The sequence below is a fragment of the Salmo salar genome, chromosome 22 (genome assembly GCF_965601325.2).
Source record: "Salmo salar chromosome 22, fSalSal1, whole genome shotgun sequence".
Classification (NCBI taxonomy): Eukaryota; Metazoa; Chordata; class Actinopteri; order Salmoniformes; family Salmonidae; genus Salmo; species Salmo salar.
The window spans coordinates 59529930-59674108 of NC_138312.1; the positions used below are offsets into that span (position 1 = coordinate 59529930).

General features: G+C 44.1%; 1 protein-coding gene and 1 long non-coding RNA gene across 4 annotated transcripts; one reads left to right on the forward strand and one right to left on the reverse strand.

Annotated features, from left to right (window-relative positions):
* Positions 1–10604: 10604 nt before the first annotated feature.
* Positions 10605–86078, reverse strand: LOC106583770 (inositol hexakisphosphate kinase 1). 3 transcript variants are annotated; one of them, XM_082967720.1, is made up of 7 exons: positions 85474–86073; positions 43128–43588; positions 24741–24945; positions 22547–22728; positions 17407–17582; positions 15036–15588; positions 10605–14930 (listed from the first exon to the last, which is right to left on the reverse strand). In XM_082967720.1, the coding sequence occupies exons 2-7, from the start codon at positions 43384–43386 to the stop codon at positions 14311–14313; spliced, it is 1995 nt and encodes a 664-aa protein (XP_082823846.1). In that variant the 5' UTR covers positions 43387–43588; positions 85474–86073; the 3' UTR covers positions 10605–14310. The 3 variants fall into 3 exon arrangements, with proteins under 3 accessions (XP_082823846.1, XP_082823844.1, XP_082823845.1); XM_082967718.1 differs by having other exon boundaries at positions 10605–15588; positions 85474–86078; XM_082967719.1 differs by lacking the exon at positions 85474–86073 and adding an exon at positions 77503–78395 and having other exon boundaries at positions 10605–15588.
* Positions 86079–96737: 10659 nt separating this feature from the next.
* LOC106583769 (uncharacterized) lies at positions 96738–98870 on the forward strand. The gene is made up of 2 exons (XR_001323604.3): positions 96738–97443; positions 98509–98870. It is a non-coding gene; the product is annotated as an uncharacterized LOC106583769 (long non-coding RNA).
* Positions 98871–144179: the final 45309 nt, after the last annotated feature.

The following is a 144179-nucleotide window of genomic DNA, read 5'->3' on the forward strand; positions in this document are numbered from 1 at the left end:
CAGACAGGTTGCCTCCCACATTAACAATGTTCCAGCACACACTAGTGTGGTTACCCTAGGTCTGGGATTTTCCCCGATACTAGATAATATAAATAAAATACAAATAAGCAAAACAGACAACACAGAAACATTTATTTCTTAAATAAATGGTTTTATAGCTCACATTCAAAGTTGTCATAAAGATGTCATATTATAATTTGTAAAAAAATATCCATCCATGCAACAACAACAAAAGGAAAAAGATACTTTTGGGGGTAATATATATTTTTCTTCTACAAGTAATTTTTCAGATCTATGAAAAGACAAACAACATCCACCACAGAGAGGGCCACTTCTCCTTCCACATCCCTTTATATATAGACTCCTATGGATTCTCCTTCCACATCCCTTTATATATAGACTCCTATGGATTCTCCTTCCACATCCCTTTATATATAGACTCCTATGGATTCTCCTTCCACATCCCTTTATATATAGACTCCTATGGATTCTCCTTCCACATCCCTTTATATATAGACTCCTATGGATTCTCCTTCCACATCCCTTTATATATAGACTCCTATGGATTCTCCTTCCACATCCCTTTATATATAGACTCCTATGGATTCTCCTTCCACATCCCTTTATATATAGACTCCTATGGATTCTCCTTCCACATCCCTTTATATATAGACTCCTATGGATTCTCCTTCCACATCCCTTTATATATAGACTCCTATGGATTCTCCTTCCACATCCCTTTATATATAGACTCCTATGGATTCTCCTTCCACATCCCTTTATATATAGACTCCTATGGATTCTCCTTCCACATCCCTTTATATATAGACTCCTATGGATTCTCCTTCCACATCCCTTTATATATAGACTCCTATGGATTCTCCTTCCACATCCCTTTATATATAGACTCCTATGGATTCTCCTTCCACATCCCTTTATATATAGACTCCTATGGATTCTCCTTCCACATCCCTTTATATATAGACTCCTATGGATTCTCCTTCCACATCCCTTTATATATAGACTCCTATGGATTCTCCTTCCACATCCCTTTATATATAGACTCCTATGGATTCTCCTTCCACATCCCTTTATATATAGACTCCTATGGATTCTCCTTCCACATCCCTTTATATATAGACTCCTATGGATTCTCCTTCCACATCCCTTTATATATAGACTCCTATGGATTCTCCTTCCACATCCCTTTATATATAGACTCCTATGGATTCTCCTTCCACATCCCTTTATATATAGACTCCTATGGATTCTCCTTCCACATCCCTTTATATATAGACTCCTATGGATTCTCCTTCCACATCCCTTTATATATAGACTCCTATGGATTCTCCTTCCACATCCCTTTATATATAGACTCCTATGGATTCTCCTTCCACATCCCTTTATATATAGACTCCTATGGATTCTCCTTCCACATCCCTTTATATATAGACTCCTATGGATTCTCCTTCCACATCCCTTTATATATAGACTCCTATGGATTCTCCTTCCACATCCCTTTATATATAGACTCCTATGGATTCTCCTTCCACATCCCTTTATATATAGACTCCTATGGATTCTCCTTCCACATCCCTTTATATATAGACTCCTATGGATTCTCCTTCCACATCCCTTTATATATAGACTCCTATGGATTCTCCTTCCACATCCCTTTATATATAGACTCCTATGGATTCTCCTTCCACATCCCTTTATATATAGACTCCTATGGATTCTCCTTCCACATCCCTTTATATATAGACTCCTATGGATTCTCCTTCCACATCCCTTTATATATAGACTCCTATGGATTCTCCTTCCACATCCCTTTATATATAGACTCCTATGGATTCTCCTTCCACATCCCTTTATATATAGACTCCTATGGATTCTCCTTCCACATCCCTTTATATATAGACTCCTATGGATTCTCCTTCCACATCCCTTTATATATAGACTCCTATGGATTCTCCTTCCACATCCCTTTATATATAGACTCCTATGGATTCTCCTTCCACATCCCTTTATATATAGACTCCTATGGATTCTCCTTCCACATCCCTTTATATATAGACTCCTATGGATTCTCCTTCCACATCCCTTTATATATAGACTCCTATGGATTCTCCTTCCACATCCCTTTATATATAGACTCCTATGGATTCTCCTTCCACATCCCTTTATATATAGACTCCTATGGATTCTCCTTCCACATCCCTTTATATATAGACTCCTATGGATTCTCCTTCCACATCCCTTTATATATAGACTCCTATGGATTCTCCTTCCACATCCCTTTATATATAGACTCCTATGGATTCTCCTTCCACATCCCTTTATATATAGACTCCTATGGATTCTCCTTCCACATCCCTTTATATATAGACTCCTATGGATTCTCCTTCCACATCCCTTTATATATAGACTCCTATGGATTCTCCTTCCACATCCCTTTATATATAGACTCCTATGGATTCTCCTTCCACATCCCTTTATATATAGACTCCTATGGATTCTCCTTCCACATCCCTTTATATATAGACTCCTATGGATTCTCCTTCCACATCCCTTTATATATAGACTCCTATGGATTCTCCTTCCACATCCCTTTATATATAGACTCCTATGGATTCTCCTTCCACATCCCTTTATATATAGACTCCTATGGATTCTCCTTCCACATCCCTTTATATATAGACTCCTATGGATTCTCCTTCCACATCCCTTTATATATAGACTCCTATGGATTCTCCTTCCACATCCCTTTATATATAGACTCCTATGGATTCTCCTTCCACATCCCTTTATATATAGACTCCTATGGATTCTCCTTCCACATCCCTTTATATATAGACTCCTATGGATTCTCCTTCCACATCCCTTTATATATAGACTCCTATGGATTCTCCTTCCACATCCCTTTATATATAGACTCCTATGGATTCTCCTTCCACATCCCTTTATATATAGACTCCTATGGATTCTCCTTCCACATCCCTTTATATATAGACTCCTATGGATTCTCCTTCCACATCCCTTTATATATAGACTCCTATGGATTCTCCTTCCACATCCCTTTATATATAGACTCCTATGGATTCTCCTTCCACATCCCTTTATATATAGACTCCTATGGATTCTCCTTCCACATCCCTTTATATATAGACTCCTATGGATTCTCCTTCCACATCCCTTTATATATAGACTCCTATGGATTCTCCTTCCACATCCCTTTATATATAGACTCCTATGGATTCTCCTTCCACATCCCTTTATATATAGACTCCTATGGATTCTCCTTCCACATCCCTTTATATATAGACTCCTATGGATTCTCCTTCCACATCCCTTTATATATAGACTCCTATGGATTCTCCTTCCACATCCCTTTATATATAGACTCCTATGGATTCTCCTTCCACATCCCTTTATATATAGACTCCTATGGATTCTCCTTCCACATCCCTTTATATATAGACTCCTATGGATTCTCCTTCCACATCCCTTTATATATAGACTCCTATGGATTCTCCTTCCACATCCCTTTATATATAGACTCCTATGGATTCTCCTTCCACATCCCTTTATATATAGACTCCTATGGATTCTCCTTCCACATCCCTTTATATATAGACTCCTATGGATTCTCCTTCCACATCCCTTTATATATAGACTCCTATGGATTCTCCTTCCACATCCCTTTATATATAGACTCCTATGGATTCTCCTTCCACATCCCTTTATATATAGACTCCTATGGATTCTCCTTCCACATCCCTTTATATATAGACTCCTATGGATTCTCCTTCCACATCCCTTTATATATAGACTCCTATGGATTCTCCTTCCACATCCCTTTATATATAGACTCCTATGGATTCTCCTTCCACATCCCTTTATATATAGACTCCTATGGATTCTCCTTCCACATCCCTTTATATATAGACTCCTATGGATTCTCCTTCCACATCCCTTTATATATAGACTCCTATGGATTCTCCTTCCACATCCCTTTATATATAGACTCCTATGGATTCTCCTTCCACATCCCTTTATATATAGACTCCTATGGATTCTCCTTCCACATCCCTTTATATATAGACTCCTATGGATTCTCCTTCCACATCCCTTTATATATAGACTCCTATGGATTCTCCTTCCACATCCCTTTATATATAGACTCCTATGGATTCTCCTTCCACATCCCTTTATATATAGACTCCTATGGATTCTCCTTCCACATCCCTTTATATATAGACTCCTATGGATTCTCCTTCCACATCCCTTTATATATAGACTCCTATGGATTCTCCTTCCACATCCCTTTATATATAGACTCCTATGGATTCTCCTTCCACATCCCTTTATATATAGACTCCTATGGATTCTCCTTCCACATCCCTTTATATATAGACTCCTATGGATTCTCCTTCCACATCCCTTTATATATAGACTCCTATGGATTCTCCTTCCACATCCCTTTATATATAGACTCCTATGGATTCTCCTTCCACATCCCTTTATATATAGACTCCTATGGATTCTCCTTCCACATCCCTTTATATATAGACTCCTATGGATTCTCCTTCCACATCCCTTTATATATAGACTCCTATGGATTCTCCTTCCACATCCCTTTATATATAGACTCCTATGGATTCTCCTTCCACATCCCTTTATATATAGACTCCTATGGATTCTCCTTCCACATCCCTTTATATATAGACTCCTATGGATTCTCCTTCCACATCCCTTTATATATAGACTCCTATGGATTCTCCTTCCACATCCCTTTATATATAGACTCCTATGGATTCTCCTTCCACATCCCTTTATATATAGACTCCTATGGATTCTCCTTCCACATCCCTTTATATATAGACTCCTATGGATTCTCCTTCCACATCCCTTTATATATAGACTCCTATGGATTCTCCTTCCACATCCCTTTATATATAGACTCCTATGGATTCTCCTTCCACATCCCTTTATATATAGACTCCTATGGATTCTCCTTCCACATCCCTTTATATATAGACTCCTATGGATTCTCCTTCCACATCCCTTTATATATAGACTCCTATGGATTCTCCTTCCACATCCCTTTATATATAGACTCCTATGGATTCTCCTTCCACATCCCTTTATATATAGACTCCTATGGATTCTCCTTCCACATCCCTTTATATATAGACTCCTATGGATTCTCCTTCCACATCCCTTTATATATAGACTCCTATGGATTCTCCTTCCACATCCCTTTATATATAGACTCCTATGGATTCTCCTTCCACATCCCTTTATATATAGACTCCTATGGATTCTCCTTCCACATCCCTTTATATATAGACTCCTATGGATTCTCCTTCCACATCCCTTTATATATAGACTCCTATGGATTCTCCTTCCACATCCCTTTATATATAGACTCCTATGGATTCTCCTTCCACATCCCTTTATATATAGACTCCTATGGATTCTCCTTCCACATCCCTTTATATATAGACTCCTATGGATTCTCCTTCCACATCCCTTTATATATAGACTCCTATGGATTCTCCTTCCACATCCCTTTATATATAGACTCCTATGGATTCTCCTTCCACATCCCTTTATATATAGACTCCTATGGATTCTCCTTCCACATCCCTTTATATATAGACTCCTATGGATTCTCCTTCCACATCCCTTTATATATAGACTCCTATGGATTCTCCTTCCACATCCCTTTATATATAGACTCCTATGGATTCTCCTTCCACATCCCTTTATATATAGACTCCTATGGATTCTCCTTCCACATCCCTTTATATATAGACTCCTATGGATTCTCCTTCCACATCCCTTTATATATAGACTCCTATGGATTCTCCTTCCACATCCCTTTATATATAGACTCCTATGGATTCTCCTTCCACATCCCTTTATATATAGACTCCTATGGATTCTCCTTCCACATCCCTTTATATATAGACTCCTATGGATTCTCCTTCCACATCCCTTTATATATAGACTCCTATGGATTCTCCTTCCACATCCCTTTATATATAGACTCCTATGGATTCTCCTTCCACATCCCTTTATATATAGACTCCTATGGATTCTCCTTCCACATCCCTTTATATATAGACTCCTATGGATTCTCCTTCCACATCCCTTTATATATAGACTCCTATGGATTCTCCTTCCACATCCCTTTATATATAGACTCCTATGGATTCTCCTTCCACATCCCTTTATATATAGACTCCTATGGATTCTCCTTCCACATCCCTTTATATATAGACTCCTATGGATTCTCCTTCCACATCCCTTTATATATAGACTCCTATGGATTCTCCTTCCACATCCCTTTATATATAGACTCCTATGGATTCTCCTTCCACATCCCTTTATATATAGACTCCTATGGATTCTCCTTCCACATCCCTTTATATATAGACTCCTATGGATTCTCCTTCCACATCCCTTTATATATAGACTCCTATGGATTCTCCTTCCACATCCCTTTATATATAGACTCCTATGGATTCTCCTTCCACATCCCTTTATATATAGACTCCTATGGATTCTCCTTCCACATCCCTTTATATATAGACTCCTATGGATTCTCCTTCCACATCCCTTTATATATAGACTCCTATGGATTCTCCTTCCACATCCCTTTATATATAGACTCCTATGGATTCTCCTTCCACATCCCTTTATATATAGACTCCTATGGATTCTCTTCCCCTCTTGTATTACTTTTATATTATTATTCCTTTTTTTTTTATCTTTGGGTGAGTTCAAAATGGCACACTAATTCCCTTCATAGTGCCATACTTTTAACCTAAGACCCATAGGGCTCAGGTCAAAAGTTGTGCACTATTATATAGCGGGAATAGGGTGCCATTTCGAATGGATACTTTGTCTCTGACACAGCACAAGTTTTGTGGTTTGTTTCGCTGTGGTGCAAACCAACAGATTTTATTTTTCTTTAGTAGACATTAATTTAACACAAATGCCCACTTTTTAAAAAAAGGTTAAAACAAATAAACAAAATCCCGTTTTTTGGAAGATAGTGAGCTGCTTTGAAAATATATTTATTTTGGCATCTTGAAATAGTTTTTTCCCCTTCCATCTAAAAACTACTTTGTCCCTCCAAAGCATTTTTTTTTTTGCAGGGTTAATCAACCTGAACAATGTATTGTTGGACAATAACACATTACAAAGCCCTGCCAAGCAGACTGATAAAGAGACCCCCCCTTCCCAACAGGTGGAAAAACAATTATCATATTTTTCCATATTAATTAGAGTTTGAAGAAAAGGTCTTGAATAAATACGAATGAATTTGGAACTCTGGGGGTAAGAAAACAACAACAATTTTTAACAGTTGTGACGAGGAGAAGTGTGACTTTTGCGGGAGTCTAAATTTTCTCCATAATGCCAAAAAGAATACACATAGAATTGGTTCTAGAATTGGTTCTAGAATCAGAATAGAATCCTCATGCATGTAGTAGATAGATAGAACTCTAAACCAATAGAAAACCAGTAATTCTACAGTGTCTGTTTTTCAACATTGGATAGTATGTGTTGAAATTGAGTATTTAAAAAAAATAATAATTACAGTTCTGGCCACATCCAAGTCAGTTCATGTGCTTGTGTAGCAGTAGAGAATATTAGTTAGACGTAAAGATACGATATTAATAGCATCCTAGTGCTTTGTAGTCAGAGTAGAGTAGCAAAGTGTTCCTGGTAACTTTCCCCAAATCCCCAGAAGTCCTGATAAGCAGGAAATCCAGAACCAGCCTATTTCATCCTCTGAGTCTGGGAATCTTCCAACTGGGATGTGGAAAACCTGTGAATTTTGAAACCCTGTCAAAGAAAATAAACTAAGACGAGACCTGCAATCGTGCCAGAGCAGAGAAGAAGAAAATAAAAAGAATCCACATTGAAAGAAAATATGTATCAAAGTGACTTATGGCTACAGTGCACCATTGTTCAACCAATCTACACAGAGAGAGAGAGACATCCTAACAAACTGAGTGACACTAGACTAACAGGTGAGTGGGCTGGGGGAGGACAGAGAGAGGACAGAGGAGAAGAAGAGGGTGAGAGTGGTGAAGAAGTGGAGTCTCTCTACTATCATTCTGCTACATGTGCTAAGATGGAGGACAAGGGTTCACTGTGTATCGGTGGTGAGAGAGAGTAGCAGACCTGGGTTCAAATACGAAAAATCTTTCAAATGCTTTTTCTTTAGCGTGCTTGCCTGGAGGGCCAGGTCATAGGCGGGATTTGCAGTTTTGAGACTATTCTATATTGGTTACATTTTGCCAGGCAATAGGGTGCAATTTCAGACATACCCCTGGGTTTTTATTTTTCAATTACAACCCTGCTAAAAGTATTTGAAATGATTTGAATACTATTTGAAGCCAGGTCTCTAGTCTGGCCCTTGACGTGACTTAACCGCCCCCCAAAAAGAAAACTAGAAGTATAAAAATAAGAAAGAAATAGGCTTTCAATACACCTTCTACAGCGCAAATTAAAACGGATTATAAAATGAGAGCAAGGCTTAGTTTGTAAAACAAAGGGGGGCGTCAATGTGTCTGGACTAAAGGATATGTGTTATACAGTGTCCGAATGGTATACCTGGGCTGGGACGGGCCTAACTACCCGACTCTGGTAGAGGGAGGGAAAAATAAACAAAGAAAAAAACGTTGAAATAATATTATATCCACCTCATTTTCGAACGCTTTTTAAACATGGAAGCCAAACGCTGAAACTATGGATACAACTTCCTCAACATTATAATTTATATCATCATTTTATAAAAATAAAAAAATCCCTGCATTACCATGTTCCTGTTAGCTGACACACCATTTTACCGTCCTGCTAATGTGCCTGGGACCTTTTAGGCTAAACTGCCGAGAACAAACCCATAACTGCTCCAAATGGTTTCCCCAATCAGGCAGGCCAGATGCAGTTATTTCCTAATGAATATGCATTCAAAAAAACAGCAGGCTTTTGAAGAGTTATTCAAATGACATAGGCTATTCAGTGTAGTTTTACAACCAAAACTAGTTTACTACTCACATGAAACTGGATATTCACTGCAGTATTAAGCCTTACACTGAGCTTATGAATTATTGGCTAATATGCATACGCTTCTAATTTAGGGTCCAGGCTACATCTGGAGCCTGTCGGTCTTCAATACGGAGAGAGAAAAAAAATGGATGAAATGTATGCATTCACTACTGTAAGTCGCTCTGGATAAGAGCGTCTGCTAAATGACTAAAATGTCAAATGTAAAAATTGTTGTGTGGCGTAATGATGCACCTGTCCTCTCCGCTGCCACGGCTATTCCTCTATTCGAAGTCCCAGGAAAAAAAGCCAGACAACAAAAGCTTGTTGCTCACTTATTTCCTTTAGCCTACTGATAGCCTATTGGAGGAGAGATTGCACCCTTGTTTGCTGAATGTAAAACAGCATTAAAACGGGCGGAGTGTAGTGAAAAGGAGAAGCTGCATACTTTCCTACAGTAGGCATATCTCAACACAGGGCTTCGTCCTGACAAAAAAATAGGTCTAACACCATACGCGTGGCCTGTTAATGTACCTTTCTGGACGAATAGACCCAGACGGTTACGTAAAAATGACCTAGGCTGTTATTTCGGACAGGAAACAAAACAGGAAGTGTGAGCGGTTATTCAAATGAGCCTACATCACTACAGCCTATGGACAAAGAAATGTATAAAACCGGTGTTCTCACTAGATAACAATAATACATTCCTCATGGCACTGTTGTTGTTGTAGCACAGGTAGAATAATATTATTGTCTGAAGATGTAGGACTGATCAATAGTGAAGCTTTACGAGTCGGGGACCACAGAGCACAGCCTGGAGGAACGAACCGTACGCGTCTGCCCTTTCATCATCTGTTCACTTATTTTTCTTGCACTTTGGCAGGTTAATATCTAGCTAACATTTTCCTTCTTCCTTCAGATACAAATCACTAGCCTCACTCTTCCAGAAGTACATGTGCGCAACAGGCTATAGGCTACGCAAGCCTCTCCGCAATACGCCATGCCTCTTCTCGTGAAATGCCAGGAAAAGCTGTCGCTTTTGTAGCCTATAGGACATTTATTTCGATGCGTTTTTATTCTAGACCTAATAGCCTATTTGGGGAAAGAAATAGCCTTGATCTTGCTAATTGCTGAATGTAAAACAGGCCTAGAGCATATAAAATGGTGAGGAAAGTTGAAGAGAGACCGTGGCATTGGTGGGATCACTTTTGGCCACGTGATAACATTGCTCTGTACTGATGCATTGCAAATAGTTGCACAGGACAAACAGAGATGAGAACACAGGAAGACTCTTTCTCCCCCCCCCCCCCCCCCCCCCCCACACACACACACACACACACAAAAAAATGGAAACCACTTGAGCAATGAGGCAATGACATGCTGTAAAAGATGTGCAGACTAAACAGCGTTTGTTGTTGAAATGCTACATTTAAATACGAGTTAATATATTGTTTTTCCATTAGGCGGACATGTACATTGAAGTCGCCTATTATTTGCGGTTCTCACTATGACAAACACACCCTGAAAGCACTGAAAGGTCTTGTGTTACCACTTTATTAATAGCGGCGTGCAGTAGGATACGTTGATCAGTTGATTGACAGGTGTAGGACTGTAAAACGATAAAACAAACTTCCCTCTAGCTTGGATGCTCACCAACGTTTTATAGTTATGTAGTCTATAGTTTATCATAGTTATTGGCTTGGTGGATGGCCCGGGCCTTAACTCTGCCACAACAGAACCATCCTACCGGTAGATCTAGCTAACGTCGTTATCACAACAGAACTAGCCTACCGGTAGGTCTAGCTAACATTATTATCACAACAGAACTAGTCTACCGGTAGGTCAAGCTAACGTCGTTATCACAACAGAACTAGCCGTACCGGTAGGTCAAGCTAACGTCGTTATCACAACAGAACTAGCCTACCGGTAGATCTAGCTAACATTAGCAAACTCAAATTCAATAATATAACATTACACTTGTTTACTTGACTTTTATTCTCTTTGACTCAAATAAATTACTCTGGCAAGTTTGCCACTGGCGCACAGCAGTAGGGAAGTAAAGTGGAAGTCGAATCAATCACTTCCGTCGTTTGGCTGTGCCCGTGGCAACGTTCGAAAATGAGTTGGATACCTTTAAATTAAACAGTCGGTGGCTCTATTAGAACGGAATAAGCAAGATACTAACTGTAAAAAGCAACATAATAAAACTGTGACCTGTTGATAAATTAGATGACCACGTTGAGACACAAGAGCTGTGCTGTATTTCAATTGAAGCCTGAAGGCTGGGGCCTAGTCCCTATGTAGTGCACTACCTTTGACCAGGGATACCCATAGGGCTCTGGTCTTAAAGTAGTGCACTACATTAGGGTATAAGGGTGCCAATTTCAGAGGTACCCTGGGTTTTATTTATTTTTCAACCTCTTATCAAGGAGGGAAAATAATTGATTAACCCTTGCTTTCTTTACAGTAACGCTTTCAGGACAAACATCAGCCTGTAAGCAAAGCTGCTCATCTATTAAACCCCTGATAGGACTACAGCTGTATGGAGACTAGGGACTACAGCTGTATGGAGACTAGCTGTATGGAGACTAGCTGTATGGAAACTAGGGACTACAGCTGTATGGAGACTAGGGACTACAGCTGTATGGAGACTAGGGACTCCAGCTGTATGGAGACTAGGGACTACAGCTGTATGGAGACTAGCTGTATGGAGACTAGCTGTATGGAAACTAGGGACTACAGCTGTATGGAGACTAGGGACTACAGCTGTATGGAGACTAGGGACTACAGCTGTATGGAGACTAGGAACTACAGCTGTATGGAGACTAGGACTACAGCTGTATGGAGACTAGGGACTACAGCTGTATGGAGACTAGGGACTACAGCTGTATGGAGACTAGGGACTACAGCTGTATGGAGACTAGGGACTACAGCTGTATGGAGACTAGGGACTACAGCTGTATGGAGACTAGGGACTACAGCTGTATGGAGACTAGGGACTACAGCTGTATAGAGACTAGGACTACAGCTGTATGGAGACTAGGACTACAGCTGTATGGAGACTAGGGACTACAGCTGTATGGAGACTAGGGACTACAGCTGTATGGAGACTAGGGACTACAGCTGTATGGAGACTAGGGACTACAGCTGTATGGAGACTAGGGACTACAGCTGTATGGAGACTAGGGACTACAGCTGTATGGAGACTAGGGACTACAGCTGTATGGAGACTAGGACTACAGCTGTATAGAGACTAGGACTACAGCTGTATAGAGACTAGGACTACAGCTGTATAGAGACTTCCCTTCCCCAAGACCCCCCCACTGTCCTTTTACACATATTGACGTATACACAATTCAGTCTCTGTACCAGTCCCACAGCAGAGACAGTCTCTGTACCAGTCCCACAGCAGACACAGGGGCTATGTCCCAAATGGTACCCATCCACTTTATAGTGCACTACTTTTGACCAGAGCACTATGGGTTTCCCTGTGGGCCCAGGTCAAAAGTAGTGCACTATAAAGGGAATAGGATGCCATTTGGGCCTGAGAAAGGACCTGGACTTGCCCTGAGCAGTGGCTTCACTACCTTCAAAAACCAAACCTATCCTGTGCCTTTTCTTCAATGCAATACTTCAGTTGGCCACTCAGTGGCGACAAAACCCACAAGGCAGACATTGCCCTTTTTATGTTTCTCTCAGAGGAATGGCAGCCATTTCTGTCCAGGAGGGTTGATAGGATACACACACGGCTGTAGATGCTCCCAGTCAGAAAGGAGTGACATTTACAGTCCAAGGTCACGGCCTTTCACCTTTACTGTCAGACAGTAGCATAGACATACCCCGGCCTTCCATCCATTCCATCACTGCTCCATCAGGTCCGCCTTACTGCAGATCGCTGCTCCATCAGGTCCTCCTTATTACATATCGCTGCTCCATCAGGTCCTCCTTACTACAGATCGCTGCTCCATCAGGTCCTCCTTATTACAGATCGCTGCTCCATCAGGTCCTCCTTATTACAGATCGCTGCTCCATCAGGTCCTCCTTATTACAGATCGCTGCTCCATCAGGTCCTCCTTATTACAGATCGCTGCTCCATCAGGTCCTCCTTACTACAGATCGCTGCTCCATCAGGTCCTCCTTACTACAGATCGCTGCTCCATCAGGTCCTCCTTACTACAGATCACTGCTCCATCAGGTCCTCCTTACTACAGATCACTGCTCCATCAGGTCCTCCTTACTACAGATCACTGCTCCATCAGGTCCTCCTTACTACAGATCACTGCTCCATCAGGTCCTCCTTACTACAGATCACTGCTCCATCAGGTCCTCCTTACTACAGATCACTGCTCCATCAGGTCCTCCTTACTACAGATCACTGCTCCATCAGGTCCTCCTTACTACAGATCACTGCTCCATCAGGTCCTCCTTACTACAGATCACTGCTCCATCAGGTCCTCCTTACTACAGATCACTGCTCCATCAGGTCCTCCTTACTACAGATCACTGCTCCATCAGGTCCTTACTACAGATCACTGCTCCATCAGGTCCTCCTTACTACAGATCACTGCTCCATCAGGTCCTCCTTACTACAGATCACTGCTCCATCAGGTCCTCCTTATTACAGATCACTGCTCCATCAGGTCCTCCTTACTACAGATCACTGCTCCATCAGGTCCTCCTTACTACAGATCACTGCTCCATCAGGTCCTCCTTATTACAGATCACTGCTCCATCAGGTCCTCCTTACTACAGATCACTGCTCCATCAGGTCCTCCTTACTACAGATCACTGCTCCATCAGGTCCTCCTTACTACAGATCACCGCTCCATCAGGTCCTCCTTATTACAGATCACTGCTCCATCAGGTCCTTCTTATTACAGATAATGTGCTTTTCTTGCTCCAAAACAGAATCATTGAGGACAGGGTAGTGGGTAGTAGCACTGAGGGAGAGGAGGAAATCTGAAGATGTGTCAGTTAGTCTTCTCCTGAACCACCATCATCATCTGTACATCCCAAACGGCACCCTATTCCCTACATAGTACACTACTTTTGACCAGATCCTTATAGGAGTAAGGTTTCCCTTTTTTGGATGCACCCTGGGATTTATTTTAAAAAATTATAATAATTCAAGAGAAAGACGCGTTAGCACCCTATGGGCCCTGTTCAAAAGTAGTGTACTACATAATGAATAGGGGCTACCATCCATTTGAGACACGGCCAATTCGTCAGTCCCAGGTTCGGCTACTACAGGTTCTCCTCTCGGAGGCCCTCTAGGATCTTGATGAGGCTCTCCAATCCAAACACGTAGCCCCGATCCGGCCCGTCGTGCACCGTCTGGTCGTCGCGGAAACCTTTGAAGGTGCTGTGGGCAAAGTCTATCATGCGGACGTCCACACTGATGCTCGGGCTAGAGGGGGGTGGTAGTGGGGGAGCGTGGGGGTCTGAGGGCTGGAGAGGCTCCTGGTGGAGCTGCTGTGGCTGTAGAGGGGCTGTGACAGGGGTGGGGGGGAAATCTGGTGGAGGTGGTAGGGCCTGGGGCAGCTGGAGAGGGGCTTCTGTCAGTCCATGGGCCCCTTGGAGGACTACGCCTTGGAGCCTCACTCCTAACCCTGGTCCTTGGAGCCCCACTCCTAACCCTGGTCCTTGGAGCCCCACTCCTAACCCTGTTCCTTGGACACCTTGGAGCCCCACTCCTAACCCTGGTCCTTGGACACCTTGGAGCCCCACTCCTAACCCTGGTCCTTGGACACCTTGGAGCCCCACTCCTAACCCTGGTCCTTGGAGCCCCACTCCTAACCCTGGTCCTTGGACACCTTGGAGCCTCACTCCTAACCCTGGTCCTTGGACACCTTGGAGCCCCACTCCTAACCCTGGTCCTTGGACACCTTGGAGGACTCCGCCTTGGAGCCCCACTCCTAACCCTGTTCCTTGGAGCCCCACTCCTAACCCTGTTCCTTGGAGCCCCACACCTAACCCTGTTCCTTGGAGCCCCACTCCTAACCCTGGTCCTTGGAGCCCCACTCCTAACCCTGGTCCTTGGACACCTTGGAGGACTCCGCCTTGGAGCCCCACTCCTAACCCTGTTCCTTGGAGCCCCACTCCTAACCCTGGTCCTTGGCTCCCTGGGTTGACTGTCACCTCCTTCTCCGAGGGCAGCTCAGCTGCTGGTTGCGGTGCTGGTGTTTTTTGGTTTTCCAAGGGCTCTGCCGGGGCCTGTGGTGGTGATGCTGCTTTCTGCTGCCAGGTCTCCTGTGGTGCTTTCTGCCAGACGTAGGCCAGCTCAGGCTCCTTCCCCTCATAGATGATGAGCAGGGAGGATGAGTAGAAGCGGTAGGTGGTCTGTCTCTCCAGAATGGCCTTCAGGCTGCGTAGTTTGCACAGCATGGGCTCAAACAGGTCCTTCCTGAGCGACGCCCCGTTGTGCAGGTATTGGTGGAGGGCGTGGCGGAAGCCCTCGATGGACAGGCTGCGGCCGTAGTACTTGTTCCTGCACAGATAGTGGCCCGTATCCATCTGGTACACCTGGACCATAGAGAGAACAGAGGTTACACCTGGACCATAGAACAGAGAGAACAGAGGTTACACCTGGACCACAGAGAGAACAGAGGTTACACCTGGACCACAGAGAGAACAGAGGTTACACCTGGACCATAGAGAGAACAGAGGTTACACCTGGACCATAGAACAGAGAGAACAGAGGTTACACCTGGACCATAGAACAGAGAGAACAGAGGTTACACCTGGACCATAGAACAGAGAGAACAGAGGTTACACCTGGACCATAGAACAGAGAGAACAGAGATTACACCTGGACCATAGAGAGAACAGAGGTTACACCTGGACCATAGAGAGAACAGAGGTTACACCTGGACCACAGAGAGAACAGAGGTTACACCTGGACCATAGAGAGAACAGAGGTTACACCTGGACCATAGAGAGAACAGAGGTTACACCTGGACCACAGAGAGAACAGAGGTTACACCTGGACCATAGAGAGAACAGAGGTTACACCTGGACCATAGAGAGAACAGAGGTTACACCTGGACCATAGAGAGAACAGAGGTTACACCTGGACCATAGAGAGAACAGAGGTTACACCTGGACCATAGAGAGAACAGAGGTTACACCTGGACCATAGAGAGAACAGAGGTTACACCTGGACCATAGAGAGAACAGAGGTTACACCTGGACCATAGAGAGATTAGAGGTTACACCTGGTACTACACAACACACAGAGGCTCCTTCCCAAATTACACCCTATTCCCTACATAATGCTCTGGCCAATAGTAGTAGTGCACAATGTAGGGACTAGGATGCCATTGGGATGCAGCCAGAGAGTGCAGAGGTTAGACCTGTAGCATTAAAACAGTCATTGTGATTTACGTTAGAGAGAGAACCAAACCCATACGTAAGGGAGGAGGCCATGTGAACCTGGACGTTGGGATCAATGCTGGGGCTATTGTCCCTGCTCGTGTACCAGCGCATCATACATTGTAAACAAGACAACCACGCCGTCCGTCCCCCTCCTGTAATTCACGGTGTACCTCTCAACGTGTGTGTTGGGATCGAGGTCAGAAGGTGAATTTCAGAATAAAAGTATCTAGTAATTGTCCCAGTCGTCTCTTATTTGTAACTTGATAGGATATTCAGAACCTCTTCGGTTCTGCTCAGTTTACCGCTGTGGGATCTCTCTGTGTCAGCACAGGTGTGTTAGTATGTCTTCATATTGATCCGACTGAGTAAGGGATCTATGACGCAGTAGCTACTGTGTAAGCAATCTACCTACCTCATCCCCATATTGTTTTTATTTACTTACCAGTATCACTACTTACACACCATCATCTGCTCATCTATCACTCCAGTGTTAATCTGCTAAATTGTAATTACTTCGCTACTATTGGACTATTTATTGCCTCATCTCCTCACGCCATTTGCACACACTGTATATAGACTTTATTTTTTTTTTCTATTGTGTTATTGCCTATGTTTTGTTTATGTGTAACTCTGTGTTGTTGTCTGTGTCGAACTGCGTTGCTTTATTCTTGGCCAGGTCGCAGTTGTAAACGAGAACTTGTTCTCAAATGTTCTACCTGGTTAAATAAAAGGTGAAATAAAATAATACAAGTAAATAAACTGATACCCAAAGAGAACATAGAAGGTGGAAGGAAGCAGTGTATTGGGCATGTATTCTAAGTGGTAGCGTATGCTGGTATGTTTTCTGTTGTCTTGGCTAGATCGCCCGTTGCAAAAAGAGAGCGTTAAAAACTTTCAGGTGAAATAAAGTTTGAAGAAGAAAAAAATATAAAAATAAAAACCACCATAGAAAAACTTTGGGCTCACCTGCATCCCACAGACACGTACCCCCAGGGTGGCGGAGGTGCTCTGCTCACACTTCTGCATCTGTCTGGCTGCTTTCTCCTCCGAGGCATCGTCCCCGTGCTGCCGCGTGCCCATCTTCAGGTCCAGGATGCACGGGTAGCTGAAGTGGTGAACCACGTTCTCCAGGAGCAGAAACTCTGGGAGGGGTGAGAGGTCAAGGAGACAACACTCTATTCGAAGGTTAATTATCTAAACGTTAAAAAAAAAGTAACTCAAGGAAGTCCCTCTCTCTCTCGTCGGGGACTCACACCCTGCCTGTGACTGCAAATCAGTGGCAACCTCAGTCCGATAGGTCAATACATCTTTACTCTTCAAGGTTAAGAGCTTGGATTCTTGAGTGGGAGACCAGGATTCAGATCCCACCAGTTACACAGGGGAAGTGTCAGATTAAAAATGAAGTCAAAGTCTCACTTAATTTGATTCAATAGTACTCTTGTAATAGTTTAGTTGGTTTAACACAGCATTTCATAGTTTAGTTGGTATAACAGAGCATAGCCCATCATGGATTCATCTTCCTGTGTTCATAGCTTACTGTATAAAGAGCCTGTAGATGAGTAACTAAAGTATTTTCTGAGATATTACACACACACACAGACACACACACACACACACTAGCTAATAGAGTTAAAAGGACATGGAGGGGGTGGAGTTGAGTCCAAATAACAGAGCAATAACAAACACTATTCCCTGGCTGGATTCCCCCTTGTTAAATCTGTCATATTTAGGTGTACTGAATAGAGCCAAATATAACAAACGTCGGTGGCCTATAGAGTAGAAAGACATTTGGGAGGAGATCAAGTTGAGACGAGGCAACCTGGGGCGGCAGGTAGCCTAGTGGTTAGAGTGTTGGACTAGTAACCGAAAGGTTGCTGGATCGAATCCCCGAGCCGACAAGGTAAAAATCTGTCATTCTGCCCCTGAACAAGGCAATTAACCCACTGTTCCCCGGTAGGCCGTCATTGAAAATAAGGATTTGTTCTTAACTGACTTGCCTGGTTAAATATAATTTAAAAAATGAAGCGCCAAACACCCAGCTGGCATCCCAGAGAGTTAAGCTGTAGATGAGTTTAATACTGTAGACTCATACCACCCACATACCACCCAGCTGCCTGTCTTTACCTAGATCACAGCCTTACAGCCAACAGTCTTCCACTCCACTACATCACAGCCAACAGTCTTCCACTCCACTACATCACAGCCAACAGTCTTCCACTCCACTACAGCCAACAGTCTTCCACTCCACTACATCACAGCCAACAGTCTTCCACTCCACTACAGCCAACAGTCTTCCACTCCACTACAGCCAACAGTCTTCCACTCCACTACAGCCAACAGTCTTCCACTCCACTACAGCCAACAGTCTTCCACTCCACTACAGCCAACAGTCTTCCACTCCACTACATCACAGCCAACAGTCTTCCACTCCACTACATCACAGCCAACAGTCTTCCACTCCACTACATCACAGCCAACAGTCTTCCACTCCACTACATCACAGCCAACAGTCTTCCACTCCACTACATCACAGCCAACAGTCTTCCACTCCACTACATCACAGCCAACAGTCTTCCACTCCACTACATCACAGCCAACAGTCTTCCACTCCACTACATCACAGCCAACAGTCTTCCACTCCACTACACTACAGCCAACAGTCTTCCACTACACTCCACTACAGCCAACAGTCTTCCACTACACTCCACTACAGCCAACAGTCTTCCACTACACTCCACTACAGCCAACAGTCTTCCACTACACTCCACTACAGCCAACAGTCTTCCACTCCACTACAGCCAACAGTCTTCCACTACACTACAGCCAACAGTCTTCCACTACACTACAGCCAACAGTCTTCCACTACACTACAGCCAACAGTCTTCCACTCCATCACAGCCAACAGTCTTCCACTCCACTACAGCCAACAGTCTTCCACTCCACTACAGCCAACAGTCTTCCACTCCACTACAGCCAACAGTCTTCCACTCCACTACAGCCAACAGTCTTCCACTCCACTACAGCCAACAGTCTTCCACTCCACTACAGCCAACAGTCTTCCACCACACTACAGCCAACAGTCTTCCACCCCACTACAGCCAACAGTCTTCCACTCCACTACAGCCAACAGTCTTCCACTCCACTACAGCCAACAGTCTTCCACTCCACTACAGCCAACAGTCTTCCACTCCACTACAGCCAACAGTCTTCCACTCCACTACAGCCAACAGTCTTCCACTCCACTACAGCCAACAGTCTTCCACTCCACTACAGCCAACAGTCTTCCACTCCACTACAGCCAACAGTCTTCCACTCCACTACAGCCAACAGTCTTCCACTCCACTACAGCCAACAGTCTTCCACTCCACTACAGCCAACAGTCTTCCACTCCACTACAGCCAACAGTCTTCCACTCCACTACAGCCAACAGTCTTCCACTCCACTACAGCCAACAGTCTTCCACTCCACTACAGCCAACAGTCTTCCACTCCACTACAGCCAACAGTCTTCCACTCCACTACAGCCAACAGTCTTCCACTCCACTACAGCCAACAGTCTTCCACTCCACTACAGCCAACAGTCTTCCACTCCACTACAGCCAACAGTCTTCCACTCCACTACAGCCAACAGTCTTCCACTCCACTACAGCCAACAGTCTTCCACTCCACTACAGCCAACAGTCTTCCACTCCACTACAGCCAACAGTCTTCCACTCCACTACAGCCAACAGTCTTCCACTCCACTACAGCCAACAGTCTTCCACTCCACTACAGCCAACAGTCTTCCACTACACTACAGCCAACAGTCTTCCACTCCACTACAGCCAACAGTCTTCCACTACACTACAGCCAACAGTCTTCCACTCCACTACAGCCAACAGTCTTCCACTCCACTACAGCCAACAGTCTTCCACTCCACTACAGCCAACAGTCTTCCACTACACTACAGCCAACAGTCTTCCACTACACTACAGCCAACAGTCTTCCACTCCACTACAGCCAACAGTCTTCCACTACATCACAGCCAACAGTCTTCCACTCCACTACAGCCAACAGTCTTCCACTCCACTACAGCCAACAGTCTTCCACTACACTACAGCCAACAGTCTTCCACTACACTACAGCCAACAGTCTTCCACTCCACTACAGCCAACAGTCTTCCACTCCACTACAGCCAACAGTCTTCCACTACACTACAGCCAACAGTCTTCCACTCCACTACAGCCAACAGTCTTCCACTCCACTACAGCCAACAGTCTTCCACTACATCACAGCCTTGTGCTACTCTGTAGTAAAGTTGTTCTGGTCTAGAATTGTTCAGCATGCTTTAAACCCCAGGCATATGTGTCATCATAGCGATCATTCTATAGGTCTAAATTAAACTTCCTTGGTGATTGGGCCAGAGGACTACATCTGGATCGACAAAACAGATGGCCTGGTAAGACATGGACATTTAACTCCACTTTCAACCACTTTTGAGAACCGAAAAAAACAAACAAAAAAAAACAATTCAAACAGTCAATCCCTTTAGGTTTCTTAACGTTTGAAGTCAAATAAAACCATTTAACATGTAGGAGTCAAGTCTCAGTTCAATTTCATTTTTAATCTCTTTTTCCTCTCTGTTTTAATTTATTTTGCACACTGAGCAAGAAGAATGTGTGAGCACAGTGGAAAGTCTAATCTACCCCCTGTCGTCTCTAGTTTCTGCTGCCGCTGTACATGTGAGAGAGACTCAGGACAGTGTTTAACATGGGGGCTCACGTCAGCTAAGAATTTCAAACAAAAGACAGTCAGGTACACAGTGAACTTGAACTAAGCGCCTAAACAATCAACCACCCACTCACTCACTCGCAGGCCATCGTAGAAACAGGACACTTCCAAAATGGCACCCTATTACCCTACATAGTGCAACTACTTTTGACCAGGAACCATAGGGCTCTGGTCAAAAGTAGTGCACTACGTAGGGAAATAGGGTGCATTTGGGACAAACACACAGAGACTAAAGTTGAGGAATTCCCCAGATTGTTAAGTACAACATGATATTATCTTGTGATAATATTTGGTTCCTGCGGTGTGGTGGTCAGTGAAAAACCTGACACTACATTGACAGTTGGGAAAGAAGGGTGCAGCTCTCGAGAAGTGCCCTTGGTGTGCTTTCCACATTTCGGGAAGCACCTCAAACTCCAGGCTTGTGTCCCAAACGGAACCCTATTGACTATAGAGAGACCAGCGTTCCATTTGGGACAAGAGGTCGGTCTGGGCCCTGCCTTTTCCCACGGCCTACTTCGACAGGTCTGTTAAGGACAGCAGTGTTGTAACCCTACTCGTGGAGTCAGATGGTGTTTGTTTAACTTGACCAGGTCATTGGTCAACTCCCCTGTTAGCACTTTCCCTCTGTTTATTCTTCCATTGCCATCTATCCTTATCTTTTCCCCCTCACCCTGTCTGCTTAAGGTAAGTGTGAATAGATAACTAAATTAACTAATCAATGAGGGAAATGATCAGTCTCAGTTCCAGGTACCTAATCATGGAAAGTTTAACTTAACCCAGTTAGCATGTCCCCTCTGTTTATCTACCATCTAACACCGTCTATCTATCCGGTTAGGCAACAACATGGAAACAGGAGACTGATGGCTCCTCATTGATTGGTTGAGTCAGTCCCAGACACCTCAACATGAGGACCGTAGTGATCAATATGGAAAACATAACCTCATTATCAAGAGCATTGAGCAAATTGTGCATCCTGTTCCTGAATAAGTAGAAACATCTTCCTGGTACGTGATTCTGCTGAGCTTCCAAACGGCTGTCTGATTTGTCTTACTATACTAACTAAGAACTCAGCAGATATGACAAAGCATTGACAGATCAATAGACGGCTAAATAGGTTTTGATGCCGAGTGACGCAGCGGTCTAAGGCCCTGTATCTCAGTGCAAGAGGAGTCACTACAGTCCCTGGTTTGAAACCAGGCTGTATCACATCCGGGCCGTGATTGGGAGTCCCCATAGGGTGGCGCACAATTGGCCCAGTATCGTCCGGGTTCGGCCGTCATTGTAAATAAGAATTAGTTCTTAACTGACTTGCCTAGTTAAATAAATAAAAGGGATACTGTAGAGCTTCCTGTCCTTGGACTCTGATCTCATGCGACTGAGCTGCTGCCTGTGACAGCGGAGGCTCCAGGGGTTATGGCTGATCTTCTCTGAGCCCAGGCCGCTGTTATTATCCAGCATCTGGAAGGGAATATCACTGTAGATCTGGAGATCTAGACGAGGACTCTTCAGTTCCTGGAGACTGGGTGGGGGGGACAATAAAAACACACAGGACAACAGGGTTAACACAGGAGAGAGCGCTGGTTAACTACAGCGCCACATGGCAGTGTGGATCTGGAGCCGCAGGTTAACTAACAGGTTAACTACAGCACCACAACATGTCGGTGTGGATATGGAGCCGCAGGTTAACTAACAGGTTAACTAACAGGTTAACTACAGCACCACAACATGTCAGTGTGGATCTGGAGCACCAGGTTAACTAACAGGTTAACTAACAGGTTAACTACAGCACCACAACATGTCAGTGTGGATCTGGAGCACCAGGGGCCTCATGTAGAAACGATGCCTATCTACAAAAATAGACCACCCCCCCCCCCCCCCAAAACATGCAAAAGTTGTCATTTATAAAAACTGAATAGATGTGAGAATGTGCTTCACTTCCTGCTAACTCTAGACCGTGTGTACGCTCGGTGTCTAGCGGTTGAAGCATTGCATTGCAAGCAGGCCGTAGATTAGTATTTGGTGCAGACGGGGGATATATGACGACATGCCTATTCATAACTACAACAACAACGACAGGTAAATATAATAACATGTAATCATTGCAAAAAATAGTTAGAAATATGAATCTATTTCCTATTTCATTTCCATGATCATTTCAGAATAAATTGATCACTTTTTCTAACTGATGGTTCATACTGGTGTAGTAGTCTACAGGCCTACAATGTCCTCGTTTCGTTGGACCCATTTTACAGTAGTAAATAGAACAACTACACTGAACAAAAATATAAACTCAACATGCAAATGTTGGACCCGTGTTTCATGAGCTGAAATAAAAGATCCCAGAAATGTTCAATACGCACAAAAAACAAATTTCTCTCAAATGTTCAGCACGAATGTGTTTACATCCCTGTTGGTGACCATTTCTCCTTTGGCAAGATAATCCATCCACCTGACAGGTGTGGCATATCAAGAAGCTGATTAAACAGCATGATTAAACATCATTACACAGGTGCACCTTGTGCTGGGGACAATAAAAGGCCACTAAAATGTGCAGTTTTATCGCAACACAATGCCACAGATGTCGCAAGTTTTGAGGGAGCGTGCAATTGGCATAGTGACTGCAGGAATTCCACCCCAGCTGTTGCCAGATAACTTAATGTTCATTTCTCTCAGCGGGCCTGTCCTACAGGGCGTCTCAGCGGGCCTGTCCTACACGGCGTCTCAGCGGGCCTGTCCTACAGGGCGTCTCAGCGGGCCTGTCCTACAGGGCGTCTCAGCGGGCCTGTCCTACAGGGCGTCTCAGCGGGCCTGTCCTACAGGGCGTCTCAGCGGGCCTGTCCTACACGGCGTCTCAGCGGGCCTGTCCTACAGGGCGTCTCAGCCGGCCTGTCCTACAGGGCGTCTCAGCGGGCCTGTCCTACAGGGCGTCTCAGCCGGCCTGTCCTACAGGGCGTCTCAGCCGGCCTGTCCTACAGGGCGTCTCAGCCGGCCTGTCCTACAGGGCGTCTCAGCGGGACTGTCCTACAGGGCGTCTCAGCGGGCCTGTCCTACAGGGCGTCTCAGCGGGCCTGTCCTACAGGGCGTCTCAGCGGGCCTGTCCTACAGGGCGTCTCAGCGGGCCTGTCCTACAGGGCGTCTCAGCGGGCCTGTCCTACACGGCGTCTCAGCGGGCCTGTCCTACACGGCGTCTCAGCGGGCCTGTCCTACACGGCGTCTCAGCGGGCCTGTCCTACACGGCGTCTCAGCGGGCCTGTCCTACACGGCGTCTCAGCGGGCCTGTCCTACACGGCGTCTCAGCGGGCCTGTCCTACACGGCGTCTCAGCGGGCCTGTCCTACACGGCGTCTCAGCGGGCCTGTCCTACATGTCTCTCCCTTCTGTGTGTAGCTCCTGAACAACACACAGGAACACAGGTTAACAACTAACGCAGTCCACCAAAACACAAACCCAGGGGCATCACAACATATTCAACTTAGTTAGCCAACCTACATTATTCCCATATGAACAAATCAAGCAACTGGTTCCTACTCACTTCTCAGTGCTGTCACTCTCGTGCGGTAGCCTTTCCTCTTTGATCTCAGAGGTGGAGCGGTGGAGGCTGCGTCGGGAGTGTTTCCTCCGGGGTTGGTCCCTCTCCGGTAGGTCCTCGTGGTCCAGGATCTCGCTCTCCACGTACGGGTACGCCACCAGGTTGATGTATCCGTCAATATCCCCCTCAAAACACACCAAAACCATGCCTAGAAAGAGGTTGGGTGGGTAATTTACACAATTACATTTGAAATATTTCTGTATATACTACAATGTTTAAATTTTGAAAAATTAAATTGGAAAATCTGGTGAAAATCTAAAATGTGTACGGAATAAAAATAAGCCTGTGTGAAATATTTTGATGATAATAAGAGAAAGACTGATGAGATATAATGTGCTGTCAGAAACCTGAAACTAGAGGAAAATACCACCAAGTGTGTAAGATAAGCAGGGAAAGGGAAACGATATGGGTTCAGGTTTATAGGAGATAGAGGTGAATGTCATCTCATCTGGCCAGGCAGTCTGTCACAACAGTCAGGGTTAGGGAGAGGTTGAGAGGGAACAGGAGAGGTAGAGACACACACAGAGACAGAGAGAGACAGAGACAGAGACAGAGACAGAGAGAGAGAGAGAGAGACAGAGAGAGAGACAGAGAGAGAGAGAGACAGAGAGAGAGAGAGACAGAGAGAGAGAGAGACAGAGAGAGAGAGAGACAGAGAGAGAGACAGAGAGAGAGACAGAGAGAGAGAGAGACAGACAGACAGAGAGACACAGAGAGAGACAGACAGAGAGACAGACAGAGAGACACAGAGAGAGACACAGAGAGAGACACAGAGAGAGACACAGAGAGAGACACAGAGAGACAGAGAGAGACAGAGAGAGACAGAGAGAGAGAGAGAGACAGAGAGACAGAGAGACAGAGACACACACAGAGAGAGAGAGCGAGAGAGAGACAGAAATAGGACTCATCTATCTCCTCTTTGATTCATTCTAGAGTGGTAGAGAATGTCTAGGTGAAAGATTACAGTAGAGAGAGACAGGCAAGGTGGGGACAGAGTGGGTAAATGATGCAAGCCACTCAGAGAGAGAGAGAGAGACAGAGGAGGGCGAGGTAGGGAAAGGTAGGGTGGGGGCATTTCCTGAAACTTTCTGAAGAGATAATGAGAAGCCCGTCTGTGGGTGTGGGGTGCGAGCGTCGACCGCTTTGTGTAGCCGTTAGCGATGATGCTAATGAAAACAGTCTTCTGGTTGATGGAAAGTCTTTCCCAAAAAACGTCTCTATTAAATTGTAGTTCAGACGTAGCCTTGTCAGTTTTACAAACTCTACCAACACGTGGTCTACAAAAACACAGCTAGGGCAGGGAAGGATGGGGTACGGCAGACCGGGGTAGGGTTGGGGTGGAGTAGGGAAGGGTGGGGTACGGCAGACCGGGGTAGGGTTGGGGTGGAGTAGGGAAGGATGGGGTACGGCAGACCGGGGTAGGCTAGGGGGGGAGTAGGGAAGGGTGGGGTACGGCAGACCGGGGTAGGCTAGGGGGGGAGTAGGGAAGGGTGGGGTACGGCAGACCGGGGTAGGCTAGGGGGGGAGTAGGGAAGGGTGGGGTACGGCAGACCGGGGTAGGCTAGGGGGGGAGTAGGGAAGGGTGGGGTACGGCAGACCGGGGTAGGCTAGGGGGGGAGTAGGGAAGGGTGGGGTACGGCAGACCGGGGTAGGGTTGGGGTGGAGTAGGGAAGGGTGGGGTACGGCAGACCGGGGTAGGCTAGGGGGGGAGTAGGGAAGGGTGGGGTACGGCAGACCGGGGTAGGCTAGGGGGGGGAGTAGGGAAGGGTGGGGTACGGCAGACCGGGGTAGGCTAGGGGGGGAGTAGGGAAGGGTGGGGTACGGCAGACCGGGGTAGGGTTGGGGTGGAGTAGGGAAGGGTGGGGTACGGCAGACCGGGGTAGGCTAGGGGGGGGAGTAGGGAAGGGTGGGGTACGGCAGACCGGGGTAGGCTAGGGGGGGAGTAGGGAAGGATGGGGTACGGCAGACCGGGGTAGGGCGAGGCATGGCGGGGTAGGGCGAGGCAGGGCGGGGTAGGGCGAGGCAGGGCTGGGTAGTGCGGGGTAGGGCGAGGCAGGGCGGGGTAGAGCGAGGCAGGGCGGGGCAGGGCGAGGCAGGTGTGGGGAAGTATCAGGTTGGACGGGGAAAGGCAGCAATGGGTAAATGCTTTTAGATAGCCTCTGCTCTCCTGCTGACTCTTGATAGATAGAATGCATAGATGGATGATTGGATGCATAGATGGATGATTGGATGCATAGATGGATGGATGATGGATGATAGATAGGTGGAGGATGGGTAGATGGATGATAGATAGGTGGATGATGGATGGATGATAGATAGGTGGATGATGGATGATGGATGGGTGGATGGATGGATGATGGATTGATGGATGGGTGGATGATAGATAGGTGGAGGATGGATGGGTGGATGATAGATAGGTGGAGGATGGATGGATGGATGATAGATAGGTGGAGGATGGATGGATGGATGATAGATAGGTGGAGGATGGATGGATGGATGATAGATAGGTGGAGGATGGATGGATGGATGATAGATAGGTGGAGGATGGATGGATGGATGATAGATAGGTGGAGGATGGATGGATGGATGATAGATAGGTGGAGGATGGATGGATGGATGATAGATAGGTGGAGGATGGATGGATGGATGATAGATAGGTGGAGGATGGATGGATGGATGATAGATAGGTGGAGGATGGATGGATGGATGATAGATAGGTGGAGGATGGATGGATGGATGATAGATAGGTGGAGGATGGATGGATGGATGATAGATAGGTGGAGGATGGATGGATGGATGATAGATAGGTGGAGGATGGATGGATGGATGATAGATAGGTGGAGGATGGATGGATGGATGATAGATAGGTGGAGGATGGATGGATGGATGATAGATAGGTGGAGGATGGATGGATGGATGATAGATAGGTGGAGGATGGATGGATGGATGATAGATAGGTGGAGGATGGATGGATGGATGATAGATAGGTGGAGGATGGATGGATGGATGATAGATAGGTGGAGGATGGATGGATGGATGATAGATAGGTGGAGGATGGATGGATGGATGATAGATAGGTGGAGGATGGATGGATGGATGATAGATAGGTGGGGAGGATGGATGGATGATAGATAGGTGGAGGATGGATGGATGATAGATAGGTGGAGGATGGATGGATGATAGATAGGTGGATGGATGGATGGATGATAGATAGGTGGATGATGGATGGATGATAGATAGGTGGATGATGGATGGATGATAGATAGGTGGATGATGGATGGATGATAGATAGGTGGATGATGGATGGATGATAGATAGGTGGAGGATGGATGGATGGATGATAGATAGGTGGAGGATGGATGGATGGATGATAGATAGGTGGAGGATGGATGGATGGATGATGGATGGATGATGGATGGATGGATGGATGATAGATAGATGGATGATGGATGGATGATAGATAGGTGGATGATGGATGGATGATGGATGATGGATGGATGATGGATGATGGATGATAGATAGATGGATGATGGATGATAGATAGGTGGATGATGGATGATGGATGATAGATAGGTGGATGATGGATGGATGGATGGATGGATGATGGATGATGGATGGATGATGGATGGGTGGATGATGGATGGATGGATGGATGATGGATGGGTGGATGATGGATGGGTGGATGATGGATAGGTGGATGATGGATGGATGGATGATGGATAGGTGGATGATGGATGGATGATGGATAGGTGGATGATGGATGGATGGATGATGGATAGGTGGATGATGGATGGATGATGGATGGATGATGGATAGGTGGATAGGTGGATGATGGATAGGTGGATGATGGATGATAGATAGGTGGAGGATGGATGGATGGATGATAGATAGGTGGAGGATGGATGGATGATAGATAGGTGGAGGATGGATGGATGATAGATAGGTGGAGGATGGATGGATGATAGATAGGTGGAGGATGGATGGATGATAGATAGGTGGATGATGGATGGATGATAGATAGGTGGATGATGGATGGATGATAGATAGGTGGATGATGGATGGATGATAGATAGGTGGATGATGGATGGATGATAGATAGGTGGATGATGGATGGATGATAGATAGGTGGATGATGGATGGATGATAGATAGGTGGATGATGGATGGATGATAGATAGGTGGATGATGGATGGATGATAGATAGGTGGATGATGGATGGATGATAGATAGGTGGATGATGGATGGATGATAGATAGGTGGATGATGGATGGATGATGGATGATGGATGGATGATGGATGGATGATGGATGATAGATAGATGGATGATGGATGGATGATAGATAGGTGGATGATGGATGGATGATGGATGATGGATGGATGATGGATGATGGATGATAGATAGATGGATGATGGATGATAGATAGGTGGATGATGGATGATGGATGATAGATAGGTGGATGATGGATGGATGGATGGATGGATGATGGATGATGGATGGATGATGGATGGGTGGATGATGGATGGATGGATGATGGATGGGTGGATGATGGATGGATGGATGATGGATAGGTGGATGATGGATGGATGGATGATGGATAGGTGGATGATGGATGGATGGATGATGGATAGGTGGATGATGGATGGATGGATGATGGATAGGTGGATGATGGATGGATGATGGATGGATGATGGATAGGTGGATGATGGATAGGTGGATGATGGATGATAGATAGGTGGATGATGGATGGATGGATGATGGATGATGGATAGGTGGATGATGGATGGATGATGGATAGGTGGATGATGGATAGGTGGATGATGGATGGATGATGGATAGGTGGATGATGGATGGATGATGGATAGGTGGATGATGGATAGGTGGATGATGGATGGATGATGGATAGGTGGATGATGGATAGGTGGATGATGGATGGATGATGGATAGGTGGATGATGGATAGGTGGATGATGGATAGGTGGATGATGGATGGATGGATGATGGATAGGTGGATGATGGATGGATGGATGATGGATAGGTGGATGATGGATGGATGGATGATGGATAGGTGGATGATGGATGGATGGATGATGGATAGGTGGATGATGGATGGATGGATGATGGATAGGTGGATGATGGATAGGTGGATGATGGATGGATGGATGATGGATAGATGATGGATAGGTGGATGATGGATGGATGATGATGGATGATGGATAGACAGATGGATGGATAATGAATGGATAGACGGATGGGATGGATGGGATGGATAGACGGATGGATGATGGATGACGGATGGATTATGGATGGATAGACAGATGGATGACGGATGAATGGATAGATGGATGGAAAGACAGATGGATGATGGAAAGACGGATGGATGATGGATGAATAGATAGATGATGGGTGGATGATGGATGGATAGACGGATGGATGGATGATAGATGGATGGATAGACAGATGGGTGATGGATGGATAGACAGATGGGTGATGGATGGATAGACAGATGGATGATGGATGGATAGACAGATGGGTGATGGATGGATAGACAGATGGGTGATGGATGGATAGACAGATGGGTGATGGATGATAGACAGATGGATGATGGATGGATAGACAGATGGGTGATGGATGGATAGACAGACAGATGGGTGATGGATGGATAGATAGATGATGGGTGGATGATGGATGGATGATGGATAGATAGATGATGGGTGGATGATGGATAGATAGATGATGGGTGGATGGATGATGGATAGATGATGGGTGGATGATGGATAGATGATGGGTGGATGATGGATAGATGGATGATGGATAGATGATGGGTGGATGATGGATAGATAGATGATGGGTGGATGATGGATAGATAGACAGCAGCTAAGGCTTTAGACTCTCAGATCCCTCCTAGATGATGTCACCAGCCGACCAGGACTCAACACCACCAGCCAATGGAGACAGAGCTGATGTCAGGGGAGGACCATGTGTGCCTACGTGTGTAAGTGAGACACAGCCAGAGAGCGGAACAGAAAACGTGATTATGTGAGCACTGCAGTGTAACTGTGCTCCTGAAACAGAGAGCTAATTCTGTCAGGGATCAGTTTAATGACCATTAAATATTCAGCCTGTGTGTGTGTGTGTGTGTGTGTGTGTGTGTGTGTGTGTGTGTGTGTGTGTGTGTGTGTGTGTGTTCAGAGCTCTTACACACAGACTGGTTCAATCCCAGGTGAGCCCCTGGCATGAGCACATATTCAAAAATCTTCACCTTTTACAACATAACAAACAAGATGACATGGACAGATGGGACCTGATCCCAGTTCAGCACTACCACATAACAAACAAGATGACATGGACAAGATGGGACCTCCAGTTCAGCACTACCACATAACAAACAAGATGACATGGACAAGATGGGACCTGATCCCAGTTCAGCACTACCACATAACAAACAAGATGACATGGACAAGATGGGACCTGATCACAGTTCAGCACTACCACATAACAAACAAGATGACATGGACAAGATGGGACCTGATCACAGTTCAGCACTACCACATAACAAACAAGATGACATGGACAAGATGGGACCTGATCACAGTTCAGCACACCTATTTTGAGACCTTTTATGAATATGGGCCCATCTTCTCTTTCATGCAACAGCAGCTAACTGAGCTCAGCAGCACTGAATAAGGCCATGTTGATCCAACACAGGGGGTTCCCATAGGGCCATGTTGATCCAACACAGGGGGTTCCCATACTTTTTTTGGCCCACGACCCCATTTTGATATCTGAAAATTCTCGCGACTCCAAACATGTGAAAATAATTATGTCAAGGATTCAGACCCCTTCACTTTTTCCTCATGTCGTTACAGCCTTATTCTACAATAGATTCCTTTTCCCCTCATCAATCTACACACAATACCCCATAATGACAAAGCAAGTGTTTATGAAAGATAACAGAAATACCTTATTTACATAAGTATTCAGACCCTTTGCTGTGAGACTCGAAATTGAGCTCAGATGCATTCTGTTTTCATTGGTCACCTTTGAGATGTTTCTAGAACTTGATTGCAGTGTACCTGTAGTAAACTCAATTGATTGGACATGATTTGGAAAGGCACACACCTGTCTATTTAATGTCCCACAGTTGACAGTGCATGTTAGAGCAAAAGCCAAGCCATGAGGTTGAAGGAATTGTCCGTAGAGCTCCGAGACAGGATTGTGTCGAGGCACAGATCTGGGGAAGGGTACCAAAAAATGTCTGCAGCATTGAAGGTCCCCAAGAACACAGTGGCCTCCATCATTCTTAAATGGAAGTTTGGAGCAACCAAGACTCTTCCTAGAGCTGGCCGCCCGGCCAAACTGAGCAATCGGGGGAGAAGGGCCTTGGTCAGGGAGGTGTCCAAGAACCCGATGGTCACTCAAAGCACCAGAGTTCCTCTGTGGACATGGGAGAACCTTCCAGAAGGACAACCATCTCTGCAGCACTCCACCAATCAGGCCTTTATGGTAGAGTGGCCAAACGGAAGCCACTTCTCAGTGAAAGGCACATGACAGCCAGCTTGTAGTTTGCCAAAAGGCACCTGAAGACTCTCAGACCATGAAAAAGAAGATTCTATGGTCTGATGAAACTAAGATTGAATTCTTTGGCCTGAATGCTAAGCATCACGTCTGGAGGAAACCTTGCAACATCCCTACGGTAAAGCATGGAGGTGGCAGCATCATGCTGTAGGGATGTTTTCAGTGGCATTGACTGGGAGACTAATCAGGATCGAGGGAAAGATGAATGGAGCAAAGTACTGAGAGATCCTTGATGAAAATCTGCTCCAGAGCACTCAGGATCTCAGACTGGGGCGAAGGTTCACCTTCCAAAAGGACAACGGCCCTAATCACGCAGCCAAGAAAACGCAGGAGTGGCTTCGGGACAAGTCTCTGAATGTCCTTGTTGCCCAATCAGAGCCCGGACTTGAACCCGATCAAACATCTCTGGAGAGACCTGAAAATAGCTGTGCAGCGATGCTCCCCATCCAACCTGACAGAGCTTGAGAGAATCTGCAGAGAAGAATGGGAGAAACTCCCCAAATACAAATGTGCCAAGCTTGTGGCGTCATAGTCAAGAAGACTCCAGACTGTAATCGCTGCCAAAGATGCTTCAACAAAGTACTGAGTAAAGGGTCTGAATACTTACGTAAATGTGAGATTTCAGTCGTTTTTATTTTTATAAATATGCAAAAAATTCTAAAAACCTGGTTTTGCGTCATCATTATGGGGTATCATGTGTAGATTGAGGCTGTAACGTTTCCAAATGCACTGTAGTTAACGGCCATTGTTTACTTTGTATTTGGGGCTATGGCAGTCAATTGTAAAACATTCTAACAGTATTTCTGATTGTCTTCTCAACTCACCATCACATACTTTAAAATGTTGGGCTGTGACAGTCAATTGAAAATGAGTCTGACAATGCATCTTATCTCACCTCCACTAATGAGATGGGTGTGCTTGACGCATGTCAGGGGGTGTGGTCGATAGCGCACACCTCATCTCTGCTCTCAAATCCAACCTGGATGGATATTTGGTTTTAATGCAGACAAGAGCACTCAACAGGACCACGTGGACCTAACTCAACAGGAGGACCACGTGGACCTAACTCAGCAGGAGGACCACGATGCCCTAACTCAGCAGGAGGACCACGATGCCCTAACTCAACAGGAGGACCACGATGCCCTAACTCAACAGGAGGTCCACGTGGACCTAACTCAGCAGGAGGACCACGATGCCCTAACTCAACAGGAGGACCACGTGGACCTAACTCAGCAGGAGGACCACGATGCCCTAACTCAGCAGGAGGACCACGATGCCCTAACTCAACAGGAGGACCACGATGCCCTAACTCAACAGGAGGACCACGTGGACCTAACTCAACAGGAGGACCACGTGGACCTAACTCAACAGGAGGACCACGTGGACCTAACTCAGCAGGAGGACCACGATGCCCTAACTCAACAGGAGGACCACGTGGACCTAACTCAACAGGAGGACCACGATGCCCTAACTCAACAGGAGGACCACGTGGACCTAACTCAACAGGAGGACCACGTGGACCTAACTCAACAGGAGGACCACGTGGACCTAACTCAACAGGAGGACCACGTGGACCTAACTCAACAGGAGGACCACGATGCCCTAACTCAACAGGAGGACCACGATGCCCTAACTCAACAGGAGGACCACGATGCCCTAACTCAACAGGAGGACCACGCGGACCTAACTCAACAGGAGGACCACGATGCCCTAACTCAACAGGAGGACCACGATGCCCTAACTCAACAGGAGGACCACGATGCCCTAACTCAACAGGAGGACCACGTAGACCTAACTCAACAGGAGGACCACGTGGACCTAACTCAACAGGAGGACCACGTGGACCTAACTCAACAGGAGGACCACGTGGACCTAACTCAACAGGAGGACCACGATGCCCTAACTCAACAGGACCACGATGCCCTAACTCAACAGGAGGACCACGCGGACCTAACTCAACAGGAGGACCACGTGGACCTAACTCAACAGGAGGACCACGTGGACCTAACTCAGCAGGAGGACCACGATGCCCTAACTCAGCAGGAGGACCACGTGGACCTAACTCAACAGGAGGACCACGTGGACCTAACTCAACAGGAGGACCACGATGCCCTAACTCAGCAGGAGGACCACGTGGACCTAACTCAACAGGAGGACCACGATGCCCTAACTCAGCAGGAGGACCACGTGGACCTAACTCAACAGGAGGACCACGTGGACCTAACTCAACAGGAGGACCACGATGCCCTAACTCAACAGGAGGACCACGTGGACCTAACTCAGCAGGAGGACCACGTGGACCTAACTCAACAGGAGGACCACGATGCCCTAACTCAACAGGAGGACCACGATGCCCTAACTCAGCAGGAGGACCACGTGGACCTAACTCAACAGGAGGACCACGATGCCCTAACTCAGCAGGAGGACCACGTGGACCTAACTCAACAGGAGGACCACGATGCCCTAACTCAACAGGAGGACCACGATGCCCTAACTCAACAGGAGGACCACGTGGACCTAACTCAACAGGAGGACCACGATGCCCTAACTCAACAGGAGGACCACGTGGACCTAACTCAACAGGAGGACCACGTGGACCTAACTCAACAGGAGGACCACGTGGACCTAACTCAACAGGAGGACCACGTGGACCTAACTCAACAGGAGGACCACGATGCCCTAACTCAACAGGAGGACCACGTGGACCTAACTCAACAGGAGGACCACGATGCCCTAACTCAACAGGAGGACCACGATGCCCTAACTCAACAGGAGGACCACGTGGACCTAACTCAACAGGAGGACCACGATGCCCTAACTCAACAGGACCACGTGGACCTAACTCAACAGGAGGACCACGATGCCCTAACTCAGCAGGAGGACCACGTGGACCTAACTCAACAGGAGGACCACGATGCCCTAACTCAACAGGAGGACCACGATGCCCTAACTCAACAGGAGGACCACGATGCCCTAACTCAACAGGAGGACCACGTGGACCTAACTCAACAGGAGGACCACGATGCCCTAACTCAACAGGACCACGATGCCCTAACTCAACAGGACCACGTGGACCTAACTCAACAGGAGGACCACGATGCCCTAACTCAACAGGAGGACCACGATGCCCTAACTCAGCAGGAGGACCACGATGCCCTAACTCAGCAGGAGGACCACGATGCCCTAACTCAGCAGGAGGACCACGTGGACCTAACTCAACAGGAGGACCACGATGCCCTAACTCAACAGGAGGACCACGATGCCCTAACTCAACAGGAGGACCACGTGGACCTAACTCAACAGGAGGACCACGTGGACCTAACTCAACAGGAGGACCACGTGGACCTAACTCAACAGGAGGACCACGATGCCCTAACTCAGCAGGAGGACCACGTGGACCTAACTCAACAGGACCACGATGCCCTAACTCAATAGGACCACGTTGACAGTGTTTTCCATTAGCACCGTCAGTTACCTCATCAGCCGGTTAGACTCATTTTCAGACAGCTACTTTTCCACTTCATATTAACTAGGTTACTTTTCATTTAAAAGTTTAAATTCGCTAGTCTGATTGCCCGGGGGAAGTAGAAAAAAAATTGTTAGACAAGACGAATATAGATTTAAGTTAAGTAAAAAAAAAAGTAAAAAAAACAATTAGGCCAGTCCCATCAGAATTGGATCAGGGTCCTCCAGATGTAATGTTTTACACACTGTCCTCCCAATCTCAGAGTAGAATTATTGTAGACCTGCATTGATAGGCACAAGCAGTTTTTCAAATCACGCCATTTTTTTGGGGGGGGGTGGGGGGGGGGGGGAAATCAAAGAAAGCATATTTGTTGAAATTCATTGCTAGTTAGTGAGTTATTTGTCCAGTTATGGCTCATTTTTGGTCAGCAATGAAAATCCTGGGAAAGTGATGTTGTGTGCATCACCTGTGTGTGCCTGTGGCCCATAGCCAGAGGAGAGAGATATTACACAGCAGGTAAAATAATGAAAAACACAACAGACTAACTAGAAAGCCAATTCCAAACATATTGTGTAGTTTGGCTGTTTCTCGCTAGTTAACTATTTAGTGTGTATTAAAGGTCAATGTCATGTGCCATGTCCTAAAATAACATGTGAATAAGTGTAAATGGCCAGGTACAGGTGCACAGTTAATGAAACCAATGGTGCATTCTCCAGTCGTACAACCAGTTCTCAAGCGCTCATAATTGGCTAGGATTCTTCTCTATTCCAAACTGGCCATGGTCATTCTGACAAAGCCTAATTAATAAGTAACTCCTATACGGTCAAGATCTCCCCTGAACAGGGAATATTTTTTACCTTACAAATAGATAAATATCTTAGTTCGCTACCTCGCCCACCTTAGTCATTTGATCCATGGTTCATTGAATGGGGGGAATTATTTTATTAAAGACAAAAACTATTTGCTTTTAATTGCATTGTTGCAGGACGGCCAACCATCCTCTTGGAGAGATACTGGGTGGGCAGGACGGCCAACCATCCTCCTGGAGAGATACTGGGTGGGCAGGACGGCCAACCATCCTCCTGGAGAGATACTGGGTGGGCAGGACGGCCAACCATCCTCCTGGAGAAATACTGGGTGGGCAGGACGGCCAACCATCCTCCTGGAGAGATACTGGGTGGGCAGGATGGCCAACCATCCTCCTGGAGAGATACTGGGTGGGCAGGATGGCCAACCATCCTCCTGGAGAGATACTGGGTGGGCAGGATGGCCAACCATCCTCCTGGAGAGATACTGGGTGGGCAGGATGGCCAACCATCCTCCTTTGAGAGATACTGGGTGGGCAGGACGGCCAACCATCCTCCTGGAGAGATACTGGGTGGGCAGGACGGCCAACCATCCTCCTGGAGAGATACTGGGTGGGCAGGATGGCCAACCATCCTCCTGGAGAGATACTGGGTGAGCAGGATGGCCAACCATCCTCCTGGAGAGATACTGGGTGGGCAGGATGGCCAACCATCCTCCTGGAGAGATACTGGGTGGGCAGGATGGCCAACCATCCTCCTGGAGAGATACTGGGTGGGCAGGATGGCCAACCATCCTCCTGGAGAAATACTGGGTGGGCAGGATGGCCAACCATCCTCCTGGAGAGATACTGGGTGGGCAGGATAACCAACCATCCTCCTGGATAGCTTTTACTCCAGTCCTGCTCTAACACCTCCACATTGTAAAAAAAACAGCTGTTCAATAGGACCTTAATAAGCTGAGTCTCTGTCAGCTTATGGTGTCAGCAGATGTAGGAGGGTTGATGGACCACGTCTTACGCAGTATTTTACTCTGTGGGTGTTAAGTGCCTTGCTGAAGGCTTCAACGGCAGGAGATGGTGTATAATACATGGGATCAGAGACCAGCAGACTTCTAATGTCAATAACAGTGATCATAATATAGGTTATTTTGTGATGTGGTTTCTTGCGTCATACAACACAATTTTCAGTCACCTTTTTGGCCCATGGTGTTAACAGACCTTTATTTTTTAGGGGACAAGTGACTTGAGCTTTCGGACAAGTAAAAAAATAAATAAAAAATCTGTCCTACTTGTCCAAAGGAGAAGTGGCAAAAAAATGTGAATGTCAAGCCCTGATATGCATATTATTGATAGGATAGGTGTCTGTCAGTCACAAAGTGAGCGATGACAGATAAACGCAGTCTGCTGTCCTGCCTCCAGGTACAAATTGTGTGCGCTGTGTTTGGTTGCAGTCTAATTTCTTTACACGGAGAGAGAGAGCATGATGCTGGTGAATTTGCACATCCCATGTAATGTAATAACAATGAGTTGAAATCCACTTAAACTAATTATTGTTTTCTGGCACATTCATTTATTTTATTTTTCTTGTGTTTCACGACAACTGAACAGCAGGTGTTGACTAGTTTATAAAAGGTGTCTAAACTGGCTGAATAAAGTCAATCTCCTATATCCCTTTCCCATTCATAAATCATGCAATGTGGTCAATGGTTTCGCATTGGGACAAGTTAACCAAAGGATTTTTTAGGTTTCCTTTCCTAGGATTTCAGGGCCCTGCCAGACAGTGATGAGAGTTAGAGTGAGTGACTCGTCTCGTCAGTCAGTCAGTGCATGACCACACACACGGTACCCCTGCCTTCCCCCCCAGAGCCAACACCAGACCAGAGCCAGACCAGAGCCAGCACCACAGACCACAGCCAGCACCACAGACCACATCCAGACCAGAGCCAGACCAGAGCCAGCACCACACCAGAGCCAGACCAGAGCCAGCACCACAGGCAGACCAGAGCCAGCACCACAGCCAGACCAGAGCCAGCACCACAGCCAGACCAGAGCACCACAGCCAGCACCACAGCCAGCACCACAGCCAGACCACAGCCAGCACCACAGCCAGCACCACAGACCACAGCCAGCACCACAGCCAGACCAGAGCCAGCACCACAGCCAGACCAGAGCCAGCACCACAGCCAGCACCACAGCCAGCACCACAGCCAGCACCACAGCCAGCACCACAGACCACAGCCAGACCAGAGCCAGCACCACAGCCAGACCAGAGCCAGCACCAGAGCCAGCACCACAGCCAGCACCACAGCCAGCACCACAGCCAGACCACAGCCAGCACCACAGACCACAGCCAGCACCACAGACCACAGCCAGACCAGAGCCAGCACCACAGACCACAGCCAGCACCACAGACCACAGCCAGACCAGAGCCAGCACCACAGCCAGACCAGAGCCAGCACCACAGCCAGACCAGAGCCAGCACCACAGCCAGACCAGAGCCAGCACCACAGCCAGACCAGAGCACCACAGCCAGCACCACAGCCAGCACCACAGCCAGACCACAGCCAGCACCACAGCCAGCACCACAGCCAGCACCACAGACCACAGCCAGACCAGAGCCAGCACCACAGCCAGACCAGAGCCAGCACCACAGCCAGACCAGAGCCAGCACCACAGCCAGACCAGAGCCAGCACCACAGCCAGCACCACAGCCAGCACCACAGCCAGCACCACAGCCAGCACCACAGACCACAGCCAGACCAGAGCCAGCACCACAGCCAGACCAGAGCCAGCACCACAGCCAGACCACAGCCAGCACCACAGCCAGCACCACAGCCAGCACCACAGCCAGACCACAGCCAGCACCACAGACCACAGCCAGCACCACAGACCACAGCTAGCACCACAGACCACAGCCAGACCAGAGCCAGCACCACAGACCACAGCCAGCACCACAGACCACAGCCAACAGACAGACCAGAGCCAGCACCACAGACCACAGCCAGACAAGAGCCAGCACCACAGACCACAGCCAGACCAGAGCCAGCACCACAGACCAGAGACAGACCAGAGCCAGCACCAGAGACAGACCACAGTCAGACCAGAGTCAGACCAGAGCCAGCACCACAGCCAGCACCACAGCCAGCACCACAGCCAGCACCACAGCCAGCACCACAGACCACAGCCAGACCAGAGCCAGCACCACAGCCAGACCAGAGCCAGCACCACAGCCAGACCAGAGCCAGCACCACAGCCAGCACCACAGCCAGCACCACAGCCAGCACCACAGACCACAGCCAACAGCCAGACCAGAGCCAGCACCACAGACCACAGCCAGACAAGAGCCAGCACCACAGACCACAGCCAGACCAGAGCCAGCACCACAGACCAGAGACAGACCAGAGCCAGCACCAGAGACAGACCACAGTCAGACCAGAGTCAGACCAGAGCCAGCACCACAGCCAGCACCACAGCCAGCACCACAGACCACAGCCAGCACCACAGCCAGCACCACAGCCAGCACCACAGCCAGCACCACAGCCAGCACCACAGCCAGCACCACAGCCAGCACCACAGACCACAGCCAGACCAGAGCCAGCACCACAGACCACATCCAGACCAGAGCCAGACCACATCCAGCACCACAGCCAGACCACAGCCAGCGCCACATCCAGCGCCACAGCCAGCGCCACAGCCAGCGCCACAGCCAGCGCCACATCTTTCCACTGCAGTGCTTTTATTAGCTGTCTAACTCAATATGATTGATTAGACCTAATGATGCCATCCCAACATCCCAAACACAGATGGCTGGGGAGACAGGCATGCTGCTCTACATGCGTTATAACACTGGGATTTACTCAGGATTTAGAAACATGAAGAAAAATATCCTCATAAGTTAGTCCCACATGCACGTACAGTATATTACGTTCAACAATATACTGAAAGATTAGCCAAATCAAAGATGGTATATTTTCAATATTCAAAATCACAATACTACTCATTATTACAGAGCAAAACGGTAAAGCTTCTTATGACACAAACGTCTGCTTTGTAGCACCTACAGATTAAACATTATGGAGTCTTAAAGGAAGCCTGGGTAAGCCCAAAATGTAATATGCAACCTTTCATCAATTATGCTTCAACATACAAAATGTAGTATCTATATCTATCTATCTATCTATCTATCTATCTATCTATCTATCTCAACAACAATCCCTGCTCCAAGTCTATGGATTCATTTTGTGAATATCCCAAAGAATCACATGGTCCTGTTTTGTTCTAGTTAGCCGTCTTCTGGTAGATATATAGACAGCCTGGCTAATGTTAATGTCTGATATTCTAGTTATAACATCCTGTTTCCTCTCTCAGATAGAGAACTCTGTGTACTGTCAGACATGCCAAGAAAAGGCCACACCCACACAGTGACAACAGGAGAATCAGATCAAAGCCTATGAGAACTCCTGGTCTGTCCTACTTTTGGCAGGGTGTGACAAACAGTGTTTTTCCCAGGAGACTTAGTGACAGTATGCGTCAAGGTCCACAGGGTCTCTCTCTCTCTGAAGGCTGCAGGGGAAAGCCTCTGAGTGGGTGACGAGGACAGGAAACTAGGCTGTCTGTGTGACACTTCCAAGAGAACACCCTCAGGGACAATGTTGGTTAAGAATCAGACCTCATTGTCTTCTGTCCGCAACGTTTCCGCCTGCACTGAGGGTGTGAGGGACCCTAGGAGGAGTAGGAGTGGAGGGACCCTAGGAGTAGAGGGACCCTAGGAGTAGAGGGACCCTAGGAGTAGAGGGACCCTAGGAGTAGAGGGACCCTAGGAGTGGAGGGACCCTAGGAGTAGGAGTGGAGGGACCCTAGGAGTAGTAGTGGAGGGACCCTAGGGGTAGGAGTGGAGGGACCCTAGGAGGGGCAGGAATGGAAGGGTAGGAGTGGAGGGACCCTAGGAAGGGTAGGAATGGAGGGACCCTAGGAGGGGTAGGAGCGGAGGGACCCTAGGAGGGGTAGGAGCGGAGGGACCCTAGGAGGGGTAGGAGCGGAGGGACCCTAGGAGGGGTAGGAGCGGAGGGACCCTAGGAGGGGTAGGAGCGGAGGGACCCTAGGAGTAGAGGGACCCTAGGAGGAGTAGGAGTAGAGGGACCCTAGGAGGAGTAGGAATGGAGGGACCCTAGGAAGGGTAGGAATGGAGGGACCCTAGGAAGGGTAGAAATGGAGGGACCCTAGGAAGGGTAGAAATGGAAGGGTAGGAATGTAGGGACCCTAGGAAGGGTAGGAATGGAGGGACCCTAGGAAGGGTAGGAATGGAGGGACCCTAGGAAGGGTAGGAATGGAGGGACCCTAGGAAGGGTAGGAATTGAAGGGTAGGAGTGGAGGGGTAGGAGTGGAGGGACCCTAGGAAGGGTAGGAATGGAAGGGCAGGAGCGGAGGGACCCTAGGAGGGGCAGGAGCGGAGGGACCCTAGGAGGGGCAGGAGCGGAGGGACCCTAGGAGGGGCAGGAGCGGAGGGACCCTAGGAGGGGCAGGAGTGGGAGGGACCCTAGGAGGGGCAGGAGCGGGAGGGACCCTAGGAGGGGCAGGAGTGATGCCATCTGACTGTAATACCTATGCCAGTGTGATTTTGGCCGTTTTGCGTGGCACAACACGTGAGCACTCCCTGAACTGTTGCACCTCTGTCAGCGTGTGATGAAGCACAGTGCTTTTCATGGCACTACGCAGGGACGCTCCGGTTCTCTCTCTCTCAAGTCACTTTCATCATCCAAACAGTGGGACATTCATTTGACATTGGAACATTCCTCCCACCTTTTGTACTGGGTCAGAATGAATGAATGGATGAACAGATGGATGGATGAACAGATGGATGGATGAACAGATAAACAGATGGATGGATGAACAGATGGATGGATGAACAGATGGATGGATTAACAGATGGATGGATGGATGAATGAACGGATGAACGGATGGATGAACAGATGGATAGATGGATGAACGAATGGATGGATGAATGAATGGACGGACGGATGAATGGATGGACGAATGGATGATCAGATGGATGATCAGATGGATGAACAGATGGATGGATGAACAGATGGATGGATGAACAGATGAATGGATGAACAGATGAATGGATGAACAGATGAATGGATGAACAGATGAACAGATGAACGGATGAACAGATGGATGAACAGATGAATGGATGAACAGATGGATGAACAGATGAATGGATGAACAGATGGATGGATGAACAGATGGATGGATGAACAGATGGATGGATGAACAGATGGATGGATGAACAGATGGATGAACAGATGGATGGATGAACAGATGGATGGATGGATGAATGGATGGATGAACAGATGGATGGATGGATGGATGAACGGCGTGTGTTTAACTAAGAGCATGTCAGGTAACATTACACTACCAGTGCTTGGTTCTGAGGTGTGTGTGTGTGTGTGTGTGTGTGTGTGTGTGTGTGTTCCTCCTCTTACCTTTATATTCTGGTGTAAACTCCTTCATCTCAGGAGGCAGCGACTCGTAGAAGCGTTGCTCCCGGCTGATGAGGGGTTTACACACAGTGTGGTCGTCGTAACGCATCATACTGGTGTGCCCGCCCACCTGGTGTACGAAGGGCTCTAGTGGTACCCCCCCACACCCCCGTCCCCCCTGGCCCAGCCCCCCTAGGCCTAACCCTGCCTGGCTCGCTCCGTGCTTCCCCGTTGCTGCTTCCATGGTGTGGGGAAGGCACATGGCGTTGGAGGGCCTGGCGGGGGTGGCGGGGGCATGGGCGAGCAGGCCGGGCGAGCGCGGGGTGCAGGGAGGCAGCTGGGAACGCACGCTGCCTCCGGGAGGGGGAGGAGCCAGCCCGCCAGCCGCAACCCAAAGGGACCAATCAGATCCCGGCTCCTCGATGAAGAGCACCGGGCGATGAAGTCACACCTTCGACAGCCACCTGAGAGATGGGAGTCAGGGTGGGGAAAGAATGAAAGAGAACAACGTCAGTCAGAATTGTTCATTATTCAGGCCTTATTAGGGGTGTGACGTTTAAACACATTTGGGATCGTTAACATTTATCACTCACGAGAGAGCGCGAGAGAGCGAGCGAGCGAGCGAGAGAGAGAGAGCGGGAGAGAGAGAGAGAGAGAGAGCGGGAGAGAGAGAGAGAGAGAGAGAGCGGGAGAGAGAGAGAGAGAGAGAGAGCGGGAGAGAGAGAGAGAGAGAGAGAGGGAGAGAGAGCGGGAGAGAGAGCGGGAGCGAGAGAGAGAGCGGGAGAGAGAGAGAGAGCGGGAGAGAGAGAGGAGAGCGGGAGAGAGAGAGAGAGCGGGGAGAGAGAGAGAGAGCGGGAGAGAGAGAGAGAGAGAGGGAGCGGGAGAGAGAGAGAGAGCGGGAGAGAGAGAGAGAGAGCGGGAGAGAGAGAGAGAGAGCGGGAGAGAGAGAGAGAGAGCGGGAGAGAGAGAGAGAGAGCGGGAGAGAGAGAGAGAGAGCGGGAGAGAGAGAGAGAGAGCGGGAGAGAGAGAGAGAGAGCGGGAGAGAGAGAGAGAGAGCGGGAGAGAGAGAGAGAGAGCGGGAGAGAGCGAGAGAGAGCGGGAGAGAGCGAGAGAGCGGGGAGAGAGCGAGAGAGCGGGAGAGAGAGAGCGAGAGAGCGGGAGAGAGAGAGCGAGAGAGCGGGAGAGAGAGAGCGAGAGAGCGGGAGAGAGAGAGCGAGAGAGCGGGAGAGAGAGAGCGAGAGAGCGGAGAGAGAGAGAGCGGGAGAGAGAGAGCGAGAGAGCGGGAGAGAGAGAGCGAGAGAGCGGGAGAGAGAGAGCGAGAGAGCGGGAGAGAGAGAGAGAGAGAGCGGGAGAGAGAGAGAGAGAGAGAGCGAGAGAGCGGGAGAGAGAGAGAGAGAGCGAGAGAGCGGGAGAGAGAGAGAGCGGGAGCGGGAGAGAGAGAGAGCGGGAGAGAGAGAGAGCGGGAGAGAGAGAGAGCGGGAGAGAGAGAGAGAGCGGGAGAGAGAGAGAGAGAGCGGGAGAGAGAGAGAGAGAGCGGGAGAGAGAGAGAGAGAGAGCGGAGAGAGAGAGAGAGAGAGAGAGAGAGAGAGGAGAGAGAGAGAGCGGGAGAGAGAGAGAGAGAGCGGGAGAGAGAGAGAGAGAGCGGGAGAGAGAGAGAGAGAGGAGAGAGCGGGAGAGGGAGAGAGAGAGAGCGGGAGAGAGATAGAGAGCGAAAGGGTTAATTGAGTGAGTGAAGTAGCCGTACGCAGAACAGCATTTCCCATCCCAGGGCTCAGACAGCATGCATCCTAACTGATTCACTATATAGTGCACTACTTTGACAAGAGCCCATAAGACACTATATAGGGAATAGGGGGCCATTTGGGAACGCAGCCATACATCTCCCCCCCAACAACAACAACAAGCACAGCACACACGTCAAGGCCACATGTCCTGGAAAATATATTTCCTCATAAAGTCCAACTACCTAGTAAAATATAACTATAATAATGCTGGGGTGCTTACATTTGTCCTGTTACACACTTGTACACGTGTTTTAATGGAAATGTCTTTCTTGCGTATCCCAACTCTCCCTGAGAAAAGCGTAGGGAGTGGGGTCACGGCCAGGGTCACCAATGTCCCGTGCCCCCAATTAGGGTTAAGTTCCTTGCTCAAGGGCACAGCGACAGATTTTTTTTCAGCTTGTCGGCACCGGGATTCAAACCCACGACCTTTCGGTTACTGGCCCCATATTATTATGTACGTCTCAGTGTAGGTCTAGGCTTAGCTAGCCTCTGTAAGTAGGGGGTTAGTCGCGTTCCAGATATACTTTTCCTCAGATCTTTAGTAGCAGGAGTGTTGTAGAATTCAGGGTCAGATCACATCGACGTGATAAACAACGACGTTAGGACAAAGGAGTCTGCAGTGTCTCAGTATAGGCCAAGCTAAGAGAGAGAGACACACACCGAAGTCTTCCAGCGGAAAACAAATGTATGGATCTGTAGGTTAATCTGCAGAAAGCCAATCAGACTCCTTATCCACGTAACAGAACAAACAGATAGCTCACCTGACTCACCGACCTACTGGATTATTAATCTGACAGACAGGTGATGCCTTTTCCATTCCACAGTAGAAGCTTTCCAAATATAGGCTAATCAATTGTTAAAACGACATAGGGTCTGATTTCCAGAGAGCATCTTGACTGGCTGCATCACCGCCTGGTATGACAACTGCTCGGCATCTGACCACAAGGCGCTACAGAGGGTAGTGCATACGGCCCAGTACATCACTGGGGCAGAGCTTCCTGCCACCCAGCACCTCTAATACCAGGCGGTGTCAGAGGAAGTCCCAAAACATTTCAAAGACACTAGCCACCCAAGTCATATAGTGTTTTCTCTGCTACTGCACAGCAAGCAGTACCAGTGCACCAAGTCTGGAACCAACAGGACCCTGAACAAGCCTTAAGACTGCCAAACGGTTAGCCAAACGGTTAGCCAAACAGTTAGCCAAACAGTTAGCCAAACAGTTAGCCAAACAGTTAGCCAAACAGTTAGCCAAACAGTTAGCCAAACAGTTAGCCAAACAGTTAGCCAAACAGTTAGCCAAACAGTTAGCCAAACAGTTAGCCAAACAGTTAGCCAAACAGTTAGCCAAACAGTTAGCCAAACAGTTAGCCAAACAGTTAGCCAAACAGTTAGCCAATAGCTACCCGGAATATTGGCATTGACCCTTGCTGCGAAAACTTTTTTTTGACTCATCACATAATGCTGCTCTTATTGTTTATTATGATGCGTTTTATCTTTTTATTATTTATCTTTTCTGTCTCTCTGCATTGTTGGGAAGAACCTGTAAGTAAGAATATCACTGTTAGTCTACACCTTGTTGTTTACAAAGTATGTTAATAATACAATTTGATACAGGAGTAGGCGAGGAGGCGTAGTCTGGGAAAACTGGCCCATAACAGTGAGATAACGACAACTGGCCCATATCAGCAGTGAGATAACGACAACTGGCCCATATCAGCAGTGCGATAACGACAACTGGCCCATATCAGCAGTGCGATAACGACAACTGGCCCATATCAGCAGTGAGATAATGTCTACTGGCCCATAGCAGCAGTGAGATAATGTCTACTGGCCCATAGCAGCAGTGAGATAATGTCTACTGGCCCATAGCAGCAGTGAGATAATGACTACTGGCCCATAGCAGCAGTGAGATAATGACTACTGGCCCATAGCAGCAGTGACAGAATGACTACTGGCCCATAGCAGCAGTGACATAATGACTAATGGCCCATAGCAGCAGTGACAGAATGACTACTGGCCCATAGCAGCAGTGACAGAATGACTACTGGCCCATAGCAGCAGTGACAGAATGACTACTGGCCCATAGCAGCAGTGACAGAATGACTACTGGCCCATAGCAGCAGTGACAGAATGACTACTGGCCCATAGCAGCAGTGACAGAATGACTACTGGCCCATAGCAGCAGTGACAGAATGACTACTGGCCCATAGCAGCAGTGACAGAATGACTACTGGCCCATAGCAGCAGTGACAGAATGACTACTGGCCCATAGCAGCAGTGACAGAATGACTACTGGCCCATAGCAGCAGTGACAGAATGACTACTGGCCCATAGCAGCAGTGACAGAATGACTACTGGCCCATAGCAGTGACAGAATGACTACTGGCCCATAGCAGTGACAGAATGACTACTGGCCCATAGCAGTGACAGAATGACTACTGGCCCATAGCAGTGACAGAATGACTACTGGCCCATAGCAGTGACAGAATGACTACTGGCCCATAGCAGTGAGATAATGACGACTGGCCCATAGCAGTGAGATAATGACGACTGGCCCATAGCAGTGAGATAATGACGACTGGCCCATAGCAGTGAGAGAATGACGACTGGCCCATAGCAGTGAGAGAATGACGACTGGCCCATAGCAGTGAGAGAATGACGACTGGCCCATAGCAGTGAGGTAATAACTACTGGCCCATAGCAGTGAGGTAATAACTACTGGCCTATAGCAGTGAGAGAATGACTACTGGCCCATAGCAGTGAGGTAATAACTACTGGCCCATAGCAGTGAGATGATAACTACTGGCCCATAGCAGTGAGATGATAACTACTGGCCCATAGCAGTGAGATGATAACTACTGGCCCATAGCAGTGAGATGATAACTACTGGCCCATAGCAGTGACAGAATGACAAAGTGCTGGTCTAACAGAACAAGACAAGAGCATGTAGCCATGTTTTACTACAGGCTGACAGACCATCCAAAAGACAACGGATTGCAAATAGTTAAGACATTATGATGCACTTTTTTTGTTGCCACTATCAGTTCTAAGAGTTGTGAGCTAATATATTTGAAAAGTAGGCATAACCCTCTAATGTTAATGTAACTACATTAGGTGGGTGGGTGGGGGGCGGGGTACAGTGTGGGTGGGTGGCAGGGTACAGTGTGGGTGGGTGGGTGGGTGGGTGGGTGGCGGGGTACAGTATGGGTGGGTATGTACAGTGCGGGTGGGTGGTGGGTACAGTGTGTATGGGTGGGTGGGTGGGTACAGTGTGTGTGGTGGGTAGCTGGCCGCTAGACTAACTTAACCAACCTAAAAACAGGGTTAATTTAGTGACAGTCAGTGACTGACATAAAGAGGAAAAATTGCTGACAAACAACCACATTTAGAAATTGCACCTTGTGTATTCAACTATTCTACCTGGCAACAGACGTTGAAATCAAGTGGCCTACCTGAAAAAGAAGATGCTTATTTCTCCGAATGAGAACGAGTTGCCAATTCCTTAAACAAATGCATAGTTTTATGTTCCTTGCACATCTATAAAAACACAGACTAGACAGCTAGCACATCAATCTGTGGCTAAAATGATGCTGGCAGAACGCGTTATCGCAAGGTCGCGGGTGCGACAAACTGAACATACATTTTCCACAATAATGTTCATTGATACTCCCGTCTTAGTACGGTCTGCTCTGTTATACCTTTTGAGAGTTAAGACATAAAGGGTACAAAAAGGTTTAAATGGATACTTCGTGATTTTGGCAGTGAGGTCCTTTACTTCCCCTGAGTCAGATTAATTTGTGGATACTATTTTTATGTCTCTGCATGCAGTTTCTATATATATATATATTTATATATTTTTCTGCTTATCTAAGCATACCTCCTGAGCTGTCTGTATCCTCCTGACTAGTGGTTCTAAAAAATAAAAAATAAAATGCTTTTCAGCAGTATTCAGTACATTTAGTTATTGCTTTGCTTTTCTAAAGTCTACCAACCTACAGTCTATCCATCTATGGCTCTGGCTGGTCAACAACAAGTGACATCATTTTGTCCGATTTGACCTCGGCCCTTTCGGCTTAATTTGCATCACCTTGAAGGCATGTGAGCCTTGGCGAGCGGCAGCGGCGACAGCAATGCGGGAAAGTCTGAACTAAATTTACAACATTTAAAAGGACTAATGTCAGAGTGCGAAGGATTTAACACGGCCCACAAATAGACACCGACAGCTTCTGTCAGTTTACATTATACTACTACAGAGATATACATTCTACTTATAGAACTGGATCCTGCCTACATATATATATATTTTATTTAACCTTTATTTAACTAGGTGAGTCAGTTAAGAACAAATTCTTATTCTCCATGCATGCAGACAAAAAACGGATTCCAAAAATGGATCTTGACAGCGTCTGTCAGTTTACATAGATCCACCCAGTTTAGTACTTACAGAACTGTACAAGGCTACATGGTCCAGGGTCCATAAGTAAAGCACTATGCATTTCTCCATGTAGGACACCTGACAGTCAATTCACACTGTACTTATAAACAACCATCGCCATAGCTACATGTATACGTAAAAGATCTGAGATTATGACAGCTAGGGCCACCCTGGTAGATCAGAGATTATGACAGCTAGGGCCACCCTGGTAGATCAGAGATTATGACAGCTAGGGCCACCCTGGTAGAGCAGAGATTATGACAGCTAGGGCCACCCTGGTAGATCAGAGATTATGACAGCTAGGGCCACCCTGGTAGATCAGAGATTATGACAGGTAATCTAGACATACTAAAGGAAAGTGGAAAGTGACCACGTGACAGTCTTGTTGTAGACCACTGGGTACATCCCAAATGGCACCCTATTCCCTTTTTTTTTGTGCACTACTTTTGAACAGGGTAGTCTGGTTAAAAGTAGTGAACTATATAGGGAACAGAATGCCATTTGTGACAGAGCCACAAACAGCTGAGGAAGGAGATAACAAGCACTGGCTGTCTGCTTCAGAAGGGTTAACAGAGACTACACATCACAGTGATTCCATTACACCCTTGGTTGGAAAGTAGGTCCCGAATGCTCACCAGGCATGAAAGCAGAAGACATATTTTTAAATGACTGTTCTTATTGGACAAGTTCAGGCAGTAGGGACCCTACAGACATAGTTCAGTTGAAGTCGGAAGTTTACATAAGCTTAGGTTGGAGTCATTAAATCTCGTTTTTCAACCACTCCACAAATTTCTTGTTAACAAACTATACTTTTGGCAAGTCGGTTAGGACATCTACTTTGTGCATGACACAACAAATTTTTCCAGTAATTGTTTACAGACAGATTATATCACATATAATTCACTGTATCACAATTCCAGTGGGTCAGAAGTTTACATACACTAAGTTGACTGTGCCTTTAAACAGCTTGGAAAATTCCAGAAAATGATGTCATGGCTTTAGAAGCTTCTGATAGGCTAATTGACTTCATTTGAGTCAATTGGAGGTGTACCTGTGGATGTATTTCAAGGCCTACCTTCAAACTCAGTGCCTCTTTGCTTGACATCATGGGGAAATCAACAGAAATCAGCTAAAACCTCAGAAAAAACTGTAGACCTCCACAAGTCTGTTCGTCCATGGGAGCAATTTCCAAACGCCTGAAGGAACCACATTCATCTGCAGGACCTTGTGAAGATGCTGGAGGAAACAGGTACAAAAGTATATATATCCACAGTAAAATGAGTACTATATCGACATAACCTGAAAGGCCGCTCAGCAAGGAAGAAGCCACTTCTCCAAAACCGCCATAAAAAAGCCAGACTACAGTTTGCAACTGCACATGGGAGCAAAGATCGTACTTTTTGGAGAAATGTCCTCTGGTCTGATGAAACAAAAATAGAACTGTTTGGCCTTAATGACCATTGTTATGTTTGGAGGAAAAAGGGGGAGGCTTGCAAGCTGAAGAACACCATCGTAACCGTGAAGCACGGGGGTGGCAGCATCATGTTGTGGGGGTGCTTTGATGCAGGAGGGACTGGTGCACTTCACAAAACAGATAGCATCATGAGGTTGGAAAATTATGTGGATATATTGAAGCAACATCTCAAGACATCAGTCAGGAAGTTAAAGATTGGTCGCAAATGGGTCTTCCAAATGGACAATGACCCCAAGCATACTTCCAAAGTTGTGGCAAGATGGCTTAAGGACAACAAATGTCAAGGTATTGGAGTGGCCATCACAAAGCCCTAAAGTCAATCCTACAGAAAATTTGTGGGCAGAACTGAAACAGCGTATGCGAGCAAGGAGGCCTACAAACCTGACTCAGTTACATCAGTTAATGTAGTAGGGCCTCCAACTAGATCAGGTATTCCCAAATCTCGGGGACGCACAACGCCGTCGGGAGTACGCCAAAACAAATGTGATTCACATTTTTTTTTTTTTTTTTTACGTATTCACATTTCCAAACAGAACATTTATATTTTCCAACGGGGTTATACATTTGTGAGTTTTTTCCCCCCCCCTCTCACCTGAGTAGCCTTGTTTCACTGCCAAATATAAAATGAAACCATCTAGTGTTTAGCGAAATAACACAATGTCAAATACAGGTAGATTAGTCAAATAATTAACAACCAATCACAGTTACTCTCTTGCGGGAAACCGTCACTCTTGCGCAGACATTTAGAAACGAAACATGACAATTTGAAAAATAAGCTAAAGGAGTTTTTTTGAGAGAGAATAAAGATGACTTTCGAGTAGTAAGACATGTATAAAAGCAACAGATACCATTAATATGAAGGGGCTAGAAGAGTCTTATATGGTGAGCTACTGAGTGGCCAGGACAGGCAAGCCCCATACTATTGTGGAGGACTTAATTCTTCCAGCTGCCGCAGATATGGCTGGGACAACGCTGGGGGGGGAAAGGCAAAAAAACATTACAGACAATGCCTTCATCAAACAACACTATTTCACGACACATCATTGACCTGGCAGGAGATGTTTTGAAACAATTACTGCTTCGCATACAAGCCAGTGAATTATATGTGTTACAGCTGGATGAGTCGACAGAGGTGGCGGGCCTGGCACAGCTCCTGGTATATGTCCGTTACGTTTATGGGGGGTCAAATAAGGAAGACATCCTCTTCTGCAAACCAGGACAACATGAGAGGATATTTGTCTAAGTACTGGACAGCTTTGTGACATCAAATGGACTTTGGTGGTAAAGATGTGTTGGTATCTGTACTGATGGCGCAAGTCAAGACAGGGCGACATAGTGGAGTGGTAACGCGCAAGCAAGCAGTTGCTCCCGACGCCACTTGGGTCCACTGCAGCATCCACCGAGAGGCTCTTGCTGCCAAGGGAATGCCTGACAGCTTGAAATACGTTTTGGACACTACAGTGAAAATGGTTAAGTTGGTTAAAGCAAGGCCCCTGAACTCGTGTATTTTCTGCATTATGCAATGATATGGGCAGCGACCATGTAACGCTTTTACAACATACAGAAGTGCGCTGGTTATCAAGGAGCAAAGTATTAACACATTTTTTTGGAGAGAGACAAGTAACGTTTTCTTTACTAACCATAATTTACACTTGTCTGACGACGAGTTTCTCACACGACTGGCCTATCTGGGTGATGTTTTTTCTCGCCTGAATGATCTGAATCTAGGATTACAGGGACTCTCCGCAACCATATTCAATGTGCGGGACAAAAGTGAGGCTTTGATTAAGAAGTTGGAGCTCTTTTCTGTCTGCATTAACAAGGAAAACACACAGGTCTTTCCACCATTGTATGATTTTTTTGTGTGCAAATTAACTCAAGCTTACGGACAATATCAAACGTGATATAGCGAAGCACATGAGTGAGCATGGTGCGCAATTACACAGGTACTTTCCTGAAACGGACGACACAAACTGGATTCGTTATCCCTTTCATGCCCTGTCCACTTACCGATATTGAAACAAGAGAGCCTCATTGAAATTGCAACAAGAGGTTCTGTGAAAATTTAAAAATCAGAAGCTACTGCCAGATTTCTGGATTGGGCTGTGCTCAGAGTATCCTGCCTTGGCAAATCACGCTGTTAAGACACAGATGCACTTTGCAACCACATACCTATGTGAGAGTGGATTATCGGCACTCACTAGCATGAAAACTAAATACAGGAACAGACAGTGTGTGTAAAATGATTTAAGACTGAGACTCTCTCCAATACAACATTGCAGTTATGTGCATCCTTTCAAGCACACCCTTCTCATTAACCTGTGGTGAGTTATTCACAATTTTTCGATTAACAAATAAGGTTTTATATGCAAGATGGTTAAATAAAAGAGCAAAATTGACTATTATTTGTGCCCTGGTCCTATAAGAGCTCTGTCACTTCCCACATGCCGGGTTGTGACAAAAACTCACCCATTCTTATGTTTAATAAATGTAGTGTATAGTGTGTGTGTGTGGCAGGCTTTCAATGATGGCAAAAAAACACATTTGAGAGTGTGCTGACCCTGGTGCTAGAGGGTGTACGCAGCTGGAGTTTGAATATTTGAAGGGGTACGGGACTATAAAAACTTTGGGAACCACTGGTCTACAGCTTATCATGAGGTATTCTAACTCAGGCGTGCAAAAATGTCAGACTTCCTTAATGACAGACTGCTCACCCCTTCTCCCTTTGTCTTACCCGAGTCTGCCGTCCGGTCTTAACGACGCATAGAAAACCCAGCGAGATTTACTGTATATATTATCATCAATGTCGTCATTCAGCCACGGCTCTGAGAAACATAGGATATTACAGTTTTTCAGGTCCCGTTGATAGAATACTCTAGATTGGGGCTCATCCAGGTTGTTCTGAATACACGTTTACCAATAGAACAAAAAAAAAAGGGCAATGGCGGTCTATTTGTTCGCCGACAGTCTCGTCAGGATGCCGTCTCACCGGGCCTTTTTTACCGCCGCGTCCTCTTCCGATTCCCGGGGATTACGGCCTGGTCCGCAGAACGTCCAGATCTGCCGACTCGTTGAAGTAGAAACGTTGATCCAAATTCGAGGTTAGTGATTGTTGTTCTAATGTCCAGAAGCGGTTTTCGGTCATAGGAAATAACATTATTTTGGGGGGGGGGTGATTGGTCAGGAGCTGGTAAAACAGTTGCTATCCACTGCAGCGCTGAATCTTCTTCAGCTGACAGTGGCATCATAAAAAAATTCACCCATAAAGTGATATCAGCAAATGGAGATTCCAGAGATATCATGGTGATGCCGTCCATCCAGCAGTGTGTCGCTGACGTCTTTGCACCAGGTTTCCATGTGAGACAACAGATTGTCAACTCAACACGAGAGCAGCTTGGCCCCAGTGCCAGTCTTCCCACCGCAAACCACTCTCTCCCTACACACTGCTAACCATGTATCCCAAATGGCACCCTTTTTCCCCCCTTTGGACCAGAGCCCTATTCCCGAAACAGAGCCCTGGTCAAAAGTAGTACACTATTAAAAAAAAAAGGGAATAGGGAACCATTATGGGACGCAACCAAAAAGAGTAGTAATTTGTTGCCAAGAGCACTCAGTGTTAATATCAACAGGAAATAGAGCTTATCAAAATGTAATCCGTAACACCTCAACTCACCGATTTACATGTGTTTAATTATATATTTTTGCTTAAAAAATATTCAAAAAAAAAAAATGGTTTTGACAGGAATCGGCAATGTGTTGAGATGCACATAAGGTTCATTAGTAGGGGAGTAGAGAGACTTGAGTTGTCGTCTTTAATGAGATGACCTGATTACACTAATAACACCACATAACAACCCCCAGTCCCTCGCCTCACCCCCCCCCCACACAAGAGACACCCTACCCTATTACCTTCCCTTTCTCCCTCCTAGACACAAGACACCCTATTGGTCTCCCCCCCCCCCCCAAATCTCTTCCAGTCTAACCCCTCCCCAGAGTCCCACTGTCAAGGGTTGTGACCTAAAAGTAGAGCGCTGTGAGATAAAGTATCTCACATTCCAACTCAGCTGGACTTGGACCACAACACCAGATAGAAAAGAAAACAGTTCTTATGTCTGGGAGGCAGAGGGAACAACTAATACTGCGCTGGACACACACACACACACACACACACACACACACACACACACACACGATGGCCATTTGAAATTCTATTTTACTATTCAAATAATATCATGACATTCTTTCGAATATCCGGATAAAAAAATTTTTTTTAAAGAATTGTTATCGACTCACGACAAATCAGAATAACGCAAATGCACATGGCAGGAGGTAAAACAGCGGGCTCTTCTCTGGTAGTTTGGCTAGCAGCAAAAGACAAGTCTGATTTTTGCCATGATAGAACTAAATTCTGTTACAATAAGGTTTCCTGGTAAGTGCATTTATCGGTGTCAGGTATTGTGGAAGCTCTGTTAGGTCAGCACCTGCCATTGCTATTTGAAGTGTGGTGGGATACCGATGTCAGGGCAGACCGGAGAGCTGAATGCTCAAAGCACAGTAATAAAAACTAAATCTCTTAAAGTTTGTTGTTTATTATTAGGTAGAAAATAATCATTACATTTTCTCAAAAAAATGAACGCACTCACTAAAGTAATGGAAATACTAACATCCATTCAGATATTCAATGAACAGTGCCGATCCCTAGGTCGCGCACGAAAAACACACACTCAAAATGCGTGCACACACACTTCAAACTCGTCAACACAGCCACTGTGACAGAGATAACAGCCAGTGACCATGACCACTACAGAAACCAATGGCTAAGATAAGTGATGAGACAAACGAACAATTCTGCTTAAAAGTTTAAACTGCCATTTATTTATTTTTATATCATAAAAATTCCTCATCGATTCCCAAAGTAGAATAATGTAGGACAGCTAGGACCGGAATATGAAGTTATATCTACCACAAACCTTCACAGACAAAAAAAACGCAGCTACAGCAACATGTTTAATAGCAACTATTGATCACTTTTCAAATTAAAACAATTACAGCATCAAAAAGCAATTTGTACCTTTACAGAAAATAGAATTCTCCTCCAGCATAGAATGTTCTGTTGTTTCCCTGACAACAATACACCTTGCTGATTGGTGTGCTGCGGTGTAATTTATAATGTTAATTTTTATGGTATGGTAGCTAGATGTGCTTTCTTTCTTTATAAATGTCTTGCAGCAAGCAGCCTGCTCACAGCCACTCGAGATTCTTTGACAGCTCTGGTCGCCTAGTGATGGAAGTTAATCCTGTTTCCCGAGCTGCGATACTTTACAGACAAGTGAAATGTTGTTCATATATCTCCAGAGAATGCCCTGGCGTAGCCTACCCTAACAGACAGACAAACATGCAGTAGCCGAGGTGCTTTCAAAGGGTCCACATCCCATCATAACTCTCGAAAGGTGTCATCGGTACAGGTAGCCCTGCTGTAATGTCATATTATGAGACAAAAAAACCACCCCACCCACTCAGCAACAAAGAGTAGCTCGTGCGAAGCAAGACTGGCCTGGAGATACCTCTGTGTCCCGGCGACATGAATAAACTAGGATATTCTACAGGCAAACAGACTGAACACACACCTGCATCATTAGCAAAGAGAAAGAGCAGAAAGGCCAGCACCAGGAAGAGAGAGGGGCAGGCAGAACTATGCACATTTGTCTAAGTAATCTGTATCTCGCAATGTCTTGTCTTGCATGCCTCGCAAATTCACCACAGTAGCCTCTTCTTCTCTGGCTTTATTTAAATTACACAAATTTCTCCAGACCTTTATAGTCATATACAGTGCATTTGGAAAGTATTCAGACCCCTTGACATTTCCACATTGTGTCACATTCCAGCCTTATTCTAAAATGGATTAAATGAAATCTAAACACACTACCCCCATAATGACAAAGCAAAAACAGTTCATTTTTATTTTTAGCAAATGTATTAAACATAAAACTAAAATATTACATTTACATATGTATGAAGCACCTTTGGCAGCAATTACAGCCTCGAGTCTTCTTGGGTATCACACTACAAGCTTGGCACACCTGCATTTGGGGAGTTTCTCCCGTTCTTCTCTGCAGATCCTCAAGCTCTGTCAGGTTGGATGGGGAGCATCGCTGAACAGCCATTTTCAGGTCTCTCCAGAGATGTTCGATCGGGTTCAAGTCCGGGCTCTGGCTGGGCCACTCAAGGACATTTAGAGACTTGTCCTGAAGCCACTCCTGTGTTATTTTGGCTGTGTGCTTAGGGTCACTCTGGAGCAAGTTTTCATCAAGGATCTTTCTGTACTTTGCTCCGTTCATCTTTGCCTCAATCCTGACTAGTCTCCCAGTCCCTGCCTCTAAAAAACATCCCTACAGCATGATGCTGCCACCACCATGCTTCACCGTAGGGATGGTGCCAGGTTTCCTCCAGATGTGATGCCTGGCATTCAGGCCAAAGAGTTCAATCTTGGTTTCATCAGACCAGAGAATCTTTAACTGAGGAGTGGCTTTGGTCTGGCCACTAAGATAAAGGCCTGATTGGTGGAGCGCTGCAGAGATGGTTGTCCTTCTGGAACGTTCTCCCATCTCCACAGAGAAACTCTGGAGCTCTGTCAGAGTGACCATCAAGTTCTTGGTCACCTCCCTGACCAAGGCCTTTCTCCCCCAATTACTCAGTTTGGCTGGGCGGCCATCTTAGCAAGAGTTCCATTTAAGAATGATGGATGCCACTTTATTTTTAATACATCTGCAAAAATGTCTAAACCTGTTATCGCTTTGTCATTATGGGGTATTGTGTGTAGATTGATGGGGAAAAAAATACATATTTAGTCCATTTTAGAATAAGGCTGTAACGTAACAAAATATTGGAAAAAGTCAAAGGGTCTGAATAATTTCCGAATACACTGTAGTCTAGTTAGGCTATACACAGAAAATAATATGTTTGGCGATACCTGCACTGTGATTTGAATTATGTGGCGGGGGGAAAAAAAACGTTTTTGGGTTAAGGATCCCAACTTGGTTAAAACGTTTAAACATATACACCCCTAGCTAAGATCCTGAAAAAAACAGTGACAGGATGAAATCCCTCCAAATGTCTTGTTTGGAAACCACTTGCGTTTCTCTGCTCATTAGCAACGGAGGCTTTCAGAGTGTAGCCTAGCGACGGAGGCTTTCAGAGTGTAGCCTAGCGACGGAGGCTTTCAGAGCGTAGCCTAGCGACGGAGGCTTTCAGAGCGTAGCCTAGCGACGGAGGCTTTCAGAGCGTAGCCTAGCGACGGAGGCTTTCAGAGCGTAGCCTAGCGACGGAGGCTTTCAGAGCGTAGCCTAGCGACGGAGGCTTTCAGAGCGTAGCCTAGCGACGGAGGCTTTCAGAGCGTAGCCTAGCGACGGAGGCATTCAGAGTGTAGCCTAGCGACGGAGGCATTCAGAGTGTAGCCTAGCGACGGAGGCATTCAGAGTGTTGTGATAGAGCTCTCGAGACTGAAGGAAAGGCTTTGTCTATGTGCCAAATGGCACCCTATTCCCTAGTACATAGAGCACTACGTTTGACTTGATCCCTATGTGTCTTATAGCACCCTATTCCCTATATTTGGGATGCATAGAGAATATGACCACTCCACATACAGCCCAGCCAGGAGATCTCCTCTTGTAAAAATAAAAATGCTCAGACAGCAACTCTCGAAAGACAATACCGGAGAAGTGGACTTTAATAGCACGTATAATATTGTTTAAACACTTGTCTTCCAAGAGTTGCCACTCTGGGATGAATAAAGTTCAGGCTATTGGATTGAACAGACATTTTCTCTTTTAAAGATCTCTCCTCTGGTCAGTATGCTTTCCCTCCCCCCCAGAGATGTCTTCTCCTCCTCTGGTCAGTATGGTTTCCCTCCCCCCCAGAGATGTCTTCTCCTCCTCTGGTCAGTATGCTTTCCCTCCCCCCCAGAGATGTCTTCTCCTCCTCTGGTCAGTATGGTTTCCCTCCCCCCCAGAGATGTCTTCTCCTCCTCTGGTCAGTATTGTTTCCCTCCCCAGAGATGTCTTCTCCTCCTCTGGTCAGTATGGTTTCCCTCCCCCCCAGAGATGTCTTCTCCTCCTCTGGTCAGTATGGTTTCCCTCCCCCCCAGAGATGTCTTCTCCTCCTCTGGTCAGTATTGTTTCCCTCCCCCCCAGAGATGTCTTCTCCTCCTCTGGTCAGTATTGTTTCCCTCCCCAGAGATGTCTTCTCCTCCTCTGGTCAGTATTGTTTCCCTCCCCAGAGATGTCTTCTCCTCTGGTCAGTATTGTTTCCCTCCCCAGAGATGTCTTCTCCTCCTCTGGTCAGTATGGTTTCCCTCCCCCCCAGAGATGTCTTCTCCTCCTCTGGTCAGTATGGTTTCCCTCCCCCCCAGAGATGTCTTCTCCTCCTCTGGTCAGTATGGTTTCCCTCCCCCCCAGAGATGTCTTCTCCTCCTCTGGTCAGTATGGTTTCCCTCCCCCCCAGAGATGTCTTCTCCTCCTCTGGTCAGTATGGTTTCCCTCCCCCCCAGAGATGTCTTCTCCTCCTCTGGTCAGTATGGTTTCCCTCCCCCCCAGAGATGTCTTCTCCTCCTCTGGTCAGTATGGTTTCCCTCCCCCCCAGAGATGTCTTCTCCTCCTCTGGTCAGTATTGTTTCCCTCCCCAGAGATGTCTTCTCCTCCTCTGGTCAGTATTGTTTCCCTCCCCAGAGATGTCTTCTCCTCCTCTGGTCAGTATTGTTTCCCTCCCCAGAGATGTCTTCTCCTCCTCTGGTCAGTATTGTTTCCCTCCCCAGAGATGTCTTCTCCTCCTCTGGTCAGTATGGTTTCCCTCCCCCCCAGAGATGTCTTCTCCTCCTCTGGTCAGTATTGTTTCCCTCCCCAGAGATGTCTTCTCCTCCTCTGGTCAGTATTGTTTTCCCCCCAGAGATGTCTTCTCCTCCTCTGGTCAGTATTGTTTCCCTCCCCAGAGATGTCTTCTCCTCCTCTGGTCAGTATTGTTTTCCCCCCAGAGATGTCTTCTCCTCCTCTGGTCAGTATTGTTTTCCCCCCAGAGATGTCTTCTCCTCCTCTGGTCAGTATTGTTTCCCTCCCCAGAGATGTCTTCTCCTCCTCTGGTCAGTATTGTTTCCCTCCCCAGAGATGTCTTCTCCTCCTCTGGTCAGTATTGTTTTCCCCCCAGAGATGTCTTCTCCTCCTCTGGTCAGTATTGTTTTCCCCCCAGAGATGTCTTCTCCTCCTCTGGTCAGTATTGTTTTCCCCCCAGAGATGTCTTCTCCTCTGGTCAGTATTGTTTCCCTCCCCAGAGATGTCTTCTCCTCCTCTGGTCAGTATGGTTTCCCTCCCCCCCAGAGATGTCTTCTCCTCCTCTGGTCAGTATTGTTTCCCTCCCCAGAGATGTCTTCTCCTCTGGTCAGTATTGTTTCCCTCCCCAGAGATGTCTTCTCCTCCTCTGGTCAGTATTGTTTCCCTCCCCAGAGATGTCTTCTCCTCCTCTGGTCAGTATGGTTTCCCTCCCCCCCAGAGATGTCTTCTCCTCCTCTGGTCAGTATGGTTTCCCTCCCCCCCAGAGATGTCTTCTCCTCCTCTGGTCAGTATGGTTTCCCTCCCCCCCAGAGATGTCTTCTCCTCCTCTGGTCAGTATTGTTTCCCTCCCCAGAGATGTCTTCTCCTCCTCTGGTCAGTATTGTTTCCCTCCCCAGAGATGTCTTCTCCTCCTCTGGTCAGTATTGTTTTCCCCCCAGAGATGTCTTCTCCTCCTCTGGTCAGTATTGTTTCCCTCCCCAGAGATGTCTTCTCCTCCTCTGGTCAGTATTGTTTTCCCCCAGAGATGTCTTCACCTGTAGACTGTAAAGGTTGTAGCCAGGGTCACAGGGTAGACACAGACAGAGTGTGTGTGTCCAAAATGGCACCCTATTCCCCATGGGTCCTTGTCGAAATGAGTGCACTATATAGGGAATAGGGTGCTATTTGGCACGTATCCAGAGAATTGGCCACTTAAAAAAGGTTTATAGAGGAAGCTCATTAGTTAGTTAGAGCTGCGGTCAATACGGTTTACTGATCATGGTACTGTTGTTGCAGTGTGGCAATCCTAACACACTGCTCTGAGGAGGGAACCAAAGAAACCACAGAAAGGGAAATACACTATGAGGAGAGGATGAGGAGGGAAGAGAGAGAGAGCAGAGGGGAATGAGTGAGAGACTAACGTTATGAGAAGGAGGAGAAAGGAGGAGGAATAAGAGAGAAAGAGAAAGCGAGAGAGAAGGAATGAGTCTGTTTATGTTAGGAGAAGAGGAATAGAGAAGCAGAGAAATACTGGTTTACATTAGGAGAAGGGAATGGGAGGACTGCTCTAGCAGGATTACCACAGGGCTCTCAGAGAGAGCAGAGATGAGTCATCAGACAGACAGTCGAGCAGAAGAACACGGAGAGAGGGATGAGAGAAGAATAAGAGTAGAGTGTACCCACTGTACACTGTATTGCAATGCAGTTGAGACATCATAAGCTACTTCTGATTGGAAATAGCCCCTTTTTCCAGCCTATATGATTAGCTAGCGTTTTGAATTGAGTCCTACGTCCACGCAGCTCTGGTGAACAGTGCTGAGCTTCGTAAGAGAGATTAGGTAACGTGAATATTGCTTGTGTCCGTAACGTTGAATGCATTTCCGGTGACCATCAGCTAGTACTGTTCTGTCCCCTCCCAAAAAGTATTACTTCTCCTCAAAGTCAACTACAGTGTTGTGTTACAGTCCAAATTGAAAATGTATAAAATATATATTTTTTTGGGGGGGGGGGGGGGGGGGGGGGTCACTGGCCTAAACACAATACTCAATGTCAAAACGAAATGATGTTAACAATTTTTTACTAGTGAATAAAAACTAAATATAAAGCTGAAATGTCTTTAGTCAATAAGTATTCAACACCTTCTGTTATGACAAGCGTAAATAAGTTCAGGAGTAAACATGTGCTTAACAAGTAATTTAAGTTGCATGTCATGGACTCAGTATGTGCAAGTGTTTAACGACTAGCTCCTCTGTACCCAACACATACAGATAACTGTAAGGTCCTTCAGTCGAGCAGTGAATTTCAAACACAGATTCAACCACAAAGACCAGGGAGGTTTTCCAATGCCTCGCAAAGAAAGGCACCTATTGGCAGATGGGTCAAAATAAAATAAAAAGCAGACATCGAATATCTCTGAGTATGGTGAAGTTCTTAATTACACTTTGGATAGTTTATCAATACACTCATTCACTACAAACATACAGAAGTCCTTCCAAACTCAGTTCCCGGGGAGGAAGGAAACTTAAGATGGATCAACAACAGTGTAGTTACTCCACAATACTAACCTACACTGAACCAAAATATAAATGAAACATGCAACAATTTCAAAGATTTTATTAAGTTACAGTTCATATAAAGAACTCAGTCAATTTAAATCAATTCATTAGGCCCTAACCTATGGGTTTCACATAACTGGGAATACAGATATGCATCTATTGGTCACAGAAACCTTTAAAAAAAGGTAGGGGCGTGGATCAGAAAACAAGTCTATCTGGTGACCACCATTTGCCTCATGCAGCGCGACATCTCCTTCAGATAGAGTTGATCAGGCTGTTGATTGTAGCCTGTGGAATGTTGTCCCACTCGTCCTCAATGGCTGTGCGGACTTGCTAGATATTGGCGGGAACTAGAACACACCATCGTACATGTCGATCCAGAGCATCCCAAACATGCTCAATGGGTGACAGGTCTGGTGAGTGTGCAGGCCATGGAAGAACTGGGACATTTTCAGCTTCAAAGAATTGTGTACAGATCCTTGCGACATGAGGTTGTGCATTATCATGCTGAAATGGCACGACAATGGGCCTCAGGATCTCGTCACGGTATCTCTGTGCATTCAAATTGCCATCGATAAAATGCAATTGTGTTCATTGTCCGTAGCTTATGCCTGCTCATATCATAACCCCACCGCCACCATGGGGCACTCTTTTCACAATGTTGACATCAGCAAAACGCTCACCCACACAACACCATACACGTGGTCTGCGGTTGTGAGGGCTGTTGGACGTACTGCCAAATGATCTAAAACGATGTTGGAGGCGGCTTATGGTAGAGAATTCTGCAGTCAGCATTGCACGCTCATTCAAAACTTGAGACATCTGTGGCATTGTGTTGTGTGACAAAACTGCACATTTTAGAGTGGCCTTTTATTGTCCCCAGCACAAGATGCACCTGGGAATGACCATGCTGTTTAATCAGCTTCTTGATATGCTAAATCGGTCAGGTGGATGGATTATCTTGCCAAAGGAGAAATGCTCACCAACAGGGATGTAAACAAATGTGTGCACAAAATTTCTGAGAAATAAGTTTTTTTTTTTGTATGGGACATTTCTGGGAAATTGTATTTCAGCTCATGAAAGACGGGACCAACACTTCACATGTTGCGTTGATATTTATGTTCAATATACAATGACAGAGTGAAAAGAAAGAGCCCTGTACAGAATACAAATACTCTAAAACATGCATCCTGTTTACAATAATGCACTAAACTAAAAGTACAAAAATAAATGGCAAAGAAATAAAAAAATTGTCCTGAATACAAAGCGTTATATTTGGGGCAAATCCAACACAACACATAACTGAGTACCACTTCATATTTTCAAGCATTTTAGTGGCTGCATCATGTTATGGGTATGCTTGTCATCGGCAAGGACTAGGGAGTTTTTTTTATTTTTTTATAAAAAGAAACGTAATAGAATTAAGCACAGGCAAAATCCTAGAGGAAAACCTAGTTCAGTCTGCTTTCCACCAGACATGGGGAGATGAATTCACCTTTCAGCAGGACAATATCCTAAAACACAAGGTCAAAATCTACACTGGAGTTACTTACCATGATGACAGTGAACGTTCCATAGCCGTTGATAAGTGCTAATTAACCATTCTGCGTTGTGCTGTTATTTCTGATTTTAAAAACATAAATATGTCCAGTGAAGGCAGATATGCAATTAATTGACACCAAAAAGATGTGGATACACATTGTCCTAAACGCAAATCAATAAAAAAAAGGTCTTAAATTCTCTGCTCTGTTTTGCTTGTTTACAGCAGGTCATTTCATAGAGAATTGTCAGAGATGATAAATTCTCTGCTCCGATTTGCTTGTTTACAGCAGGTCATTTCACAGAAAATTGTCAGAGATGTTAAATTCTCTGCTCTGTTTTGCTTGTTTACAGCAGGTCATTTCACAGAAAATTGTCAGAGATGTTAAATTCTCTGCTCCGTTTTGCTTGTTTACAGCAGGTCATTTCATAGAGAATTGTCAGAGATGATAAATTCTCTGCTCCGATTTGCTTGTTTACAGCAGGTCATTTCACAGAAAATTGTCAGAGATGTTAAATTCTCTGCTCCGTTTTGCTTGTTTACAGCAGGTCATTTCATAGAGAACTGTCGGAGGCACTCTAGTATTGTTACATCCTCATCATTTGGAGAATGAAAGCGATAATACCGTTGTAAAACCTGGCTGAACTCTGAACATACGACTCTGCTTCTACTTATTTCATTGACAGGAGGACTGCGGTGTTGTCAGCAACCAATCGTCGTGTCTGAGATAGGAAATAAATGGATATTCCTTTCGCACACAATGGAACGGAGCATTTACATACAGCCTGTAGTGTACATTTCATTACATTTAATACAGCCTGTAGTGTACACTTCATTACAGACTGTAGTGTACACTTCATTACAGCCTATAGTGTACACTTCATTACATTTAATACAGCCTGTAGTGTACACTTCATAACATTTAATACAGCCTGTAGTGTACAGATCATAACATTTAATACAGCCTGTAGTGTACACTTCATAACATTTAATACAGCCTGTAGTGTACACTTCATTACAGCCTGTAGTGTACAGATCATAACATTTAATACAGCCTGTAGTGTACACTTCATTACAGCCTGTAGTGTACACTTCATTACAGCCTGTAGTGTACACTTCATTACAGCCTGTAGTGTACACTTCATTACAGCCTGTAGTGTACACTTCATTACAGCCTGTAGTGTACAGATCATAACATTTAAGCGCTTGAGCAATGATATTGGTTTTTAATGGAAAACACAAAAATGACAATGAAGGCTTGTTGGGTAACTAAAAGATGACCGAGATTGATAACAGCTGCGTGTAGCCTAACCCTTGGTGTGTGTGTGTGTGTGTGTGTGTGTGTGTGTGTGTGTGTGTGTGTGTGTGTGTGTGTGAGATATCTTGTCTGGATGAGTGGTTGACACCGGAATGTGGACAATGTGTTCCTGCATTAGGTCGCTAGCAGCTGGGTTAGTAGTGAGAGAAGCTAAACGACTGAAGATTCAGGAAAAGACATCACCCAGTCTGTCCACGACAGTACCATGGGTTGATTGGGCTCTCTCGCTCGCTCTCTCAACAAATCTTTCCTTGATTCCTCACATCTGCTCTCCTCATCACCTCCTCTTCAAGGAGAAGTTCCCTCTCCTCCAATAACGTTTTAAAGAAGGAGATGTCGAGAAGAGAGGACCTGAGGAATTGAGGAATGAGTCATTGAAATAGATCCATGAACTTGATCAGACAGGGACCACATAGGGGTTCCCGAGTGGTGCAGAGGTCTAAGGCACTGCATCTCAGTGCAAGAGGCGTCACTACAGTCCCTGGTTTGAATCCGGGCTGTATCACAACCGGCCGTGATCGGGTGTCCCATAGGGAGGCGCACAATTGACCCAGTGTCGTCCAGTTAAAGGGATGGTTTGGCCGGCGTAGGTCGTCATTGTAAAATAAGAATTAGTTCTTAACTGACTTGACGAGTTAAATAAATAAAAATATACACTTCTCTCCCACAGTCCACAGAGTAAACAATGCTAGTCTCAAGAGTGTTGTCAACACAGTACACACACGTCTCAGGTGTCAACACAGTATACACACACACACACACACCACACACACACACACACACACACGTCTCAGGGGTCAACACAGTACACACACACACGTCTCAGGGGTCAACACAGTACACACACACACACACGTCTCAGGGGTCAACACAGTACACACACACACGTCTCAGAGGTCAACACAGTACACACACACACACACACACACGTCTCAGAGGTCAACACAGTACACACACACACACACACACACACACACACACACACACACACACACACACACACACACACACACACACACACACACGTCTCAGGGGTGTTGGTCAGTAAACTGTGTTCTCAGGGGTGTTTAAAGAGTAAAATAGACGTGTGTGTGTGTGTGTGTGGCTGTGGCCACATCTGACTCTGGAAGGAATCACTTTATCAAGAGACAAATATTTGCTCAAAACCAGTTGTCTAATAGCCTGGTCTAATACATTATCACAGCATATTGTCTATATGCCTGGCCTAATACATTATCACAGCATATTGTCTATATGCCTGGTCTAATACATTATCACAGCATATTGTCTATATGCCTGGCCTAATACATTATCACAGCATATTGTCTATATGCCTGGTCTAATACATTATCACAGCATATTGTCTATATGCCTGGCCTAATACATTATCACAGCATATTGTCTATATGCCTGGCCTAATACATTATCACAGCATATTGTCTATATGCCTGGCCTGATAATATTATTCTTCTCAGAACATGTTATATTACAAAACAGATCAGATGTAGAATTTGCAAGGCACAGCTGAGCATAAATTGAAATAATTTTCAAATAATTAGCTTTTATATTTTACTGGACTGATGGTAACTCAGGGGGAGAAAAAAAAACTAGTTCAAATCATGACGTCAGTGATCTTCAAGTCAGAGGTCTAGAAAGATGCCAGAGAGACTTGGAATCCCGAGTTAGATAACCGTTCACAATGATTTTTCCCAGTCAGATCATTCCCCCCCCCCCCCCCCCCCCAGAGTTCCCAGTTGTCATAAATGCACTGAAGTCGGAGATTTTTCGAGTTCCCAGTGGTTTTGAACATGGCATTAGTCTCAGCGGAGGGAGGGAGGGAGAGAACAGCAGAGATGCCACTTCTCACGGTACCTGCTCTCTCGTTCCTTTCCTCCAGTGAGACTAACCAGAGAGCGGACACCATCTTCTACCTGATGGCGAATCGCGAGTCGCACCGCATCTGCCTCATGCAAAACAAATCTGTTGTTCCTATGACCAGAGAAAGTGAAATATTCCTCAATATTAAAATAGACACGACGAGCTGCTAATAATAATAATAATAAAAACGCAGGCCTATCGATACACTTAGCTACTCATTCATTGCAGCTGCAGCGCGAGTGGGAGTAGAGAGAAGGCGTTTTATGTTTTGCGAGTATCAAAGTATCAAAAACTTTGCTGAGGCCGGGGTTGTGAAATCTCCGTAGGCACGGTGGCCGGCGCAATAGACTCACTCGATGTAACCACAGATCTCCCAGAACTTTTCAGGGAACACTTTGCTTACCCTGGGTACAGGGCTTCTGAATCAAGTGTACCTACCTCCAACAGGGCAACACAAAAAATAAATAAATACAAAAAGGAGAGCAAGCCTTTATCATTCGTTGACATTTCTACAGAAATATTTGTGGGTTAACTGCCTTGTTCAGGGGGCAGAACGACAGATTTTTACCTTGTCAGCTCGGGGATTCGATCTTGCAACCTTTCGGTTACTAGTCCAACGCTCTAACCACTAGGCTACGCTGCCACCCCATCATCAACAACAACAACATGAAAAGGGAGAAGAGCAAAGGTTTCGTTCGTTCACACACAACAACAACAACAACAACAACAAAAAGCATTCATGTGTGCCTCTTAAGATTTTCCGTCCGATGTGGTTGGATCCTCGTGTGGCTGCTAAGCTCCATCTAAGCACTTACATCATCACGGGTCAGGACGGATGAGGGAGGCTCCATGTCATTAGACTGCAACATAGAGATGAAAAGATACCTCCTAACCTTGCAATAGCATCTTCTTTGTCAGCATGGGCAGCGTGCAATTGAGCTCCACATTTAAAATAGTCCATTTTTTTTGTAGGGCAACGCAGCCCCCTAGGCGACTCTTATTGTCTACTCAGGAATTTTGTCACATTGTGCTAACATCCTGAAGGTCTGGTATCTGATTGGAAGTTGACCAATAGCGTAGCTGTTGAGTGAACAACTCATATTCTGAATCCATTAAGTCAGATGCTGTGGTGAGAGAGACTGTCATTCTCCCCGTCTCCCCAAAGAGCTATGGACCATCTCTCTCCTGCTCTGATCATGTCTAGATACTTCACTTAAAAAAAGCCCACACCAGTAGAATGCTGACCCCGTGATGTTGCACAACGATTTAAGTCAATAAGTCATTGTTTTAGTTAAAGTATGATATATTTGGTCTTAAAGTGACAAACCCGAAGCACCAGCTTTGTGCAAACTCAATGATGTGTCATTTCCTATTAAATTACCTGCCACTGATATTTTGAGACTAGGGCTGGGTTTCAGGGCTGGGTTTCAGGGCTGGGTTTCATTTAAAATGGGTGGTACACCCAACAGAATGGCATTGTTTATTAATCAGAAACACCTGCCAAGTTCACAAGTCACAGCTAAACAGTATAATAGGTCATCTTTGGCTACAGCAAAGATGGTGTATAAATGAAGATGGTGTAATCAGGACGTTCACCATTGAAAATAAAATCCATTCCGGTCTACTTAAGGGGGTGTGTCTCCCATAGACTCCAATGCATTAGCAGCTGGATCTGATCTACTTTGTTAATGGACGGTCATTGAACCAGAAAAAAGAAAAAAAAAAGTGATTGGGGTGTCGCGCTTCTCCTTCAGTCTCTGGCAGCCTGCGTCATTCTTCGGAGGTGGAAACTAAACAATTTCCCCTTTCGAACAGGAATTGAGGCTCCCGAGGGGCGCAGTTACAGTCCCTGGTTCGAATCCAGGCTGTATCACATCCGGCCGTGATTGGGAGTCCCTTAGGGCAGCGCACAATTGGCCCAGCACCGTCCGGGTATACCCGGGGTAGGCCGTCATTGTAAGTAAGAACTTGTTCTTAACTGACTTGCCTAGTTAAATAAAAGGTTAAATAAAAAATTATAATAATAACAACAATTACCTCGAAATAGGAGTGATATTGCTCTCTGGTGAGGGCCTTTAATGTTTTGTTAATGTCAGTATTGTCTTGTAACTTAATATTTATGCCGTATGTGAATCCATGAAATATAAATGCCTTTACAATTCAATTTTCAGACCTTTATCGATAGCCAATTCCTGTAACTCAACTATAGTCTCTGGCATATTGACAAATCTGCTTTATGGAGTCAGAAACATTTTGATAGACTTTGTTTACTGTTAATCGCATTATGGGTAGCATGTGAGTTATAAATAATATGCATATCAAGTATTACCCCACTATAAATCATACTTTTTTTTTTTTCTTTGGTCTTCATAAATAGTCCCACCGAATTAACTACTTCAAAAATGGTTTAAAGTACTCAGCGGCAAAACAAAAACAGGCTTTGGTCCAAGTGTGCCCTCTATCCAACTCTATGGACTACAGTAACATCCAGGTCAAGATTATCAGCTATTTCTATCAGTAGTCCGTTAGAGACGCAGGCAAGCCATGCAAAAAAAGGCCACAGTGAACCTCAGAACAGCCAAGGACTTCCAGGAAAACCATGTCTGCAAGGTAAGGTTGTACCTTGGGATTTCCTGTAATTTTGCAACCCTACTCCAAATGCCTCAGTATTCTAACCATAGATAGACATCACATAGGGTATAGCACAGACGACGATACGTCAATGATTGATTCTACCACGTAACAGTTCGCAGCCTTTCCACCATAGAAATGGAATATAAGGGATTATCTTAATTATCTCCCCTACTGGCCACGGCGGAGGCTACCTCCCCTACTGGCCACGGCGGAGGCTACCTCCCCTACTGGCCACGGCGGAGGCTACCTCCCCTACTGGCCACGGCGGAGGCCACCTCCCCTACTGGCCACGGCGGAGGCCACCTCCCCTACTGGCCACGGCGGAGGCTACCTCCCCTACTGGCCACGGCGGAGGCCACCTCCCCTACTGGCCACGGCGGAGGCTACCTCCCCTACTGGCCACGGCGGAGGCCACCTCCCCTACTGGCCACGGCGGAGGCTACCTCCCCTACTGGCCACGGCGGAGGCTACCTCCCCTACTGGCCACGGCGGAGGCTACCTCCCCTACTGGCCACGGCGGAGGCTACCTCCCCTACTGGCCACGGCGGAGGCTACCTCCCCTACTGGCCACGGCGGAGGACATCTCCCCTACTGGCCACGGCGGAGGACATCTCCCCTACTGGCCACGGCGGAGGACATCTCCCCTACTGGCCACGGCGGAGGACATCTCCCCTACTGGCCACGGCGGAGGACATCTCCCCTACTGGCCACGGCGGAGGCTACCTCCCCTACTGGCCACGGCGGAGGCTACCTCCCCTACTGGCCACGGCGGAGGCTACCTCCCCTACTGGCCACGGCGGAGGCTACCTCTCCTACTGGTCATCACAACAGATATCTAGGCAGAAATCCAACATTTCCCCTGTGAGAGATATTGGCTAACCTAAACCCTCGATTCAAGCTACAGGCATGGGAGATAAAACGAATGTAGATCTATTCGAATGTGTGAAGCTCTGAGTAGCTGTTATGTATTGTAGCAGAGATATTTCTCCATTTCATTTTTCAGTACATTTGCAAAAATCTCTAGAAACATGTTTTTACTATTGTCATTACGGGTAGGGTAGTGTGTGTGTGTAGATGGGCGAAAGAAAAAAAACATTTAATCCATTTTGAATTCAGACTAACTAAACGTGGAATAAGTCAAGGAGTATGAATACTTTACAAAGACATACATATATACACACACATACATATATACACACACACACATATATATATACATACACACTGAGTGTCCAAAACATTAGGAACAACCGTCCTAATATTGAGTGCCCCCCCCCCCCTCTTTTGTCATCAGAACAGCCTCAACATGTCCGGGCATGGACTCTACAAGCTGTCGAAAGCCGTTCCACAGGGATGCTGGCCCATGTTGACTCCAATGCATCCCACAGTTGTGTCAAGTTAGCTGAATGTCCTTTGGGTGGTGGATCATTCTTGATACACATGGGAAAGCTTTGAGCGTGAAAATCCCAGCAGCGGTACAGTTCTTGACAGGTTCAAACCCGGTATGCCTGGCACCTACTACCCTGTTCAAAGGCAATTAAATCTTTTGTCTTGCCCATTCACCCTCTGAATGGCACACATACACAATCCATGTCTCAACTGTCTCATGGCTTAAAAAAAAGCCTTCTTTAACCTGTCTCCTCCCTTTCATATACACTGATTAAAAGTGGCCACCAGCTGGGGAACCCTGGTTTAAAGAGTTTAAAATCTACTTTTCCAGGCTGTTTAGGCTTCATAGTAACAAGGTCTACCAACGTGATTATATCAAGGAGTATGTCATTAACACAGGTCTAGCCTACAGCTACACTATGACACACTGATATTGAAAATGACTTAGTTTGCTTGATTCCCCAAATGGCACCCAATTCCCTATAGGCCCTGGTCTAAAGTAGTGCACCCTATTCCCTATGGGGCCTGGTTAAAAGTAGTCCACTGTATAGGGAATAGGTTGTCACTTGGGACAGACCCAATGACTCAAAGCCAAAAAGACATGAGCACTAACCTCAGCTGGGAACTGGGGTGAGTGGGTGGGAGTTGCAAAGTGCAAAGATTAAATACTAAATACAGACAAATACATATAAATTGTAAATAACATTGTAAAACATGGTTTAAATGACATCTTTCTAACTGCAAGCAAATCATCATAGCATGTCCCACCAAAAAGAGCAGGACCCAATACGTACCAACCATAGAGTAGGAATGCTGATCTAGGTTCAGGATCTATACCAACAACAACAACAAAAATAAGTCTGAACTGATCCTAGATCAGAACTCCTACTCAGACAATGAATACAAGCCCATAACTATACCCTCAGCCAGTTTTAAATCACCAAAACAAATACTTACCCTTTCAAGTACATTAGTATTCTATACAGCCTCTATCAGCAACAGAATCCACAAATCCAGAATAAAAATCAAGAAAGCGTACAAGTATTATATAGAGACATTATTGGACGGAACTCGGTTCCATCTCATGTTGCTCAAGTGAACAGCAAACCTGGTTTAAAAAAATACAATTAAGAAAACCAGATGAAGCAACACTTCACCTCTCCCCTATTTGACCTAGATAGTTTGTGTGTATTGATATGTAGGCTACGTGTGCCTTTTTTAAATTGATATAGTTCTGTCCTTGAGCTATTCTTGTCTATTGATGTTCTGTATTGTCATGTTTTAATGTTTTGTGTGGAGCCCAGGAAGAGTATCTGCTGCTTTAGTAACAGCTAATGGGGATCCCTAATAAAATACCACAATACCAAAGACTGTGTTATATATAAAGAGACTTATAAAGACACACAACCTCAGAGACTGAACTTGTCTTCTCTAATCAAAGACTACAAAAGAGAAAGAAGTTAAAATGTCAAGATTACACAGTAACAAACACACAGGCAACTACAAACACACGCACGCGGCAACTACAAACACACGCACGCGGCAACTACAAACACACGCACGCGGCAACTACAAACACACGCACGCGGCAACTACAAACACACGCACGCGGCAACTACAAACACACGCACGCGGCAACTACAGACGCACGCGGCAACTACAAACACACGCACGCGGCAACTACAAACACACGCACGCGGCAACTACAAACACACGCACGCGGCAACTACAAACACACGCACGCGGCAAGTACAAACACACGCACGCGGCAACTACAAACACACGCACGCGGCAACTACAAACACACGCACGCGGCAACTACAAACACGCGGCAACTACAAACACGCGGCAACTACAAACACGCGGCAACTACAGACGCACGCACACACGGCAACTACAAACACGCGGCAACTACAAACACGCGGCAACTACAAACACGCGGCAACTACAAACACACGCACACACGGCAACTAAAAACACGCGGCAACTACAAACACGCGGCAACTACAAACACACGCACACACGGCAACTACAAACACGCGGCAACTACAGACGCACGCGGCAACTACAAACACACACAATTAGGCAACGACACACCACACACTAGGCAACCGCGCACGGCAAGCGCACGCACGGCAACCTGAAGCGCGCACGCACGGCATCCGCACGCACGCACGGCATCTGAACGCACGGCATCCGCACGCACGGCATCTGAACGCACGGCAACCGTGCAATTAATAACTTCACCGTGCTCAAAGGGATATTCAATTGTTGCTTTTTTTCACCTATCTACTAGAGGTCGACAGATTAATCGGAATGGCCGATTAATTAGGGCCGATTTCAAGTTTTCATAACAATCGGTATTTTTGGACACCGATTTGCATATATATATATATATATATATATATATTTTTTATACACCTTTATTTAACTAGGCAAGTCAGTTAATAACACATTCTTATTTTCAATGATGGCCTAGGAACGGTGGGTTAACTGCCTTGTTCAGGGGCAGAACGACAGATTTTTACCTTGTCAGCTCGGGGATTCATTTTTGCAACCTTCCGGTTACTAGTCCAATGCTCCAACCACCTGCCTTACATTGCACTCCACGAGGAGCCTGCATGGCAGGCTGACTACCTGTTACACGAGGGCAGCAAGAAGTTTGTGTTTGAAATTCACTGCTCGACTGAGGGACCTTACAGATAATTGTATGTGTGGGGTACAGAGATGAGGTAGTCATTCAAAAACCATGTTAAATACTATTATTGAATACAGAGTGAGTATGTAACTTCTTAAGCACATTTTTACTCTTTAAATTATTTAGGCTTGCCATAACAAAGGGGTTGAATACTTATTGACTTAAGACATTTCAGCTTTTATTTTTTTTTATTAAAGTTGTAAAAAACGTACAGAAAACATAATTCCACTTTGACATTATGGGAAATTGTGTGTAGTAGGCCAGTGGCAAAAGAAAATCTCAACATAGTCCATTTAAATTCAGGCTGTAAGAACAAAAATACGGGAAAAGTCAAAGGGTGTGAATACTGTCTGTAGTCAAATTGTTGATATAATTAACAGAATACTCCATGACATGAATAGTAGATGGTAGTATGTCAAACGCGTCGACAAGGGGACAAGGGTGATGCAACTTACCAGTGAAAATAACCCCGAGGTGGGTGGAGAAGAAGAAGAGAAGGCGCAAGGCAGAACTAGACAGCTGTTAATCCCCAATGCCCTTCACTATGAACTGATCACACTGAACAAAAAAAAAAAAGACTGCACTCACACAGGTATTTTCTTTTATGGGCGTAGGTGGTGGGCGTAGCAGGCGGCGTGACAGAGATTACATTTACATTACATTTTAGATTACATTTACATTACATTTTAGAGGACCGAGGATCAATGGAGACACTCAAGTTTTTTTTTTTTTTATCGTGTATCTTTTGAAACATTCACAAATAGTAAATAGCCTCTAAACCTTCCAGCTGCCTACTGAACCCTATTCCAACTAAACTACTGAAAGAGATGGGCCCTCGTATGTATAACATAATAAATGTCTCCCTATCTACCAGATGTGTACCAAACGTACTAAAAGCGTCAGCAACAAAGCCTCTACTGAAATAGTATTTTGTTAATAAAAAAAATAATTTAATTTTTTTTTTTTTTAAATGTACGGCCTATCGAATTTCTCATTCCTCTCAAAAATGTAAGAAAAAGTTGTTGCTAGGCAACTCACTGCCTTTCTGAAGACAGATAATGTCTACTAAACGCTCCAGTCCTCATAGCACTGAGATCGCACTCGTGAAGGTGGTAAATTACCTTTTAATGACGTCAGACCAAGCCTTTGTGTTTGTCCTCCTGCTAATTGACCTACCGCTTTCTACACCATCGATCACCAGATTCTTTTGGAGAGATTGGAAACCCAAATTGGTCTACATGGACATGTTCTTGCCTGGTTTAGATCTTATCGGTCAAAAAGATGTCAGTTCATCTCTGTGGATGGTTTGTCCTCTGACAAATCAATGGTAAGTTTAAGTGTTCCTCAAGGTTCCATTCTAGGACCCCTATTGTTTTCACTATATATGCTACCTCTTAGTGGTCATTCGGAAATACAATGTCAACTTTCACTGCCATGCAGACGACACACAGCTGTACATTTCAATTAAACATAGTCAAGCACCTAAATTGCCTACCCTGGAAGCCTGCGTTTCAGACATAAGGAAGTGGATGGTGGCAAATGTTTTTAAGTTGAAACTTGGAGAAAACAGAGATGCTAACTCTAGGTCTCAAGAAACAAAGAGATCTGCTGTTTGACAATGATAGTTGTACAGTCAGCTCAAATATAAACTGAAGGACTTCTGCATTACTCTGGACCCCGATCTCTCTTTTGACAAACATATCAAAAATATTTAAAGAGCAGCATTTTTCCAGCTTTGTAACATTGCAAAAAAAATCTGACACTTTTTGGCAGAAAATCTAATCCATGCGTTTGTAACTAGATTAGACTACTGTAATGCTTTACTCTCCGGCTACCCGGATAAAACACGAAATAATCTTCAGTTAGTGCTAAACACGGCTGCTAGAATCTTGACTAGAACCAAAACATTTGATCATATTACTCCAGTGCTAGTCTCTCTACACTGGCTTCCTGTTAAGGCCAGGACTGATTTCAAGGTTTTACTGCTAACCTACAAAGCATTACATGGGCTTGCTCCTAGCTATCTTTCCGATTTGGTCCTGCCGTACATACCTACACGTACGCTATGGTCACAAGACGCAGGCCTCCTTATTGTTCCTAGAATTTCTGAGCAAACAGCTGGAGGCAGGGCTTTCTCCTATAGAAATACATTTTTATGGAATGGTCTACCTATCAATGTGAGAGACGCAGACTCAGTTTCAACCTTTAAGTCTTTGCTGAAGACTCATCTCTTCAGTAGGTCCTATGATTGAGCGTGGTCCTACCCAGGGGACCGAAGGTGAACGACAAGGCACTGGAGTGACCAACCACCCTTGCGGTCTCCGCCTGGCCGGTTCCCTTATCTCCACTGGGATTCTGACCCTATTATAAAGGGGGCTGAGTCACTAGAATGCTCACGCTCTCCAACGCCATCCCCTGGGAGGGGTGCATCACGTCGTACCAGGCTTTTTCTTGTTTCCTACACTCAACCTAAATGGATTGAGTCACTGGCGTGATCTTCATTCCTGTCCACTGACTTGGCTGTCACCATCCCCAGTCCACCCGGTCGTGCTGCTGATCCAGTTTCTGTTGTTAGGCTGCAGCTATGGAATCCTGACCACCTTGTCCCAGACCTGCTTTTACGACTCACACCCCCCCCCCCCCCCACCCGGCACCTGCTGTCTCGACCTCTGAATGCTCGGCTATGAAAAGCCAACTGACATTTACTCTACCCTGTTGCACCCTCTACAACCACTGTGATTATTACTTCACCCTGCTGGTCTTCTATGAACATTTGAAAAAAACGATCTGGCCTTAACGGCCACGTACTCTTATAATCTCCACCCAACACACAGAACCTGGTTCCTCTCTAGGTTTCTTTCTAGATTCCAGGCTTTTCAAGGAAGTTTTTTTTCTCTCCTAGCCACTGTGCTTCTACATCTGCATTGCTTGCTCTCTGGTGTTTTAGGCTGGGTTTCTATATAAGTACTTTGTGACAACTGCTGATGTAAAAAGGGCTTAATAAATAAAATGTGATGGTTTGAGGCCTCCATAAAAAAAAAAAGTAAGCATATTTCCTGCAATTACACACATTTTACCATGCAGCTGAGAGAAAATGTTGCAGTTCATTTCCTGCGATTCTATGCATTTGGCCAAGGCTAATTGGATTTTATTTTGCTCAAACAATAACAAAATCAGTACTGCTAAATTAATTGTTTTGGGAAATTTCAATTCTCCCTGTCTAGTTTTTATTCATTTTGGTGACTGTTGTTCTCTTTTGGTGGTTATGTTCTCAAAGATACTATAATTGAAAAAATATATTAGGTCCATTATCTTTTCTACATCTGGTTTGTTGTAATTATTTTTTTATTTATTTTTTTTTTCACACACTTGGGTTTTTCCAAGAAAACGCTTAGGCGGCCAGCCCAAGGATTACAACTGCAGAAAATCCCTGTTAAAAGGAGACAGCACTTTGTCTCTAGTCGCAAGAAAATCAGCCAACCATTCACACAACAACAACACACTTTCTTCATATATAGATGAATCTTTACTACGTCACATTATTTCCCCATGACAACCACGATAATCTGACACTGCTTTGCTTGATCACATTACCATTAAAAAAAAATTAAAAAAAAATGTTTTTAAAAAAAGCATTCTCCTCCGACGGTCGGTGTCAGTGCAACGGAGATGAAACATACCGTAGCCTACAATGAATAGGATTCCAAACTACGACCTCCGTCTATCCCAAACATGGAATTATAACAGAGCTTCAAAATATCCTGTTTAAAGAGAAGACTGACACCACTGTGGCTCAAACTAGGAATGAAGGGACTATCAACTAGCATTGAAAAGATACAACTGAAGAAAAGTAGCTACATAAGTCTACCCTTTACCTGCTCATTCTGACATCTTCCTTGTGATGAGAGAAGTACAGTAGTATCCAGCCTTAGTGTTTTCCTTCTCTTCCTGTTGTCTCAGTCAGAGCTCGCTAGCCATGTTGTGCTGTGCTAGTCCTATAAGAGAGACTGACTGGCTGGCACTCAGCTCAACAGACCGACCGACGCGTAGGGCTCAAAGAGGGAGGGATTAAAGCCTTAAGTGTTTGGCATAAACTTTCTTCCTGTTCATTTTCGGGGGGTTTTTGTCACTTTTATATTTTTTTTTCTTCCAGGGAATCATTGAAGTACAGTCATACTTCGCCCTCTGGTTCAAGCCCCACTCCAAATCAGTTCAAAACAAGCGACAGTCCCCTCTAAAATTGAAGCCACGTTTCAGGACCCAACAGAACAGAAGGGCGACAGCTGAGAGAGAGAGCGAGCGAGAGACAGGAGGCGCAGGAGAGAGAGAGAGAGAGAGAGAGAGCAAGAGGTGACCCTAATAAGCCTCTTTAGTGTGGTGATAGAACAGGTCCAGGACAGGATTCCTTCTGTTCATATTGTGGAGTAACTACAATGTTGGACCTGGACCTAACAAACTGGCTAGTGTCTTCACTGACATGTCAACCTGTCCCTGACTCAGTCTGTAATACCATCATGTTGTTTCAAGCAGACCACCATAGTGCCTGTGCCCAAGAACATTAAGGTAACCTGCCTAAATGACTACCGACCCGTAGCACTCACATCTGCAGCCATGAAGGACGTGCTTTAAAAGGCTGGTCATGGGTCACATCAACACCATTATCCCAGAAACCCTAGACCCACTCCAATTTGTATACCGCCCCAACAGATCCAGATGATGCAATCTATATTGCACTCCACACTGCCCTTTCCCACCTGGACAAAAGGAACACCTATGTGAGAGTGCTATTCGTTGACTACAGCTCAGCATTCAACACTGTAGTGCCCACAAAGCTCATCACTAAGCTAAGGACCCTGGGACTAAACATCTCCCTCTGCAACTGGATCCTGGACTTCCTGACGGGCCGCCCCCAGGTGGTAAGAGTAGGTAACAACACATCCGCCACACTGATCCTCAATACGAGGGCCTTTCAGGTTGGGCTGGGCGATATGGCCAAAACATCTCATGGTATTCAATTTTTTTTTTTTTAAATCACGGTATGAAGGTAATTTATGTTTTTAAATTATAACATTTCTAAATTTACTTTATAAATAGTGCATGACCTCAGGGTGGCAACACATACATTCAGTCATTTCAAATGGATCTTTCTCCATTCTGATTGTTTTATACTGCTCAATTCAACCGGTATTTCCATACATTTTCTGCATTTGCTGCACTCAATTTGAGATAATTGTCACACTGCCATGTTGGGCTGTTAGGAATAAACCTTATTTTGAACCAAACGATAGCGATTTGACTTATGATTTAGAGCAAAACACTTAGGTGAAAGGTGAAATGTTGGAATCATGGAAATAAAATGATTATTCTAATTCTATAGTTAGAATATGATAGTAGGCACTTTGAATAGTGTTGTTTGACATGAAAACGAATTAAAAAATGCCAGGGTGGAGTTAGTGATTTTTTTTAGGAACCCAACACTTAGGGTAGGAACCAAAGTGTTGATAATTGTTTCCTAGGCGACCCTATAATCTTTGGCTACATTGTCTGTTTTCTCTTAGCTACTTCATGTAGCTAACATATTAATGCTTCTGGTATTCCTCCTTGATTTAGAAGGTACTATTGGACAAACAACAAGCTGATTTTGGTCTATACCATCACTGGTATTAATCAGGCTGTATAACTAATTATGTTTGCCCTGACTCAGTACATTAGCTAGCTACCTAGCGATTAGCATTAGCAGCTAACAAGATTTAGGCACCAACTTGCTAAGAAAAAGACAAAACTAGCTGTTTGCAGATGTAAGCAACACAAACAAATAGTGACATTATAGAACACTACTGGATTTATATGCAGAAGCAAATTGAAAACAGCATTGTTGCCATCAACATTGTTGCCATCAACATTGTTGCATGTGCTGCATTGACCATGCAGACTGAAAGCGGCATGGAGAGAGAACGAGAGAGCGAGAGATGACTCACGTAGCGAAGTAAACTATAAAAATGGACGTTACACACGACGTATCACATTTAATAAAATCGTAAAATACGGTATACCGCCCAGCCCTACCCTCAGGGGTGCATGCTCAGTCCCCTCCTGTACTCCCTGTTCACTCATGACTGCATGGCCAGGCACGACTCCAACACCATCAAGGTTTGCCGATGACAACAGTGGTAGGCCTGATCACCGACAACGATGAGACAGCCTATAGGGAGGTCAGAGACCTGGCCGTGCGGTGCCAGGTCAACAACCTCATCCCTCAAAGTGATCAAGACAAAAGCAGATGATAGTGGACTACAGGAAAAGGAGGACCGAGCATGGCCCCCATTCTCATCGACGGGGCTGTAGTGGAGCAGGTTGAGAGCTTCAAGTTCCTTGGTGTCCACATCACCAACATGGTCCACGCACACCAAGACAGTCATGAAGAGGGCACGACAAAACCTATTCCCCCTCAGGAGACTGAAAAGACTTGGCATGTGTCCTCAGATCCTCAAAAGGTTCTACAGCTGCACCATCGAGAACATCCTGACTGTTTGCATCACTGCCTGGTATGGCAACTGTTCAGCTTCCGACCACAAGGCACTACAGAGTGTAGTGCGTATGGGCTAAGCTTCCTGCCATCCAGGACCTCTATACCAGGTGGTGTCAGAGGAAAGCCCTAAAAATTGTCAAAGACTCCAGCCACCCTAGTCATAGACTGTTCTCTCTGCTACCACACGGTAAGCGGTACCGGAGCACCAAGTCTAGGTCCAAAAGGCTTCTTAGCAGCTTCTACCTCCAAGCAGTAAGACTTCTGTACAGCTAATCAAATAGCTACCCAGACCCCTCATTTACACTGCTGCTACTCTCTGTTTATAATCTACGCATAATCACTTTAACTCGACCTACATGTACATATTACCTCAACTAACCGGTGCCCCCCCACATTGACTCTGTACTGGTACCCCCTGTATATATCCTCGCTATTGTTATTTTACTGCTGCTGTTAAACTGTTACTTTTATTTCCTATTTTTTACTCAACACTTTTCTTCAAGCATTGTTGGTTAAGGGCTTGTAAGCAAGCATTTCACTGTAAGGTCTACACCTGTTGTATTCAGCATTTCACTGTAAGGTCTACACCTGTTGTATTCAGCATTTCACTGTGAGGTCTACTACACCTGTTGTATTCAGCATTTCACTGTAAGGTCTACACCTGTTGTATTCAGCATTTCACTGTAAGGTCTACACCTGTTGTATTCGGCGCATGTGACTAATAGGATGATGTTGCTGATCCATCCTCAGTTTTCTCCTATCACAGCCATCAAACTCTGTAACTGTTTTAATTAAAGTCATCATGGGCTTCATGGTGAAATTCCTGAGCAGTTTCCTTCCTCTCCGGCAACTGAGTTAGGAAGGACGCCTGTATCTTTGTAGTGACTTGGTGTATTGACACATCATCCAAAGTGTAATTAATATCTTCACCATGCTCAAAGGGATATTCAATGTTTTTCTGTTGTTGTGTAAAAAAAAAAAAAAAAAAAATCTGCCAATAGTAATAATTCTTTGCGAGACATTGGAAAACCTCCCCGGTCTTTGTGGTTGAATCTGTGTTTGAAATTCACTGCCGACTCAGGGACCTTAAAGGTCAATTGTATGTGTGGTATACAAAGATAAGGTAGTCATTCAAAAATCCTGTTAAACATTATTGCACAAAGAGTGAGTCCACGCAACTTATTATGTGACTTGTTAAGCAAATGTTTACTCCTGAACTTAATTTAGGTTTGCCATAACAAAAGAGGTTGAATACATATTGACTAAAAGACATTTCAGCTTTTCATTCTGTATTCATTGGTAAAAATGTCTAAATACATAATTCCACTTCAACATTATGGGCTATTGTGTGTAGTAGGCCTGTGACCAAAAAAATTATGTATTTTATCAATTTGAAATTCAAGCAACAAAATGTGGAAAAAGTCAAGGGGTGTGAAGTTACTGTATGTAAAAGAGAAAATGGTCATTTCTGTGTAGGAAACCTTTGTTTCATTTAAGTAGGCAAGTCAGCTAATAACAAATTCTTATTTACAATGACGGCCTACCCCAGCCAAACCTGAACGACGCTGGGTCAATTGCGCGCCGCCCTATTGGACTCCCAATCACGGCCGGATGTGATGCAGCCTGGATTCGAAACCAGGGACTGTAGTGACACCTCTTGCACTGAGATGCAGTGCCTTAGACCGTTGCGCCACTCGGGAACCCTTATTCCAATCACTACGGAAATTAACAAGATCATTGACTTGGAGGGAATTTGGATAGAAAAATATGATGTGCTTCTTTATCACTCCTCTGCAGAAAGACATCAGAGTAGTGGAATGGGGTGTTGGACATCATGTGGGTCCAATGAGGCAAACCATTACCACATATTTTGTGAATGCACTAAGCTTGTTCCATATTGGCAGGACGTGCAAAGACGCATGGAAGACATATTTAAGGTTGATGTCCCATGCAGAGGGGAGGTTCTGTATTCAGGGGCCTACAGGTTAGAGCGTTGGGCCAGTAACTGAAAGGTTGCTGGATCGAATCCCGGAGCTGACAAGGTAAAAAAAAAAAAAGAATCTGTCGTTCTGCCCCCTGAACAAGGCAGTTAACCCACTGTTCCCCGGTAGCCTGTCATTGTAAATAAGAATTTGTTCTTAACTGACTTGCCTAGTTAAATAAAAGGTTACATTTTTTTTATATTTTGGACTCAGGGACCACGCTTGATTGGGAATACTCCTAATAGCAAGTAACAAAGCCCTAATCACAGTTAGAATCAAAGGCGTCCGTGGTAGATGACTGGATAACATGTGATCTGTGATGGAGAGGCTGACCTTTTCTCTGAGACTACAGGAAAAAAAATGTATTCATAGTGACTGTCAAAATGGATTGAGTATATAACATCTGATTTTGTTTAATGGTCAAAGTGGAAAAATCTGGTACTGTAATACAATCCATCTGTTCACCTGTTAATAGTTACTGTATAAAAAAATAAAAAAAATAAAAAAATGGAGAGAAAAATATTGGAAAATTGAGAACAAAGACCTTTGATCTATGACACTGCATTCCTGAGACTCACTGCATGTCTTACTTTTTTTGTTTTATACTTTTTAACTTGTGTGCTGTGCTCTCTTTGTCTTTATGCTTTTCATTGTAGACATCTTGCATATTCAGACTTAAATGGAGGCAACTATATGTACATTCTATATTTGGACTTGGTGATGTGGAGTGGCCCTGAGGGGCTGTGTTGCATGAGTAGACTTTCTCATGGACAACAACTATGGCTTGGTGTGAGAGAAGTCTCAATGAAATGGAACTTGTGTCTGAATCTTATTTTGTTCCCCCGCTTCTCTCGAGTCAGTACGGGAGTTGCAGCGAAGAGACAAGACTGTAACTACTACCACGAAATTGGGGAGAAAAAAGGGTAAAAAAAAAAATGTTTTATAAAATAAAAAAATAAACCTTTAAGAAAAAACACACACACACACACACACACACACACACACACACACACACATACATACATATTTAGGCTAGAGGTGGAGGTTTTGAATGAACATGTGTAATAGCTGGGTGGAGGTAGGCCTATTGAATGGGCATGTAGATTAACTCCTGAAGACGCTTGTTAAAACAGCTTTATAAAAAGAAATGCTTAATCAACACCTTCTCACATTCACAGACATGTCATAACTTACAACATGCAAGTCTGCAAAAGTATATTGCTTTTGCTGACCGAATGTTTATTACGCAATTGTTGTCTTTCTACCAGCATAAAATGTAGTTTCGTCAGTGGCGTGTGATTTCTCTATATGGGATTATGCTTTTGAAGAAAGAGAGCTGTGCAGAGTGACAGACACCAAACAGTTAAAACAGCACAATACTGAGGCCTTTTCCCTCCCCAAGACACCAACCATAATGGGTTAGGCCCCCTAGCCTTCAGCGATATCCTTCAACAACAGCTATGTCTAATAACATGGCTACGGAATGCCACTCAAACATCCCCCCCATCAACTTCAGCACTCCAGGGAGGTCAGCCAGCACACAGGAGCCAGAGAGACGGGCTAGGTGGGTGACCTCCAGAGGGGAATGTATAGGGACGCTGCATGTGGAAAAATAACATTTGGCACAGAGACACATTCAACAGGTGACACATGCTAATTGATGGGGCACAGCCCGACAGTGGGGCAGGCAGCAACTCTAGGATGTCCCGGTGGGACAGGCCACAGAATGACACACTGATGATATTAGTACAGATACACTGTGGACATGCCAGGACCAACTGGCTTTTCAAAACTCACAGCTGGATTTGATCCTAATATGTGATCACATAAATCATTCAACTGATACCCCCCTACCACATTCATAGATGCTAACTGCTTTAGCGCCTACTGATGATGGTGTCTTCTGACCGGGGGGAGTTTTGTTAAGAGCCCGGACACTTACTCTAATCATTAACATGCATCGCTTGTGGTACATTTTTAGAAACATAAGGAACGTATCTTTACAAAAACAAAAAAGTTAAATTACTACACACCTTTATTAGTGTTCAGACACAGTTTATCTCCATGTCAGAAAAGACAGACAGAAGACATATGCAGCCACCTGTGCTAATTATAAAACAATCAAATTTATTTATAAAGCCCTTTTTACATCAGCCGATATCTCAAAGTGCTGTACAGAAACCCAGCCTAAAACCCCCCAAAACAGCAAGCAATGCAGGTGTAGAAGCACGGTGGCTAGGAAAAACTCCCTAGAAAGACCAGAACCTAGGAAGAAACCTAGAGAGGAACCGGGCTATGAGGGGTGGCCAGTCCTCTTCTGGCTGTACCGGGTGGAGATTATAACAGAACATGGCCAAGATGTTCAAATGTTCATAGATGACCAGCAGGGTCAGATAATAATAATCACAGTGGTTATAGAGGGATGCAACAGGTCAGCACCTCAGGAGTAAATGTCAGTTGGCTTTTCATAGCTATCTAGCGTGCTCCGAACACCTGTGTGTAAACCCAACTGAGGAGTTCATGTAGTTTGTCAACTGGAGGCACATACAGCTTGTGGATATGTGTAAAACTGCTCTAAAAACGTTAAAAACACAGCGTCGGAATTGTAGTTGACATGGAGCCAAATGTGGGACGAATGTAACCGCTGAAAACACCACATAACAGAGTAGGGTTTTCGATAACTAATATCCCTTTACCACATCCTCAGAGACACTAAATACATGGGTAGAAAATGGGAAAGATAAGCACATTAATGAATATATGATAGGCCTATATGTAATAAATATCTACGAGTACGTACACACTGAGCGTTATTTTGACAATACAATCCTTGATATTTAAATACATGAGGCAGATAAAGTCACCATGTGAGTGTTACATTGACCATAGGTTTTCACAGCTGAATGCCGACCTAACATGTTTTCATTGCACGATGGAGGATTTGAGTCTGAGCAGTTATTTACTGCCATAACACACACAAAAAATTGTTTATGTTTTTCAAAAAGGTTCTATCACAGGATGGATAGCTACAGCAAACATTATAACATTCATGTTTATATCAGTCATTGCCGTATCAACAACCAACACTGGCAAAAATCCAGATTGTAACGTTTGCTGATTACATTGTACGAGGAGTATAACGTTAGCTTGCCAGTTAGCCCACAAGAATATGTAAGTTAGGTATGCTTAATCCAATAAAGACTTTAGCTCAGCTAAATAAACATATTTGACTATATAGGTAGCTAAAAAGCGTTTTTGGCAATGCTCGCCAACTAGTTTTACAACTACGCTAACGTTACACATTATACCAATGTTAGCTAACGTTGTTTACTTACCGGGTTTGTGAATCCTCCGTTTGACAGATGAAAAGCAAATTTGTGAAAATCCCAAATCGGAGGGCAAACAGGACAGACCCCTGCCTACCGTGCCCGAACCGAAATAACCTTAGCTAGCTAACGCGTTAGCAGATAACTTGTAGCCTGTGTGACTGCATTTTAGCTAGCGAACGTTGACTTAAATCGGTGTAGTTAATGTTCGCTACAAGTCAACATAGCTAACTAACTAGGACGTGTTTGCAACCTGAGAAAGGGTATTCAGGTGGTAGGTACTTCTGTAACCTTAGCTAACGCTAGCTAAATGTCTGACTAAAACACACGATAACCGGGCTAGCTAGTTAGCAACGACTCGGTTTAGCACAATAGCTAATTCGAGTCCCTCAGTTCAGGTAACAATATATGTGTGTCACTCTCCCGTCTAAAATAACGGCATATATTATGACGACATTTTGTGACGGTTTTGGTCTTCGGCAACGGTTTTGTCGGATGTTCGTGCAGACGACATTTTTCTTCTTCTTCTGGAGGCAAGCCGAAGTTTCTATAGCCATAGTCAACGCCCCTTCGTCGGTGATTGGTTAAATTGTAGGACTGACGCTAACAAAGAGATTTATAACTAATCCAAGATCGTTCATATGTGTCGTTTAAAGCGGTAGTTTATGAAGCATAGTGGGCAGAACAAGTAAGGAGGTGGGCAAAGCCAAGCGCGAGATTCTATTGGCGCGTTGTATCATATATTTGCATATTTTCGTTAGGGAACGCCTCTTCTGTATAGTAAGCTTGTGCACAAACTCTATTTGACCTTGCACTCCTTCTAAACATCGCAATTTTTTACAACTTTGGAAAAACGTAAATTCTATAAAATTCAATGCATTGTGTTCGTAGTTTTGGGAACAGAAAAATATAGGGAATTCTGGGCCCAGATTCACAAAACCTTATTAAGAAGAAGTCTTCTTAACATGGCATTTTTTCCTTAACTATAGACTTAAGAATGAAATTAAGCAAAGTTGCTATTCCTCAAAAAGGTTATTGGAAAATGTATTGCGCTATTTCTCATGTTTCTCCTTAATAAGCAAAAAGTTAAGAAGATATTAGATTCTTAAAAATAAAGTTATTGTAAATGTTCTTAAATCCAAGATAAACTCTGAGCGGTGAGAAAATAAGCTCAATGAAAGCAATAGGACATGTTTAATTCACTCACAAACTTCATCTGAAAGTTTCGATATTGATGACTTTTAAACCCAAAAACATGTTTTAGAACAGTCATCTCAGAAGGAAATAATCTAACATGATCATCATTGCTAGCCAGATAGCTAGCTAAATTGGTTGCCTTAGCAACAAACATCTTAAGAAGATTCATAAGAAGATATTTGTGAAGTTTCCATGAAAATCATAAAATCTTAAAGATATTGTTGAGGAATTGCACTTACTATCTTACGAATTTCTTGTTTTTTCTTTCTTTCTTAAAAAGATTCTTAAGTTTTTGTGTGAATCTGGGCCCAGATGTTTAAATCGATGAGAAAATTTGTAGAATGTCGGCCCAGTTTCACCTCGTTCCATCCTCTCCCATTACCCCGCAACTGGACTCCATTCAGCCCTAAACTCAGTGTAGAGCCTCGAGTAAATTTGTTGAAGACGAATGTTTTGAATGGACAACAGTAATATCAAAAACTGGAACAAAAACAAAATTGTCTAAAATTGGAGTGGAGGACACGTGTGTAAATGACAATGAATCGTTTCTTGTTGGGATGCGTTTGTTGAGTAAGGATGCGCATGTGGGAAAAACGTTTATGGTGTAGAAAATGGTGACGTCTGGGCTTGGAAAAGTAGAGTCTGTCAGAGTGACCAGGAGTGGTCTTATTTTCATTAATTGTATTTCTGAAGAACAGAGGAATATTGCAGTTGGTCTCAAAAGAATCCGGACGATAGAAGTTTTGTGTTTTGAACTTCGGAGTAGAGCACCTGTCAAAGGAGTCATCTCAGGGTGACGAAGGATGTTCAGGTTGAATCCCTGAAGAGAATTCCTTGTGTGGTTGGTGCCTGGCCTCTGATCCGCTGGGTGAATGGAGGAAATTAAGAAAGTCCGTTGGTCTTGGTTATGTAAGATATGCCATAAAAGCTTTGTCCCCAAACCACTGCAGTGTAAGAATTGTAAAGGATTTGCCCATGTTTCAAGTGTGTGCAGATTTTTTTATTTAAATGTAACCTTTATTTAAGTAGGCAAGTCAGTTAAGAACAAATTCTTATTTACAATGACGGCCTTTCCCAGCCAAATCAGGATGCCAAACCCACCGCCCTATGGGACTCCCAATCACAACCGGATGTGACACAGCCTGGATTCAAACCAGAGACTGTAGTGGACACCTCTTGAACTGAGATGCAGTGCCTTAGACCGCTGTGCCACTTGGGAGCCCAATGAACAGAGTACACTGAAGAACAGTGTGTAGAAGGACGACAGTGTTGTAATTATGGTGGGGATCATGATCCTGAGTTCCTGGAGTGCCCTGTAAGGGTGAAGGAAATTGAGTTGGCAAAAGTTAGAGCAGTCAATCAAATCTCCTATACGGGGTGATCAAAATAATTGAGAAAACAAATGATGCTAGTAAAGAAATGGAGGTGGTTTTTGTTGCGTTCATTGCCACAGTCTTTACAACTTCTTGATCAAACATCATTTTGTCAGAGAAAGAAAATCATGAGCTTCCGAAATTGGTAACACTGAAGTCAAAGTTCGGTAGGAAGGGCCAGCAAGCTAAAATGAGTGAATCGTTTGAGCAGAGTTGAGTAGCTATGCCAGACCTTCTCAACTCTGCTCGAACACTTGCAGCATTATAGCTAGCTAGTCTATGGTAGTCTCGGTTAATGATATTAGATATGTTTTTCTTTGATCGTTGTGTTTGGTTTGGATATGTGTACTAAATAGCCCTCTACTTTTCTTTATTTTACAAAACACAAACACCATCGAATGGAGACACCAGTTTTTTTTTTCTGTCACCCAGCACTGCCTGTTCACCAACCCACAGCACTTACTGGTCATCATCCATCTCCTACACTGAGCTGCAGTACAGAATGGAAAACCATCTCCATGCAGGCCCTGGGAAGCCCTATCCTGGGCCCATCTCCAAGACCTACTCCACTTGCTTGCTCCTCAGTGATGCCACAGAGCAGCAGCAGTAGTAGCAGGGGTGTGAGAAAGGGAGGAAAGAGCTGCAGACTCAGCCCTTGACACATCACTGGCAAAGACATTGCAAACGATTGAAGACAGATCTCAAAAATCTGGAGAACGTCATGCACTGAGCCAGCAGCTTGTCCCAGAGGTAAAACATTTGAAACTCTCCTAATTTACTCTGATCCCATTCCCCCTCTTCCCTCCTCACATACTTCTCTCCACAGACTCTCCTCTAATCCCCCCCTCTTCCTCTTCCTCCTCACCATGCATACTGCTCTCCACAGACACTCCTCTAACCCCCTCCGCCCCGGCATCTGTAGCTGATTTCATACATAAACTATCGCCAAAACTCTGGGAGGAATTCTATCACCAGTTGCACGATTTCATTCATGACTTCAAGAAGAGGACAAGGACCAAACGACTGGGACTATAGTGAAATTAACAAATTGTTCTATTGTTCAGACATCTCAGGAGTCACACTAGACTGAATAAAACATTTTTTTTTTTCATAAAAAGGTTCAATGTGTTTCCATTGCATTTTCAACTGTACCAATAGTTTTGTAAAAACAAACTGTTGCGTTAAATGGCAAATATGCCTACTCTGGTCTTGGCACGTACACTCTAGCCAACAACTGGCAGATACAGTGTGGCTAGGCTAGTCTACATGAGATTATTAAGGATACAACTAAAGAGTGAGAATATTTGTATTTGTCAAATGGCAGTCAAGCATCAATCATTTATTGGAAAGAAGCATCAACTTGATCGTCTGGTACGTTCACCACCCTGTGAAGTTCATCATCATTTATTTCATCTGTAGACTAATAAACTGCATGGTTTCCCCTGAGTCATATAGCGTGACTCCAAGTTTAATTCAATTTGATGGTTATTGCATGATTAGGCCTTCCCTGTGGCTCAGTTGGTAGAGCATGGTGTGTGCAACGCCAGGGTTGTGGGTTCAATTCCCACGGGGGGGCAGTACAAAAAAAAAATGCATGAAATGGATTGCATTCACTACTGTAAGTTGCTCTGGACGAGAGTGTCTGCTAAATGACTAAAATGTGAAAAAATAAAACGAAAATGTAATTTCTGACACAAAGAAAATCCTATATAGAAGTACCAGTCAAACGTTTGGACAAACCTACTCTTTCAAAAGGTTTTTCTTTATTTGTACATTGTAGAATAATTGTGAAGACATCAAAACTACGAAATATCACATATGGAATCATGTAGTATCCAAGAATATATCTTTTTTATTTGAGATTCTTCAAAGTAGCCACCCTTTGCCTTGATGACAGCTTTGCACACGCTTGGCATTCTCTCAACCAGCTTCATGAGCTAGTCACCTGGAATGCATTTCAATTAACAGGTGTGCCTTACTAAAAGTTAATTTGTGGATTTCTTTTCCCTTTTTAATGCGTTTGAGCTAATCAGTTGTGTTGTGACGAGGTAGGGGTGATATACAGAAGATAATATGGACTTACCAAATCATGCTATGACAAGAACAGCTCAAATAATTTCATTTATTTAACAAGGCAAGTCAGTTACGAGCAAATTCATATTTACAATGACGGCCTACCCCGGACCAATTGTCCACCGCCCTATGGGACTCCGTGTCACGTCCTGACCATAGAAAGCTGTTCTTTTCTGCCTTTATCAACATCCACGTCATTGGCGCCCGGGGAGGAGTTGTTGGGGGGTTAACCACCTTGCCCAGGGGTAGAATGACAGATTTTTACCTTGTTGGCTCGGGGGATTCAATCCAGCAACCTTTCGGTTACAGGCCCAACGCTCTAACAACTAGGCAACTACATTGTAGTTGCTCTAACTACATTGTTTATCTATTATGATTAGATGTTTAAGTTCTGTTATTTTTCCATTTTCTTTCTCTGTATTGTTGGAAAGGGCCAGTAAGCATTTGAGTTACTCCACACCTGTTTCCGAAGCATGTGACAAATAAAATTTGAACTATTGTCAATTTCAGCCAAAAATGTAAGATTTTTGATGAAATTAAGCCACCTTTTCACTGTTATTTTCACTGAGACTGTTATTGGTGTGTAATGTATATTGCTGTTACAGTTTGTCCCTTCTCCGTCCTCCTCCAGGCTGAGTGGACTGATCAGCTGCGTGACTCCTTCACTGCCGTAGCCGTGGTGTTCAAAATCAGACTTAAACGAACTTGTCAAAAATGTAACGCATTGAATGGAGGGAAGGTAGCATAGAAATCACCACCCTGCTGCCAATGTTGGTCGCAATTACCCAACAACGAACACATGAATGTTAACAGTGTATGCTTTCGTCAAGTATATTATAATAATCTGCTATGAATTCCTCACTGTTATTGTGAAAAAGATTTTATCCTAAAAAGACTGAATTATTGCATATCTTTTAGAGCTACCAATGTATTGCTCATCACTGTCAAATCCATATTTCTGTCAAGACTGCAGGTAACAAATGTAAGCAGAGTTCAAACTAACAAACTCTGTATTTCTAGTTGCATTCCTCCTTCTCCCCACATTTATCCTATAGCCCTCCTGCCATCTCTCATGTAGTGTGACTGAGACATTCAGATAGCTGGAAAAACCTTCACTATCGGTTGATAATCAAATATTTCAGTACAATCATGTCATAAACGTCGTAATGATCGGACCAAACTGCAGCGGGGATGTGAATCATCTTCTTGATTTATTAAAGACATGAACACTGACCAAAAGCACAACGAAAACCAGTCCTGAACAGTACAATGACTATACATGGAACAACCACCCACAAACACAAGAGAAAATAAACCCACTTAAATATGGCCTCCAATTAGAAGCAACGACAACCAGCTGCTTCTAATTGGAGGTCGTTCCCAAAACTAACATAGAAATAGACAAACTAGAAAACCCACATAGAAATAGAAAAGATAAACCAAAAACCCTGAAACGCACTAAACAAAACAAACCCCTGCCACGTCCTGACCAAACTACAATAACCCCTTTTACTGGTCAGGACAAGACAAATCAAGTTCATTCCAAAAGTTTCTTGAAGTGGGGCAGCCTGTTGTATACAATGAGAACTGGGCCATGTTGACCCATTTGCCTGTCATTATAATATAGGCATCACAGGAGGAGGGCTCATAATGTCTGGAACGGAGCAAATGGAATGGCATCCAACACCTGGAAACCATGTGTTTCATACCAATTCCACTGATGTCGCGCCAGTCATTACCACAAGCCCATTCTGCCAAATTACAGTGCCACCAACCTCCTGTGCTACGTATACGTTTAAAAAGGGGTTGATTTACAATCTTTGGGGAAGACGGGTATTGGTGAGCCTAACATGAAATCAACACTAACCCCAATAATGTGTAATTACTCTGTTACAAGCAATTTGTCTCTGGGTTTTAGTACCGTAATGTTTCACCACCTTCCTACAATCAGGGTGTAGGACAGTCTTTGCCAGTGACAACCAATAAGGGCTTCATTCTGATCTACTAGGCCCTCCGCACCACCAACTCCCCCTGAAGTACTACAACCATATCCTAGCCACAATTCAGTAGAGGTCTTCGGTGAGGTGCACAGCTGCAAGTTGTGTCCTCTATGACTGGAAAAGGCCCAGAAGATCCAACATGCACCAGGAAATCATTTAAGAAGCAAATAGAGTTTCTCTTGGACAAATTCAGGTTGGTTTCTCCCCATTTTGTTCCGTTTGTGTCACGTTCACTGTCCTCAAACTCCCTGTCATAGATCAGCCATGGGGCAGTGTGCCGGTAATTCCACATACTTCATTGAAGACAACCAAACAAAAACAGAAAGAACCGTGACCCCACTGTGGCGCACACACACAAAACACTCACAGAAATAATAATTACCCACAAACACAGGTGGGAGGGAAGGCTGCCTAAGTATGATTCCCAATCAGAGACAATGATAGACAGCTGCCTCTGATTGGAAACCATACTCGGCCAATCAAAGGAAAAAACACAACATAGAAATATAACCCATAGAATGCCCACCCCATGTCACACCCTGACCTAACCAAACAGAGAAAAGCGTCTCTCTCAGGTCAGGGCGTGACAGTTTGCTTCTGTTTAATAAACGTTTTACAACACAATCAGTGTAATGAATACGCCCCTGGTTTGAATCCCAATATTGTGTTCATCTTTTTCACAGCCCTTTAAGTAATCAGAGTTTAAAGACATTGACTGTTACTAATTCCATGCCGGTGACTTATCAGAGCCTGAGAGTCTCTAGGGAGGTACCATAAACCTGCCTCTCAAACTCTCTGTGACCTGATAGGTTGATAGGAAGGTTACTGGGGGGCCGGACATCTGCCCATCCTCTTGACTCTGCAGGTCACACAATACTTGCAGTCAATGGTGTAAAGTACTTCAGTAAAAATACTTTAAAGTACTACTTAAGTAGTTTTATTGGGGTATCTGTACTTCACTATTCACATTTTTTGCCTACTTTTACTTCACTACATTCCAAAAGAAAATAAATGTACTTTTTACTCCATACATTTTCCCTGACACCCAAAAGTACTCGTTACATGTTGACAGGAAAATGGTCCAATTTACACACTTATCAAGAGAACATCCCTGGTCATCCCTACTGCCTTTGATCTGGAGGACTCACTAAACACAAATGCTTTGTTTGTAAATGATGTCCGAGTGTTGGAGTGTGCCCCTGGCTATCCGTAAATTAAAAAATAATTTTAAAAAAATGGTGCTGTCTGGTTTGCTTAATATAAGGAATTTGAAATGGTTTTTACTTTTCCTTTTGATACTTAAGCACATTTGAGCAATTCAATTTACTTTTAGACTATTACTCAATTAGTATTTTACTGGGTGATTTTCATTTTTACTGGAGCCATTTTCTATTAAGGTATCTTTACTTTTCCTCAAGTATAAAAATTGAGTACTTTTTCCACCACTGCCCGTTGCTGACAGGTCCCGGCAATATCCAGCAACTTTGCGCAGCCATTGAAGAGGAGTGGGACAACATTCCACAGGCCACAATCAACAGCCTGATCAGCTCTATGTGAAGGAGATGTGTCGCGCTGCATGAAGCAAATGGTGGTCACACCAGATACTGATTGGTTTTCTGATCCAGGCCCCTACATTTTTTAAAGGTATATGTGACCAATAGATGCATGTCTGCATTCCCTGTCATGTGCAATCCATAGATTAGGGCCGAATGAATTTATATGAACTGTAACCAGGAAAAATTAAACTGAGAAATCTATTTAGGAAAATATAAAACTATTTTGGGAAAAGAGATGTTATACGGCCCCTTTAGAGTTGTTTATTAACCATTATTTTACCAGGTATATTGACAGAAACATAGTTCCCTACTTTCTATTGTACACTAAGGACCAGGGGAAGAGTTGACAACATTGTGCACTACTTTCTATTGTACACTAAGGACCAGGGGAAGAGTTGACAAGATAGTGCACTACTTTTTCTTGTACATTAAGGAGCAGAGGAAGAGAAGAATGTTGGTATTTGAAAGCTGGTTAAAATGTTAAAGACACCTGGTATAAGCCATAATCAAGGGGTATATAGCATTTGAATTGATTTATTTTTTAGCTGACAGTGGCTTGAACGAGTTACATAATAACACAGTCGTGTCCCTCCTCACCTAGGTCCTTACAAAAGTAAGTCTGTACGGCCCTCTCTGTGACTCATGTATAGGGCCCTGGTTCAAATCCTGTTCACGTGACATGAGAAACCAAAACACAGGGCCCTCTACATGAGTCACAGAGAGGGCAGTTCATACTTACTTTTGTAAGTATTAATTGAGAACCCAGATGAGGAGGGAAACAATATTGTTGGTCGTCAGGTCATGTAGCATCAGTGAGGCACTACCGTATATATACAAAAGTATTGTATGCTGTTAAATTTTCCCTTTACTGGAGCTAAGGGGCTTAGCCCGAACCTTGAAAAAAAGCCTCCGATTATTATTCCTCCTCCGCCAAACTTTACAGTTGGCACTGTGCATTGGAGCAGGTAGTGTTCTCCTGGCATCCGCCAAACGGACTGGCAGATGGTGAAGCGTGATCCATCACCCCAGAGAACTCTTGGCATTGCGTTTGGTGATCTTTGGCTTGTGTGCGGCTGCTCGGCCATGGAAACTCATTTCATGAAGATCCCGATGAACAGTTCTTGTGTTGACGTTGCTTCCAGAGGCAGTTTGGAACTCGGTAGTGAGTGATGCAACAGAGGACAGATACTTTTTATGCGCTTCAACACTAGTCGTTTTTATTTTTTATTTAACTAGGAAAGTCAGTTAAGAACAAATTATTATTTAAAATGACGGCCTACACCGGCCAAACCCGGACCATGCTGGGCCAGTTGTGCGCTGCCCTATGGGACTCCCAATCACGGCCGGTTGTGATACAGCCTGGCCAAGCACTTCGTGGCTGAGCCATTGTTGCTCCTAGACTTACAGTCAACCGGGGCAGCTCTATCAGTGCAGAAATTCGACAAACTAACTTGTTGGAAAAGTGGCATCCTATGACAGTGCCACGTTGAAAGTCACTGAGCTCTTCACTAAGGCCATTCTACTGCCAATGTTTGTCTATGGAGATTGCATGGCGGTGTGCTCGATTTTATACACCTGTCAGCAACGGGTGTGGCTGAAATAACCAGAAACCACTAATTTGAAGGGGTGTTCACATATATTTGGTCATGTAGTGTACATGAAAATATATTATTCAGGTTCTCCACGGCTGAAGCAAGCTGACTGTGTTGCATCCAAGCATATTTTACGTCCTTTGAATTCTCAATGGTGTTGATCCTGTGTCTCCAGTCATTGCGGACTTCTGCCAGGGAGTCCTGGATGTCCTTCCCGTCCCCCAGGGCATTGTGTAGCTGATGGAGGCCTGGACAAACCCCATCTAACTGGGAGTGGATTGCAGCCTGGAGAGTGGAGACAGATAATTGTAAATGGTTTAGATAGGGGTTTTACATTAAGCAAAGGGCAGTACAGATTCACAGAATACAGTCAATGTGAAAGCTAATCAAATTATTTTCAGCCTTCAGTCCTGCTTACATTAAAAATCCAGATCTAACTGGGTGATCAACAAATCAAGGGATTTATGTCAGTTACTAGGTCTTTAGCAGGTGAATGATTCATTTTCTAATGATTATGTTAGAAATCTATGGCTCCATACATAATCAAGCAAACTATTGTTTGAACAACAGTAGGATAATACTGCCAAAGGACCAGGTTAGACGAACCTCATGGTTTCAGGCTATTAAGCCACGACGATGATGATGTAAAGCTTTGGGCTGCGGTTACTCGATACATTTCTGTGTTCTTAGTACTTCATCACCGGTAAATCGCTCACACTTGTGTATCTAACTAACTATGTGTATTGCATAAATATTGCTAGTTAGCTTGTAGTAAGGACTAGTGAGCTGTATCCGACCAAGTTACAGCTGTAATATTATTCTGCATTTGGAAATTTATGCAAATCTGGAGATTCCACCAAATTGGTGTTGACGTCAACATAGACTACTTTGGGCATTTTGGTAGGTTTGTCTCCCCAGGTGGTCTCCAGGAAGTTGAAAGGACATACAGGCAAGCCGATAAGAATAAACTTTTGTAAATACCTCGACCGTTCAAGGGCAGGCACAGAATGGACGTAGTTACTTGACATATCTAAAACTAGATGATTAGATCGATAGTAATTTATTTCGTTAGCCAGCCAGCTAACGTCAGCTAATTGGCAACAAAAATAATTACTAGGGGTAAACAAACGGTGGCGTAAGTATGCGACAGCTTCTCTGTCAGTGTTAGTACGTCGCGTAACAGATTAGTGGCACATGTAAATCACTTGTTGTTGTAACAGCCAAGTTGGCAATTTTAATAACGAAACGTGAGGCTGCTGAAAACGTTTATTGAAATGACAAAAAAAAAGCGTCACTTTGCTTAGGATACCACCAAAGTTAGGCTAATTACCCCACCCATGTTAAGTCACGCCTCGACGTCTATTTATGTCGCTGATGAATTGCGTCATCGGTCGCTGTCTTAAAATCGTCACTGTCAGTTTTTCCCCTCAAATTAATGCTGTGTTCAAAACAACTGGGAACTCAAATCTCCGACTTCAGTGTGTTAAAAAAAAAACTGGGAACTCGGGAAAAAAAAGAGCTCCGACTGGGGGAAAATCGATTTCAACAGTCATCAAACTCGGGAATCGGGCTTATTTGTTCTTTCTAGAGTTCCGACTTTTCGATTTGAAGTTGACTGACGTCAAGATTTTACCTCATATTCTTCCGAGTTCGTATTTGGTTTGAATGCAGCAACTTTTTCCAAGTAAAAACTGCATAGCGATTTTATCGTATACCTCGATCTGGCGAAACGTCAAGATGTTTCAGAGATTACAAATATTTCTGGAGTGACTGATGCCCATCAGATGAAATATGTGGTGAATGAAGAAAAAGTGAAGTCTAGTTGTCCTTTTGTTTCTGATATGGATTCACTTCCTACTCAAGTGTAGCTGGGATATATAAACTGCAGAGTCAGAGCATGTATGTGACCCAATCAAATTTGATTTGACAGACTCATTCTTCCAATCATGAAGTCTGTAGAAATTGCGCCAGAAAGTGTGCTTGTCGCGCCTCCTCGTCACCGCTGGATGGACAGTGCGGGGTGGTCAGTAGCTGGAGTCCGTTTTCAACGACATGAAGTCTGGGTCTGAGCCTCTCATTCACTCGGACAGGAGAACGACACGCAGAAGCATGGAATTGGATATTTATTTCCAGGAATACACAGACCATGCAGCACAGACAGAAAACAATGGGGGATACATGTCAACAGGTAACGTAATTGTTTAGAAAATTACTAGCATTTTTCATGTTTCATTTATTCACTATGTCCCTAATGATGAAAGTGAATTATATTTCAATATATATATTTTTTTAAATGGTCAGAAATGTTCCATGTTTTCGTTCTGTGTTTCCATTAGTACCCATTTCAAACCAACATGTTTTGCCGCCTTTTAAAAAAAAACATATAAATATATATCTCTCTCAGGCTTCTTATTGGTGCAAACCCAGTACTGATTTTGAACGGGCTAGAAGCATACTTCATCAAATTCATGGTTTCACCCAAATTATGGTCTAAATCGCAATATTTGGTTAAAAACTAAAACGCTATTAGATGTTTTGACCATATCCTGCAGCGCTACCGTCTGGGAGGAGGGGGGGTGTCTGCTAAATATGTGTATGCGACAAAATAACATTTAATTTCAGCTACATCACAAATGCCATCTAGTGATTAATTTGAGCATGACAGGAGTGAAGTTGTGGAATTATAGCTAAAAAAAAGATTGGTTCACGGACTAGGAAATTGTGACTTTTTATCTTAATTAACTTTTTTGTTAACATTTTGTATCAAAACATGTATGTCTGCTATCTGTCGATTTGTGTAGGAGATAAGCATTGTCTCCGGGGGTTTAGAGCAGAATAACATCCTGTACAAGTCTATGGGGATGTCAAAGTACAGCTTTTGATCCAGAAGATGCAGCCTTTCACCTGGTAACCAGTCCCCAGCGGAGACCCTTTCCCCTGCTGCTGGGGGAAGAGGGCCAGGGACGGGGTCGCCGACTGTGACATGTTGCGAAGCATTTGTGAATTTACATATTATGTTGCATTTGTTTCAACCAATGCAATGTGTGTGTGTGTGTGTGTGTGTGTGTGTGTGTGTGTGTGTGTGTGTGTGTGTGTGTGTGTGTGTGTGTGTGTGTGTGTGTGTGTGTGTGTGTGTGTGTGTGTGTGTGTGTGTGTGTGTGTGTGTGTGTGTGTGTGTGTGTGTGTGTGTGTGTGTGTGTGTGTGATAGTAACTTTACAATATGATTTATGTTTGAATTCATTTTACACACAGATCCTGTCACGGTGTCTTCACAACGATTCAACTTGGACATTAAGCTCCACCCTGAGTCTCCACCCTACCACAACAGACCTCTGGTAACCAGCGCAGGACAGTCACTAAACAGAAGAAAATAGACCGAAACTCTTGTGTGCATTAATGCATACGACCCTGGATACTGTTTCAGCAAACTGAAGTCTTAGGCTGTTCAGTGGACACTAGATGGGGTAGATCATTACATTGATTGTTTTTATTAATGTGTTTCTATTTTTGTAAGCTGCACTGACATTCTGTTTTCTGGATTGTAAACTGCTTTAAGTGCACTGTTGTGGCACATGTTTTCATATGTGTAAATAAAACCAATCTATATATTTGCCCATTTGTGTTTTAGACATTATCCATCACAGTTTGTAATACTGAACAACTATTGCTGCTGTATGTAGATATTAACTGTACATAGAAAATACATGGGTAATAAATATATAGAAATTAACTACATACATATTAAAACCTCCTAAAGGATCAGTGTCCCTATATCGGGATGGTTGTTGCTAATGTGACTAGAATTTTTAACCTTTTATTTAACTAGGCTAGTCAGTTAAGAACAAATTCTTATTTTCAATGACGGCCTAGGAACAGTGGGTTAACTGCCTTGTTCAGGGGCAGAACGACAGATTTTTACCTTGTCAGCTCAGGGATTTGATCTTGCAACCTTTTGGTTACAAATCCAATGCTCTAACCACTAGGCTACCTAGTAATCTTGTACTGATTTGTCATCCTGAGGGTCCCAGAGATAAAAATGTAGTATAGTTTTATAAAATACATTTTTATAATCATATATAGGAAGTGGGTATTACGGTTTGAAGCCCTGCTGTCTTTGGCCCCACAACTACCCCACCTGGCCATCTAGATGTATGAAGGTTTGTGTTTTTTTTTCTGTAAGGAAGCTAATCATCCATCATGTATGACCTTCCTGGGAGTGTGTAAACTAAAAACATATATTACCATATCATTTTTGTACCTTCTCTATAGTTATGTACATGAAAATGTACCAATTTTGCACATTTGGGAATACTCCTGGCAGACATGATACAAACTATATTGTAGTAATGTAATGCTTCACTGAATCAGTCAAACTTTGCACACACACACTGCTGTTGGCCAAAATCTAAATTGCGCCTGAACTCGTGATTTTATGGCCTTTCTCTTGCATTTCAAAGATGGTGTTTTCGAAATGTTTTTGTTCCATGTTTTTTTTTTTTTGTATTATCTTTTACCAGATCTATTGTGTTATATTCTCCTACATTCATTTCACATTTCCACAAACTTCAAAGTGTTTCCTTTCAAATGGTATCAAGAATATGCATATCCTTGCTTCAGGTCCTGAGCTACAGGCAGTTAGATTTGGGTCTGTCATTTTAGGGGCAAATTGGAAAAAAAGGCTCCGATCCTTAAGAGGATATTATTAACTAAATAGATATTAACTGTACATAGAAAATAACTACATAGATATTATACTGTACATAGAAAATAACTACATAGATATTATACTGTACATAGAAAATAACTACATAGATATTATACTGTACATAGAAAATAACTACATAGATATTATACTATACATAGAAAATAACTACATAGATATTATACTGTACATAGCAAATAACTACATAGATATTATACTGTACATAGAAAATAACTACATAGATATTATACTGTACATAGAAAATAACTACATAGATATTATACTGTACATAGAAAATAACTAAATAGATATTAACTGTACATAGAAAATAACTAAATAGATATTAACTGTACATAGAAAATAACTACATAGATATTATACTGTACATAGAAAATAACTAAATAGATATTAACTGTACATAGAAAATAACTACATAGATATTAACTGTACATAGAAAATAACTACATAGATATTAACTGTACATAGAAAATAACTACATAGATATTAACTGTACATAGAAAATAACTAAATAGATATTAACTGTACATAGAAAATAACTACATAGATATTATACTGTACATAGAAAATAACTAAATAGATATTAACTGTACATAGAAAATAACTACATAGATATTATACTGTACATAGAAAATAACTACATAGATATTATACTGTACATAGAAAATAACTACATAGATATTATACTATACATAGAAAATAACTACATAGATATTATACTGTACATAGAAAATAACTACATAGATATTATACTATACATAGAAAATAACTACATAGATATTATACTGTACATAGAAAATAACTACATAGATATTATACTATACATAGAAAATAACTACATAGATATTATACTGTACATAGAAAATAACTACATAGATATTATACTATACATAGAAAATAACTACATAGATATTATACTATACATAGATAATAACTACATAGATATTATACTGTACATAGAAAATAACTACATAGATATTATACTATACATAGAAAATAACTACATAGATATTAACTACATAGAAAATAACTACATAGATATTATACTATACATAGAAAATAACTACATAGATATTATACTGTACATAGAAAATAACTACATAGATATTATACTATACATAGAAAATAACTACATAGATATTATACTGTACATAGAAAATAACTACATAGATATTATACTGTACATAGAAAATAACTACATAGATATTATACTATACATAGAAAATAACTACATAGATATTATACTGTACATAGAAAATAACTACATAGATATTATACTGTACATAGAAAATATATATATAGATATTATACTGTACATAGAAAATAACTACATAGATATTAACTACATAGATATTAACTGTACGTAGATATTAACTACATAGATATTAACTGTACATAGAAAATAACTACATTTACGTCATTTAGCAGACGCTCTTATCCAGAGCGACTTACAAATTGGTGCATTCACCTTATGATATCCAGTGGAACAACCACTTTACAATAGTGCATCTAAATCTTTTAAGGGGGGGGGGGGGTTAGAAGGATTACTTTATCCTATCCCAGGTATTCCTTAAAGAGGTGGGGTTTCAGGCGTCTACGGAAGGTGGTGATTGACTCCGCTGTCCTGGCGTCGTGATGGAGCTTGTTCCACCATTGGGGTGCCAGAGCAGCGAACAGTTTTGACTGGGCTGAGCGGGAACTGTGCTTCCTCAGAGGTAGGGAGGCGAGCAGGCCAGAGGTGGATGAATGCAGTGCCCTTCTTTGGGTGTAGGGACTGATCAGAGCCTGAAGGTACGGAGGTGCCGTTCCCCTCACAGCTCCGTAGGCAAGCACCATGGTCTTGTAACTACATATACTGAACAAAAATATAAACTCAACATGCAACAATTATCAAGATTTTACTGAGTTATAGTTCATATAAGGAAATCAGTAAATTAAAATAAATTCATTTGGTCCTAATCTATGGATTTCACATGACTGGGAACACAGATGAGCATCTGTGGATCACAGATACCTTTAAAAAAACTAAGTAGGGGCGTGGATCAGAAAACCAGTCAGTATCTGGTGTGACCACCATTTGACACATCTCCTTCACGTATAGCTGATCAGGCTGTTGATTGTGACCTGTGGAATATTGCCCCACTCCTCTTCAATGGCTGTGCGAAGTTTCTGGATATTGGCAGGAACTGGAACATGCTCTCGTACACTTAGATCCAGAGCATCCCAAACATGCTCAATGGGTGACATGTCTGGTGAGTATGCAGGCCACGGAAGAACAGGGACATTTTCAGCTTCAAGGAATTGTGTACAGATCCTTACGACATGAGGTTGTGCATTATCATGCTGAAATGTCATGACATTGGGCCTCAGGATCTCGTCACTATCTCTGTGCGTTCAAATTGCCATCAATAAAATGCAATTGTGTTTGTTGTACATAGCTTATGCTTGCCCATACAATAACACCATCGCCACCATTTGGCACTCTGTTCACAACTTTGACATCAGCAAAACGCTCACCCACACAATGCCATAAACATGGTCTGCGGTTGTGCGGCTGGTTGGACTTACTGCCAAATTCTCTAAAACAACGTTAGAGGCGGCTTATGGTAGAGAAATTAACATAAAATTCTCTGGCAACAGCTCTGGTGGACATTCCTGCAGTCAGCATGTCAATTGCACGCTGCTTTAAAACTTGAGACAACTGTGGCATTGTGTTGTGTGACAAAACTGTACATTTTAAAGTGGCCTTTTATTGTCCCCAGCACAAGGTGCACCTGTGTAATGATCATGATCATGCTGTTTAATCAGCTTCTTGATATGCCACACCTGTCAGGTGGATGGATTATCTTGGCTCACTAACAGGGATGTAAACAAATAACGTAATAAGCTGGAACATTTGTAGGATCTTTTATTTCAGCTGACTTTGCATGTTGTGTTCATATTTTTGTTCAGTGTAGATATTAACTACATAGATATTAACTCTACATAGATATTAACTACATGGATATTAACTCTACATAGATATTAACTACATAGATATTAACTACATGGATATTAACTACATGAATATTAACTCTACATAGATATTAACTACATAGATATTAACTACATGGATATTAACTCTACATAGATATTAACTACATGGATATTAACTCTACATAGATATTAACTACATGGATATTAACGACATGGATATTAACTCTACATAGATATTAACTACATGGATATTAACTCTACATAGATATTAACTCTACATAGATATTAACTACATGGATATTAACTCTACATAGATATTAACTGAATATATATTAACTACATGGATATTAACTACATAGATATTAACTACATAGATATTAACTCTACATAGATATTAACTCTACATAGATATTAACTACATAGATATTAACTACATAGATATTAACTGAATAGATGTTAACTACATGGATATTAACTCTACATAGATATTAACTACATAGATATTAACTACATGATATTAACTACATAGATATTACCTACATAGATATTAACTACATAGATATTAACTACATGGATATTAACTACATGGATATTAATTCTACATGGATATTAACTACATAGATATTAACTACATAGATAAACTCTACATAGATATTAACTACATGGATATTAACTCTACATGGATATTAACTACATGGATATTAACTACATGGATATTAACTACATGGATATTAACTACATGGATATTAACTACATAGATATTAACTACATAGATATTAACTACATGGATATTAACTCTACATAGATAATACTAGATAGATATTAACTACATGGATATTAACTCTACATAAATATTCACTACATAGATATTCACTACATAGATATTAGCTACAGTTTAAGTCAGAAGTTTACATACACCTTAGCCAAATACATTTAAACTCAGTTTTCACAATTCCTGACATTTAATCCTAGTACAAATTCCCTGTTTTAGGTCAGTTAGGATCACCACTTTATTTTAAGAATGGGAAATGTCAGAATAATAGTAGAGAGAATGATTTATTTCAGCTTTTATTTCTTTCATCACGTTCCCAGTGGGTCAGAAGTTTACATACACTCAATTAGTATTTGGTAGCATTGCCTTTAAATTGTTTAACTTGGGTCAAACGTTTCGGGTAGCCTTCCACAAGCTTCCCACAATAAGTTGGGTGAATTTTGGCCCATTCCTCCAGACAGAGCTGGTGTAACTGAGTCAGGTTTGTAGGCCTCCTTGCTCGCACATGCTTTTTCAGTTTTGCCCACAAATTTTCTATAGGATTGAAGTCAGGGCTTTGTGATGGCCACTCCAATACCTTGACTTTGTTGTCCTTAAGACATTTGGAAGTATGCTTGGGGTCATTGTCCATTTGGAAGACCTATTTGCGACCAATCTTTAACTTCCTGACTGATGTCTTGAGATGTTGCTTCAATATATCCACATCATTTTCCCTTCCTCATAATGCCATCTATTTTGTGAAGTGCACCAGTCCCTCCTGCAGCAAAGCACCCCCCCAACATGATGCTGCCACCCCTGTGCTTCACGGTTGGGATGGTGTCCTTCAGCTTGCAAGCATCCCCCTTTTTTCTTCCAACATAACAATGGTCATTATGGTCAAACAATTCTATTTTTGTTTCATCAGACCAGAGGACATTTCTCCAAAAAGTACGATCTTTGTCCCCATGTGCAGTTGCAAACCGTAGTCTGGCTTTTTTATGGCGGTTTTGGAGCAGTGGTTTCTTCCTTGCTGAGTGGCCTTTCAGGTTATGTCGATATAGGACTCGTTTTACTGTGGATATAGATACTTTTGTACCTGTTACCTCCAACATCTTCATAAGGTCCTTTGCTGTTGTTCTGGGATTGATCTGCACTTTTCGCACCAAAGTACGTTCATCTCTAGGAGACAGAACGCGTCTCCTTCCTGAGCGGTATGATGGCTGCGCGGTCCCATGGTGTTTGTACTTGCGTACTATTGTTTGTACAGATGAATGTGGTTCCTTCAGGCTTTTGGAAATTGCTCCCAAGGATGAACCAGACTTGTGGAGGTCTACCATTTTTTTTCTGAGGTCTTGGCTCATTTCTTTTGATTTTCCCATGATGTCAAGCAAAGAGGCACTGAGTTTGAAGGTAGGCCTTGAAATACATCCACAGGTACACCTCCAATTGACTCAAATGATGTCAATTAGCCTATCAGAAGCGTCTAAAGCCATGACATCATTTTCTGGAATTTTCCAAGCTGTTTAAAGGCACAGTCAACTTAGTGTATGTAAACTTCTGACAGACTGGAATTGTGATACAGTGAATTATAAGTGAAATAATCTGTCTTTAAACAATTGTTGGAAAAATTACTTGTGTCATTGTAACGGCTGTGAAATGGAGTAGACCAAGGCGCAGCGTGGTTAGTGCTCATCATGTATTTATTTGATCTGAACACTGAAACAAAGAAACGACAGCCAAACAGTTCTGTCAGGTAAGTAATACTAAACAGAAATTAACCACCCACAAAACCCAAAGGAAAACAGGGCTACCTAAGTATAGCTCCCAATCAGCGACAACGATGTACAGCTGTCCCTGATTGAGAGCCATACCAGGCCAAAACATAGAAAAAAAGGACATAGAATGCCCACCCTAGTCACACCCTGGCCTAACCAAAATAGAGAATATAACCCTCTATGGCCAGGACGTGACAGTCATGCACAAAGTAGATGTCCTAACCGACTTGCCAAAACTATAGTTATTTAACAAGGAATTTGTGGAGTGGTTGAAAAACGAGTTTTAATGACTCCAACCTAAGAGTGTGTAAACTTCCCACTACAACTGTACCTGGATATTCACTCTACATAGATATTAACTGCCTAGATATTCACTGTACATAGATATTAACTGCCTAGATATTCACTGTACATAGATATTAAATGCCTCCACAGAGTCCCCACCTCACATCAGATGGGATGTGAGTGTATAGAAACAAAATATCATTATTTGGAGTGAAAACTTCACAAGAATATATAGTTGTTTGATGATATATATCAGACCTTTAATGTCATATGAGGAAACTGTTGGTTCACTTTTTGTTCTAAATGGAGCCGCCCGACTCTGTCCGGGATATCTTTAATATTTAATCATATTTAACTTTAAGCATCAGCTGTCAGAGCAGCTTACCGATCGCTGCAGCTGTACACAGCCCATCTGTAAATAGCTCATCCAACTACCTCATCCCCATATTTGATTTTGTTTTTCTTCTGTTTTGCAGCCAGTATTTCTACTTGCACGTCCTCATCTGCACATCTATCACTCCAGTGTTAATTGCTAAATTGTAATTACTATTGGCCTATTTATTGCCTTATCTCCTTACTTCATTTGCACACACTGTATACAGATTTTTCTATTGTGTTATTGAGTGTATGTTTATTTATCCCATGTTTAACTCTGTGTTGTTGTTTTTGTCACACTGCTTTGCTTTATCTTGGCCACGTCACAGTTGTAAATAAGAACTTGTTCTCAACTGGCCTACCTAGTTAAATAAAGGTGAAATAAATTAAAAAACAAAATTTAAAAAAATCATGCATTTGCATGGAAAAGGGGGTCTGCAAGGTTTGTTCTTAATAGTTGTGAGAAAGTTTTTAAAGGTAGCATGATACACTACATGACCAAAAGTATGCTCGTTGAACATCTCATTCCAAAATCATGGGGATTAATATGGAGTTGGTCCCCCTCTTTACTGTTATAACTGCCTCCACTCTTCTGGGAAGACTTTCCACTAGATGTTGGAACATTGCTGAGGTGGACTTGCTTCCATTCAGCCACAAGAGCATTAGTGAAGACAGGCACTGATGTTGGGCGATTAGGCCTGGCTCACAGTTGGCGTTCCAATTCATCCCAAAGGTGTTCGATGGGGTTGTGGTCGGGGCTCTGTGCTGGCCAGTCAAGTTCTCCCACACCGATCTCAACAAACCATTTCTGTATGGACCTCACTTTGTGCACAGGGGAATTGTCATGCTGAAACAGGAAGGGGCCTTAACCAAACCATTGCCACCAAGTTGGAAGCACAGAATCATCTAGAATGTCATTGTATGCTGTAGTGTTAAGCTTTCCCTTCACTGGAACTAAGGGGCCCAAACCATTATTCCTCCTCCACCAAACTTTACAGTCGGCACTGTGCATTGGGGCAGGTAGTGTTCTCCTGGCATCCACCAAACCCAGATTTACATTTTAGTCATTTAGCAGACGCTCTTATCCAGAGCAACTTACAGTTGTGAATGCATACATTTCATATAATTATTTTCCTGTGCTGGCCCCCCGTGGGAATCAAACCCACAACCCCTGGCGTTGCAAACACCATGCTCTACCAACTGAGCTACAGGGAAGGCTGATTTGTCTGTCAGACTGCCAGATGGTGAAGCGTTTCCACTGCTCCAGAATCCAATGGCGGCGCATGGTGATCTTAGGCTTGTGTGCGGCTGCTCTGCCATGGAAATCCATTTCATGAAGCTCCCGACGAACAGTTCTTGTGCTGATGTTGCTTCCAGAGGCATTTTGGATCTCGGTAGTGAGTGTTGCAACCGATGACAGACTATTTTTAGGCGCTATAGCACTAGGCGGTCCGGTTCTGTGAGCTTGTGTGGCCAATAACAGCACTTACAGTTTACCGGAGCAGCTCTAGCAGAGCAGAAATTTGACGAACTGACTTGTTGGAAAGGTGATATCCTATGACTGTGCCACGTTGAAAGTCACTGAGCTCTTCAGTACGGGCCATTCTACTGCCAATGTTTGTTTATGGAGATTGCATGGCTGTGTGCTCGATGTTATATACCTGTCTGCAACGGGTGTGGCTGAAATAGAATCCACTAATTTGAAGGGGTGTCCACATACTTTTGTGCCTCACTGATGCTACATGACCTGACGACCAACAATATTGTTTCCCTCCTCATCTGGGTTCTCCATTAATACTTACAAAAGTAAGTATGAACTGCCCTCTCTGTGACTCATGTAGAGGGCCCTGTGTTTTGGTTTCTCATGTCACGTGACCAGGATTTGAACCAGGGCCCTATACATGAGTCACAGAGAGGGCCGTACAGACTTACTTTTGTAAGGACCTAGGTGAGGAGGGACACGACTGTGTTATTATGTAACTCGTTCAAGCCACTGTCAGCTAAAAAAAATGAATTAATTCAAATGCTATATACCCCTTGATTATGGCTTATACCAGGGGTCTTTAACATTTTCTAGCATGAGAGCTACTTTAAAACAATGAAACTGTCCCGCTCAGACCTAGGAGAGCTGTGTTTTCTCTGTTTAGCTAGGTCAGGGTGTGATAGGTGGGTGGGTATTCTATGTTTTGTGATCTACGTTTTGGCTGGGTATGGTTTCCAATCAGAGGCAGCTGTCATTCATTGTCTCTGATTGGAAACCATACTTAGGCAGCCTGTTTTTCCCTTGTGTTTTTGTGGGATCTTGTTTTTGGGCAGCTGTGTGTGAGCAGCCCCAGAACGTCACGTTTGTTTCAGTTTCACCTGTTTCTTGTTTCGCTTCGGGTTCACGAATAAAATATGTGGAACTACCGGCACGCTGCGCCTTGGCTGATTTATGACAGGGAATTTGAGGATAGCAATCATGACAGAAACATGTCGCATGCTTTTTAGGAGCATTCTTCACCTCTCCTCTACAACTCTTCCCCTGGTCCTTAGTGTACAAGAGAAAGTAGGGAACTATGTTTCTGTCAATATACCTGGTAAAATAATGGTTAATAAACAACTACATTTTTTTTCCCCAAAAAAATATTTTATGTTTTCTCAGTTTTATTTTTCCTGGTTTGAGATTTTTTGTTTGTTTTTCACTCTCAAAGTTTTATTGAACAAAAATATAATAACAACATACAAAAATGTCAAAGATTTTACTGAGTTACAGTTCATATAAATTCATTAGGCCCTAAAGGTGGGGGCTTGGATCAGAAAATCAGTCAGTATCTGGTGTGACCACCATTTGCCTCATGCAGCGCGACACATCTCCTTCGCATAGAGTTGATCAGGCTGTTGATTGTGGCCTGAGGAATGTTGTCCCACTCCTCTTCAATGGCTGTGCAAAGTTTCTGGATATTGGCGGGACCTGTCAGCAACGGGCAGTGGTGGAAAAAATACTCCATTTTTATACTTGAGTAAAAGTTAAGATACCTTAATAGAAAATGACTCAAGTAAAAGGGAAAATCACCCAGTAAAATACTACTTAAGTAAAAGTAAAAAAAAAATGGTTTTAAATTTACTTAAGTATCAATAGTAAATGGAATTGCTCAAATGTACTTAAGTATCAAAAGTAAAAGTAAAAACCATTTCACATTCCTTACATTAAGCAAAACTGACAGCACAATCTTTCAGATTTTTTTTATTGAAGGATAGCCAGGAGCACATTCCAACACATAATTTACAAACAAAGCATTTGTGTTTAGTGAGTCCGCCAGAGCAGAGGCAGTAGAGATGAACAGAGATGTTCTCTTGATAAGTGTGTGAATTGCACCATTTTCCTGTCAAATTTTAACAAGTACTTTTGGGTGTCAGGGGAAATGTATGGAGTAAAAAAGTACATTTATTTTCTTTTGTAATGTAGTGACGCAAAACTCAAAGTTGGCAAAAATATAAATAGCAAAGTAAAGTACAGATACCCCCAAAAAACTACTTAAGTAGTACTTGAAAGTATTTTTACTGAAGTACTTTACACCACTGGCAATGGGTGTGGCTGAAATAACTGAATCCACTCATTTGAAGAGGTGTTGTCATGGAAATATTTGGTCAATCATATTTCAGAAATACCGGAGCCTGTGAGTTCAATTAGACTTTTAATTACTTCATAACAAAAGCCGAGCTGGCTCATGAATACAACTGCCTTCTAGTATTCTCAGTGTTCTAACTGAACTATTTTATATCGCTGTCTAATTCCTGAAGGTTGTAAAGTTCCAGTTCAAAGAAATAGAGTCTCAGCCTGCGATAGATCAATTCTTTATTCAGAGAGCGCCCTGCCCTTCAAGTGCAGAGCGAATTTTTTATACACACACACACACACAAGTTCAAATCTTAAACTACGCCTTGCTCAGACAGTTACTTTTCCACTACACACATACATTGTTTATCCTATTCTGCAACATGTTTCATCATTTTCTGCAAGCCTAACTGTAACGGCTGTCTTCGTGAAGAGAGGACCAAGGCGCAGCGGGTTGCGTGCTCATCATTATATTTATTTTAAATAAAGACTGTGAACACGGGAAAGACACGCAACGACAGGAACCAGTTTAGCAGGCTATACACGTAACAGCAGTGCTACAGACAACTACCCACAAATAACAAACAAAACACATCCCTAATTATAGGACTCTCAATCAAAGGCAACTACAAACACCTGCCTCCAATTGAAAGTCCAACACCCAATTACCTAACATAGAAAATACTAAACTAGAAAGAACATAGAAATACAAAAACATAGAACATAACCCAAAACCCGGAAATAATAAATCAAACACCCTACTAAACAAACCACCACCCCGAACCACATAAAACAAATACCCCCCTGCCACGTCCTGACCAAACCACAATCACAAATAAACCCTATTACTGGTCAGGACGTGACACTAACAATGTTATTGGTTTCACAGTAGCACAGCTTGTCTATCGATTGCTCCTCCTATCCTTTGTTTCACACTTACGCCCTGCTTCCATAGCTAAACAGGAACAAAAAAATGTCCTGGTTCTAATTCTGACTAAAACTACACGCATCAGATTATAGTTTTATGATTCTAATACATTTCACACAGTTATACAGTTTCAGGGTGAAATATCTTAGTCATTACTTTAAACATACAAATTCTTCTATCATCTTGGCGCACACGATTTATACATTTGTCCTCCTCACGTCATCCTCATAGTAACTCCTCTTAATGGCTCATCACCTGTGGCATTTAGCCACCGTTATCTCATTGCCTTCGTATTAGAACATGGAACCTGTAGAGCCACAGAAATACTTTCATGCATGTAGGACCATAGCAACAGACCTTTTTATTTTATTTGATTTTATTATTGTGACAATTTTTTTTTTTACTTGTTCACATGATTAAGCATGTATTTAATATAGCAATAATGACATTAACTTATTTAGTGAGCTGTCTTTTAGCCAAGATATGAAATGTAATCATAAATGACTGTAGCGCATAAGACACACACAACAAATCAAAGTTTATTTGTCACGTGTGCTGAATACAACAGGTGTAGTAGACCTTACAGTGAAATGCTGAATACAACAGGTGTAGTAGACCTTACAGTGAAATGCTGAATACAACAAGTGTAGTAGACCTCACAGTGAAATGCTGAATACAACAGGTGTAGTAGACCTCACAGTGAAATGCTGAATACAACAGGTGTAGTAGACCTCACAGTGAAATGCTGAATACAACAGGTGTAGTAGACCTCACAGTGAAATGCTGAATACAACAGGTGTAGTAGACCTTACAGTGAAATGCTGAATACAACAGGTGTAGTAGACCTTACAGTGAAATGCTGAATACAACAGGTGTAGTAGACCTTACAGTGAAATGCTGAATACAACAGGTGTAGTAGACCTTACAGTGAAATGCTGAATACAACAGGTGTAGTAGACCTTACAGTGAAATGCTTACTTACAGGCTCTAACCAATAGTGCAAAAAAGGTGTTAGGTGAACAATAGGTAGGTAAAGAAATAAAACAACAGTAAAAAGACAGGCTATAAAAGTAGCGAGGCTACGTACAGACACGGTGAGCCAGGCTGATTGAGGTAGTATGTAGATATGGTTAAAGTGACTATGCATATATGATAAACAGAGAGTAGCAGCAGCGTAAAAGAGGGGTTGGCAGGTGGTCGGTGGGACACAATGCAGATAGCCCGGTTAGCCAATGTGTTGGTCGGCCCAATTGAGGTAGTATGTACATATGAACATGAATGTATAGCTAAAGTGACTATGCACATACGATAAACAGAGAGTAGCAGCAGTGTAAAAAGAGGGGTTGGGGGGGGGGGGGCACAATGCAAATAGTCTGGGTAACCATTTGGTTAGCTGTTCAGGAGTCTTATGGCTTGGGGGTAAAAACGGTTGAGAAGCCTTTTTGTCCTAGACTTGGCACTGAGGTACCGCTTGCCATGCGGTAGTAGAGAGAACAGTCTATGACTGGGGTGGCTGGGGTCTATGACTGGGGTGGCTGGGGTCTATGACTGGGGTCTATGGCTGGGGTGGCTGGGGTCTTTGACTGGGGTGGCTGGGGTCTATGACTGGGGTGACTGGGGTCTATGACTGGGGTGGCTGGGGTCTATGACTGGGGTGGCTGGGGTCTATGACTGGGGTGGCTGGGGTCTATGACTGGGGTGGCTGGGGTCTTTTGACCATGTTTAGGGCAGTTCCATGATGACTGAAAACACAACCTTGGGATGAACGAGTGACACATTTCCAGGCAAGAGAGATTTCCATTTGAAATGAATTCATTCTTCCCTCGCCCTGCAAGTGTACACTCGTCAGACGTCATGATACGTAATCAGAAGTGTCCACTTCATTTGAGGGCTGAGGGGAGAGGGTATGTCTTTTAAGCGTTTGGAATGCAGCCCTGCACTTTTTGGTACTCAGTCTTTAAAAAAAAAAATAATATTAACACATATCAACAAAAAAGAGGAACAGTCACATGCAAACAAGCATACTAACAAACTATTTACATTGCCAGGAATCCTAAACAAACAAATCATATTCATTAATAATACAACAACTTTTAATTGCCTTTTTGTTTTTCATTTTAGTTAAAGTATTGCCATATTGTTTAAATTCATTTATAAAGTGGAAAAAAAATTAGGTTTTGTATTAGACCATTTGCATTTGTGAAAATGAAATGTACCTAGTGTTATTAGCAGTTGAATTAAATATACTACATCTTTATCTACGTCAGAATTTCTGAAATAAATCATTATATCTAAACCATTAAATAGTCCAACCGGTCCTATTTGTTTTGTAACAAAATTCTGTATGTCAATCCAAAACATTCTGCTATAAATACAGGTAAAAAACACATGCAATATGGTCACGTCCTCCATTCCACAGAAATCACATTTATAGTCAATATTCAGCTTGATTCTTTCCAAATCATATTTCACAGGATAAATTCTATGTAACATTTTAAATGAAACTTCCTTTACCTTGTTACTGATACAATATTTGTTAGCAATTTTCCATGTTTTGCCCCATTGTATATCACCATAGATATTTGACCAAAATAATCTTGCTGAGGGAATTGTAGTATAACAAACAATATTCCTAATCTGTTTATTACTACATTTATCTTTGATATTACTATTGCCAATGAATATATTTTCATGTAAATCTATGTTACTTACATCAACCACAGAGGAATTTAAAAGAGATACAACCCCCCTTGGAATCACATCAAAAACAATTGCATATTATTTCGGGGTAATTGGAATTTTAAACTTATCAAGAAATTCCCCATATGAGAGTAGATATCCATCCTCATTCAGTAACTGACCAACCAAAATAATGTTATTCTCAAACCAGTTAAGAAAAAATAAAATAACTTATTTTTAAATTATATATCTTTGTTGTTCCATAGAAAGTATCTGTGAGGGGAAAACATTGTGTTTATACGCTAACATCCAAGCTATGGAATTTGGCCAATTTTACTGGGGTTTTATCAACATCAAAATTACATCGATGCAAAAATTCTAAACCACCATCAGAGTGAAATAAATACTTAGGGAAGACATTCCAAATACTGTTCTGGTTCTTAACATACTTCAGAATCCAAATAATTTAAAAAGTATTATTTAGAGTATTGAAATCTAAAACCTCAAGAGCTCCTTGTTCTTGGGTATTAGTGAGAATATCTTTCCGTATATAGTGAGGCTTGTTCCTCCAAATAAAATTATAAAGAATCTTATCTAAGTCCTTTACAATTTTAGGGGATAATTCAAGTGATAATGAGACATAAACTGATCTGGATAAACCCTTCATCTTTGGACAATAAAACCCGACCGTATGACAAAATCTCTCTCAGCAACCAGAGGTTCAATTTCTTCTTTGTTTTCTCAATAATGGGGTTAAAGTTTAATTCACACCTTTGTTTTTCATCCTTGCATATAACAATTCCAAGATAAGTAACCTTATCTTTAATTGGGATTCCATATACTTCCTGTAAAACACAATCCTTGAGTGGAAATAAGACTGACTTATTGATATTAATTTTCAAACCTGAAACTAAGGAAAAGTGTTCAATACAGGAAACTGCTTTAGAAACCTCATTCCTGTCTCTCAAAAATATGGTGGTATCATCAGCCAGTTGACATAGTTTAAATTCTTTGCCAAGTGCTGAAACACCTTGAAAATACCCTTTCTTGATATGAAGAGCCATAATTTGAGTAACAAATAAAAATGGACTAACTGGGCAGCCCTGCCGAATGCCACGGCCAATATCAAATCTTTGGGATGTCCCGTGAGGTAATTTTACAGAGCTAGTAGAACCACTATATAAAGTTTGGACTGCTTTAAAAAAAAAGTCACCAAACCCCAAAAGAAAACATTTGTAGAGCACATATGTTCTGCGAATCGTCTCCTCTTTCTCTCATAGTGCATCAAAATGCCGGATGTATTGCAATGTACTGAACAAGACTGGTTAGTCGCACCAATGCACCTGTCTCGTCAATTAACATTCAAACATTAACCCAGGGGCCTGCCAGGGCATGAATATAATTCCTGAGTCTCCACCCTGATTCTTCACCTTGTCACAACAGACTTGTGACCAGAAAGACTTCTCCCAGAAACCCAGGGGCCTCATTGATCAATATTTACTATCGGTACGTGGGTAAAATCACTTGGATAGCCAACAAAGCCATATTACAACTTATTGTTAACTCTATAACCCATATGTTCATACACTACCGTGATATACAGTACCAGTCAAGTTTGGTCACATCTACTCATTGCAGGGTTTTTCTTAATACATTTTTTTACTAATTTCTACATTGTATAATAGTGAAGACATCAAAACTATGAAATAACACATATGGAATCATGTGGTAACCAAAAAAAATGTGTTTAACAAATCAAAATCTATTTTATCTTTGAGATTCTTCAAAGTAGACACCCTTTGCCTTGATGACAGCTTTGCACACTGTATATATTTTTGATACTTCCAGGGGTCTTACAATTCAAAATCAAATTTCAAAATGATCCTTAGACATGGCTTTAGACTGTTTATTGCCAAAAATAAGGGGCCTTTGTTGTTCAGCAGTCTGTACTGAAATGTAGCCTAACTGTTGCATAAACAATCCGTGATGGAGGAGAAATGTTTACACGTTATGATAAAGAAGTATGTATAAATAATAGCCAAAGTGTTCAAACGAAATTCTGTATTAAACTATCGAGCGAATGTCAATGTCTGATGAATGCATTCTATCTTCATAAATCCAACGCATCAAAGGAACATTGTCCGTGAATCAAAACCAACATTTAGGCAGCTTTATGAAAGGAAATATACATACTAAAGCCACTAAAAGCAGGCTATTAAGTCACAACAAGCCCGACTTCAAATATCGACAAAAACAAAATAATACCCTGCGCATTAAACTGCTGACCACGAATGTAAAAACTTTATACCCCCCCCCCCCCAAAAAAAATTCATTGAAATAAACGGCATGAAATCAAAGGAATGACTTACAATCATCAGACTCATACATGCTCATTTAGTTCTCTCTGGGAACAGAGGGCTGAACATAAATCTAGCTTCTGCTGTTTTGGCGCAGCCCCAGCGGCTGACGTGGGTCTTTCTCCACTAGTCTTGTGGAGCTGTGCTTGACCTGAAGGTGCGTCTTTGATATTTAAAGTTGAGTTCTTCGCATCTGACATGCACTTACCACCGAGGCCCAGTTTGCATTTTATTATTATAAAAAAAAAACATTTTAAAGTAAATATTTGCTTATTTGAAAAATTTACGTTTTAAGTTACTTGCTGCCACAAAAAAGTACTTTGAGTACTCTAAGCTGTTACTTTGTAAATGCATTACCCCCAACTGATTTATGAGAGTCTCATCTTTCCACATAGAAGGGTTAGGTAATAATTTGTATACCAAACCGTTCAGATGCTACAGATGTTTTAGTGAGAGGACATCGATTTTTCGGGATGTCTCCTGGTCTGACTCACACCGCTGTAGCTCTACCAGATACGGAATGTCGACATCAGCCGATGCAGTGGATTGACACGCTGCACATGCATCAAAACAACAGCAGCTCTCTCTATCTTAAACAGACAGGTTTTTATGGGGAATTGTTTTATTATGCTAATTGGATTGGCGTAATGCGCAGACATCGACTTTAGTTAAAACCACTACAATGACAAGACACGTGCACAGATAGGGGTCTAGAAGTGCTACCCTCCTCCAGTGAAAATACCCCAACAAATAAGATTGATCTATTTTAGATATTGGCGACCAAAAACTGGACATATGTGCCGTTTTTAGACATGAACACCTGTTCCCTAAATGTCTCTGCAAGGTCCTGACAAAGAGGATTCCACCAAAACATTTCCTGGAAGAAAAAAAAACATGGTGTGTGTGTAGTGGCTTCCTTTCCTCTTTACCATAGCCACTGCCCAAGCCTGAAGCGGGGTTGTTTGGTACGCATACAGTCCACACTCAAGGTTTCCAAAAAGCCAAACATTCAATGTGATCCAGGGATATGGTGCAACAAAAATGTTTATTCTTCTTATATCTAACAGGAAAATGAATATCCAATCAACTTAAAACATAGGTTACTTGATATGGAAAATACACAATATGACCTGTCTGTATGTCTGTATGGTCAAAAAACTATACCGCTCCCGCGTCTAGCAAGGACTCCTCCCCCAAAGGCCCAACTTCCTGCTTTTATCCTAACACACTTACTGCAGTACAATGAATGGGCAAGAGGGGGGGACAAAACTAAGTTACACTAACAACAAATGAATACATCTCAATCAGGTAAATATAAATCATAAAGGTACGTACCTAATATTTCATCATATACATTCATATTTACACAAATATACATGGAGCTCTGAATGTTCTGTCTTTTATACAAATATGTCCAAATAGGCTCTAACATACCGGCCCCTAATTGTTGACTGCACTGAATGGACAACAATTACTTAATATTCAAACGTAGAGCCAATACACAAAACATTCTATACCAGAGCACTATTACAGTTCATAGCTATATACAAATATACAAGGTGCCATATAGGAAAATAGTCCGTAGATCTCAGTCTGAGTTGAAGTGTTCAGGTGTTCAACTTCCAAAAATGTCAAGAGTATGACGTCCAAAAAATGTATGACTACGACATCAAAGAATGTAAGAGTACAACATCAACGAATCAGAGGTGCACGTGATTCAAAGATGGAGCACTGTGTGTGTGTGTGTGTGTGTGTCTCACTACGCTGCCTCCAGGAGCAGACAGAGTTTATTGATAGGTCTCTGTAAGATATTGGTCTTGGTCTTAACCAAGACGCTCCGGACAAGACCTTTGGCCCCTGGCAAAGCCTCCACCACACGCCCCATTAGCCAAGAGTTCCTAGGGGCGGTGTCGGCGACGATGACCACAAGGTCACCAGGACTAAAGTTTCTCTTAGTTTTGTTCCACTTGTTCCGTTCCTGTATAAGTGGAAGATACTCCCTGATCCATCTCTTCCAGAAGAGGTCAGTAATATATTGTACTTGCTTCCATCTCCTTCGTGAGTATAGGTCGCTTCTCTGGAATAGTCCTGGTGGCAGGACTGGCTTTGCTTTCAGATGAAGCAGATGGTTCGGAGTCAGGGGTTCTAGATCATTAGGGTCATTTGTTACAGTTGTGATTGGTCTGTTGTTCATGATTGCCTCAACTTCACACAAGGCTGTCTGCAAAGCCTCATCATCCAGTACTTGCTCTTTAAGGACTGAATAGAGGATCTTTTTTACTAGTCTGATCAACCTCTCCCATACCCCGCCATGGTGGGCTCCAGAGGGAGGATTGAATGACCATGTCACTCCTTCCTTCAGTAATTCATTTTGAATCTTGTTGTGATCCAGCTCTTTCAGAGCTTCTCCGAGCTCTCTGTGTGTTCCAACAAAGTTGGTGCCATTGTCTGTTCTGATACTTGTGACTGGGCCCCTTCGACAGATGAACCTGCGCAGGGCATTGATGCAGGAATCAGTATCCAGATAACTAGCAACTTCTAGATGGACAGCTCGACTCACAAGGCAAGTAAAGATCACACCATACCGCTTCACATGAACGCGGCCTCGCTTCACCTCTATGGGGCCGAAGTAATCTATGCCCACATGGGTGAAAGGCGGCAAATCAGGTGACACCCGATCTTGTGGAAGGTCGGCCATCTTCTGTTCTCCAGCTCTAGCTTGCATCCGCCTGCAGAAGACACAGCTCTTAAGGATCTTCCTTGCTAAGGAGTTGGCACAGGGTATCCAATATCGCTGGCGAAGTCTAGAAAGCATGTGCCCTCTCCCAGAGTGGCCAACCTGCTCATGGATGTGGAGTAAGATCAGTCTGGAGATGTAGGAGTCTTTGGGTAGGATCATAGGATTCTTTAGTTCCGTAGGCATAGCAGCTTTGCTTAACCTTCCTCCCAATCTCAGAATGCCATTGTCAACAATTGGATCAAGCTTACAGATTGAGCCATTTCTCTTGGCACATTGTTTTCCTTTCACAACTAGTGCAATTTCTTGTTTATAGTGCTGTAGTTGCTCAAATCGAATGATGGCCTTTTCTGCTTCATCTAGGTCATCCACAGACAGACTTTCTTTTCCAAATGTCAGTTTGAACTTGTCAATTTGTTCCTTCAGTGAGTTTGTCAGACTCTGATCTGAACCTGGATCAGTTTGTGTGAGAACTTTCCTTTTCTGGCTTAACTGTATAAGAAGTCTCTTCAGTTTCAGCATCCAGGCAACTGCTTTCTTCAAGCTGTTCCATGTTGAATAGTACTCGATCAGTTTGCTGGTCGGACTCTTTTCTTCCACACATGTACTGTTTACGATGACGTCTTTTCTCACCTCTGGATCATCTGAAGGGATGGAGCCAAGCTCCTCGGGGACTTCTGGCCATTGTGTTTGTTTTCTCCAGGAATTCTGGTCCTTTGCGCCATCTCTTTGAGTTCAGGAAAATTTCAACATGTAATCCTCTTGAAGCATCATCGGCTGGGTTGTGTTTGGAGTTCAAATACCTCCACTGTTTTGCTTTCGATAGGTCACGGATCATAGCAACCCTATTAGCCACAAAGGTATGGAATCTCTTGGTATCGTTGCGGATGTATTTTAGCACAGACTGGCTGTCTGTCCAGAAAGTTGACTCCTCAAGTTCAATCTGGAGCTCCAACCTTAACATCCTGTCCACTCTCACTGCCAATGTTGCTGCAGCAAGTTCCAGCCTGGGGATCGTCATCTGCTTGAGTGGAGTGACCCTTGATTTCCCCAGTATGAATGCAATGTGGACCTTTCCCATACCGTTTGTGAACCTAAGGTAGCTTGCCGTGCCATAACCTTGCTCACTTGCGTCACCGAAGTGATGCAGCTGTGCGGTCTTGACTTGACCAAAGTTCTCAGGCATCATACACCTGTCTATCTGGAATCTAGAAAGCTGGTCTAGCTCTGAGAGCCATCTCTTCCATGAAATAGAGTGTTCTTTGGGGATGACTTCGTCCCATCCACACTTTAGCTTGCAGAGCACTTGAAGAATTTGCTTTGCCTTTAATACGAATGGTGCGAGGAAACCTAATGGATCATAAACAGAGCTGACAGTAGAGAGAATACCTCTTCTTGTAAGGGGTCTGTTCTTGACAATGACTCGGAAGGTAAACACATCTCTTTCAATGTTCCATCGGATTCCAAGTGCCCTTTCAACAGGCAGCTTTTCTCTGTCCAGGTCCAGTTCTTTTATCTGCTTGGCTTTGTGTTCATCAGGGATAGAAGTCAGCACAGCACGGCTGTTGCCGACCCACTTGGTCAATTTGAACCCACCCTGAGAGCACACATCCCTGAGGTTTTTTGTGAGAGCTATGGCTTGTTCTTCTGTGGCCACTGACTTGAGGCAGTCATCAACGTAGAAGTTGGACTTCACTGTTTGAATCACCTCTTCATCGTACCTCTCACAGTTGTCTTCTGCAGTCTTTCGTAGTGCAAAATTTGCACAACTTGGAGACGATATAGCACCGAAAAGATGTACTGTCATTCTGTACTCCTCCAATCTTTTGTTAGTGTCACCATCCGGCCACCATAGGAATCGCAGGAAGTCCAAGTCATCTTCGTGGACACGTACTTGATGGAACATTCCTTCGATGTCTGCCATCATGGCAATGTGCTCTTGCCGAAATCTTAGCAAGACTCCTATAAGCGTGTTTGCCAGGTCAGGGCCTTGAAGGAGTTCACTGTTAAGAGATGTACCTTTATAGGATGATGAACAGTCAAACACCACTCGTATTGTTCCTTTGCGCTTATGGTGAACGCCATGGTGTGGTATGTACCATACCTTGCCTTTCTCTCTGAGAAGCCGTTCTTGTGGTACCTTCTCGGCATAACCTTTTGTTATCATCTCTTCCATGAAGCCTTTGTACTCTGCAGCGTAACCTTCATCCTTCTTAAACTTCCTTATGATATTTAGAGCCCGCTGCTTTGCCATGTCACGATTGTTCGGCAGGACTACCTGTTTGTTGCGAAAGGGCAACGGTAAGTAATAGTGATGGTCTTTGAGGGTTATGGAGCTTGATACTATCTCCATAAACTTACGATCCTCAGCTGACATCTCACGCTTCTCTTCATACTCTCTCTCAGGGAAGTCATGGTTGTATTGATTTACAAGAAGAACCCCCAGGTCGGCCATTGAGATACGATTGGCCATCAGCGTAGGACATCCAGATTCTTCTGCCATGGTACAATTGTTAAGAGGACCGTTCATCACCCATCCAAAGATGGTTTTCACTGCATACGGTCCGTTGCCTTGGCTATTTATGATTTGCCAGGGTTCCATTGCCTTTGGAGCATTTACGCCAATCAGGAGTTCGACGTCGGCATCAATTTCCTTCAACTGAACCCCTTTCAGGTATGGCCACCTTTTGAGATCTTTCTGAGTGGGAATGTTCTCTCTTGTCACTGGGATCTTATTTTGGGTGTAGACCTTTGGTAATGCAAGAAATGTGTTGCCTTCCACGTTGCCAATCTCTAATCCAGATATCTCAAAGCTCTTGGTAGGACTCTCCTGCCCCATTGTGCGTAGCAGAATTTCAGTCTCACTGCATTTAGCATTCAGCTGCCTCATGAGTCTCTCCGTACAAAATGTTGCCGAGCTACCAGAATCGAGAAACGCATAGGTTAACACAGACTTGCTTCCATTTGCCACATTTACTTGAACTGGCACAATTGCAAGTGCACAATCTGTACCGGCCCCGGTATCGTCACCAGCTTCCAGTGAGACAAGAGCACTGCTGACAGTCTCCTCCCGCTTTACTGCTACACCACTCATATCTGCCTTTTGAGATCTAAATCTCTCTCTTCCTTCAATGTGCAGGATAGTGGGGTGCTTTCTTTGACAGCTCTGACAGGTCATCCTTCTTTTACATTCTTTGCTTAAGTGTCCTCTCATCAAACAGCCAAAACAAAGGCCTTTTGATCTCAGAAACTCAACCTTGGATTCGTGTGGCTGTGCCTTCACCTGTTGGCAGTCGACCAATAAATGCTCTCCAGCACAAAATACGCATGAGGTACTGGGAGCGTCAGAAGGATAGGTGCCTGGTCTCCTTACTTTTAATGTTTGTTCTTTTAGAGGTTTTTCAGAGTCACAATCTGCCACTACAGCTACTGCAGTGGCAAAGCTGCTTCCCCTACTCTTGGACTTGAACTGCTGTTTAAAGTCAGCTTCTGTTCTGGTTTTTAAAAACTTTTTGTTGAACAGGGGATCTTGAATATCTCCATACAACGGATCCTGCAGTATTTTGGCCTGTTTTTCCATGAACGTCACAAGGTCACTGAACTGGGCCCTCAGGTGTCTTCTCTCTAAAATATCACATGCCGTAGACCTCCATTTTTCCCTTAGTTTGTAGGGAAGTTTTGACATGATCAACTTTATGTTGGAGGGAAGATTAAGCTCTTCCATGTTCTGTAGGTCTTGCATAGCATTACAGCAACCTCTAAGATAGAGTGCATAGCCACCCAGTCCCTTTCCATCATCCGGTTTGATGTTTGTCCAGTTCCAAGCTTTTTCCATGTAAGCAGTGGTGACTTTGATTTCATTGCCAAAGTGTTCCTTTAACAACCTCTTAGCCTCTGCATAGCCTCTTCTGGCTTCCATATGCAGACAACTACGTACCAGATCCTTGGGCTGACCAGTGGTGTACTGTTCCAGGTAATAGAGCCTATCCTGGTGACTGCTCGTCTTATCTTCTATACCATGTTCAAATGCACGCATGAATGGCCTAAAGTTTAGAGGATCACCGTCAAACATAGGTATCTCCCTAACAGGGAGTGTGGCCTGTTTGTGCTGTAGTACAAGGAGGTCAGCAATTTCATTCTGCCTTTGCATGACAGTAGAGAGGTTATCATGGCTGGCATTATCGCTGATACCTGCAGTGTTGATTCTGTGTTGATTGCTAGACCTTGCTGTTGGCTGCTGAAGGGTGTGGTTCATGACTGTTTTCTGAATAGGTTTTGATGGCTTTGTTGTCGGTTGTTGTAAAACCCTTTGTAGTGGGGTATTTGGAACTGCACCTAATGCAGCAAACTCAACAGGTGATGTTTCAGGTTCCACATAGACCTCAGGTACCTGGTTCTCAAAATAAGAGTTCATTCCATCTTCTTGGCTTAGTAAATGGGCTGCCACGGCATGGGATTGAGAAGTTGACTCAACACTCTCCAGGACCTTCAGTTTGGCATTATATGCTGCTATGTCCGTTTCCAGTGCCATTTTCTCCATCCTAACATTCAGTTGAGCTCTCTCCAGTTCCAGTGCATGCTTGTCCTGTAATGATGCTTGGCGAGCTAGTAGAGCTGCTCGTTCTGCCTCAGCTTTTAGGCGTGCAGACGACACTGAGGAAGCCGTCTTAGAATACTTTGTTTTACTTGATGTTTTTGACACATTGGAAATGCTGTCGTGTGGTTCAATGAGCGTTTGTGGCTCAACTTCAGCTTTTTTCCATATTTCCACCTCTTTCAGGAAATGTTCATAAGTTCTCATTCTTGGTTGATAATAGTTCATGCTCTCCTGTTCTTGTTCCTCCTCTGTGACCAGCTCTAGCACAGATTCATGAGCATTCTTAAAGTCATTGAGAACAGCATCAAATGCTTCAAGACTCTCATTCACAGTTTCAATGTTTCCTCCATCAACAAGAAGGACTTTTATTTCATTCATTTTGCGTGTACACGCTCCAAGTATGCCTCTCCGGGCTGCATATAGTGAATTTAAATGATCCTCTGCCCTCTCCAGTGGAGTCTTATTTGGGATTTCATCCTCCATCATTCACTTTTAGTTCACTCAATTTACAATGACACAGTTGTTGGTTTGATTGTTAAACGTAATGCCCCTTTAGACCTCCTTTAATGCTTTAAAACAGTCATCCATTTCAGCATATTGACCCATTTTGAATTGAACATGTGCAAGTTAGGCTTTTTAGTTGCGTTTTAAACATTTCATCCCTTTATACGTTTTGTCCCTTTAATGAAGTTTGAACACGCAGTATCATTCGTTGCGTGGATGCATTGCATTTCCACGTTAGGCCAAATATTAGACATATGATTAGGTTACATTGTGCATAGGATCTCAGTGTTTCCCAAACTTAAACATCTTAATTGTTTTCACAGCGCTGTGTTTTGAATTCCATTCCCAAGTTTATCAAACATTCCAATTATAAGCACATTTGCGCTTCCATAATATGCATGATCAAACGATCGCATTGAACAGGGCAGCTCATTCATTCGCAGTGGTTACTCACGGCTGGCGAATTCTAGGAGTTCAAGTCCTTCCAAGCGAGCTGTCCTTATGGTACGAATGCAATTACAAGTAGAATAATATCCAGTGTGTGTCCAAAACCGGAGATTTCCTTCCGATAGCAATCCTTCACGGAGTTTTTTGACTTGAATGTAGTGGCTTCCTTTCCTCTTTACCATAGCCACTGCCCAAGCCTGAAGCGGGGTTGTTTGGTACGCATACAGTCCACACTCAAGGTTTCCAAAAAGCCAAACATTCAATGTGATCCAGGGATATGGTGCAACAAAAATATTTATTCTTCTTATATCTAACAGGAAAATGAATATCCAATCAACTTAAAACATAGGTTACTTGATATGGAAAATACACAATATGACCTGTCTGTATGGTCAAAAAACTATACCGCTCCCGCGTCTAGCAAGGACTCCTCCCCCCAAAGGCCCAACTTCCTGCTTTTATCCTAACACACTTACTGCAGTACAATGAATGGGCAAGAGGGGGGGGACAAAACTAAGTTACACTAACAACAAATGAATACATCTCAAACAGGTAAATATAAATCATAAAGGTACGTACCTAATATTTCATCATATACATTCATATTTACACAAATATACATGGAGCTCTGAATGTTCTGTCTTTTATACAAATATGTCCAAATAGGCTCTAACAGTGTGAATTCTCCACAAGTGATGACAACTCTTCTGTAGAAGAGGGCTAAAAGTGTTTTTGTACTTCCATGGAACTTACCTGCGTCACCTGAGAGTGGAGGAGGTGAGAGACCGCCCCTTATGAAATAATACTTTTTTTCACCTCCCCAGTGGCTTAAAAGGAGAGCACACACAGGGAGACAATGTTACAAGACTATTATTCTCTCTCACACACATTCACAGATAAAGTTTAGCCATCATATAGTTGGTTCCTGGGCTGTAAACCTACCAAGTAAGTAAAATCTTTCCTCTTATTGATAAGGATGAAAGGAAAACATATTGTCTAAGTGTGATAACTATGAATGTTAGAGTTGTGTGGTTTTAAAAAACAAATTCTTCATGTCTTCTCAGAAAAACCTGCCAGCCTGTTGATTTGAGAGATATCATTAGATATGTTTATATAGTGTCCGTGATTGAAGTCATTTAAACATCCTGATGTCTATTGCAGCTTCCTGATCCATGCTCCAAGGGACAGATCTAGGATCAGCTCACCCTCGTCAAAACCAAACCAGGACCTTAATAATCCACAAAGGTAGAAAACTGACCTTAGACCAGCATTTAAACCCCATGTCTTTCTGCCCAGACACTGCTCTCCATCCAGAGTTCTCAGCTGTCCACCCGTCTATCCATCCATTCATCCCTCCACACCCCAGCCAACCAGCCATGGGTCTGATGAGTGAAGACATGAATTGCTGCGTCTGCTTCCAACCCTACTCTCGCAGGGAGAATATCCCTCGTGTGCTCCACTGCGAACACACCTTCTGTGGGCCGTGCTTGGAGGCGATCTCCAGGCTCCATAGTGGCCTACTCACCGTGTGCTGCCCTCTGTGCCGCTGGATCACCTGTTGCCGGGCCAGCCTACCCATTGCTGGTTCTCTGTTTGTTAACACTGAGATCTGGGACCAGATAGCAGGCAGACAACAGGAAGAGGAGGAGAAGGAGGCGTGGATAGGAGATAACAGACAGACACAGACCTCCACACAGTACAAATGGTGAGTACTCCAGGCTAAGATGGATAGCTGCTATGTAGATGGATTTAGAAACCTCTAGAAACCTTCCACTGGTCTCTGTTAATGGATGGTTGTTGTTGTCTGATCTTTCTCCAGTCTCTCTTTCTCTCTCTCTCTCTCTCTTTCTCTCTCTCTCTCTCTCTCTCTCTCTCGCTCTCTCTCTCTCTCTCTCTCTCTCTCTCTCTCTGTCTAACTCATTCTTCTCTCTCTCGCTCTCTGTCTAACTCAATCTTCTCTCTCGCTCTCTCTCTCTCTCTCTCTCTGAATCTTGTTTTTTGTCTTACTGTGATGGTATTACTTTAGGTTTCACTTATGATGATCGTATCAGTTTTGTTATTGGGTTGATGCTCAGGATAGGAGGTAATTCAAGAGTCTGTTGAACATTACTAGATTGTAATTCTCTCCCTCTTTCTGCTCTGGTCCTCTCTTCTAGCTCTTCATTGGACCATTCTGGTGTGAGGATCAAGCTACAGAGTTTCTGGAGGAGAATGAGGCACAATGGTCAGAGAGCACTAAAAGAAGGGAAGAAATTAAGGTCTTGCTTGTGTTTTGATAGATGATGTCACCAGGGGCGAAAATCTGATATCAACTTTGGAGGGGACAATTACATTACATTTTCTCAAGAGCAATTCCTGAGGGGGACACCAAAAGTAGTGCTGTAACACATAGCCTACATTGTAATATGGTAAATGTATATTGAGGAACCAAAGAAATAAGGTGTTTGCCGTACTCCTAACTACCGGTACCCAAAACTACACAACTACTTACAACAGCAATACCATTGCCTTTAACAAATCTTAGTTCAGTCACCAGTTTAAGTTGAGAGTGGGGGTATCCATGGCATTTTCCAATTATGTTCCTATTTTACAAGTCAAAAAAATGGAGAACATTTCATAATGTTGCCAAACAAAGACTCAACAAACTTACCTGAGACTCCGTCTCTGCCAGTCTGTCCCTGCATATCTGTCCCCAACTCTGCTGTCTGTGTGCCATCTGTCGCCTGCTCTGCCTAATGACATCATTGTGAAACATTTCCATTAGAATTTCATTTCTTTCTTATGAACATTTTATCAACTAGTCTTTGAGATATTAGGCTACTAGGGTTCTTATTTTGCGTTTTGGCCATTTTTCTACCTGGCTGGCTGGCTACACACACACACACAGGGTGTAGGTTATTTACAGTAGGAGATGTGCTTCTATCATCTTATCTTTTATCATTCTATTTGGGCTTCGATCTAAAAGGTAGCTAGCAAATGTGAAACGGATTAAAATGACAAGAGTTGACAGCTGTATGAGTTCACCATTTACACAACATATGCTGCAACCTTTTGTAATTTTAATAGTTTGTTTCATATTGGCTGGCTTCCAACAATAGCTGAATTTGCAAAGCAAGCGAGCACCAATTCCGTTTCAGTGGTGTTTGCTATAATCTTTGCTACCCGGGTTAAATAAAATAAATAAATAAAAGTTCCCTTGCGACAATTTAGCTTTTGCAACGAGACCATTAAATATATTTAAGACAATGGTAGAAGAGAGTGTAGTTCTGTTCAGTTTGGACTTCAGTTTATCGCTAACCTTATCACAGGGACTTTGAAGCACTAATTTACATCATCTGCATGCTGATCTCGGAATAAATTGACGATAGCAAAGATTCCATCTTTAACGAGGCCACATAAATGGAATAGGTACTAGCTAGCTTAATAGTTAATATTTGCGCGCTAGCTCTGCATATTCAGCTAGTGTGTGTGCGCGATTGACTGGATTAACCTCACGTCAGTTACGTTCATTGAGTGCCTTTCAGACAGTAGACACGACCTCTCTGTTACCTTGCCAACTAAGGAACTGGCAGTGGATCAAACCATTGTGAGGAAAAGGGTGGGGGGGTCGCAATCGTTTGAAACTTAAAAACGCGCTATTAAGTGCCTATAATCAGCACAATTGCTTTCATTGCGTATTATTAATATTATTTAAATTACATAGTTATGTTTCAGTGATATATTGGGGGGGACAAATCATATTTTTCCCAGGATGGGGGGGTTGTGTCCCCCCCGTCCCCCCCAGGATTTCCGCCCCTGGATGTCACTGTAGTCTAGGATAGGAAGCAGCAGTTGGCTTACCAAGGTCTTTTAAAAAAATATATTTTATACAATATACTGTCTACAATCTTTATAATTGATTTATTTCAGTAAAGAGAAGTGGGATTTGTTTATCCTTAGTTTACTGTTTATTTAATCAAAACAAATATGTAACCTTCATTTAAACATGTAGTCATTTTCAAACCTAGTTCTCTTTTTCAAATGAGCCCTGTAATATTATTGTACTTTTCGGTTTGAAATGAATATTTTTGTACTCAAGTGATAATTATTGCTATCATTGTAAAATAAATTAATCTGCTTTAAAATAACTGTCTTCTAGTTGTGAAATCACTCTCTGATGCAATCAATTCTCTCTCTCTCATCCCTCTCTCTCTCTGGTTTGAGGAACTATTATTGTAGTAACAGCAAAATAAGCAAACGTTATTAGAGCCGTAAATATGGTGTAATGCGCAACAATATCATATAATTACGTTACATTCGCTGCCATGTCATTCTTACGCCACTGTGGTAAGAAAGCTTGTATCTGTCACGTCCTGGCCAGTATAAGGTTAATTGGTATTGTAGTTTGGTCAGGACGTGGCAGAGGGTATTCGTTTTATGTGGTTCGGGGTGGTGTGTTTGTTGAAGGGGCATTTGATTTAAGTATTCCGGGGTTTTTGGGCACTGTTTGGTTTTCATGTATTCTATGTTTAGTCTAGTGTGTCTGTTTCTATGTTGGGTTAATTGGGGTTGGGACTCTCAGTTGAAGGCAGGTGTTGTCTATTTGCCTTTGACTGAGAGTCCCATATATTAGGGTGTGTTTGTTATTTGTGGGAGATTGTTCTGTGTTTAGCCTTGTGCTTTGCAGACTGTCAGTTTATCCTTCGTTTTCTTGTTTGTTGTTTTTGTGTTCGTTTTGATTTAATTAAATGTTCAAAATGAACAACCGCACACCTGCTGCGTTTTGGTCTACCTTTTCAGACGACGATTTCGCAATATCGTCAGAAGACGAAGATAAGTGTGACAGTATCCATGGTGCGACAGCTCTTAGTGTAATTACTGTATAGACAATTCAGAGTTTAGGATTTATAAAGGACGTGGTTTGCTCGGTTAAAAAAAACAGTCAGGAGCCTGCTGCGATAATTGTGCACATTTTCATAATTTTCGCCCTAATTATTAATTTACAAAGTATACGGGACGGGACTATTATTCTGAAGGATTATAAAATTCCGTGACTCTGGACCGGAGATGCAGGAGAACCAGCTGATTCTTGAGAAGGGAAAGTGAAAGCGGGATACTTAAAGGTGATGACAGAAGGTTGGAGCACAGACGGAGCAATAAGACAGTCATTTCACTGCATGTCAAACATGTCAAACATCAAACAAAATGTCAAACATCTGATTGGCGTTTCCTCTCACTGTTTCCAAAATTACAATCTCTCTCTAGTTTAAAAAGACTGATTTTTATGGGGATTTTTTTCATTATGCCAATTAGATTTCTAAGGGGCATCAACTCTGGTTAAAACCACTACAATGACAAGACACGTGCACAGATAGGGGTCTAGAAGTGCTACCCTCCTCCAGTGAAAATACCCCAACAAATAAGATTGATCTATTTTAGATATTGGCGACCAAAAACTGGACATGTGCCGTTTTTAGACATGAACACCTGTTCCCTAAATGTCTCTGCAAGGTCCTGACAAAGAGGATTCCACCAAAACATTTCCTGGAAGAAAAAAAAACATGGTGTGAATTCTCCACAAGTGATGACAACTCTTCTGTAGAAGAGGGCTAAAAGTGTTTTTGTACTTCCATGGAACTTACCTGCGTCACCTGAGTGGAGGAGGTGAGAGACCGCCCCTTATGAAATAATACTTTTTTTCACCTCCCTAGTGGCTTAAAAGGAGAGCACACACAGGGAGACAATGTTACAAGACTATTATTCTCTCTCACACACATTCACAGATAAAGTTTAGCCATCATATAGTTGGTTCCTGGGCTGTAAACCTACCAAGTAAGTAAAATCTTTCCTCTTATTGATAAGGATGAAAGGAAAACATATTGTCTAAGTGTGATAACAATGAATGCTTTTCTACTTCTAATGAACTAACCTCCCAATGAACTAACCTCCCAATGAACTAACCTGCCAATGAACTAACCTGCCAATGAACTAACCTGCAAATGAACTAACCTGCCAATGAATTAACCTGCCAATGAACTAACCTGCCAATGAACTAACCTGCCAATGAACTAACCTGCCAATGAACTAACCTGCCAATGAACTAACCTGCCAATGAACTAACCTGCAAATGAACTAACCTGCAAATGAACTAACCTGCCAATGAATTAACCTGCCAATGAACTAACCTGCCAATGAACTAACCTGCCAATGAACTAACCTGCCAATGAACTAACCTGCCAATGAATTAACCTGCGTAACCTGAAAGTGGAGGAGGTGAGAGACCGCCCCTTATGAAATAAGAAAACAAGGTTTTTCTTCACCTCCCCAGTGGCTTAAACACACAGGTAGACAGTATTGCAGGGGGTTCCCATAGGGCCATGTGGATCCAACACAGGGGGTTCCCATAGGGCCATGTGGATCCAACACAGAGGGTTCCCATAGGGCCATGTGGATCCAACACAGGGGGTTCCCATAGGGCCATGTTGATCCAACACAGAGGGTTCCCATAGGGCCATGTGGATCCAACACAGGGGGTTCCCATAGGGCCATTTTGATCCAACACAGGGGGTTCCCATAGGGCCATGTTGATCCAACACAGGGGGTTCCCATAGGGCCATGTGGATCCAACACAGGGGGTTCCCATAGGGCCATGTGGATCCAACACAGGGGGTTCCCATAGGGCCATGTGGATCCAACACAGGGGGTTCCCAAACTTTTTTGCCCCACGACCCCATTTTGATATCTGAAAATTCTCGTGACCCCAACCATGTGAAGAAATTTGGTAATTAAATGCCAAGTTTAACTTTTTGTATTTGGGGCTATGGTAGTCAATTGTAAAACATTCTAACAGTATTTCTGCTTGTCTTCACAACTCACCATCACATACTTTAAAATGTCGGGCTGTGACAGTCAATTGAAAATGATTTTGACACAATGCATCTTATCTCACCTCCACTAATGAGATGGGTGTGCTTGACGCATGTCAGGGGGTGTGGTCGATAGCCCACACCTCATCTCTGCTCTCAAATCCAACCTGGATGGATATTTGGTTTTAATGCAGACAAGAGCACTGAATCCAGCTTCACACAGATATGAGCCGGTGAAGGGTATCCTACCATGAGTTATATGCTGCTTTCAAGACAACTGGGAACTCTGAAAAATATGAGGTCAAATCATGACATCAGTGATCTTTAGGTCGGAAAGTCGGAGCTCTAGAAAAGGGGCCCCGAGTTCCTGAGTTGGAATTCCGAGTTGTATGACCATTCAAAACGGTTTTTCCCAGTTGGAGCTCGTTTCTTTTCGAGTCCCCAGTTGTCTTGAACGCACTGAAGTTGGAAGTCTGAGATTTCCGAGTTCTCAGTTCTTTTGAACGCAGCAGTAATGCTCAGAGGGAGAAGGCAGGGCAGGAACCAAAACTCCTCCATAGTGGTTCAATCTTCTTCCATTTAAGAATGATGGAGGCCACTGTGTTCTTGGGGACCTTCAATGCTGCAGACATTTCCTGGTACCCTTCCCCAGATCTGTTCCTCGACATAATCCTGTCTAGGAGCTCTACGGACAATTCCTTCGACCTCATGGCTTGGTTTTTGTGCTGACATGCACTGTCAACTGTGGGACCTTGTTATAGAGATGTGTGTAACTTTTAATGCATTGGGTTATTAAACTACACAGCGCAAACAGAGCGGAAATCTGACAAAATAGGCATCATTGCGAGTGCTGTGTGATGTGAACTGTGACTGAAGGAGTGGGATGGTTATTTTATTTATTTATATATATATATATGATGTCGGGTCCCCTCCCCCCATCTTAAAGAATCAGAAGAAAAAGAGATCCGAAAGAGATCCGTGACCTGGAAGTGGATGGAGTAGACAGGTGGGTGTTTGAAAGGGTCAAAGTGGGATCCGTTTCAGGAGCTGAATGAGCAGGTTATGACTCAGATTCAGATGAGAGGGGATGTGGATAGTATGAGTAACTGGGTGAGAACAGCGTTAGTGGGGGGAAGCTACTGAGGCTATACCTAAGAGTTCAGGGAGGAGGAGGAGGAGGAGGAGGAGGAGGAGGAACAGGGTGTTTAGAGTACTGAAAAGGACACATAACTTCCAACACCTGATTCAGTATAAACAGGCCCTGGATCTGGTGAGGAGAACTATCCCTCAGTCTGATTCAGTATCAACAGGCCCAGGATCTGGTGAGGAGAACTATCCCTCAGTCTGATTCAGTATCAACAGGCCCAGGATCTGGTGAGGAGAACTATCCCTCAGTCTGATTCAGTATAAACAGGCCCAGGCCCTGGTGAGGAGAACTATCCCTCAGTCTGATTCAGTATAAACAGGCCCTGGTGAGGAGAACTATCCCTCAGTCTGATTCAGTATAAACAGGCCCTGGAGAGGAGAACTATCCCTCAGTCTGATTCAGTATAAACAGGCCCTGGTGAGGAGAACTATCCCTCAGTCTGATTCAGTATCAACAGGCCCAGGCCCTGGTGAGGAGAACTATCCCTCAGTCTGATTCAGTATAAACAGGCCCAGGCCCTGGAGAGGAGAACTATCCCTCAGTCTGATTCAGTATAAACAGGCCCAGGCCCTGGTGAGGAGAACTATCCCTCAGTCTGATTCAGTATAAACAGGCCCAGGATCTGGTGAGGAGAACTATCCGTCAGGCAAAGAGGTCTCATGTGGCTCAGTTGGTAGAGCATGGTGTTTGCAACGCCAGGGTTGTGGGTTCGATTCCCACGGGGGACCAGTACGGGGGAAAAAATGTATGAAATGTATGCATTCACTACTGTAAGTCGCTCTGGATAAGAGCGTCTGCTAAAAATGTCTAAAATGCAAAAAAAAATAAAATGTGGAGTCGGTTCTGTGATGCCATTGGAAGGGCGACACCTGTGGGGGATGACTAAGAGGATGAGTGGGGTCAGAAGGGAGTGGGATTATCCAGTGTTGACGAGTGAGAAGGATGTGGCAGTAACAGATGAGGAGAAGGTAGAGATGATGGCCAAAGCGTTTGTAGAAGTGCATAGCTCTGCGTTATTTGTCAGAGGAGGTGTAGAGGGGGAGAGAAGAAACAAGAGAGGAGCATCCTGGAGTGCTGGATAGGAGAGAGGATGTAAATGATGTGTTCAATGCACCATTTACCATGGCAGAGGTGAAACGGGCAATAGGTAGATGAGGAAAGATGAGGTGGGCTGTGTTATGTTATGTTGGCCCATCTTAGTGATGGTTTTGGTGTTGTACAACAGAGTGTGGGAGGAGGGGAAACTACCAGACAGCTGGAAGGAGACAGTAGTGCCACCAATCCACTACCAGGCAGCTGGAAGGAGACAGTAGTGCCACCAATCCACTACCAGGCAGCTGGAAGGAGACAGTAGTGCCACCAATCCACTACCAGGCAGCTGGAAGGAGACAGTAGTGCCACCAATCCACTACCAGGCAGCTGGAAGGAGACAGTAGTGCCACCAATCCACTACCAGGCAGCTGGAAGGAGACAGTAGTGCCACCAATCCGGAAGCCAGGGAAGGACCCAACGAGGCCAACAAGCTATCGGCCAATCGGCTATCGGCTTTAACATCACATGTATGTAAGATTATGGAACGTATGATTACGGAGAGGCTAACTTACTTCCTGGAGAGCAGGGGGCTAGTATCGCCACGTCAGAGTGGATTCAGGAAGGGTAGGGGAACTATGGACCCAGTGCTCTGTTAGAAGCAGAGGTCAGGAAGGATAGAGGAACTATGGACCCAGTACTCTGCTAGGAGCAGAGGTCAGGAAGGATAGAGGAACTATGGACCCAGTACTCTGTTAGAAGCAGAGGTCAGGAAGGATAGAGGAACTATGGACCCAGTACTCTGCTAGGAGCAGAGGTCAGGAAGGATAGAGGAACTATGGACCCAGTACTCTGCTAGGAGCAGAGGTCAGGAAGGATAGAGGAACTATGGACCCAGTACTCTGCTAGGAGCAGAGGTCAGGAAGGGGAACTATGGACCCAGTGCTCTGCTAGAAGCAGAGGTCAGGAAGGATAGAGGAACTATGGACCCAGTACTCTGCTAGGAGCAGAGGTCAGGAAGGATAGAGGAACTATGGACCCAGTACTCTGTTAGAAGCAGAGGTCAGGAAGGATAGAGGAACTATGGACCCAGTACTCTGCTAGGAGCAGAGGTCAGGAAGGATAGAGGAACTATGGACCCAGTACTATGTTAGAAGCAGAGGTCAGGAAGGATAGAGGAACTATGGACCCAGTACTCTGCTAGAAGCAGAGGTCAGGAAGGATAGAGGACCTATGGACCCAGTACTCTGTTAGAAGCAGAGGTCAGGAAGGGGAACTATGGACCCAGTACTCTGTTAGAAGGTCAGGAAGGGGAACTATGGACCCAGTACTCTGTTAGAAGCAGAGGTCAGGAAGGATAGAGGAACTATGGACCCAGTACTCTGCTAGAAGCAGAGGTCAGGAAGGATAGAGGAACTATGGACCCAGTACTCTGCTAGAAGCAGAGGTCAGGAAGGGGAACTAAGGACCCAGTACTCTGTTAGAAGCAGAGGTCAGGAAGGATAGAGGAACTATGGACCCAGTACTCTGTTAGAAGCAGAGGTCAGGAAGGATAGAGGAACTATGGACCCAGTACTCTGTTAGAAGCAGAGGTCAGGAAGGATAGAGGGACTATGGACCCAGTACTCTGTTAGAAGGTCAGGAAGGGGAACTATGGACCCAGTACTCTGTTAGAAGCAGAGGTCAGGTAGGATAGAGGAACTATGGACCCAGTACTCTGTTAGAAGCAGAGGTCAGGAAGGGGAACTATGGACCCAGTACTCTGTTAGAAGCAGAGGTCAGGAAGGATAGAGGAACTATGGACCCAGTACTCTGCTAGGAGCAGAGGTCAGGAAGGATAGAGGAACGATGGACCCAGTACTCTGTTAGAAGCAGAGGTCAGGAAGGGGAACTATGGACCCAGTACTCTGCTAGAAGCAAAGGTCAGGAAGAGGAACTATGGACCCAGTACTCTGTTAGAAGCAGAGGTCAGGAAGGGGAACTATGGACCCAGTACTCTGTTAGAAGGTCAGGAAGGGGAACTATGGACCCAGTACTCTGTTAGAAGCAGAGGTCGGGAAGGATAGAGGAACTATGGACCCAGTACTCTGCTAGAAGCAGAGGTCAGGAAGGGGAACTATGGACCCAGTACTCTGTCAGAAGCAGAGGACAGGAAGGGGAACTATGGACCCAGTACTCTGTTAGAAGCAGAGGTCAGGAAGGATAGAGGAACTATGGACCCAGTGCTCTGTTAGAAGCAGAGGTCAGGAAGGATAGAGGAACTATGGACCCAGTACTCTGTTAGAAGCAGAGGTCAGGAAGGATAGAGGAACTATGGACCCAGTACTCTGCTAGGAGCAGAGGTCAGGAAGAGGAACTATGGACCCAGTACTCTGATAGAAGCAGAGGTCAGGAAGGATAGAGGAACTATGGACCCAGTACTCTGCTAGGAGCAGAGGTCAGGAAGGGGAACTATGGACCCAGTACTCTGCTAGAAGCAGAGGTCAGGAAGGGGAACTATGGACCCAGTACTCTTCTAGAAGCAGAGGTCAGGAAGGATAGAGGAACTATGGACCCAGTGCTCTGCCAGAAGCAGAGGTCAGGAAGAGGAACTATGGACCCAGTACTCTGTTAGAAGCAGAGGTCAGGAAGGATAGAGGAACTATGGACCCAGTACTCTGTTAGAAGCAGAGGTCAGGAAGGATAGAGGAACTATGGACCCAGTACTCTGTTAGAAGCAGAGGTCAGGAAGGGGAACTATGGACCCAGTACTCTGTTAGAAGCAGAGGTCAGGAAGGATAGAGGAACTATGGACCCAGTACTCTGTTAGAAGCAGAGGTCAGGAAGGATAGAGGAACTATGGACCCAGTACTCTGTTAGAAGCAGAGGTCAGGAAGGATAGAGGAACTATGGACCCAGTACTCTGTTAGAAGCAGAGGTCAGGAAGGGGAACTATGGACCCAGTACTCTTCTAGAAGCAGAGGTCAGGAAGGATAGAGGAACTATGGACCCAGTACTCTGCTAGAAGCAGAGGTCAGGAAGGGGAACTATGGACCCAGTACTCTGTTAGAAGCAGAGGTCAGGAAGGATAGAGGAACTATGGACCCAGTACTCTGCTAGAAGCAGAGGTCAGGAAGGGGAACTATGGACCCAGTACTCTGTTAGAAGCAGAGGTCAGGAAGGATAGAGGAACTATGGACCCAGTACTCTGTTAGAAGCAGAGGTCAGGAAGGGGAACTATGGACCCAGTACTCTTCTAGAAGCAGAGGTCAGGAAGGATAGAGGAACTATGGACCCAGTACTCTGTTAGAAGCAGAGGTCAGGAAGGATAGAGGAACTATGGACCCAGTACTCTGTTAGAAGCAGAGGTCAGGAAGGATAGAGGAACTATGGACCCAGTACTCTGCTAGGAGCAGAGGTCAGGAAGGATAGAGGAACTATGGACCCAGTACTCTGTTAGAAGCAGAGGTCAGGAAGGATAGAGGAACTATGGACCCAGTACTCTGCTAGAAGCAGAGGTCAGGAAGGATAGAGGACCTATGGACCCAGTACTATGTTAGAAGCAGAGGTCAGGAAGGGGAACTATGGACCCAGTACTCTGTTAGAAGGTCAGGAAGGGGAACTATGGACCCAGTACTCTGTTAGAAGCAGAGGTCAGGAAGGATAGAGGAACTATGGACCCAGTACTCTGCTAGAAGCAGAGGTCAGGAAGGATAGAGGAACTATGGACCCAGTACTCTGCTAGAAGCAGAGGTCAGGAAGGGGAACTAAGGACCCAGTACTCTGTTAGAAGCAGAGGTCAGGAAGGATAGAGGAACTATGGACCCAGTACTCTGTTAGAAGCAGAGGTCAGGAAGGATAGAGGAACTATGGACCCAGTACTCTGTTAGAAGCAGAGGTCAGGAAGGATAGAGGGACTATGGACCCAGTACTCTGTTAGAAGGTCAGGAAGGGGAACTATGGACCCAGTACTCTGTTAGAAGCAGAGGTCAGGTAGGATAGAGGAACTATGGACCCAGTACTCTGTTAGAAGCAGAGGTCAGGAAGGGGAACTATGGACCCAGTACTCTGTTAGAAGCAGAGGTCAGGAAGGATAGAGGAACTATGGACCCAGTACTCTGCTAGGAGCAGAGGTCAGGAAGGATAGAGGAACGATGGACCCAGTACTCTGTTAGAAGCAGAGGTCAGGAAGGGGAACTATGGACCCAGTACTCTGCTAGAAGCAAAGGTCAGGAAGAGGAACTATGGACCCAGTACTCTGTTAGAAGCAGAGGTCAGGAAGGGGAACTATGGACCCAGTACTCTGTTAGAAGGTCAGGAAGGGGAACTATGGACCCAGTACTCTGTTAGAAGCAGAGGTCGGGAAGGATAGAGGAACTATGGACCCAGTACTCTGCTAGAAGCAGAGGTCAGGAAGGGGAACTATGGACCCAGTACTCTGTCAGAAGCAGAGGACAGGAAGGGGAACTATGGACCCAGTACTCTGTTAGAAGCAGAGGTCAGGAAGGATAGAGGAACTATGGACCCAGTGCTCTGTTAGAAGCAGAGGTCAGGAAGGATAGAGGAACTATGGACCCAGTACTCTGTTAGAAGCAGAGGTCAGGAAGGATAGAGGAACTATGGACCCAGTACTCTGCTAGGAGCAGAGGTCAGGAAGAGGAACTATGGACCCAGTACTCTGATAGAAGCAGAGGTCAGGAAGGATAGAGGAACTATGGACCCAGTACTCTGCTAGGAGCAGAGGTCAGGAAGGGGAACTATGGACCCAGTACTCTGCTAGAAGCAGAGGTCAGGAAGGGGAACTATGGACCCAGTACTCTTCTAGAAGCAGAGGTCAGGAAGGATAGAGGAACTATGGACCCAGTGCTCTGCCAGAAGCAGAGGTCAGGAAGAGGAACTATGGACCCAGTACTCTGTTAGAAGCAGAGGTCAGGAAGGATAGAGGAACTATGGACCCAGTACTCTGTTAGAAGCAGAGGTCAGGAAGGATAGAGGAACTATGGACCCAGTACTCTGTTAGAAGCAGAGGTCAGGAAGGGGAACTATGGACCCAGTACTCTGTTAGAAGCAGAGGTCAGGAAGGATAGAGGAACTATGGACCCAGTACTCTGTTAGAAGCAGAGGTCAGGAAGGATAGAGGAACTATGGACCCAGTACTCTGTTAGAAGCAGAGGTCAGGAAGGATAGAGGAACTATGGACCCAGTACTCTGTTAGAAGCAGAGGTCAGGAAGGGGAACTATGGACCCAGTACTCTTCTAGAAGCAGAGGTCAGGAAGGATAGAGGAACTATGGACCCAGTACTCTGCTAGAAGCAGAGGTCAGGAAGGGGAACTATGGACCCAGTACTCTGTTAGAAGCAGAGGTCAGGAAGGATAGAGGAACTATGGACCCAGTACTCTGCTAGAAGCAGAGGTCAGGAAGGGGAACTATGGACCCAGTACTCTGTTAGAAGCAGAGGTCAGGAAGGATAGAGGAACTATGGACCCAGTACTCTGTTAGAAGCAGAGGTCAGGAAGGGGAACTATGGACCCAGTACTCTTCTAGAAGCAGAGGTCAGGAAGGATAGAGGAACTATGGACCCAGTACTCTGCTAGAAGCAGAGGTCAGGAAGGGGAACTATGGACCCAGTACTCTGTTAGAAGCAGAGGTCAGGAAGGATAGAGGAACTATGGACCCAGTACTCTGCTAGAAGCAGAGGTCAGGAAGGGGAACTATGGACCCAGTACTCTGTTAGAAGCAGAGGTCAGGAAGGGGAACTATGGACCCAGTACTCTGTTAGAAGGTCAGGAAGGGGAACTATGGACCCAGTACTCTGTTAGAAGCAGAGGTCAGGAAGGATAGAGGAACTATGGACCCAGTACTCTGCTAGAAGCAGAGGTCAGGAAGGATAGAGGAACTATGGACCCAGTACTCTGCTAGAAGCAGAGGTCAGGAAGGGGAACTAAGGACCCAGTACTCTGTTAGAAGCAGAGGTCAGGAAGGATAGAGGAACTATGGACCCAGTACTCTGTTAGAAGCAGAGGTCAGGAAGGATAGAGGAACTATGGACCCAGTACTCTGTTAGAAGCAGAGGTCAGGAAGGATAGAGGGACTATGGACCCAGTACTCTGTTAGAAGGTCAGGAAGGGGAACTATGGACCCAGTACTCTGTTAGAAGCAGAGGTCAGGTAGGATAGAGGAACTATGGACCCAGTACTCTGTTAGAAGCAGAGGTCAGGAAGGGGAACTATGGACCCAGTACTCTGTTAGAAGCAGAGGTCAGGAAGGATAGAGGAACTATGGACCCAGTACTCTGCTAGGAGCAGAGGTCAGGAAGGATAGAGGAACGATGGACCCAGTACTCTGTTAGAAGCAGAGGTCAGGAAGGGGAACTATGGACCCAGTACTCTGCTAGAAGCAAAGGTCAGGAAGAGGAACAATGGACCCAGTACTCTGTTAGAAGCAGAGGTCAGGAAGGGGAACTATGGACCCAGTACTCTGTTAGAAGGTCAGGAAGGGGAACTATGGACCCAGTACTCTGTTAGAAGCAGAGGTCGGGAAGGATAGAGGAACTATGGACCCAGTACTCTGCTAGAAGCAGAGGTCAGGAAGGGGAACTATGGACCCAGTACTCTGTCAGAAGCAGAGGACAGGAAGGGGAACTATGGACCCAGTACTCTGTTAGAAGCAGAGGTCAGGAAGGATAGAGGAACTATGGACCCAGTGCTCTGTTAGAAGCAGAGGTCAGGAAGGATAGAGGAACTATGGACCCAGTACTCTGTTAGAAGCAGAGGTCAGGAAGGATAGAGGAACTATGGACCCAGTACTCTGCTAGGAGCAGAGGTCAGGAAGGGGAACTATGGACCCAGTACTCTGTTAGAAGGTCAGGAAGGGGAACTATGGACCCAGTACTCTGTTAGAAGCAGAGGTCAGGAAGGATAGAGGAACTATGGACCCAGTACTCTGTTAGAAGCAGAGGTCAGGAAGGGGAACTATGGACCCAGTACTCTGTTAGTAGCAGAGGTCAGGAAGGATAGAGGAACTATGGACCCAGTACTCTGCTAGAAGCAGAGGTCAGGAAGGGGAACTATGGACCCAGTACTCTGTTAGAAGCAGAGGTCAGGAAGGATAGAGGAACTATGGACCCAGTACTCTGTTAGAAGCAGAGGTCAGGAAGGATAGAGGAACTATGGACCCAGTACTCTGTTAGAAGCAGAGGTCAGGAAGGATAGAGGAACTATGGACCCAGTACTCTGTTAGAAGCAGAGGTCAGGAAGGATAGAGGAACTATGGACCCAGTACTCTGTTAGAAGCAGAGGTCAGGAAGGATAGAGGAACTATGGACCCAGTACTCTTCTAGAAGCAGAGGTCAGGAAGGATAGAGGAACTATGGACCCAGTACTCTGCTAGAAGCAGAGGTCAGGAAGGGGAACTATGGACCCAGTACTCTGTTAGAAGCAGAGGTCAGGAAGGATAGAGGAACTATGGACCCAGTACTCTGTTAGAAGCAGAGGTCAGGAAGGATAGAGGAACTATGGACCCAGTACTCTGTTAGAAGCAGAGGTCAGGAAGGATAGAGGAACTATGGACCCAGTACTCTGTTAGAAGCAGAGGTCAGGAAGGATAGAGGAACTATGGACCCAGTACTCTGTTAGAAGCAGAGGTCAGGAAGGATAGAGGAACTATGGACCCAGTACTCTGTTAGAAGCAGAGGTCAGGAAGGGGAACTATGGACCCAGTACTCTTCTAGAAGCAGAGGTCAGGAAGGATAGAGGAACTATGGACCCAGTACTCTGCTAGAAGCAGAGGTCAGGAAGGGGAACTATGGACCCAGTACTCTGTTAGAAGCAGAGGTCAGGAAGGATAGAGGAACTATGGACCCAGTACTCTGCTAGAAGCAGAGGTCAGGAAGGGGAACTATGGACCCAGTACTCTGTTAGAAGCAGAGGTCAGGAAGGATAGAGGAACTATGGACCCAGTACTCTGTTAGAAGCAGAGGTCAGGAAGGATAGAGGAACTATGGACCCAGTACTCTGTTAGAAGCAGAGGTCAGGAAGGATAGAGGAACTATGGACCCAGTACTCTGTTAGAAGCAGAGGTCAGGAAGGATAGAGGAACTATGGACCCAGTACTCTGTTAGAAGCAGAGGTCAGGAAGGATAGAGGAACTATGGACCCAGTACTCTGTTAGAAGCAGAGGTCAGGAAGGGGAACTATGGACCCAGTACTCTTCTAGAAGCAGAGGTCAGGAAGGATAGAGGAACTATGGACCCAGTACTCTGCTAGAAGCAGAGGTCAGGAAGGGGAACTATGGACCCAGTACTCTGTTAGAAGCAGAGGTCAGGAAGGATAGAGGAACTATGGACCCAGTACTCTGCTAGAAGCAGAGGTCAGGAAGGGGAACTATGGACCCAGTACTCTGTTAGAAGCAGAGGTCAGGAAGGATAGAGGAACTATGGACCCAGTACTCTGTTAGAAGCAGAGGTCAGGAAGGATAGAGGAACTATGGACCCAGTACTCTGTTAGAAGCAGAGGTCAGGAAGGGGAACTATGGACCCAGTACTCTGTTAGTAGCAGAGGTCAGGAAGGCTCAGGTGAACAAGGAGACTGTTGTAGCTGTATTTGTTTTGATGTGGAGAAGGCGTATGATATGTTATGGAAGGAGGGATTGTTAATCAAGCTTTATATTATGGGTGTAGGAGGAAGAACATATAACTGGATAAAGGATTTCCTGTTTGGAAGGTCTATCCAGGTGAGGGTGGAGAAGTCACTATCAGGCAGCTACCTGGTGGATAACGGTACACCACAGGGGAGTGTGAGTTCGTCCTCTGTTGTTCTCAACCATGATCAATGATATTTACTCTCAGGTACAGCCGGATATTGGGAGGGCGTTATTTGCAGATGATGGGACCTTATGGAAGAGAGGAAGAAATGTGCCATACAAAGTCAGGAAGGTACAGGAAGCAATTGTTGAGGTGGGTATTAATGTGGGGATTCAGGTTCTCTGTAGAGAAAACTCCGTGTTCTTTAGCAGGAGGAAGGTGGGAGATGAGGTACGCTTGATGTTATATGGGAGAAACTTGGAGAGGGGAGGCCTTCAGGTTCCTTGGGGTAAACTTTGACACTAGACTGACCTGTGCAGAACACAGAGTGGTGGGAAAGAGTAAGAAGGTACTAAATGTCATGCGCTGTCTGACGGGGAAGGAGTGGGGGGGGGGGCTGGGAGTTCCTCATTCAGGACCATGTATGTTGCATTGATCCAATCTGAAATAGACTATGGCAGTATAGCATATGGTTCGGCAGCCCGGACCTCATTGGGAAGGCTAGATGTTATACAGGGGCAAGGACTCAGAATATGTAGTGGGGCGTTTCGGACCGCCCCAGTGGCTGCACTACAGCTGGAGATGGGGGATATGCCATTGCAGATTAGGAGACAGCAGCTGGCAATGAATTATTTGGTCAACCTACAAGGTGCCACTTCCTGCGAAAGGGATTTTACAGGCATGCTGGGAACATGAGCGAAGACAGAACATGACACTCTATGGAAGGGAGTTTCGTCCAATGGTAGCTATTCCTGTCAATCCAGCATGGCTACTCCTGCCACCGGGAGTTGATCTAGAAGTGTTGGAGAGACTACAGAAAGATAGGCAGGGTGTTGATCCATCTGATTTGTTTAAGAGACGTCTGGATACTGCGTATCAGGATTTTGTGGCCATTTACACAGATGGTTTGTAAGATCAAAGGACAGGACATACCGGGTCAGCATTTGTAGTGCAGGAATATCGGGTGGAAGTCTGGAAACGTACTACAGATCATCTGGTTGTATATACGGTGGAGATGATGGCCATACTGTTGGCCTTGCAGTGGGGGGAGGAAGTCAAGCCAGACAGAGTAGTTCTTTGCTCTGGTTCATGTGCAGTGTTGATGAGTCTCCAGTCCTTTAGGTCATGTAGCGGATGAGACCTGCTTTATGAGGTGCTACAAACCCATGGAAGGATTAAACAGATACGATTGACTTGGGTCCCAGCCCATGTGGGGGTGGAGGGAAGGAGGCAGTTGATGTACTGGCTAAACAAGCACTTAGAAGTAGGTATGTTGATGTACAGTGATGGTGCAGGGATGGCAGGAGCAGGTTAGAAGCCTGATATGGACAGTGATGGTGCAGAGATGGCAGGAGCAGGTTAAAAGCCTGATATGGACAGTGATGGTGCAGAGATGGCAGGAGCAGGTTAAAAGCCTGATATGGACAGTGATGGTGCAGAGATGGCAGGAGCAGGTTAAAAGCCTGATATGGACAGTGATGGTGTAGAGATGGCAGGCTAAAAGCCTGATATGGACAGTGATGGTGTAGAGATGGCAGGAGCAGGTTAAAAGCCTGATATTGACAGTGATGGTGTAGAGATGGCAGGAGCAGGTTAAAAGCCTGATATGGACAGTGATGGTGTAGAGATGGCAGGAGCAGGTTAAAAGCCTGATATGGACAGTGATGGTGTAGAGATGGCAGGAGCAGGTTAAAAGCCTGATATGGACAGTGATGGTGTAGAGATGGCAGGAGCAGGTTAAAAGCCTGATATGGACAGTGATGGTGTAGAGATGGCAGGAGCAGGTTAAAAGCCTGATATGGACAGTGATGGTGCAGAGATGTCATATGGACAGTGATGGTGCAGAGATGGCAGGCTAAAAGCCTGATATGGACAGTGATGGTGCAGAGATGTCATATGGACAGTGATGGTGCAGAGATGGCAGGCTAAAAGCCTGATATGGACAGTGATGGTGTAGAGATGGCAGGAGCAGGTTAAAAGCCTGATATGGACAGTGATGGTGCAGAGATGGCAGGAGCAGGTTAAAAACCTGATATGGACAGTGATGGTGTAGAGATGGCAGGAGCAGGTTAAAAGCCTGATATGGACAGTGATGGTGTAGAGATGGCAGGAGCAGGTTAAAAACCTGATATGGACAGTGATGGTGTAGAGATGGCAGGAGCAGGTTAAAAGCCTGATATGGACAGTGATGGTGCAGAGATGGCAGGAGCAGTGGAATAGTGATACTAAGGGCAGGCATTTATTTCAAGTACAGAGGAAAGTCAGGGAGGGGAGGACAGCAAGATGGGATAGGAGAGATGAGGCTATTTTTACAAGATTAAGGGTGGGACACAGCCAGTCGAATAAGACCTTAAATGTGATGGGAAAGCATCCAACGGGAAAGTGTGATTATT

Excerpts from the sequence above, each read along its gene's own strand:
- LOC106583770 (XM_082967718.1), bottom strand. The coding sequence starts at position 43,386 with ATGTGCCTTCCCCACACCATGGAAGCAGCAACGGGGAAGCACGGAGCG. Across the intron at positions 24,946-43,127 it reads GTTTACACCAGAATATAAAG|GCATGGTTTTGGTGTGTTTT; the intron begins GTAAGAGGAGGA and ends ACCTCTTTCTAG. Across the intron at positions 22,729-24,740 it reads GAGAGTGACAGCACTGAGAA|TCTCCAGGAACTGAAGAGTC; the intron begins GTGAGTAGGAAC and ends CCCCCCACCCAG.